The following is a 144,179-nucleotide window of genomic DNA, read 5'->3' as shown; positions in this document are numbered from 1 at the left end:
AGATATCAAGAGTACGAATCCATAGGTGGAGGATGTCAAAGAACAGGTTTCGCTCTATGAAAGTCTAAAGCACGTATTAGAATCTTGAAAGAAGAAGATTCATTATCTTACCTGGAAATGCCGTCAAGCTCCGTGAAAAAAAAAAAACAAAAGAGAAAAAAAAAATAATAATCAGTACCAGAGGGACTTTAGTAACCTAGATCGATTCTCAATCTGAACATCGGAAGGCCTCCTTTGGCCGAATAAATCTCAAAATCAGAACCCAATGTCAAAAGAATACCCGTTTGCAAACCCTTCGAGCCTAAATCAAATTTTCTTGAAAACCCATCAAACTCGGGGCATTCGCCCCGAACTACGCGAGACCTGATCCCTATACTGGGGTACGTAGGCAACTCGGTTGAACCGAGTTCGGTCGATTCAAAAAAAAAAGAAAAGAAAAGAAATTCAATCCTTTCAGAAAAAAAAAGAGGGACAAGTTCCAAAAGAAGAGAAGTTAATTGTTCCAGAAAGAAAAGAAAAAAGGAAAAAAATCAATTAACCTTCAAACAATTGATCTTCAAACTAGGGGCATTCGCCTTGACCTACACACGACCTGATTCCTACCTTGGGATATGTAGGCAACCTGTTCACAGGTTCGGTCGAAATCTTTGTTGAACCTTAAGCCATTCTTTGAAAAGCCCTATCCTACCTGTAAAGTCCTTCCGGTGTTCAGAACTAATGAGCTAGGTCCCGAAACACAAAAAGTAAAAAAAAATGAAAAAAAAAAGAACGGAGTTTGAAGATCTGCTAGACTGAAAACCTGAAAGGGCTGTCTAGGCAAAATTTAAGATCATTCCCCTGCTAAGTTGAAAACCCGAAAGGGCGGCTTAGGCAAAAGCTAAGGGGATAGCCTACTGGATCGAAAACCTAGAAAGGTGGTTCAGGCAAAAGTTAAGGCTAGCACGGTCCGCCAAGTCAAAAACCCTGAAGAGGTGACTTGGTCATGGTAAGAGAATCAGTATAAGAAGGCTACAGCCGGTATCATGACTGAAGATCAACTGAAGTTCAAGCAAATTCAAGTGATATCCTCAAAACTGGGGGCATTGAAGCTAAGCAATCTTAGGAGTCGTAATTAAATTCTTGAGGCATTACTGTTTCAAGGAAGAAGTCTAATGTTTACGATTTCAAAAAAAAAAAAAAAAAAAAAAAAGAAAAAAAAGAAGCATTCCTCGAAAGGATAGACTTACCAAATAAAACGTTAACTAAGTCAGAAGCATTACTATGTCTGTCAGTGTCGTTAGTCAATCTTTGTCATTCTAAGTTCACTCCTTCAGAGCTGCTCAATCCTTTGAGTAGTGCCTTTCATCTAAGTTTTCTCTTTAGAAAGAGTCAATCGTAGTTCCTATGTCCAAATGATGTAACTGTCTTGGTGAAGGAGGCCCGACCTAGGCAGCTCCCTGCAATTATACCTGAAAGGGTTCGAGAATCTAGTCAAACAGCTACATTTCAAAGAAGATCAACTCAGAAGAGTTCAGAAGTAGAAACATCAGAAAGCCCAGCTTCCGTAAAAAGATCATACCCCAGGAAGGCACCTTAAGCTTGGAAGAGCCCCAAATGCAATGGTGGTTGAGCCAATTTCTCAGAAAGATGAACCATTAAAATTCGGAATCTCCTTCCAGTTAGTTAAATACTATCCTGGTCAAGAAATGTTTATCTAAACACCTGTCAAGAGACAAATCCCACTTTTCCATGATTATATCCAGGAGAGCCATTGTTCTAAATTACTAATCTCAAATGTCTTGTTCAAGGTTTCAGTTATCAAAATCCCCAGAAGACAAGACCAACAGTCTCATTGAGAAAAATCTTGTTGAAGTTTCATAAAAGTGTTCCTAATCCATTCTTGTTACTAATGGTTCTTCGTTCATAAGGTTGGTCGTCTCATCATTCATCAAAGTCTTGGTTTCCAATATCTTTACTGGGCACGATCTGTAATTGAGTTCAAAAAAAAAATCCAAAATTCATCAAATCCAATTCTACGTCAAATTCAAATTCATGAAAACCTCTAAATTCTTTGAGCCCGTTTGTGAACGGTGCCTCTTTTCTCGAGGCCATTTGTGAATGGTCTCGTCTTCTCCTTGAGCCCGTTTGCGGACGGTACCTCATTTCCCAAAAATAAAAAATTCATCAAATCCAATCCCCGATTCAAACAAATCCAATCTTACGTCAAATTCAAGTTCATGAAAAATCTCATGTCCTCTTTGAGCCCTTTTGTGAAAGGTGCCTCATTTCTCGAGTCCATTTGTGAATGGTCTCGTCTTCTCCTTGAACCCGTTTGTGAACAGGTTTCTCATTCTCTGAGTCCATTTGTTAATGGTCTCATGTCCTCTTTGAGCCCGTTTGTGAACGGTGCCTCTTTTTCTCGAGGCCATTTGTGAATGGTCTCATCTTCTCCTTGAGCCTGTTTGCGGACGGTACCTCATTTTCCAAAAATAAAAAAAAAATTTCAAATCCAAATCCTTAATTCAAAAAAAATCCAATCCTACGTCAAATTCAAGTTCATAAAAAATCTCTAAATTCTTCGAGCCGTTTGTGAACGGGGCCTCATTTCTCGATTCCATTTGTGAATGGTCTCGTCTTCTCCTTGAACCCGTTTGTGAACGGTGTCTCATTTTTTTGAGTCCATTTGTGAATGGTCTCGTCTTCTCCTTGAACCCGTTCGTGAACGGTGCCTCATTTTTTTGAGTCCATTTGTGAATGGTCTCGTCTTCTCCTTGAGCCCGTTTGTGAACAGTGCCTCATTTTTTTGAGTCCATTTGTGAATGGTCTCGTCTTCTCCTTGAACCCGTTTGTGAACGGTGCCTCATTTTTTTGAGTCCATTTGTGAATGGTCTCGTCTTCTCCTTGAACCCGTTCGTGAACGGTGCCTCATTTTCTGAGTCCATTTGTGAATGGTCTCGTGTCCTCTTTGAGCCTGTTTGTGAACGGTGCCTTATTTCTCGAGTCCATTTGTGAATGGTCTTGTCTTCTCCTTGAGCCCGTTTGTGAACGGTGCCTCATTTCTCGAGTCCATTTGTGAATGGTCTCGTCTTCTCCTTGAGCCCGTTTGTGAATGCTGCCTCATTTCTCGAGTCCATTTGTGAATGGTCTTGTCTTATCCTTGAGCCCGTTTGTGAATGGTGCCTCTTTTCTCAAATCCATTTGTGAATGGTATCGTCCTCCTTGAGCCCGTTTGTGAACGGTGCCTCATTTCTCGAGTCCATTTGTGAATGGTCTTGTCTTCTCCTTGAGCCCGTTTGTGAACGGTGCCTCTTTTCTCGAGTCCATTTGTGAATGGTCTTGTCTTCTCCTTGAGCCCGTTTGTGAACGGTGCCTCTTTTCTCGAGTCCATTTGTGAATGGTTTTCTATCCTCCTTGAGGCCGTTTGTGAACGGTGCCTCATTGTCCAAGTCCATTTGGGAATGCTTCTTATCCTCGTTGAACCCGCTTGTGAGCGGCGTCTCATCTCCTTCTAAAAACTGTTTGAGAACGATCTTTGTCCTTTCCTTTCAGAATCCATTCGAAAATGATATCCCATTTCTCTCGTTGCCAGCGGCACCGCAGCGGGTTTGTTTTATTGCATTCCAATTCTAGGATTTCATCTAAGGTCTTGCATTATATTAGGTTGCATTGTGGTCCTTTGTCGATTAAAGCTACGCAAAATGGTTCTGTCATTATGACTTTGGTATTCGATGACTACGTCGTCTCTACCAAAGAGGGGCATCTGTAGACACCCACATTTTGCTTTACTTTAACCAACAATAACCTAATATATTGATCCGTAGAATTTCATTGGTAAGGTATGCATCCTCAAATTTTTTGAAAAAAACAAAATGATAAAGAGATGTACCTGGTGAGATGATTAGATCCGAAAAATTGAAAAATACCCTGATTGGTGAATTTAGTGTGTTAAATCCATGTGAGAACCCCCTCTATCATTGCTTTATATGTTTTAGGTCATTAATATCTTGATCTGACTTTACGGATCATCAATCGGGACAAAATAAGCTAGGGTCACTTCATAGCCCGGACCCTGATTCCATTCCGAGACCCGATTTCCGTAAATCGTTAGATCAATGGCAGATCTTGACCTGGGTCTAACCATCCAAAACCACCTAACCTCTCCTCTCATCCTAACCATCCAAACCTCACCTAACCTCACCTAACCTCTCCTCTCATCCTAACCATCCAAATCTCACCTAACCTCACCTAACCTCACCTAACCTTACCTAACCTCACCTAACCTCACCTAACCTCCTATCCCATTCTCCTATAAATACCCTCTCATCCCACCATCCAAGAGGAAGAAGAAAAAGAACCCCTCTCTTAGAAAATTCATCCCTCTCCCTCATCTCTTCAAGGATTCGGCCATCCTTGCCGGATCGGGTGATTTTATACGGTGGGTGATATATATCAAAAGCGGTCATTATCAAGCAAGGAATCATCTTCAAGGAATTAACATCAAAGAAAAATCAAACACAAAGTGGATTTTCAAAGAGGTAGGCATTTATTTCAATTCTATGTAGGGTCTGTTTTCATGCATATCTTTTACTTTAAAAGAAAAATCATGTTAGGAAGCATCTAGGATCAATCTTTAATCATATTCTTCTTGATGGTAGACTTTGAAGTTATACATGTTTCCCTCTTCTCTTAACCCATCTTATCTTCATTTTTGTTTTTCCCTAATGGTTCACACCCTGGTTCCCCCTGGTTAGCCTCTGGTTAGACCCTGGTTGCACCCAGGTTCGTTGCTGGTTGACCCAGGTTCGATGCTGGTTGCACCCTGGTTCCCTGCTGGTTCGCACCCTGTTTCCCTGCTGGTTCGCACTCTGGTTCCCTACTAATTCGCACCCTGGTTCGCACCCTGGCCAGCCCCTGGTTGTACTCTGGTTCGCACCCTGGTTCACACCCTGGTTCCCCCTGGTCGTACTCTGGTTCGCACCCTGGTTCACACCCTGGTTAGCCTCTGGTTAGACCCTGGTTGCACCCAGGTTCGCTGCTGGTTGCACCCAGGTTCGATGCTGGTTGCACCCTGGTTCCCTTGCTGGTTCGCACCCTGGTTCCCTGCTGGTTCGCACCCTGGTGCACCCTGGTCTGCACCCTGGTTTGTACCCTGCTTCCTCCTGGTTAGACCATGGCTAGTCTCGGGTTTGCTCCTAACTTAGACCCAACTCACTAAACCCCATACCCATAAGCCTTAAACCCTATAACCATAGCCACACATCAACCCAAGCCATACCTTTGTCCACTCACTGAGGCACACCATTTATCCATAAATCTGGTTACATTAAATCTAACCCAGCCAGGCCACCTGCAGCTTAAGTCAAATCGCCCCAATACAATCCAACCAAGTGGGATCCCAACCCAGCTCAACTGAGTCAACTCTAGCCAACCTCCCTAGTCGAGTTGACCCAACTCTCTAGTCGAGTATGATCAACCTCTTTAACCGATTGGACTCTCCCCTTAGTTGACTCAATCCAATTCCTTAATCAACCCATCCCAATGCAACCGAGTCGCATTCGACCAAGTGGCGGCCTTCCATGTCACAACCGAGTCATTCCCCTATTTTACTAATGCCCGTTTACACCTAATAGAACTTCCTCCCTTTTGCCTAACCAAGTCATATCCCAACACAATCTGAGTCGCATGTCTGAATCCATTTGGCCGAACCTCATAAGCCCGCCCATTTTGAATTCCCAAAATTCAAACCCTTGATGATTCCTATATGCTCAATTCTTTGATGCAAATTCCCAATTCCAAAATCCCATTGCTAAATCAATGTTTCTGAATCTCAAGTCCAATGCTCAAATACAAACCCGATTCCTGATCCAAATACCAATTCTGTTTTCCAAAATCCAAGTAACCACACCAGCGGAACTACGTGTGGCTTGATCCCCATCGCGGGGTACGTAGGCAATTTGGCACTCCCAAGTTCAGTCGCACCTTTCTCTATCTTTCTCATTCCCTCACACTATTTCATCATCTCTTCCATCCCTTTTTTCACTAACCTCGAGAATTTAAATCGATTTGTCTTGTGTCTTTCGGAACCGTTGGATCACGGTTTCCGTCGTAAGGACTCTTAGAGCCCAATTTAGGAACACCGGTGTCGTGTCGTGTCCTAAGTTTTAGGGAGTCTTAGGTTTTAGGGAGTCCTAGAGTTAGGAGTCCAGCCTCATCACGGACGTTTGCTATGTATAGCAACCGTGCCATAGGTCTAGTTACACTAGTCACCCAATCTTTCCCTAGGACAAGCCTAGTAAACTAGGATGTAGGCAAACCTGCATTAGTCTAAGGGACCATTTGCATTTAGATGAGAATCATATAGCATCTTAGATAAAATCCTAAGATAATAAAATCCTCAACTTGAATTAAATAACTTCTCCTAAAATTGTTGAAACAGTCAATCCCGTCTAGGTCGGTGTCCTAGTTGAGTTAGGCATAAGTAGCTTAGCTTAGGTGCACCGAACTACGTCGACTCTGATCCCAGTAAGGCTTGGGTACGTAGGCAGCTTGGATGTCTGATGGCATACCACCCGCGAGTCGGCACCACAACAAATTGTGGTGTTTTATATATTAATTTTCTTGTAAATGCTTAATTAAATCACTTAGGATTTTCCATGAAATTAGAATTCTAGGAGAACTGTCACTTAGATTGAATCCAGACAAATTAAGGAATTAAGACACACATTTAGGATCCACAATGAAATTAGATCATAGGATGCATGTCACTTAGTTCGCACATTAACATAGAGTTGAATGAGCCATTTAAAATAAATGTAAAAGAGTTAGCTTTTGGAATCGAAGACCGATTATCGGGCAGGAATGGTGCATGTGGCGGATAACTCCTCATACCTTCCATTCTCGTAACCAGGTAGCGAGTCTAGATTTCTAGTTAATTACGGGTCCTAGATCCCACATCTAGGTGGCGACTCTGTCAGTCTCTTTCGTGTGGAATTCGGATTGCCTTAGTGATCCCAAGTTCACAGGAAAGATTAATTCAAATCAACATTAAAATGCACACGCCAATCGCGTGGATACGAGAGACCAAGAGAGAAGGCGCGGCGGCTCTCGCCCCACCCCTCTCGCGGGATCAGGGTACCACAGTCACCTGTAGGATGACGTAGATGCGCGCTGATGGTTTCTCCCAGAAATGCCGAATTATTCTGATTTTAACGATTTTCCAACTTTAATTGATCATATCTCATTCGTTTCACCTCCAATTTACACGACGCAAGATCCATTGGACTCCTTGTGACAGGAGGAATCCATCGGACCAAATCCGGCCGCCAGATACTCCCCGGATGACGATTGGATTCAAAAAATCTATTCTAGGTCAAGGAGTCATAAATCCAAATTTCAATGGCCAAAATGGAAAAATCTTGGGATCGATGGGGATCCAAGAACAAGATGATCCCCAAGGAATCCAAGATCAAGCACGGAGATCATCCCTCGCCCAAACAGAAGTCCAAGACGACACCAATCCAAACGATAGAACATAAATCTTATGGTTTTCCAAGATTAAAACTATTTGGGACATAGATATTACCTCAGAACATGGTTTTTCGGTAACCAAGATGGCTTCTTTGCTTTCGCTCATGCGAAAACATTCTTCTAGGGCTGCAGCATGATTAGGATAGGTTAAACACTAAAAAATCACCCAGTATTTATAGGTAAATAGATGGAAGCCCTAATCCAGGTTTTGTAAAATGACGAAAACACCCTGCTTATGTAACGAAGGGGACCAACTTGCTTAGGGTACTTTTGGTTGTTTCACACGTTCATAGCATTCCCATCCACTTCAATGTGCTGTCCACTCTTCCAAAACAATCCTCTTCATTTGTAATTCCTTGGGCCTTGTATGTGAATACACCTTGAGCGTAATCTTTTGTTTGTTATATGTAAGAGCATGTTATAGCACTAGAAATACAAGCAATTGTTTCTATTCTACAAGACATTATTTCTGTTCTAGCAAGTTATATCTGTATCAAGTCATTACAGTGGGTAGGATTTCTATCTTCATTGAGTGGTTAGTATCCAAGGATCATTACAACGCCACTTTACTCTTTCCAAAATACCACTTGGTGGCTCTCGGAGTAAGGCAAATTTCCAACATATAGGAATACTCATTTAGGAAATTTCTACAAAACATTTCTATAAGAGAAAACGTTTTCTACCCACTATATTTTAAGCTAGTGTGTAGATAACTTATCTACACATATGTGTAGGAACCGTTTTCTCTATATATATATATATGAGAAAACGGTTCCTACACATGTGTAGATAAGTTATCTACACACTAGCTTAAAATACAGTGGGGGCCACATTATTTGGGTGATCCATTCATTTTTAAGGCCCTCACATAGATAGGGTGTCCATAAAAAATCAGATCCATAGGATCATCCTAACCATTCGAACTGTGGAGGCAAAAAATGGACTAATTTGTGAAGGTTTAAAGACATCCATTTTACCTCCACAAATCGTAGGGTTGGGATGATCCTATGGATCTGATTTTTTGTAGACACCCTATCTATGTGAGGGCCTTTAAAATGGATGGCTTGGATCACCCAAACAATGTGGGCCCCCACTGTATTTTAAGCTAGTGTGTAGAGAACTCTCTACACATATGTGTAGGAACCGTTTTCTCATATATATATATATATAAGTGGTACTAAACAAATTTTTAGAGAGGATTGAATTGGGCCGTTGATTTCAAATGTGATTAAATCTCATAACCTTGGGATGTCCGCCCACTAATAGAATATTCAGCTAAATTCCTTCGCCCAATTGATGATCTGGTATATCCGTTCATTGACCTGAGGGGTTGGAGTGGACCATCCCACCGTTGATCAGCTAAAATGCATTAGCCCAAATTTTCATATAGACGTTTGCAAGTGGGTGTCATTCTATATTTAATCTATACTTTAATATTATAAAGTCCTAGTTAGTTGCTGTGGGGCTGGGTGTTACATCGTTCTCTTTAGAAAATCAGCCATGCAACATTATTATTTATGCTTAGGATTAAGATCCCTAATCCAACTCCTATGACTTTAGCCTGAAATACAGGTTTATACAAAGCAAAATTACAAATAGGGGCAATTTCACCTCCACTTAAGGCTTGAAGAATTGAAAAATTGCTCCATAGGATTGATGGGGTTATTTTCATACGTTTTTCACATCCTAACTATCGTTTTCCATCCAATGCAACACGGTAAGGGAAGAGAGCAGACAGGCAACCTAAAATAGAAAAGTGAACCGAACACGAAACTATTGATATAAAAAGTAGAGGAAAGATGAGGAATTTTTAAGTTAGCCACTCTTGTTTATCTTGCTAAGCCAAGGAATGGCTCTCATTCTAGTAGCTATTCTCCTCTTAATCGTCTTCTTCTTCTATTCTCTCATTCACAAAAACAAAGAGAAATCAAAATCCCGTTTGCCTTCTCCAACCAAGCTTCCTATAATAGGGAACCTCCACCAGATAACTATGCCACGCCACCGCTCGTTACGAGCCCTCTCGCTGAGACATGGCCCCCTCATGCTTGTACACTTGGGTCCCCACCCAACTATCGTGGCATCCTCGGCCGATGTGGCAAAGGAGATCATGAAAACACATGATCTCGCCTTCTCGAGTAGGGCATCGTCTATCATGGCCAAGAGACTTATGTACGATGGTAAGGACATGGCTTTTGCAACATACGGCGAGTATTGGAGGCAAGCCAAAAAGATCTGTGTTCTTCACCTTTTGAGCACTCAGAGGGTGGAGTTCTTTCGGTTTGTGAGGGAAGAGGAAGTGACCCATATGATAGAGAAGATAAGAACTTCTTCGGGTGCGGTAAATTTGAGCGAGATACTGTTGAGTCTCACCAGTAATATAGTTTCTAGGGCTGCTTTTGGGGACAAGTTCTCAAGAGGCGAGGGGGTTACTCATGGATTTCGCAAACTTCTGGGGGAGTTTATGGAACTTCTGGGGACATTTCATGTGGGAGATTATTTCCCATCTCTTTCATGGATTCATGTTTTAAATGGGTTGGATGCGAGAATAAGGAAGAACTTTGAAGAGTTCGATGGATTTTTGGAGGAGGTAATTGAGGAACATGTTAAAACAGGTGGCATTGGTGAGGGTGAAGTAGACTTTGTGGATGTATTGCTTGGAATTCAGAAGGATGATGCCTTGGGCTTTTCCCTCACCAAAGATCACATCAAAGCACTTGTTCAAGTACCTACCTCCTCCTCTCTCTCTCTCTCTCTCACCCTCTCTCTCTCTCTCTCTCTAACTCGCTTTACAAGAATCACATGGTTTACTTCACAAAACCGACCTCATAAAGAAGTCATTTTCTATGTCTCTTTGCGGACAACGATTAGGGCATGGAGTCAATTTTGGATGACGTTACAAGGAAATTTCTGGGTCCCACAGGAAAATGTCGATGAAATCTAGACCGTTAATCCTGATGACCATAACGAGAACCACTTGGTTGCTAGTAGTTACCTCATAGGGTAGAAGTGACTTAAGTAGTCAACAGGGATGAGACAAGTCAAGTAGTCTCCTCGTAGCTACCTCATTGAGTAGTGGAAAGCAAGGTTTTAAATATCAGTTTCGGGGGTAATTTCGGACCCCACCGAAACCGAAATTCCTTCGGTGGTAATGGGTGACAAAATTTGGAATTTTTGGTCCGAAATTTTGGTAATTTCGGTTGAAATTTGTTAAAGGCTTAAAAAAATATTATTTTCCTGCAATTTTGGCGAAATTAACAAAATTCCAGAAATTTCGGTCGAAATTTCGACCGAAATAAGTTACATTTCGGAAATTTCGGATTTCGCCCATTTTGATTTCGGCCTTGGGCGAAATTCGAAATTTCAGATTTCGACCGAAATTTAAGACCTTGGTGGAAAGTAGTGTCTGGTAATACAGAGTCTCATTGCCAAAAGTAGGGAGCAAAGGTGGTGTCATTATCTACATACATACATACATATATATATATATATATATATATATAGAGACACATTGATGCCAAACCCGTGGCGTTGAACAAGTCTTTTTTTTTTTTTCTATTTTCGTTATTTTATTTGTACTATTTTTTAGGGCATCAAATCTTGTTCTTTTGGCATGATTTTGGTATTTTTAGAAAGGTTTTTCGATTACCTATCTAAAGATGCCAAGATTTTGCGATTTGGACTTAATTTAGCTAAGTTATATGTAGTTTTAGGATATGGTTAGTGTCTAGTGTAAAATTTTCTAGTAATTTCACTAAACTTGGATAAATTACAAAGAGAATCAATGGTGCTTATATAGAGCACTTACATGATGAACATATAAAGAAGAATATAGTAAACATGGAAAGAGATTAAGTGAGAAGGGAAAGAGATAATTTAAATCTAATCTAGTTACCTAATAAGCTTACCTACCTCAATTTACCACCAAATCAAATCAAATCTTAAATCCTAATTTATTAAGCTTGCTCCATCCAATCAACTTTCCTAATCTTCCACCAAGATGATCCAATGATGGGATCTTCATACTTTAACATGCCCCCTCAAACGTATGTGGATTGAAAAATCAACATACGTTTGATTACAATGAAATTCCCCAATAAGAAAATAAAATTTTCTCCCCATATGAAAATAGAATCTTTTGATTGAAGCGCACTGCTGAAGTTTGATGATGAATATGTCCTGATGTTGTTGCCAAATGTATATTGCCGAAAAAGACGCCGATTGTTGATTTGCAGTGAAGAGATGAATGAGAACATATCATTGCCTCAATGGGCTAGACAAGACTCAAGCCTCGATGGGCGAGTAGGAATGAGTCATTATGGACCAAAGCCGGAATGTTCAAGAAATTGGTCACTATGGACCAAAGCCGGAATGGGCAAGAAATGGGTCACTATGGACCAATGCCATAATGGGCAAGTCATTAGGCCGATTTAGAATATCGAACCTTCTGGAAATAGGTCACATTGGACCAAAGCCTCGAAGAGCAAAAAGGATGCCTCGATGGGCGAGAATGAGCCTCAATGGGCTAGACACATGGGTTGGCAAGTTCCGATCCTCACGGAATTTGAAAACAACTCTCTCAAGCATGCACTTCAAAACAAATGAAGCACCTCAATTGAAAAGAGAGAATATTCCGGGCACGCACCTCAAATGAAGTACCTCAACCGAAATATATATAAAAAAAGAAGAAAAGAAAGTGAAGAAGAGAAAAAGAATTGGTGAGAAGCGGCAATTAGATGGTTTAGAACAATAACGGCAATTACATGAGAAAGGCGCAATAATGGGCCAACTATAAAATTTTAGATGGGGATTGGAGATATGAAATATGGAATGGAGGGGCTGCCTTTATCAAAGCTAGTGCAAAAGTTTTGCTAATGAGGAAAGTCTAAAAATTAGAAGGAAATGTTGCTGCCATTATCAATTTTGAGGTGAGGGCACCGTGGTTCACTGAAAATAAAGCGGGAAAAAAAGGAACGTCAGAAGGACATGGACGAACTCATTCTCTACCCTTGTGATCTTGTAATGGCACTTCTGCAAACACACTGAAACAACACAATGGTGCCGTTGGATGGTTAGGACAAATAAAACTAAGAGAAAAATAAAAAGGACAGTAAGACAAAGTTGGGAAAGATGGTGGCCGGGCGGACGGCTAGATCGGCCGTCCGCCGGAAAGCAAAGATTGTAGGGTTGTCGTCAAGGCCGCACTCGGGTAGGATCGACCCGCTCTGATACCATGTAAAATTTTCTAGTAATTTCACTAAACTTGGATAAATTACAAAGAGAATCAATGGTGCTTATATAGAGCACTTACATGATGAACATATAAAGAAGAATATAGTAAACATGGAAAGAGATTAAGTGAGAAGGGAAAGAGATAATTTAAATCTAATCTAGTTACCTAATAAGCTTACCTACTTCAATTTACCACCAAATCAAATGAAATCTTAAATCCTAATTTATTAAGCTTGCTCCATCCAATCAACTTTCCTAATATTCCACCAAGATGATCCAACGATGGGATCTTCATACTTTAACATCTATTACGTGATTACTATTTTAGGAGTATCTTAGTCATATTTCTTGCTTTTATTTTTGTTGCGTTGCTTTATATAGAATATAGAGAATAATTGTTACGCAAGTCTTTAGGGTTGCTATTCTTAGGTTCTGGCTCTTTATATATTGTAATGGGATGAGGAAAGAAAAAAAAAGATTGAATAAAGTTTATTTTTGGGACATCACTTGTGAAAAGAGCATTGGCTCTTTCACGTGGGTAAAGGAGCTTTGCTCCTTTCACGTATTATATTGGAGTTTTTCTCTAAACCGTGGCATAGGTTTTCAAACCCCCACGAGATTATTTTAGTTGCTGCTTGTGTTGATCTTTAGCTTGGTATTGCTGCTCCACGCTCCCTGTATCACATACAGTGATAGAAGAGAAATAGGGAAAGAGAGAAAAATATAAATCCCACAACTCTACTAGAAAAAACCTACATTGTTGGTCATTTTTTTTTTTTTGAAAGATGACAATTTTATTGATACTATGAAAGTTACATTGGGGACCAGAGGTCCCAACTTGCAATACATAAAATCAATTAAGAATGGCCAGGAGCATACTCCTAGACCAGCTAAAACCAAGGAGAAAATCTACTAATTCATCCGCTACAGTGAGGACCACCCATCCATGCGCTACCATCCTGCCGAGTAACTAGTTTACTTTCCTACTATCTAGAATCACTGCCTAGAGAGTCTTTGTTGGGCGTTTTTGCTAGTACTTTAGTGTCATATGCCATTTGGGCAAACAATGAAGAAACGAGGAGGAGACCAACAAATTAGTCTCTTAGTCGTTTGAGAGTCTGGATGCAACAAAAAACTAAATTTTGACGAGTGGCACCCCCAAAAACCGTCAAAACACTTAGGGGCCGTTTGGATAAGCAGATTTTAGAATCAAGGTTTTTAGTTTGAAAACAGTGTAAAGGATGGTTCATGATCATGCTGCTGCATGCTGTCCTGGCAGTGTTTCTTGGATTTTAAGTAAGAAAAACAAGTTTTAAAAACCTCTCCCCCATCATGGGATTTCTAAAACCTGGTTTTCTTACTTAAAATCCAAGAAACACTGCCATGATGGCATACAGCAGCTTGATCATGAACCCTCTTTTGCACTGTTTTCTAACTAAAAATCTAGATTCTAAAACCCACAAATCCAAACAGCCCCTTAACAAACCAGAGATTTTGTGCAACTAAAAGGACCCTTTACCAAGCAAAGCCACCCTTCTATTGCAGTGTCTTAGGATATCCAATATAGATTTTGTGTCAGTTTGATATAGTTTAACTGATCCTAACTATGCATATGATTTGCAAACTGACTGTTCAAAATGGATATGGCCAATGCTCCACACTACATGGGAAAAAGGCGGCTGATCAAATGGCTAGGGTCATCTCATAGTAGAGATCTTTGGTTTATCAATGGTAGGACCATTAAATGAATGCCCTACAACACTCCTTTAAAATACCCAGAGTCGATCATCAACTCACCTAAGTCAACTCGGGTTTTGCTTCACCCTACGATTTCAATCAAAAATTTCTCAACCAAATAACCCCACTGGCCGAGTTAATTAATAATTGAGCACATCACCTTTGATTTACTTGAGTCGATTCAATTTTATCTCGACCTATTTCTTGTTGAGTAGTATTTGTTATTAAACAGTGCTCTATATCTCTGACAGATGACTTACTATTACTTGATAGAGTTTAATTTCATAAGACGACTTATGCATAATGTATTTTGATATTTTACCTTAACAGGACATGTTTGCTGCTGGAACTGATACAACATATGCAGCCTTAGAATGGGCAATGGCAGAACTCATCAGGCATCCAAAAGTTATGAAGAAAGCACAGCAAGAGATACGAAGGATCATCGGGGAAAAATCAAAAATTACAGAGGATGATACTGATGAAATGAACTACTTAAAATCAGTGAACAAGGAGGCTCTAAGGTTGCATCCTCCAGTTCCGCTACTAGTTCCGCGAGAATCGATTGAGGTTGTCAAAATTCAAGGCTATGATGTTCCTGCAAAAACACGGGCTATAATTAATGCTTGGGCAATCGGAAGGGACCCGACCTCATGGGAAGAACCAGAGAAATTCAGACCAGAGCGGTTCATGAATAGTTGTAATCCAATAGATTTCAAAGGACAAGATTTTCAGTTGATTCCATTCGGAGCGGGACGGCGAGGGTGTCCCGGAATTCAGTTTACAATCCCCACCATCCAACTTGCACTTGCTAATCTCCTGTATCACTTCGATTGGGAATTGCAAAAAGACGCAAGTGGGGGAGATTTGGACATGGCTGAAGCTTATGGGAATACAGTCCACAAGAAGTACCCTCTTGTCCTTATTGCCAAGCCCCACTTCTGTTAGAAATATTCTGTAAAGTAGTTCCTTTATTACAAGCTTTGGCATATGAAATAGGTACGTGTATGTTAATTATATAATTCAGCTCTTTTAGTGAAAGCTTTAAAGAAAGAAGTATTATTATAATTTGTAAGAGTTTGCGTGTCGTTTACCCTTTTAGTTTTAATCTCATCCCATTCTCTGCATATAGTATGGTACTAGCACTATTGTAGTGGGTGGTACCCTACGAATATATATACGATCTTTAGGTTAGTATTTCTTTTAGTTTTACACTCATTGCCCTTAAAATCTAAATGTTGGAATAAAACCATCTAGGTTGGAGGGAGAAGATGAGTTTCAAGAGAAGAATATTGTTCTCTTGATGTCAAACACACAAAGATACAACCCCAAGTTATACTACAGCCTTCAAATTTCACTAAAATGGCTTGTACTTGAAGAAGTTAAATGACCCAAAATATAGCATATATTCCAAATCCGAGATTAACAAGATTAAATTAATTTTAGCTTCCCTAAGTACCACTAACACACTAACATAGGAAAAGTATATGTCTTACATAATTCCAAAATAAAGAAACTATGTCCCTAGGCCATTAACTCCCACAAAGGAGATTTCCAACGTGGTCAAGTCAAGTCAAAATTGCAACTTACAAAACAGTAGAGTTCCAAAAACATAGAAAATCCAAAAGCAAAGTGAATAGGTGGTCAAGTGGTCAAGCCTAGAATTCCAATATCCCCCCTTAAGCTAGACCACGCCGAGTTTTGTCTTCATCTTGATGAATGTATCGGTCTTCAAAGCCTTTCTAAAAGTATCTGCAACTTGATCTTGAGTCGTACAAAAACGAACATTGACTACATCATCATTTACCAAGTCTCGAATGAAATGATACTTGATCCTTGTGTGCTTGCTTTTTTCTTGAAAAACTGGATTCTTTGTAAGTGAAATCACCGAACTATTATCACAAAATAAACTTGTACCACGTTCTTGCGGATGTTTGAGTTCTTCTAACACCCATCCTAGCCAAAGAACTTGACAACTCGCCGAAGATAATGAGATGTACACTGCTTTCGCTGTAGAAAGAGTAACAACCGATTGCTTCTTTGACACCCATGAAATTGCACCCGAACCAATGTTAAAAACATAGCCGGAAGTACTCTTGCTATCTGTGGGACCCGATCCCGCGAGAGGGGGCGCGACCCGCCTCCCTCTCTTGGTCTCTCGTACCCACGCAAATGGCGTGTGCTTTTTATTATTGATTTAATTCATCTTTTTCGTGAACTTGAGATCACTAAAGCAATCCGAATTTCACGCAAAAGAGAATGACCAGAGTCGCCACCTAGGTAAGGGACCTAGGACCTATAAGTGACACTGCAATGATATGTGGTCCAGAAGTCTAGATTCGTTACCTGATTACGAGAATGGAAGTTATGGGGAATTACCACAACATGCACCATTCTTGCCCGGTAATCCGGTGTTATTTTTCAAAAGTTAACTCTCTTGAATTCGTTTAAATGGCTCATTTAAACTCTTTTGATGTGTGAACTATGTGACATGCATCCTAAAATCTAATTTCAATGTAATTCCTAAATGTGTATCTTGATTTTCTTGATTTGTTGAGATTCAATCTATGTGAAAGTTCTCATAAAATTCTAATTTGCGGAAAAATCCTAAGTGATTTAATCAATTTGATTTAGGATTTTAAATGAGAGAAAAAATAAAAAACTACCCTAAAAACCCACTGATTGTGTGTGGGGCCAACTCGTGCGAGGAATGTCATCCAAACATCCAAGCTGCCTACGTACCCAAGCCTCATTGGGACCAGAGTCGACGTAGTTCGGTGACCTATACTAAGCTACATGCCTAAGACATATAGGACACTGATCTAGACTGAATTGACTGTTTCAACAGTTTAAGCGAGATTATTTAGTTCATGTTAGATTTTATTATCCTAGGATTTCATCTAAGATGTTATATGGTCCTATCTAAGTGCAAAACGTTTCCTAAACTAATGCAGGTGAACCTACATCCAAGGTTAACTAGTCTTGTCCTATAGGGAGATGGGTTAACTAGTGTAACTAGATCTATGGCATGGTTGCTATCCATAGCAAACGATCGTGATGAGGTTGGACTCCTAACTCTAGGACACCCTAAAACCTAGAACACAATGTGACGTAAGTGTTCCTAATCAGCTCTACGTACCCAAGCCTCATTGGGACCAGAGTCGACGTAGTTCGGTGACCTATACTAAGCTACATGCCTAAGACATATAGGACACTGGTCTAGACTGAATTGACTGTTTCAACAGTTTAAGAGAGATTATTTAGTTCATGTTGGATAGATTTTATTATCCTAGGATTTCATCTAAGATGCTATATGGTCCTATCTAAGTGCAAAACGTTTCCTAAACTAATGCAGGTGAACCTACATCCAAGGTTAACTAGTCTTGTCCTATAGGGAGATGGGTTAACTAGTGTAACTAGATCTATGGCATGGTTGCTATCCATAGCAAACGATCGTGATGAGGTTGGACTCCTAACTCTAGGACACCCTAAAACCTAGAACACAATGTGACGTAAGTGTTCCTAATCAGCTCTAAGGGTTCCTACGAGGTGATACTGTTATCCAACAGTTCCAAAACATGGGTTTGATTAACCCAGATTGTGAAATTAATGATTTTCAGTTCTTTAAATGTTTCTAACTCCTAAAATCTAAAGAATACTGTGGACCCCGATCCGAGGATGAGTGCTAAGGATACGAGATCCCCTACAATCCTCAAAGATCTCCACATGTGAAGGAGAGCTCTACCAAGGAACTCTCGAAACGATGCCACTCTCATAGCATAGCACGAGTGGCGATATAAAACAAATGAGATACCTCTTGATCCGGAGCAAGGGCTTGAAACCAAGACGTACCTAAAATAACTCAGAACCGCCATCCATAGATATGCCATGGAACAAAAAATAAATGCTCTGTTTGCAACGGATAACCAGAGATACAAAGGTCCGTGCCTGATTACGAATGGAGAAGGTCCGAAGAGCACCCCCAATTCGTCTGAGTGCAAGCACTTGGTCCCTTATGCCATTTATTTATTAACTTTGAAGAGTTTTGGGTGAAAATCATGTAAAATGGGAATGAAATATCTCCGAGAAAACGTCTATCTAATCATGCATGACTTGAGGATGAAATAATAGCACACACAAAATAAATGAAAGAAGTGTCACCTAAGCATTGCTAGGTTATGAGTGACATGCCTAATGGGTGTCTAAGTTCTGGTGGACAGACACATGGATGCTACAGCTAAAGGTATAAGGTATGCACAGAAAAGTAAAAAAACACAACAAAACACACAACACGACTCAATACCACACACGACACATCCTAAACTCTAAACGATTTCGCCCGATTCTTTGGATGGTCTGGTATTCATCCAAAGCTGCCTACGTATCCCCGCCTCCACGAGAATAAAATCAACGTAGTTCTTCGCGCCTATTCTAAACTATGATGCCTAAGACATCTAGACCTCTATCCTAGATTCGACCTAAAAGACCGGGCTACTTATTAATACTTTTTGTGTGATTATTTAAATTCCAGTGGATTGTGGATTTTAGGACACCCTATATGCCCTAACTAAATGCAGGTTAGCCTCAAGCTAATGCAGATGGTTCCTACAACCTATGTGTAACTAGGTTGTGTGTCATAAGAAATAATGGGATCACTAACGCATCCTAGACCTAGTCATCACTCGGCGAAGTGAATCGCCAACTGACCAGACAGAGGCGTAACAAACTCCTAACTCTAACACAAACACAAACCGAAGACACAAAAATCAAACAACATATCAAGGATCTTTTTGAAAACAAGGTTTTAAAGTTGTTTGAATGATTTTTGGACGATTTCCAAAGTCTATTTACAAAGTTTGGCTAGATTTGGGATAATGATCCCAAGCTGCACTACGTACCTCGTGAAAGAGGATCAAGGCAATGTAGTTCAGAAACAAACTCTCCTAACTACTCCTAAAAATATTTAAAGCATTTCAAATGATTTAAGGCTTTTGATGTTTTTAAACGTTTTTTATGTTTTAAATTTTTTTTTAATGTTTTTGGATTTTAAAATTCTTCAATGCTTTTGGACCTTTAAATGTTTTCACTCCTAAAAGGAACACACAAGCATAACCACAAACTAGGGCAAAGCCCTAAATCTAAAGGGAAACCCCGAACAAGCAACTAGTGTCTCAAAGAGACGATCCATAACAAGTAAACTAGCGTCCCAAGAATAGTGAGAAATGATCTAAGGTCCCAAGCTAGCAAGGCTCTAATAACAAAGAAGAAAATAACAACTCTAAAGGACTAACTTCTAAGCCAAAGGACAAACCAGTCTATGAAATAGACTCCTAAATAATCAACACTAAAAAAGGATGCAAGGAAGTCAAAGCACATCTAACACTCTATGAGGGGAGGTAAATCAGACTAGGCATGTCTCCTATATACAAAGGTGGGCTCCAAGTATCCCTATCGTCGCCCTTGCAATGAATAACTAGGGGCGAGGCAACTAACAGATCAAGTTGGTCTCCAACTAGTAGGGGGTACAAGTTGAGGCACAACTTAGAGAGAGTAACTAAAAGGGAGTTCTATAAATGAGGCAAGGCATACCTCCTATGAGTAAACTCTCTATCAAACTAGAACAGACTCCCTAAGGGGGAGGCTCTAAACAACAAGGCATGTCTCCGAAGGAGAACCGCCTAATGAGACAAAGTGTGTCTCCTAAAATGGAGGGCTCTGGATGACTCTACGATGGTAGGAAAGACTCCTATAACTCTATAAAATAGGACAAACTCCTAAACCCCATAAAGGACCCTAAAGGGGAAGAAATCCCTTAACCTGCGAAAACTCTAAGGCAGAAAGAGAAGGGGTTGGCTCAAGAAACATTCCATCATCGCCTTGACTTGACGGAAAACTCCCGAAAATCAATGAGGAGATCAAACTCTAATTTTAATCCCAAACTCTAATGAAGGTTGCAAAACGAGGAGAAGCCTTAGAAGTGGGAAATAGAACTTGAGCATAGTTCTAAAACTCGAAGAGGAGAGAAGGGGAAGAGAGAAAGGGGTGAGTGGTTAAGGACATAAACCTAAACCCAAACCTATTATAATTAAATGCTCACGTTAAAAACCATGAAATCAGAGCAACAACATTGTAAGGAACTAAGTCATAACTCCCTGCTAATGAAAACCATAGTAGAAATGAGTCCAAGAACACCAACCCCAATCGCTAGGACTCACAGACATATATATACATTGGAAACCAAAAATAAAATGATCTCTTTTTCTCTATGCATATATTGAAAGATAGGAGGAATTCAAATGAGTTCGGGGCAAGGACTTGGACACTATTCTAAACAAACTCCTCAAACCTAACTTCGACTCTACAGATCATATGAAAGAAATGAGATCCAAGGAGCAAAATTATCTCTACATATGGGATAGGCGTGACATTATGTAACTATTAAACTTGGTGGTTCAAACATAACAACTACAACTGATGGCGACACTAAAACCCTTTAGTAGGAGCTTTACCCAATCTGTTTTGCTATCATTATACTGAACATTGACTGTAAAAATGAATATTAGTATATGGAATGGCCTTTTGAGTGTGAATTACAAAGAAAAATATGAGGATAATGCCATTATCAAAGCAAAGTAGTGTAGTTATCACAATGCAAGATGGGCTGTAAATATGAGAAATCGAAATCCAAAGACATGATCCACATCCAGTTCATAGTGTAAAAATGGGCCGCGGATATGATATATTCAAATCAAACGATTTGATTCGGATTCACATCAGAGTGCAAAATGGGCTGCAAAAGAAATCAAGATCAAAGATCTGATCCAGATCCAAATCACAAAGCCAAATGGGCTGGAAATATGAGAAATCAAGATCAAGAGATCTGATCTAGATCCAAATCACCATGCCAATGGGCTACGGATGTGAGGGGTCTAAATCAAGATCCTCTCGGCATCCGAACGGGCCCTAATGGTGAACTAAATATCTTTTCAAACATGATCTGCAGAGAGGGTGATAAGATTACCTGTTGAAATGGTGACGATCAGATACAAGAATCAGATTTATGCGACGATGACGCTCTTTCCTTCTTCATGACCTCCGATCTTGGTGGTTGATGGCCGGAGCTCCGGCGAGCTAGCTGGAGAAGACGACCCCCAAACCTCCATCTCTCTCTGCAACTTCGAATAAAGATAATAAAAAAATCAAATGGATTTGGGGTAGGTCTTGGAGGTAGGAGAGGTTGAAGGGTTTGAAGATGGAGAAGGGTATGAGGGTTTTGATGGAATTTTGGGAAATGAAGGTGGAGATGGTGGTTTTTTAAAATGGCAGAAATGGGATGGAGCCTTGGTGATCGGAATCTGGTAGGGTAGGTGGTAGTTGGGAGCAATGGAGGTTGGTTTTGGTAGTGCTGAGGGGAGAGATGAGAGGTGATGGTGGAATCTGGTGGTTTTGGTGGAGGTGGTGAAAATGGTGTATGGAGGTGATGGAGAGTGTAGATGATCGAAAATGGGTTGTTGGTGGAGATGGATTGGCAGAGAGGTGGCTTATGATGGCCGGATTTTGAGCGAGATTCGCAGGATTCAATGGTGGTGGTGGTCGGAGAAGAGGGGATAGGGGTAGAAGAAGATGAAGATGGGGTCGGTGGTGGTGATTGGATGGGTGGAGGACCAGATTTAATGGGGGTTATAGCTTTCAGGTTTAATGGAGGAGGGTTGATGGGGATTCTAGGTTAGAAAATGATGGAAATGGAATGGGTTTAGTGGAGGATTTAATAGGGAAATGGGAATGGGGTGGTAGCAGAGGTCGGGAATGGAGGTCTCCTGTTGGGATTCCGGCAAACCCACAGGAGAAGATGGTGGAGGTGAATGACCGGCGGCAGTGGGAGCTCGTCTATCTTTCTCAGCTCTCTCCTTTTCTATAAAAAAAATCAAGACCCTTCCCCAACCCTAATTCGATAGGTTATATAAGGGTAAATGATATATTTGACCCCCCTTTCTTTCCCCTGGACAGCCACCTCTAGTGTGTGAGACTACCATTTTGCATTGTAGAGGGATGGCTCAGGTAATAGCAAAGGGGAAATTTTTATGAAAAATATCTCCTTAGGGATTCAATCTCAATCCTCCAAATCTTCTTTATATTCAATGGCTGAGATCGAAACCCAAAAAGCCTCTAAGAAGCTTCCAAGGAAGCTTCCTAAGATGCCTTTCCAACTAATCCTTACCTTAAGCTCTCATTAACCTAAAATTTGGCCTAATTGTGACTTGGAAAGGAAGAAAATGATCTTCCCTATTTACTAAACTGCCCTGCTCCCGGATAATGCACTCCCTAATTATGCTACACATTAGTCTGCACACCCATATATCTTCTTGGACAGCCTACCGCAGTAAATTTGAATTGGCCTTCCAGATCCCAGCACACCCCCTGCCTAGCTAAATTGCCACCCTTATTCCTACACTACATTACATTACAAACCTCATTCGTTCACTAGGCGAACCTCGACAGATTCAGGTAAAATTTTATGGGGACCTAGATAAGACCCTAACCTACTCTAGGAACAAATTGGGGACGCTAAAATACTAGTTTGATAGGGTTTCTATCCTAACGACGTTATTAGGGTTCGGTCAAAATGGGGTGTCTACAGATGCCCCTCTTTGGCAGGGCGTGTGTAACGAGCGAATGCCAAAGCTGAACAGACAACACATTTTGGCTGACCCGAAAGCAAAATAATTTTTTGGGTTTTGGGTTCTAAAATGGTATTCACAACACTACGAGACTCAAAGACTGCAAGCAAAAGGGAGATAACCTCTCATTGACCCTTAACTCGGCAATCATGACATCTCAATGAGATAGCCTCTCTCTAATACTCACGAGTCAACTATCTAAACCAATACACAAGGACTCTATTAAAGCAAGCAAACACAAAACACAAACGTACTCATTTATCTTTAAAACAAAGTTTTATGAAAACAAACACAATGAAATCACTCAAAGAACCTCAAATCAAATACTCAAAGAGTCTGCAAGAGTCTCAAACGCGCAAAGGAACTGCAACACTCAAAGAGTCTCAACTACCCGAAGAGTCTGTAACACTCAAAGGGTCTCAACTAAACGAAGGAACCATACTACTAAAAGAGTCTCAACTACCCAAAGAGTCTGCAACACTCAAAGGATCTCAACTACTCAATGAGTCTCAAGCATATAAAGAAACTATAACACTCAAAGAGTCTCAACCACCCGAAGAGTCTGTAACACTCAAAGGGTCTCAACTACTGAAAGAGTCTCAACCACCCGAAGAGTCTGTAACACTCAAAGGGTCTTAACCACCCAAAGAGTCTCAAATCAACAAAGTAACTGCTAAATTGTCCCATATGAACCCAGATTTATATGCCCGTGATGTAACACGGTTCCATACAAATCTAGAGTTGTATGCCTGTCATGCAACACGGATCCATACAAACCTACTCGCAGATATGCCTGACTCCTAACTTGTTAGGTAGGGATACATTGCGGATACTCAAAGAGTCTGTAACACTCAAAGAGTCTCAAACCAAACACTCAAAGAGTCTATAACACTCAATGAGTCTCCACCACTCCATGAGTCTGCAACACTCAAAGAGTCTCTAGCACTTCTACAATACTCAAAAAGTCTATAACACTCAATGAGTCCACCACCATTTCCTGAATCTGCAACACTCAAGGAGTCACTTTTTTTTTTTAGAAATTGAAGCTTTACCAAAGCAACACTAACCAAATAGTCAAAGAGTAAGAATCAAACAAGTACGCTAATCAATCAAAGAGCTCTTTTTTTCAGAGGGCAGAATAAAGGGCTAGGCCATGAATCTTGGAATCTAGCAACTTCTTCCTCTAATAAAAACAACTCAAAATGATTGACTCATATCAATTTCACCGATGGAAGAATCATTTCTCAAAGAGAATAATGAGAATGCATGATCATTACCAAAGATCAGACTCAAGTAATTTTAACAGAATTTTTCGGGTTGTAATCCTTTTTAAAAAGATGTAAAATACTCAATGGAATTTTGAAGATGGCAGAAATGAGTTTTAGACTCCGCTGGGGATAAGATTTTTAAAAATTTTACTTGAAAAGAAACCAACTCGACGGGGGAGCTTGAACTAAAAGAGTGTTTTCAAACTTCTCTAGTCTCTATTTAAGGAGAATATCCATCTCAAATATCATTGTGTATTTGACATCTTTTATGACGCAAGTCATAAAAGATGCCCCTAGTATGATTACTTCCATAACAAAATTCATTGGAGAACAACACAAGAAAAACAAGCCAAAGGCTTTCATTAATGCGCACTTGGGGTTACAAAGTTTTCTGCTGAACATTTGGGCTTATAAAGCTTTTCAAAAGTACAAGAACATGGTTCTGCTCAGAATCATGCTTCATCACTGCCATCTGTTAATGCTGGAATTGGGCTAAAAGCCTATCAACCTCTGAACTCTGCACTGCTTTGCATTTGTTCATAGGAGCCACAAATTCTCTACTTCTCTGAGTTTTTTGTTCACTTGTCACCCCGGGGAGGAATATTAACTAGACAAGACTTTGAAAACTAACCTTAACTCAACAAAGGAAAGACTTTGACAAACCACGAATGAGATAATGACGAACACATGACTCGAATACTAAGAGAGACTAAAATCTGCTTCTTAGTCTGATAAGTGTCTTAAAATGGTAAAAGTCAACCACTCATAGAGTCTTTTGAATACCGTGTTTAAAGGCATTTCATTCCTATTTTCAGAATTTTAGTCATGGTTATTATCCCTTTAGATTACTCGGTTTCAACCTCCCTAACTCAAAGAGTACCAAAGAAGTCTTGATGGCGCTTACTCAGACTTTGAGAAGGTGCCAAAGGAAACGGAAAGTTTACCTGGCTTTTTAAAGCTCTGTCCTCTCTACATGAAGTCATTGCCATGACCAAATCGCCTTTTCAGGTTTTTGATTCGGCGGACCATATGCCTTATATTTTGCCTGGACTGCCTGCCCTTGCAGATTTTCTATCCAGCAGGCTCAGCACCCTGATTTTTGCCTAAACCGCCCTTTTGGGTTTTCAGCTTAGCGGGTGAATGACCCTAACTTTTGCCTAGACCGCCCTTGCAGGTTTTTTGTCTAGCGGGTCTAAGACTCCATCATTCTTTCTTTCTTTCTTTCTATTTTTGTACAAACCTGGGCCTAAACACATCAGAAGGACTTTCAGGTAGGCTTAGGTTCAAACATGTTAAACTTTGGTGGGTTTGCATGTATTTGGACCGAATCTGGACCCTCCAGACTGCCTACGTATCCCTGAAGAAATGGGAATCAGATCTGCGTAGTTCGCCCATTTGGGTTTCAATGATTTTTTTTTATTTTTTTTGAAAGGTAGTGAACAGTTGCGAAAGATGGCAATAGGTTGTAAAAGATGACGACCGAACCTGAAGTGATCAGGTTGCTTACGTACCCTTAAAAAGGGATCAGGTCATAACTTAGTTCAAAATAAAAAATAAAAAATAAAAAACTAAAAGGCCCCTAGTTTGTAATCAAAGAAAACAAGATTTTTTTTTAGGCCCAAAGGGTTGGCAAATGGTTCAAAACATTTAGGTTGTTGGCTTGAAGTCTCAAATCATCCAAGGATGGCCTCTGGTGTACTTAAGCATAATATTTCTTTAACTGATCCAGGTTTGTAGGTTCATTTAATTTTTTTCCATTTTTATTGAGGAGTCTTACGGCTTTTCCAGGCAGGACTTCATCAACAATATAAGGACCAGATCAGTTTGGCCTGAACTTTCTTCTCGGGTCAAATACCGGTGCCCTGTAGGACTTCAATACAAGATCTCCAGGCTTCAAATCACGGACACGAACTTTCTTGTTGAAAGATCTCTCGATCTGTCTCTGTTATCCATGGATATGATACAAGGCTCTCAGCCTTTTCTCATCTATCATCTGCAGTTCCTCATGTCTGGCCTTCGCCTGTTCTGGCTCTGGCAAGTTAGCCTCCATCATCACCCTCAAAAACGGGATTCTCAATTCAACTGGTAACACAACTTCCATTCCGTACACCGAAGAATACAGAGTCACACCCGTTGAAGGCCTGATCGATGTCCTATAAGCCCATAAGGCATAAGAAAGTTTGTTCAACCAGTCCTTATATGTCTCAGTCATCTTATTGATAATGATTTTACTATTCTTATTCGCAGCCTCTACAACCCTGTTTGTTTGAGGTCTGTAAGGAGATGACTTATGATGCTTGATTTTAAATTCTTCACACAGGTGTAACACCTCTTTCTTGAAATGTGATCCATTATCTGAAATCAACTCGTGAGTTACTCCATATCTGAAAATTATATTGGTACGGATGAACTTCGCAATTGTGTTTGAAGTGATGGAAGCATAAGATGCAGCCTCTATCCACTTCGTGAAATAATCAATAGCAACCAGAATGTACTCATGCCCGCTCGAGGACTTTGGGTAAATCTTCCCAATTATGTATATTCCCCATACTAAAAACGGCCACGACGAAGTCAAGGAATGCAATTCTGAAGGAGGAACTTGAATAAGATTAGCATAAACTTGGCATTTGTGGCACTTCTTCACAAAAGCAAAGCAATCGGCTTTTGAAATCCAAGGAATGACTTGGTTTGGCAACCTAGAGGGGGGGTGAATAGGATGTTTATAAAACTTTTATCTTTTAAAAAACTTTTACTAATTTCACCCAAGACTTATCCCTATTAAGTTTGAAATATTTGAACTTTAAACAATATTACAAATTAATATTAGTTCAAGGTGATTTATTGCCTAGTTAGCAAAGTACAAATATTCAATCAAAACCAAAATGCTAACTACTCACTCAATTCCAAATATGTAAAAATGCAAGCACAAATAAATAAGAGAGTGAGAGGGAGAGAGAGATAGAGAAATACCAACACAAGTGACACAAAGATTTATAGTGGTTCGGCAAACGGCCTACTCCACTCTACTCAAGGTCGTACTTGAGAATTTCCACTATTGAGACCTCCACGACGCCCGGCTCCAAGGCTTTACACTCCAAGGGAATTAAATGAGGATGCCCTTCCACCTTTACAATGACTCTCCTTCTCCGCCGAGTTCTAAGCGCTTCACCCAAGGGAATTAAAAACAACGGATGCCCTTGCCACCGATCAAATAAAGAAGAAGATAAAAGCTTTGCCTCTATGTAGGCTACAATGCAAGTTGAAGCTCCAAGGATGCTCTCAAGAATAAACAAGTTTAAGCCTAAACCAATCTCAAATGATTTTCTCAAATCAAGGCACAAGAGGTTGGTGAGAGAAATTACCCAAAAATGGTTGCAAATGAGTTTCTAGGGTTTGTTAAGGTTGGAACATGTTAATCATGTCTTTTGAACCCATACAATGGGTATATATAAGTTCCCAACACAATATTACCGTTTTTGGGGCAAAACAGCAATTTTCAAGTAAAACAATCAACTAGTCGTTGGTCCTCCAACGGCTATAATTTTTTGAGTTCGTAGTGTTCTTGGAGTTCCGAGAACATTTCTCAGAGTTCCGAGACATATTTTCGAAGTTCCGAGAAAACGGCCAGAAAGTACAATTTCATTCCCTGGACCATTTCTCGGAGTTCCGAGAAGCCTATGAACAGCAAGATATTCCTGTTTTTAGAGCTGTTTTCTTTTAGGCTTTCGGACCTCAATTTTATCATATTAAATGGAATGTGATGAGGTTTCCACAATGATGGAACACCACATGGTCATTCACTAATCCAATTAGGCTCTAAGGGTGTGTTGTAGTCTCTTTGGAAAAACATGATTTTTCACTAGTTTTAGGGGTTTAAAACAATGTGCCTTGACAAGAGAAAATAAAAGAGAGATAGGAATACATTTTACCCTTTCTATCACACTCTTGCACTCTTCTCTTGAGCTGGGATCTTCTATGGTTGAGCTTCCATGCTTGACATCTTCAAGTTGTGGTACACGCTCCTTGGTCCTTTGCATTAGGTTCTTGATCCTCCAGCTTTGGCCTTCATGAACTTCTCTGTATGTTCAATGCTTGATATGGATGATGTTGAGCTTCTGCTTGGTGGATCCTCCAAGGTGTGATTTGTCCAAGAATGCTCTAGCTCCTTTGTCCATTGGTTGGTTCATCTTCAAGCATAGGCCAACAAGGTGTGTGCTAGTATGATTTGACTTGTGTAGGACCTGTCTAAAGCACAACACTCAAGGCAAATAATTAGTCTATAAATGACTAATCAATTTGCGTTTGTTAATCATCAAAACAAGGTGATTGAGTGAACCCATGGGGAACCCTTGGGCTAACAATCTCCCCCTTTTGATAATGACAAACCAAATTGATTAGATAGGTGGGAGGAACCTCTTATGAGGATTAGATAGACAATTTAATCATTACTACTCCCCCTCAACATATGCATGAGTTATATTTAACAAGTTATAATACAAGAATGCATATGATAATGGATCTAATCAGTTATACAAATTCTCCCCCTTTTGGCATTAGCAAAAAGGAAGGATTAAGCATTTAAGCACAATTACATAAAGCATCAAAGATATTCAATGAAAATATGATGCTCCCCCTAACTTCTTATCATGAGTTACCAATTAAAATCAAAGTATAATCCAAAGTATATATGGCATGATAAGAGACAATCAACATAGGAAATGAATAATCACAAAACAAATCAAGCCTATGTTAGCAAAACAAAGAGAAATTTTAATTTTAGCACAAATTTTGAGGGTGTATCTTAGTATATATATATATATCCAATATAAATCTACCCTATGACCCGTAATATAATAATAGATTAGCAAGTTAAAGCTTATATTTTACTTATAATGAAAGAAAACAAGCAAGTTTAAAGTTTAGCACGATAAGCCTCCTTTTGTTTTTGAAATTCCTATTAGAATCTTATCATGAGGTGATGTGGACTTATAGACTCATCATGATAAGCAAGAATATATATTTTCAAGTTAAAAATATTTTCTTAAATTGTCATGCATATAAATAGACATTTGATCCTAATATGGTTAACTATTAGGATATATGGCATGAAGGCTAGCTCTATCATGGACATAAGGATAGCCAAGTAGAAATACACATGATAAGCACTCAAACTCATAGAAACTAAGATTAGCAATTTTAGTTTACTCCTATGAATGTATATCTAGAAGGATATGCAATTTTTAGCACTATTAGTTGGGATATATTTGAATGGACAATGTGAGCATCTCACAATAATCCATGTGACCATAAAAATAGCAAAGATTAGCTCTCCTCCTTAGTATTTGTCATTGGCCTTAGACAAACTTAAGATTGAAGGCATGACATGACATAATAGGCCAAAGATATGACAATGGAATACTTGGCCACCAAAACTTATTCTTGGAATAGATAATATCATATTAGATCATCCAAGATAAGTCAAAAAGCCTAGAAGAATATGTCACTAAGACCTAGGCTATGGGCTTCTTGTCTTAAACTCTAAAACACGTAAAAGCACAAGACAAGCCCGAACAACTCATGTGGAGCAATCATGCTCCAAATGAGTGTACTTATCATATGAGAGGTGATAACCACACTAGAAATCATATGATAAGTAACTAAGGACAAATTTACTTTTAAGCTCCCCCTTTGAAAATGAATCATGGAATGCATGAATCCAAAGGGATGTCCTTGCATAGACCCCAAAGGTTTTTGGATATATTTTCCAAAATATACCAAGTTAAACTCAACCCTTGGGCTACAATGACACTTACTCTCCAAGTGTTGGTTTATCATGATAAAATGATAGCCATAGTCTAGCTCATCATGATAAACAAGCATAGCACAAAAGATTTTCAATCTTTGGCTCATACTCCCCTTAAATGTGATATAATATTTTTCAAATTCAAGCTTTACTTCCCTAAGTATGTAACATACATAACTAGCTAGGAAGATCACATATAAATCTATACCTATTCATGTTTGAGATGTTGGCACAAGGCCAATTTGTTAGATATTTTAATTAATGTGAATGTAACATCTCCTTCTTAGAATCTAAGAAGGCTAAGGGCACCAATTGAGTGACTTTTAAGATTAAGGTTTAACATCTCATACGTGTAGATATAATCAAACAAGGGGTGATAACTATAGAATATGTATATACCAATTTGAGTTCAATTCTATAGGACTAAGACATAGTGAGAATGGTCAATAAAATACCATGTCTTAGAGAGACATCCATGATTCTTGAAGGTGAGAGTATACCTTATGAGAAGATATGATCATCAAGGTTTCCATGGATAATCTACCAAGTTTGGACACAAAGGACATGACACATAATGTGCATGGTCCAAACATTACATCTACATCCACAACCATATGTAAAATGACAAGGCATTAGGCACAAAGTGCATAAGCCCATTGAAAACCAAAAATGTGTGGGAGGCACATGTTCCCATCACAATCAGCATAGCCTCACCCAGTTTCTTCAAGATGATGCAGACGTCTTCGCATGGGCTCCCGTTGACATGCCCGGCATAGACCCGGAGGTCAGCACGCACAAACTTGGTGTTGATCCGACCTGCAGGCCGGTGAAACAGAAAAGAAGACATTTTGCCTTCGAAATGCGGCAGGCGATAGAGGAAGAAGTGGAGAAGCTCTTGAGAGCTGACTTTATTCGGGAAATCCAATACCCGGACTGGCTGGTGAACGTGGTCTTGGTAAAGAAATCCAATGGGAAGTGGAGGACCTGCGTTGATTTCACCGACTTGAACAAAGCTTGTCCCAAGGATAGCTACCCGCTCCCAAAAATCGACCAGCTGATAGATGCTACCGCAGGTCACGAACTGCTAAGCTTTATGGACGCCTTCTTCGAATACAATCAAATCAGAATGTATGAATCGGATATACCAAAGACCTCCTTCATAACAAATCAGGGAACATACTGTTACCGCGTCATGCCCTTCGGCTTAAAGAATGCCGAGGCCACCTATCAAAGGCTCGTCAATAAGCTTTTCCAAAAACAGATCGTCCGTAACATGGAAGTTTATGTGGACGATATGCTGGTCAAAAGCCGAAGTGCGCAAGATCATGTCTCCGACCTGAGAGAAACATTCCAAGTCCTAAGAGAGCATAACATGAAGCTCAACCCCAGCAAGTGCACTTTCTGCGTCAGCTCAAGAAAGTTCTTGTGGTTTATGGTAAGCCAAAGAGGGATAGAGGCCAATCCAGAGAAGATCAAGGCCGTGTTGGAGCTCACTCCACCGAAAACCATCAAAGAAGTACAACGGCTAACTGGGATGGTGGCCGCGCTGGGGCGCTTCATCTCAAAGTCCGTAGAAAGATGCTTGTCTTTCTTCAACGCCGTCAAAGGAATCAAGACAGCACCCTGGACAGAGGAGTGCTAAGCCGCATTCGAGGAGTTGAAGCAGTACTTGTCCTCCCCACCGCTGTTGACAAAGCCAGAGCCGGGGGAGGAGCTGCTCCTGTACCTGTCCGCAAGCCCCATGGCATTGGCAGCCGTGCTAGTTCGAGAAGAGCACAACCAACAGAAACTGATCTACTATGTCAGCAAGGTCCTGTACGATGCTGAGACCGGGTACCAGCGGGTTGAGAAACTAGCGTACGCCCTGATCATGACGGCCAGAAAACTAAGGCCATACTTTCAAGCCCACACAATAAAGATCCTGACCGATCAGCCGCTCAGGCAAGTTCTCCACAGACCGGACACCTCGGGGTGTCTTGTGAAATGGGCCGTGGGGCTGAGCGAATTTGATATCCAGTACCTACCTAGGCCAATTATAAAAGCTCAAGTGCTGGCAGACTTCGTGGCTGAATGCACCATCCCCCAGCAGAGCACCGAATCCGAGACTGTCCAAACCCCGGTTGTGGAGAAGGTAACTGGGAAACGAACAGAAGCCGAGACTGAACCAGTAAGCACATAAATCATCCCCGTACCGACAGAACAGGATCCATCGGTCATCGAGCCACTCTGGGAAGTGTACGTGGACGGATCTTCGAACAAGGGTGGCTGTGGAGCCGGTTTAATTCTTACCGGGCCTGACAACTTCGCTCTGGATTACGCCCTAAGGTTCGGATTCCGTGCGTCCAACAATGAGGCAGAATATGAGGCCCTCCTTGCCGGAATGAACCTAGCAGTCCAGACCAGCGCTCAAAGACTGAAGGCATACTGCGACTCCCAGCTGGTTGCGAACCAGATCCAAGGAGTCTATGAAGCCCGCGACGAGCGCATGATTAAATATCTCTCCAAGGTCCACCAGTTGGCTAGTAAGTTCAAAGACTTCGAGTTCGTCAGGATTCCTAGAACGGAAATTGCAAAGGCGGACGTGCTATCTAAGCTGGCAGCGTTCGGTTACACCACTCTAGGAAGTATATGTATGGAGTTTCTGCAGAAATCTAGTATCGAGAATGAGGCCGTCGAGGTAATGCAGGTCGAATGCAAGCCTTGCTGGATGGACGAAATCATCGAGTACCTACGTAGCGGGAAGCTTCCCGAAGCGAAGAAGGAAGCCCGCAAAGTAGTACAGAGAGTAGCCCGATTTTCCCTCGATGGTGAAAGCCTGTATAAAAGGTCGTACATCCTCTCATACCTAAAGTGCCTCCGGCCAGGCAACGCCGCATACGCCTTACAAGAGACGCACGAAGCGATTTGTGGGGAACACCTGGGGGGCAAGGCCCTGGTAATCAAAGTGCTGCCGAGAGGCTTGTACTGGCCAACCTTAAGGCAAGATGCTCTGGACCTGGTCAAGAAGTGCGAGAGATGCCAGAAGTTCTCTCCCACCATCCACTAACCAGCTGTATCCATGGCCCCGATCATCAGCCCACTCCCTTTCGCAGTATGGGGGATGGACATCCTGGGCCCCTTTCCACCAGCCTCCGGAAGACGCGAGTTCGTCGTGGTGGCCATTGACTATTTTACCAAGTGGGTGGAGGCTGAACCTCTAGCCCAGATCACAGAGCAAAACGTACAAACCTTCTTCTGGAAGTCAGTCGTTTGCAGATTCGGGATCCCCTGCGTCTTGATAACGGACAACGGCAGACAGTTCAACTGCCGAAACTTTCAAAAATTCTGCTCTTACTTGAAGATCGAACAGAGATTTACTTCAGTAGCACACCCTCAGACGAATGGACAGACAGAAGTAACGAAAAGAATTCTGCTTCAGGTGATCAAAAAGAGGCTGGACGAAAAGGCTGGCCGATGGGCAGATGAACTTTATCATGTCCTATGGGCATATCGTACCACCCCACGCACATCAACGGGGGAATCACCATGTAACTTGTCCTTTAGGACGGAGGCCGTAATACCCGTCGATGTGGGCGCTCCGTCTCCTAGAGTCACCAACTTCAACGAACAACTCAACAGAGATGGGCTCCGCGCAAATCTCAACTTACTGGAAGAAGCCAGGGAAGAGTCCCGAATCAGGGTCGCCGCCTACAAACAGAAAGTGTCCAACTATCATGATTTGAAGATACACCCCAGAGAATTCCGAGCAGGGGATCTAGTCCTAAGGAAAGCTACTATCTCTCAACCGAAGAAGGTCGGAAAACTCTCCCCGACCTGGGAGGGGCCGTACCGAGTAAGAGAGGTGATTCGCCCGGGAAGTTATAAACTGGAGACGCTTGGGGATCACCTGCTACCCCACGCCTGGAATTCAAAGAACCTCCCAAAATACTATCAATAGACGGCCACTTGGCCTAAAAACGAATGCCGTTGTAAGCGCTCGAATATGAATGATAAAGAGGATACTGTTTCTTTGTAAATCTCCGAGCAAATCTACATGGAAACCCAGTTCACTAAAACTTGGGTACTCGCTGCTTGGTTAGTCCCAGTCCGCCTCCACGAAGACCGGGAGCGCACTCCTGGTCAGGAACAGGCCCGGGCAGAAAAACCAAACCATCTTGGAAACTCAGTTCACTAAAACTTGGGTACTCGCTGCTTGGTTCGTCCCAGCCCGCCTCCACGAAGACCGGGAGCGCACTCCTGGTCAGGAACGGGCCTGGACAGAAAAACCAAACCATCTTGGAAACCCAGTTCACTAAAACTTGGGTACTCGCTGCTTGGTTCGTCCCAGCCCGCCTCCACGAAGACCGGGAGCGCACTCCTAGTCAGGAACGGGCCCGGACAGAAAAACCAAACCATCCTGGAAACCCAGTTCACTAAAACTTGGGTACTCGCTGCTTGGTTCGTCCCAGTCCTCCTCCACGAAGACCGGGAGCGCACTCCTGGTCAGGAACGGGCCCGGACAGAAAAACCAAACCATCTTGGAAACCCAGTTCACTAAAACTTGGGTACTCGCTGCTTGGTTCGTCCCAGTACGCCTCCACGAAGACCGGGAGCGCACTCCTGGTCAGGAACGAGCCCGGACAGAAAAACCAAACCATCTTGGAAACTCAGTTCACTAAAACTTGGGTACTCGCTACTTGGTTCGTCCCAGTCCGCCTCCACGAAGACCGGGAGCACACTCCTGGTCAGGAACGGCCCCGGACAGAAAAACCAAACCATCTTGGAAACTCAGTTCACTAAAACTTGGGTACTCGCTGTTTGGTTTGTCCCAGTCCGCCTCCACGAAGACCGGGAGCGCACTCCTGGTCAGGAACGGGCCCGGACAGAAAAATCAAACCATCTTGGAAACCCGGTTCAGTAAACCTTGGATACTCGCTGCTTGGTTCGCCTCTACAAAGACTCGGGTCAATTGGAGCTTAAATGTCTGCCCAGAGTATTTTTGGCCCACAATATTAGAATCAAGCAGTATCAGCCAGAGGCAGACAAAAGTGAACAGCAAAATGTAATTTCTATTCATGATAAAGTAGGGCCTCGAAGGGCCATTACAAAAAATAGGACCTCCAAGGGCCATTACAAAAAGTGAAACCTCCAAGGGCCATTACAAAAAAAAAGGAAAAAGAGGAGCTCAGGACACCCCGTGACTGCCACCCCGTGATGGATGTGCCACAGGGACCTCTACGACAGCTGCATCGCCCTGCTCGTCGTCGCCAGCCAGCAGCGGGTCAGGGAGGACAAGGCCCGTCAAGACCACAGCCGGGTTGGATTCCTTGACCTGCTCAAGACAATCAAAGAATCCCAGCTTGTAGGATTCACTGGACAAACTAATAAGTTCGTCTTCTTTCTTCCGCACGGCCTCCTCGACAGCCGCTGTCTGTCTCTCCCGGGCCCTTTCCCTCTGTGCATTAAGGGCTTCGGCGGCCTTCTTCTTCTGGGCGGCCATATCATCTTTGAGAAGCTGTACCTCCGCGTCCCTCTCCCCAATGGATCTTTGGAGCTCGGCTGCCTCCTGCATCAATTGGCCGCTCTCCTCCTCGGACTTAGTAATCACCTCAGAAAACTTCCGGCTCTTCTCCCGAAAGTCATTGTAATACAGTCCGATCTGCAGGCAAGCCAACGTTAAAAAAAAAAAACATATGTAGTAATAATACAGGCCATCTTACCTGATAGAGTGAAGAGAAGATGGCCTCGTCGGCCGTAGCTGGAGGCTCGTTTAGAACCTGCAGCCTGTCTCTGTTCAGGAGACCCTTGGTGACGATCTCCACAGCTACCCAACTCTCACCCAGGCCGGTGTCGCTCTTCTGAACGGCCCAGTTGGGCCGAAAGACATTATCCCCAGACTTCGCCGGGGGGGGGGGGGGCTCCGGTGGATGCTCCCCCCGACTTAGAAGACCCCGCTCCTTGGCCGTAAGCGCCGACCAGCTTCACTGAAGGCTTGCCCTTTGGGGCAGCGTGTCCTGGGTCGGGGCAGGACTCGAGATTTCTGCGACTTTCCTTTTCTGGCCCCGCTGGGCCCTTCCAAAGGCTCCTTGCCTCACCTTCTCCAGCTTGGACTGTGTCTGCATCTCTGAAAGTCAACAGGGACGAACAAAACCGGTCAGGAGCAAAAAGGAGAAAAAAGAGTTTAAAAGCAAGACTAGCCACATACGTGCCGGAATCGCAGTACTAATGCCAAGCTCGACCAGAACCTCTTCCCCAGAGAATTCTGCACAATGAATGAGGCCCTCCCGGCACAGCTCCTCACTGACTAAGGTGAACATTCTCATATCCTCGCCCTCAAGGAACGGCTTGCGGCTCAACGTAAGTGTGTCTGGGGTGTCCCATTTTAGAGGAACTGGCCAGGGCTCGGTGGACTCCCTGTCCTCGACATAGAAGAACATGTTCTTCCATAGATGTATGGAGGACGGAATACCAGTGATCATTTTCACCTCAGGGCGCTGGCTAATGTAAATCCAACCCCCGTCCTTGTGCCTCTTTAGGTGTGCACACATGCGGAACAAAAGCACAGACAAACATTTTTGAAGACGGCCATGGACAAGGTATATAAACCCGATCAGCGTCCTCCATGAGTTCGGCGCGACCTGAGCCGGAGCCAGCCCGTAATACTGAAGGATCGCGATGATGAATGGGTGCAGAGGGAACCTGAGCCCGGCTCTCAACGATTCGTCATATATACAGACGTCGGAGCTGACGTTGCAAGCCCTATCTCCCTCTATCGCGGCCCTCAAACCAAACCTTTGGGGAATACAGTACCTATCCCTAATGTCCCCCCAGCCTGGACTCATCAAGGATATTCTCCTCGTAAAGAGCCTGAATGTTGTATTGGGGATTGGTGTCCATCCGGGCCCTAGCTACGACCTCAACGGCCCGGCCCGGGAGGAATGTTGTGGACGCCTCGGCGACGTCACTACCAACGCTCGCATCTGCTCGGAAGTAACTATCCGTCGGGGGCGGAGTATTATTGAAATCCAAAATCACCTCGCCCCCACTATCTATGACCTCTATGTTAACTTCAGGACTCGCCATATAGGCGTTGGGAATTCCGGTCAGAATAGTTCGAGTCCTCTCCGACGAGCTAGATGTTGAACTACTAGAGGACCCGGACTCCCCTGAATCAGACCTAGAACTAGACTCAGAACTTGACGCAATACTGGACATAAAGAACGCTAAAAGAAATCAAATAGCTACACTAAAAGAAGGATTACCGGCCTGAAGACCACAACCCGGGGCTATGAGAACCGAACAGGCGGAGCAAGAAAGAAAAAGAAAAAGGAAGAGAAAGCGAGAGTAAAAGTGAAATGTGAAAAGTGAAAACCCCCTTTTATAGGCCTTGTCTTAAGGCGGTTCGTATTTATGGAAGGCACGCGCTTCGAGGGCCCTTGTATGGGCCACTTGTTTCTCATTAATGGAGGGCTCACGTGCCGAGGCGGAAAATGCGAGTACAGTACACTCGAAAAACGGCCAGGTTATTAAAACTGCTTGAGCACGGGATAACTTTGGAGTAGTTGTGTCCGGTCCAAACCGTACATAAAACTCTGCTCGGTCCAAGCCGGACAGAATATGGCGCATTCGCTGAACGACAAAAATCTGCTCGGCCCAAGCCGGACAGACGGCTCAGCCGAACAGATGTTTTCCGGACAGATTTCCTAAGCCAGACAGACGGCTTAGCCGGACAGACTTTTTGAACAGGTTTCCCAGGTCGGACAGACGGCTTAACCGGACAGATTTCTCAGGCCGGACAGACGGCTTAGCCGGACAAAATTTCCGGACAGATTTCTTAGGCCGGACAGACGTTTCCGGACAGATTTCCTAAGCCGGACAGACTTTCCGGACAGGTTTCCCAGGCCGGACAGACAGCTTAGCCGGACAAAATTTCCGGACATATTTCTTTGGCCGGACAGACGGCTTAGCCGGACAGATGCTTCCGGACAGATTTCCTAAGCCCGACAGACTTCCGGACAGACGGCTTAACCGGACAGATTTTCCGGACAGATTTCCCAGGCCGTACAGACGTCTTAGCCGGACAGATTTTCCGGACAGGTTTCCCAGGCCGGACAGACTTTCCATCAAGCCATCTCGGACACCGGCTCATTCTACCATTTAAGAATACAACTCCTCACACTTCCCCAAATCACTACAATGACTTGGAGAACTGGGGGCAACTGATGGGGTACAAAAAAATGGCAACTAATGAGCTGTCGACACGTGGCCTTAGGAGGGCCCACCACAAGCCCAACTGCTGCGCAGGGGTAATCTGGTAATTTCCTAAATAGTGGGTGGACCTAAACCCACAGAGGGCCCGACACCTGTCCTGGGGTAGGTAATCCAACCACCCCAGGTCCCCTTCTATAAAAGGCCTCTCAAGGCTCAGATCGAGGGGTAATAACTTTTGAACTACCACTCTTAAAAAAACTAGCTCTGCACTCTTGCTCGTGCTGACTTGAGTGTCGAAGGGCATATCCGGAGTAACGACTCCGGGTTGGTCTTCTGACCTCATGTGCTCTTGTGCAGGACTCAGCTCCTTCACTGTGGTTCCTCGGGTCCTCTAGCTCAGCTCTTACGTCACTGCCGTATCTGTTACCGATTTTAGGCCTAACAGTTACCTTTAGGTTGGCCATCTGTCAAATCTAGGTCATTGTTTTTTAATAATCTCTCTTTCTCTCATCAGATAAATCGAAGCACATGTGAAGAAAATTGATACGACAAACCTTATCTAGGCCCATATTAAAATAAACTTGTCCATTCAAAGCAGAAAAGACATGCCCCACGCGCAAACATTATTCATGGAGAACGAAAAAAAGCCACGTGTTTAGTTACTAATTTTTCTCGTAATAAAAATGGAGGCAGAGCTTAAACATTTGGGTCCAATTCGTCTTGGATTTTGAGAATTGATTTTTGAGTCCAAGGCTTATTATTGACTAAAAATCAGTACTTAAACTCGAAAGCCAACAAGGCCATTTAATAGCTATATAGATATATAATATCAGGAAACGGTTTTTGAGGTATCGCGCAGCCTGAGTAGCCCCTCTATAGGCACCCTGTCCCATGTTGGTTGACTCATCCAACCTGTTCATTCTATAGGACCTAACATAGGTAGGGTGTCCCTAAGAAATCATCTCCATAGGATCATGGTATCTGTTGATTTGTGGAGTTTTAGAATGAACAGCTAGAAAGTGGGTTTCTATAAATCAAGTGGTTAGGATGATTGTATGGAGATGGTTTGTTAGGAACACCCTATCTATGTGAGGTGCTATGGAATGAATGGGTTGGACGAGTAAAACAACATGGAGATTGTGTGCCAAGGAGAAGATGCAGGTTCGAATCCAGGTAGAGCTTTTTCTTTCTTGATTTTTAGCCCCTTCTCACCACTTCGAGTCACTAGTTTCCTATTATGTTTAGCCACTTCACCCGCCCTCAGCCCTCTCTCACCAGACACTAATCTACGATGGAAAAATTCATTGTAGCCAAACGTGCCATTAAAGTAGCCTTTCTTTCATAGTTTTTACTTTTTAGGGGTCAACAGATCCACTTATCCATCGGACCGTCTGGGTCCATTGACACCCCTAATTGTTCTTAGGGATTTCTCATGCTCCGTTCACTCCCACCGTCCCACCTCTCAAGTCTCTCACGGTCAGCCCATCTTTCACAACCGGCCCCACTAATATTCCATAAAATACATTTCTTTTTCACAATTGCCAAACATGCCGCCTCCATTTTTACTGGCATTCTAAAGATTCAAACTCCCGAATAACCATCAAATATTCATTTTTATTAGCATTCTAGGAAATATGTTGCCAAACTTTATGTGCCAAGACAAGGACGGATGATCTGGTGAACATAAATCTAACCCATTTCTGTTTGAGCCCACCTTAATCTGATGATCCTAGGTTCTTAATCCGTCAAACTTCATATCAGGTTCCGCAAAGAAAAATCAAAACCGTTGATTTTTGTAAGTCTTAATCTTACGGATGAGATGTCCTCTTAGCATTGAATCAGGACTTTGGGGGCTGCCTCGTGATGATCTACAAAATCAACATTACAAATATATGTCCCCGCTTGGAATCCAGATGTTGATCGTAAGGATTCATCAACCCTACCTAGTCAGCCTATGGTTGAAATATCCTCACCTGTTCTACATACTAAAAAATGGCTAAATACCCTCAAGCAATCATGTAAAAACAAGATCTGCAGAAGATGATATTGATTTAGGATAGTCTGATATTAAGACCTCTTATTAATGAATGCAAATATGAGATAGCCAATGCCAAAAGTACCCATCCAACCCAATCCACTCATTGTACAAGAAATTATAGAAAATAACTGGATAATTTTCCAAACAGGCTCATGTTTTACAATAGAAGAGTTTAGGGCAAGATACTGTAATGTCAACTATAGAGAATTGTGCTTTAAATATCAGAATTTATGCTCCATTAGGAGCCCAATCAACCCTAGAAGCAAGTAGATTAGCGGACACTCAGCGTTAAAAGACAGCCCATAGGCTATCAACTCAAGCCAAAGGCTAGGAATCCCACGAGCATTGTTGCATCAGTACGGGTACAAGTGTCAGAATTCAACATCAATATCGAGTGTCAGATTCGGCAAACCTCAAAAAGAAAGACTCCTGTAGGATAAATCGCACCCCTTTTAATGTGAATTAACGTCAAAAAGCATTAAAGCCTGCCACAATTCACGTTAAAAGTGGTGCGAATTATCCTACAGGGGGTGTGAATTTATCATTGCCCTAATTTTTTACATAATAATAAGGTTATAACAAGTAATATATTGAAACCTTAAATAGGTTAAAAAATATAATGTGCTATTTCTATATAGAAGTTTACCGTTAAGATGGATAAAACTAAAAACATGTGGCAATTGTAAAGTTGTGGTAGTATTCAGAAAAAACAGATAATAAGAATTAGAAAGTGTCAGAAAAAACAGATAACAAGAATTAGAAAGTATCGTAACGAATCCGACACAGATACTTCGGCGATTCAAAAGAATACGTGTAACATGGCCCACAGGCCTTAATAGCTATTGATGTAAAAAGAAGTGTACAGAAAAGCTTTCCAAAATAAGCAAAATGGAGGCCATTCAAAGACCAACATTACCGGAGAAATGTAGTTTTGGTAAGTGTAAAGCAATTCTATACACTTGGGTAGTGTCCCAATTCAGAGATTTCCCGGTCTGTTCTACTTAACAGCAACAGGAGATAGTTTGAAATTGGGAAGGTAGATACCTGTATTAGACAATGAAAAACAGATTCACGATCCCATGATCATCTTCCTTGCTCTTCAGCTTTGTATACAGAGCAGATCACTTCAATCAAGCATTCACCCTCACAGCTCATTCTGAGCTCTTAGTAAGGCAATAGTTGGCCCCAATGCACTGCCTCTCAAACCCTGGTAAGACCATCCAGTCTTCGCCGAACTCCCTTTTGTGGCCAAACCATCCTCCTGCAATAGCTGTGACTTTCTTTCGCTCAAAACCCGGCTGATTTCTTCCCAGCCTGTCCCGCTTCCTCCATTTTCTACAACGATAGTAAAAGGGATGTTAATATTCATGTCACATGGAGCCTCTATCTTGATCTGACATATAAAACATAGTAACATTCTAATCTTTCAAGTCAAACATAACAATTATGTAAGCTTTTACATTATAAATACCTGTGATTGGTGGAGGTGTGTTTTTGGCATTATGGTCAGACCCCATACTCAATACAGCTTCTTGAATGCCTAGAGGAGCTTCATCACTAATACCAGTAGTAATCCTAACTGGATCTGATTTGTCACCACTGAAGATGCGAACATCAACAAGCGATGCAAAATCAATCTGAAAAACAACTGTGTTAATGTTTGACGAAACTTAAGATTATGAAACTCAACCTAATACACACCAAAGGCTTAAAAAGCGTACATTATAAAGAATAGATCAACTGCTCAAGTACCTCTAAATAACCATCTTCATTATAAACTGAGAACTCCTCATCTCTTTTCTGAACAGAAATAATTGGGTACTCTGGTACAGGTACAAGAATTATCTTTTTGGATACAGAATCATATGATGATACTTTCCCAACCTGAAGAGGAAAAAATGCTAAATGGATAATTTTCAAAAAAAAATAAAAAATGCTAAATGGCATGATGCTATATGTGCATCAATCATTCACGTTACAATAATCTTATATATATAGGCAAAACCATACCCGAAATGAAGAAAGCTCAGGGCACCACGACGAAGACAACTCAACCAAACGATATGCAACAACATCACCTTCCTGCAATATAACACATATTTGGATAGCTTCATCATTCAAAAAAAAAAAATGGGAAGGATTGAAAATAAATTGTGGATTGACATGCAACACAATGAGGCTTTATTTTCAGTAGAATTTGGACCCATAATTCAAATCTACAAAACCAGTCTTCCAGAATTATATTTTAACAATGTAGATATGATGACTTCACTACTAACTCAAATGGTAAAAAGATATTGTATGGTCTAGCAAATGAAGGCATGGTTTTAAATTGCTACGAAATGACCGAAATGTTTCCATTTTTATCCCCACCGAAACAAAATCTACATGATTTCGTTTTTTGTAATTATTTCCCCAAAATTCCAAAATATATATCGAAATTCCCAAAATTCGATCGAGATTCCCGAAATCAGACCAAAAATTTCAAAATTCGACCAAAATTTAACCGAAATGAACGGAACAACAAAAATGGAAAGATGTTATTATTCGAATTTCATTTCATTTCCTTAATGTAGAATTTCGGAAAGAGTTGGAGGTGGCTGAAACGCGCTTCAGCTTAAGAAACTCTCTCTCTCTCTCTCTCTCTCTCTCTCTCTCTCTCTCTATATATATATATATATATATATATATATATATATATATATATATATATATGAAAATCTTCGTCTCTTTCACTTCACGAAGAGAGGGAAACCACTCCTCTGTCCGCTCAAACGAACTTTGATGCCCATCATCAATGATATTTGATAGGCAACATCATTGAACTAAAGTACCCACATCTTATGCATCGGATATCATATCAGCATGGGACCAATAATACACCAATAATACCTCGTAACTCTATGTGGTACTGACATAGAGTTGGGGTCCTTAGAGGAGAGACTGGTCATTGTACTTTCTTATACTTCATTATATTGTACTTCTTTATTGACTTTACTATTTCAAACATGTGCGACAACGCATGTCAATGTGAATAAGCCATTATGGATGGCTTTCTTGCTTATGTGATGGTTTCATATTATGTATTTGTGCTTTTTTCAATAGTAGTATGTATTTGTGCTTATTCTAGCATTTTCCAAAATTTCATCTTAAAATTTCATCATTTGCACATTTTTTTAAAGATTAAAAATTTGATCATTGGCATATGTTTCCATACATTTCTGTGATTTTACAAGATTTCCACCAAAACCAAAATGTTTCCATTTCCGTGCCGCCCGAAACCGAAATGTTTCCATTTCCGTGCCGACCGAAACCGAAATTTAAAACCTTGAACGAAGGTCGACTAGGCTCAAACAAAAAATGACCCCCAAGTACCTTCCATACGTCTACCATCAGCCATGGTTTTAACATCGGCTGAAATATACATGAAATGGGCGGCATATTTTCGTCTCCTTGTTACTCAAATGAAATCCTTCAGTCCACATGTATAGATTTCAGTAATGTTACGGTCAACATGACCGAACGCTACGAACGGTTCAAATTACAAAACTTCAGCCGACATATCGAAATTGGTCAAAGTGCATAGAGAAGCTTGCGTTTTCACATTTTTGCTTGGTAAGTGCTTATTTTAATGTAAATTTTCCAATTTCTTCAATTATGGTGCAAATTCATTAAATACTTGTTCGTATGATGCATTTAGACATGGATTAGTGCGTGATAGACATATGGTTAAAAATTAGGAAAAGAAATATATTTTCAAACATAAAAGTAATTATATATGTACCTTAGCTTCTAATTATATTATATATGAGTTCTTGCTCAATCTATCGATTGATTTGGTCAAGTTTTTTATTTTAAAATTACTTATTTTATTTAATTTTGATAGAAACTTAAAAAAATATGGAAAATCATATTTGTGAGAAAAAAATAGCTTCAATTTTTTTATGTGGGTTATTCCTGGTTAGTCTTGGTCGATTTATAGATTTTTTTTATAGGTACGCTGGGGTTAGGCGGATCCCTACTAGTTCATTAATAAAATAAGAACAAACAATCGAGTACAAGTGGCCTCTCGGCTGACCTTGAAAAACCAAAATTCAGGAGGGGAGGAGGGATGATGGGCAGAGAATATCATCTCCTTTACAGGGCGTAATTGATTAAGGAATGATAATCGGCCTTTGTAATAGTATTCTCTTCTCTCCTCGTCTGTGAGCGAAGACTCCTTATAATCCACGCTCCAATGGCAGTCATTTGGGAGATGTTGAGGTTCATTTGGGGCTTGCGCAGCTGCAGTGTAATTTACTTGATTTTATTGAAGGCGGGTAAGCAATGGGGGAATGTAATCTTCCTCTACCTCTTCCTCTTCAGCCTCACAGTAGTTGCTGTCTGAATTATCATTTTCCGTGTAATTGGGAATTTTATATGCATTTGTGGCGATTCCTTGCCTCTCTCTATTTCTTTTGTTTTCATCTTAGTGTCTCTTACATCTTGTTCCATGTTCTTATCTTTGAGGGCTGCAAAACTATTACCCGTCTTGATGATTGGCGAGCTGTTTCTCTTTCCCTCCTTGGGGCTGCCTTTTGTTTCCTTTGGTGATTTCTTATAGTGTTTAGCTTCCTCAATATTGATTTCATTTTGAATTATCAGCCACCATTCTTGTTTCACAGGTTTAACTAACCCTTCACCATTTTTGTAGCATCCCTCTTCTGTGTGACTGAAATCTTTGCAGCTGCTGCATGATTCTGAGCCTTTGTGTAATGTCTCTGGTTGGAGTTGGATGGTGTTTGGGAATGTTTTTCCTTTTGTTTTGATGTCGACACAGACCCTGGCATAGCTCATCAATCTAGTTGACTCTTCTCGATGATGCTTGTGAGCTTACTGAGGTTTCTGTGTGTGTGTGTGTCTTGGGCGGGGGGGGGGGGGGCAAAATTTAAGGTGCAGGTCTGGGAAATGGATCCATATTGGAATGTCATCTTGTTTTAGGATCTCCAATGAAGTGTCTCGCATTCATTTCTGCAATATCAGTGCTCTTCCTTCATAGTTGTGGGCCTGTGGCATGTTATCTCCAATACATTCTTGCAATCGTCTCGGTTTGTAAATTTGAATAAGAAGAAATCGTTTCTAAGACAGACAGTTGGAACTCTCCTTTTAATATCCATTTTCAGGTGAAGCAGTCTCCGAGGGCTACGAAATGTGATATCCTTCCAAAGAGATAGCCAATTAAATTAATTGCAAATTTGTCCTCGGCTTCCTGGAATTCATCTTCTGTGATTGTTACCTAGAGTTTTCTTCTTCCTCGGATGTTGGAACAATATGCTCAAGCTTGGTGGTGGGTGCCTGGCCTATGCTTTCGTGAACAATGAGCTCGGTTGTGATGTTTGGGTTCCAAGTTTTGAAAATAGCAAGCTCCAGGCATTTGGCTTTTCATTCTTTACAAACTAAGAACATCCATCTTTGCCGTGCTGAAAGATTGGATACATGTGGCTATAGATATTTTTAGTTTAGAATGGACCTTACTGTTCTAAACATGCACGACAATGCATATCATTAGGTATTTGATCTTATTAAACCATTATAGATGGTCATCTTACCTATATGATGGTTTCTAAGTAAAATAGCAAGCTCCAGGCATTTGGGTTTTCATTCTTTAGAAACTGAGAACATCCATCTTTGCCGTGCTGAAAGATTGGGTACACGTGGCTGTAGGATATTTTTAGTTTAGAATGGACCTTACTGTTCTAAGCATGCACGACAATGCATATCATTAGGTATTTGATCTTGTTAAACCATTATAGATGGTTATCTTACCTATTTGATGGTTTCTAAGTGTGTACTTGTACTTTTTCTAGCAGTTCGGAAGTTTCATCTTAAAATTGCATCATTTGCATGCATTTTCAAAAACTTTTTATTTAAAAAGATGAAAATTTTATTATTAAAAGAGAAGAGGGCCTGCGTCCGAGGTGGTCGGAACTACAAGAAAGAATAAAAAAACAAAATACAACATACAACATAAACAAGGACAATCAAGGAGGTAAAGAGTCAAAAATCTCTAATGTCGGCCTATCAACACCAGCCCAGGTGAGATATGTGACCAGAACTGACATGAATTTTCATAATTTTTCATGATTATATTAGATATGCAACAAAAATTGTGACAAAAAATGACATGTTTCTATTTCTTTAGTGGCGACACGCATACCGAAATCAACATTTAAAACCTTCCTTCAGCAGCAGATAGAGGTAACAAACCTTAGGCAAGCAAGATAAGGGCATGAGCTTCTCAAAGTCTACTCGATCATGTTCCATCTCTACGTCGTGATTACAATAATAATTGAGACCCCAATCATCATTCGTTCCATCCAAAACTTTACCTTTACCCCCGTCTTGGCCCTTCTTGGGGGCGGTTCCACTACCCTAGAGAAAATACACACACAAGAAACAGCTTTAGATAGTTTGATACAAATTGCTAATATTTTTAGAAAATAGAAAAGGTCATTACTAAAGTGGTAACCCTTTATCCTATAAAACGTGGCACAACTAAGATGACTGGATACACTTATAAATAAAATTATAGATATGGATGTCAAGTACAAAATTGGCATTTCTTAGAAGGATAAAGAATATATAGATCCATGTGGTAGAAAGAATATCCAATACAAATATGATATCATATACATATACTAGAATTCCTAAAAAAGCCCCAAATAATATAACAAATAAAGGCTGGCCTAAACAAAGCGAAAATGTTTACTCCCAAAAGTTCATCATGGTCTTCTTACCAACACTAACATGATATGGTAACAAACCTTAGGCCCATGTACCAATATTCTTTGATCAACTTTGACTCCAGTTGTAGCTAGGAAACCAATCAATGACAAGATGCAGAAATGTGCCACTCCATTGAAAAACTACTCAAAGGTATGATTTAGCATAAAAATAACTGAGACTAATGACTGGAAAATGGAAAAGGTCATTATCCTAAACACTTTACCCTATGGAAGGTAGTATAACTAAGATGTTTGGATAAAATGTTCTATCCTATAGAAGGTAGGTATAATTATGATGTTTGGATGCCTGTACGGGATATAAGCATAGACATGGATCTCTAAGATATTAAGTTGTAACTTCGCAGAAGCATACATAATGTAGATACACCCATGGGGAAGAAAGAAAAAGAAATGTATATATTGAAATTCCTTCCAATTCGTAAATGAAATGGCAAATAAAGGACAACCAAGCATAATGGAGATGTAGACTCCCAAGCATTTATAAAGCATTTCTAAGTTCTAACCATCAGCAGCAAATAGCTGTAAAATACATACCTCATGCAAGCAAGATGAGGATGAAACATTCTCAAATTCAACCGTACCAGTTACCAACTCCTCTTCTTCGACCCTGAATTTTTCATTCCAGTTGTCATTAGGATAATCACCATTCCTTCTAAATACTGATATTTTTTCTTTACCCCACTTTTGACCCTTCTTCTTACTGGTAGTGCCACTCCATTGAAGAGTCTCCTGGAACACAACTCAAAAACGTGATTTCTAGAAAAAATATAATAAAAAAAATCAAGACTGATTGTGAATATGTAGCAGATTAGCATAGGCCATTATTGAACTACTAACGCCTTATCTGGACACATGTCAATACAAGCACGGATATCATGTCAGATGTGTTGGCATTCTCAGAAGCCTAATGTAGAAATGAATAATACTACAAACATAAAACGCCGATACTTAGAAATACAATATACTACACAGATACCAAATTTCTTAAAAAAAACCTTTTTTAAAACAAAGAAGAAAAAACATAACATATAACATAAACGATAATAAGTATATTAATAAAGAAGAACAAAACCAAAATGAAATATTAAAATATAGAAGCTTTTCAAACATTTAGCATCAATAATTTATGTGTGCCCAAATGTTCCCTACTCGAGAAGCTTATCGCGAAGTTATGTAGTAGAGGAGCAGGACATCTTGGCCATGACAAGATGTTAATGCTTGTCAAACAAAAATACTATCGGCCTAGTGTGCAGAGAAATTTTTAAAAGTGTGCATCATTATCACATTTGTCAAGTTGCTAAAGGTCATTGCCAAAGACAATGATCCATCCACTTCATTAACAAATCAAAAGGCTCCATGGGAAGATCTAAGTTTATATTTTGTGTTAGGTTGAAAGAACATATTCTACAATCAAGAAAGAACCAAGTGTTTTGACTTTGCATGTCTATTTCTCAAGTAAGCTTCATCTTGTGCTCAAGAAAACCAAATTAGATCATCGAGTTTATGGAAACGAATGAGAATCAAACTTCAATTCTTGCGTGCACCATCCCCAAACCAATGCCCAAACCAGGATAGTTAATAGTAATTCACTAATTCTTGTAGTTGGTTGCATAGCATTGTGGGATATCCCAACTAAATGGGCTTGAGCTCTCTCAAGCCAAATTGCCTACAACATTTCGATGAAAAATCAAACAATGAGCAAGTCAGCATTTGATATTCTGCACAAGGTACAATCCAAAGCAAGCTTTCCATTTCCAATCCTAGGTTGAACATATCCAAGTTCTAACTCAAGTATAAGGAAGAACAGGCAAGCAATTTGAAGTATTGTGAACCATCCAATGTACAAAGAAGAGTGTAAGTATTCAATGCTAGAGATCAAGTCATGCTAGATATTAAAAAAAGAAAGGTTTGCATTGAGGATGTATGAAACTATCAAGAAACGAAAGATTGGACCGTGTTGGGTTTTTCAAAAAGTTCAATGAAAATACAAATCAAATGGAAACTACATAAAGGACTTGGTATATCTTTAACATTCAAAGTGAGTTGATTTGTTCAAGGTATCAAGATAAAATTTTCAAGCCAATAGCCAATGGGATAGTCAATTTTAATTCCAATATAGTTGCAGAACAGTTGGAGGTGAAATGACAAGGATGAGAGGTAATGGCAAGGCAAGGTGTCTACAAAATTGAGCTAATTGTGGGAGATTCACTGTCGTTGTAATGTGAAGCTCTTTCGTAGGCATGAAAGTCTGTCATGAGCGAATACAACTCGTCCTCTGTTTCAATCTTTGTATGGCTCTCTAAACCAGTGGAATAAACTTGTGCTATTGCTCAAATTAAAAAAAGATATCCCTGAAAGACTCAAGAATGATACCTCATCACTACGAAGAATTTGAGGGCAGAAACTCAAGGCTAAGTTTTGTTAAACCCGAGAAAATAATGTGATTCCTATCTCAAAATAGGAACCTACTTACGATGTCATTGTGACATCAGCAAAGAATCTACTGGTCGTTTTTGTATTTAAATGTTTATGTTAATTTTCACCTAACTTTTAGAACATTGTTTTATGGGTACATAAAGGGCCATAAGGTTTCAAAATTGTATGGTAAAAATTTAGCCAAAGATCTCTACATTTGATTTTGGGTTGAAAAAAATGTCTATTGGTATGTTTTGGTATCTTAACGATGGTCATTAGAGTTTGTGTAACATAGAAAGTTTAACGCAGGTTGTAGTATCCTAGAGTTGGAAGAAAATCTGTTTTTGTGTTTTTAAGATAGTGCTAATAATGGGGCATCTTAAAACAGAATTCTAGATTTGTTGGAGAAGATCTAAAGGTTGAAATGATCATAAACCATAGGCAGTAGAAGACTTACGTTTGAGAGGTTGTGGGTGAATACTGTCATTGAACATTTCACTCTGTTTTATTTAAGGCAAGAAGTGGAAAGCCTATCCTTGCGGTAAAGATAACAGTACATAACACACCATACAAATCATAAGGCATGAAAGTCGGTTGTTACCAGGTATTCCAGTCAGAACAGAATATTTTCTCTGTTTTGGCCAGAACACCATGTTGAAGATGGAACTCAAAGGGGAAAATCTGGATTTTCCATTACAGTAAAAAGTGAATCGGAACCCAACTGTTTTCACCTGAAATTTTAGATGCCTAAACAAACTTAAGGGCATTTTATCATCTACAATCAAATGGGGAATTGAAAAGAATTGAAACCCTATTTTCTAGGCAAAAATTGGGTTTCCTTGTATGTGCAAAATTGAAAACCATGTTTGAAGAAACCCCTCCTCACTGATTTCTATCGATGCTTTCTTCTAAAATTAATATTTTGGGCTAGAGGCGAACCATTTCTCCGCTATCCAACCAGCGCTTTGTGAAAAGTTCATCATCTTGACTTCTTATTAATTTTGGGCTAGAGGCGAACCATATCTCCGCTATCCAACCAGCAATTTGTGCAAAGTTCATCATCTTGACTTCTTTCCCATATATTTCCTTTTTATATCGATTTGTCCAAGGAAGTGCTAGAATGTGTTATGGACCTTCCGGTAGGGAAAATAACTAGCCCCCTATTTTTTTTTGAAATGATAAGTCAAATGTATTAGAAATAACGGGAAGACTGAGAAAGTCTCCCGAAGATTACAGACGAAGAAAGAAAAAACAGTACAAAGACCTCAAGGAGGCAAAAAATCAAAAAACTCCAACTCCATTCTTTCAACCCCAGATCTAGCCAAAGAATCCGCCTCGCTATTAGCAGATCTATGGACATGGTTGAACACAATGGACGGGCCCTCCACAAGATCAAGTATTTCGTCAAAAAAGTTCCAAAATCTCCACGGAGGTACCACAGTCCCACGAAGCCATCTCACCATATTCAAAGAGTCCCCCACCACAATAGTGATATCAAGAAGCTCCCTCGCAATCCGTTTAATACCATGGTGAACCGCCCTGACTTCCGCCTCATTTGAGTCACATACCCCCAACAGCCCTGAATAAGTCCAAATGGTGGCTCCTCGAGAGTCGCGATAAAGACCACCAATGCCACCCGGTCTAGGATTGCCCAAACTCGAGCCATCAAAATTGAGTTTCATCCAACCAACAAGTCAAGCTTCCCACTTCTTAACCACCTGAGGACGATTTTCTCCGCTAACGCACACCTCCCTCCAACCCTCCCACAAGTCAAAAGCAGAAAGGTAGCAAACATTTCACCCAAAAAATGGTTAGTGCAATGATATTTATGTATAACCGATAAGGCGATTTAGTAGACCCCTCAAAAATCCTTGCATTACGCTCCTTCCATAAGACCCACCATGTAGCAAGAAGACAAACTTTCCACGGCATCTTTCCCTTCTTTTTCGATGGCACCATCTCCCAACACAAAACGACATCCGGAATAGAGTAAGGGAACACCCAACAAATACCAAATCTCCCTAAAATATGCCCGCACACTTCTCTAGCAACCTTACAATGGATAAAAAGATGGCTAGCCGATTCTCCATCTTCCATACATAGGGAGCAATGATCAACCAAGAACATACCCCTTTTCTGAAGAAAATTAATAGTTTGGATCCTGTCCCTACACGCCGCCCAACCAAAGAGACACACTCTTGGAGGGCAATGAAATCTCCACACCGTTTCATAGGTAGAAGAACCATCACAAGGAACAAGATGCGAATAAAAAGATTTAACGGAGAAGAATCTAGATTGGATCCCAAATCCAAACTCTTTTGTCCGACCCAGACAACTTGATATAACATGATTCGAGTAACTCAATGAACTGAGATAGAACATCCAATTCTCTATCAAAGAAAATTGAGCCAGATGTTTGGTAGCCCCTTACGAAGTAAACATAATTCTTAGAGAAATAATAGAAGGAAATGGTGAGAAAAGGGAAGGAAACTTTCTAGGAGATTGTTTAGTGATCTGTGGCGAACAGTATCAACCCAGTCACTTGGAACTGTATGTGATCCATGTTGGGCCTACATCTCGATCTTTTTGGCCTTCTTTTGTTCTAGTTTCTCTGTATTTGAGCCAGATGTTTGGTCTCATTGTTAGCTTTTTTTTTTTGCCGGATGTTTGGTCTTCTTGTTTGCTTTTTTACATCATGATTTGTCCCCTTCTTTCTCAATTAAATTTTCATCCATTTTTAAAAAATAATAAAAATGCAGGGGGGCGGGGAAGATTTGGATGTTAATGTACTCCTGAACAAGTCTTAGATTGTATCCAAGAAGAATAAGTGTTTCGGCTAGCAAGAAGAAAGTAGATGTGGCTATTCGGACGTGGTGTTTCATGCTTACAATCCAATCAGTGCAGCCCGACCAATATAAAATAGCTAGAGCATAATAATTTCATCACATCTGACCATGATCGAATCCTTTACAAGGAGTTAAGTACAAACGCATGAGAAAAAATATTACAAATGAAATCAATGTTTACTTAAGTTCTAAGTTCGAATACATTTTGAATGAGTCAATTGTTCTAAACATCTTTAAAATACCTGATTCAAGAATGCATACGCTGAAAATTTGCACATTAATATCCCATAAAAAGTCTAATATGCTAATTTTCAAAAAAAAAGGGGTCCGATATGCTACTGAAAATATCATAAAGGTATAAGCCAGCTAAGGAGATACAAAGGCATATGCATTCACAAATTATTCCATTAACAGAGTCACTCAGAGAAACACACTGTGCAACCACATATATCATATAGTGAAAAGAAATGGCATGCAAAAGTATAGCAGTAATGGAATGCTATAGCTTAGGTTATAAATAAAACATGGAAACATACCACCTTATCTTGTAATTGCCAATTACTCTGTCCTGCACCCACCAAAATTTAAAAAAAAAAAAAAAATTCACAGTCTGAAGAATTAAACAGCTTATAGAACAACATTGCGAAATTCTGAAATTGGCTTAACTGTTGAGACCAGTCTTGAATATATTTATTGCTTTTCCCAAACATATAACTTTTCAGGAATAACATTAATAAGATGAATACCGACACATGGAATTCAAAGCAATCAGTAAATAACATCAAGCCATTTAATGATTCATAGTATATAGCATGACAAGTGTAGTTGAGGCAATGATTTTAAATTTCCACCGAAACCGACATGAAACGACCGCGATATGTTTCCGTTTCCATCCCCACCGAAACCGAAACCAAAACGACCAAAATGCATAAACCAAAATCGTAAGTGTAATAGTGGTATACTATATTAGTATGTATTACGAAATTACAATTATATCAATTTCATGCAAAATATAGGAGAAAAGTGTTTCTAGTCTGCCGACTAGAGATCATTCTCTAGTTCGGCGACCAAAAACACTTGGGTCCCACATTTTTCGTGGTGATCTAAACCATTCATTTGATAGGCCCCACAATAGATAGGGTGTCCACAAAAAATCAGCTTCATAGGATCATCTTAACCCTTCCATTTGTGGAGCTAAAAAATGGACAGATTTGTGCCGATTTATAGCTGTCAATTTTAAGCTCCACAAATCACAGGGTTGGGATGATCCTATGGAGCTGATTTTTTGTGGACACCCTCTCTATGTCAGGCCCCATCAAATGAATGCTTTGCATCACCCAAATAAGGTGGGACCCATATTTTTTGGTCGCCGGACTAGAGAATGATCTCTAGTCGGCAGACTAGAAACACTTTTCTCAAAATATAGTGCATGTATTATGTATAAATGTTTATATGAATTACATGTGCAATTTGGTATGTACTAAATTAACAGACATGCACGACAGTCCATTTTCCAACTCAATATTTTCCAGAAGCTTTCCAAGATTTCAAAATCAAACTAGTTCTGGTTGGAAATCATTTTTCTTGCTACTCAGCTAGACTGATCATTTCAAGAATATTTAATTTCAATAATTGGCCAAGTATTTCCTAATTTTGTTACATAATACAATATTAGATTGAGCCATTCAAAAAAAATGACTCTAATAGAATGAAAGTATAGACGAATATCTTTACTTCACTTACTGTATTAGCTTATTACCTTTCATGTTAAGCATTTTCAAGTTATTCGTGTCTAAATAATTTTGGAAAATTGAGAACAGCAGTTTGACACATTGCTTTCTTTCTTCAATATATTATTCATGCCAGATTCTTTACATACTAGAAGGAAAAAACAAATGCACTAGCCTATAAATAAAATCCGGAATACCAAAAACATTTGTACCAAGGTTTTAAAATTCGGTTTCGGTTTTGGTCGGCACAGAAACATAAACATTTCGGTTTCTTTTGGAAATTTCAGTGAAAATCTTGTAAAATCAGGGAAACGTATGGTACCATGCATATGATGAAAGTTTAAAATGAAACTTCGGGAAATGCTAGAAGAAGCACAAATACATACTTAGAAACCATCATATAAGCAAGAAAGTCATCCATAATGGCCTTATCACATCGAACACCTAGAAACATGTGTTGTCGCACATGTCTCGAACAGTAAAGTCAATAAAGAAGTACAAGGTAATGAAGTATAAGTTATCTCTCAAAAAATGTAATGATGTATAAGAAAGTACAATGATCAGTCATCCCTCCAAGGACCCCAACTCTATGTCAATACCACATAGAATTACGAAGTGGTATTGGTCCCATGCTGATCTAACATCTCATGCATAAGATACAGCTACTTTGTTGTGTAGTCCAATAATGTTGCCTACCAAATATCATTTCTCTACATTACTAAAATGAAATGAAATGCAAAGTAAAATGGCTTACCAAAAAAAAAAAAACAATTCTACTTGGTTTATGCATTTCGGTCAAATTTTCAAAATAATTAAGTGGAATAAATCTGTTGAGATTTCATTTCAGTGGGGATGAAAACAGAAGCATTTTGGTCATTTCGTGTCTGTTTCAGTAGAAATTTAAAACCATGATTTGTACAACATATAGATACTAATATATTAACTAATAAATATAAATGTTTTAGGTGTCGTTTGTTTTGCAAATGTACTAAAGTCCATAACAAATATTTTAATACCAAAGAGCCTCCTCACAGAGCCCGACTATACTGGGGTAGTCCCCTGCATGATATAGGAAGATAGACACAAGGATATATTATATATAAGCTAATTTTCTTCTCTCTTATGATTGTTGAACATTCGCCAAGGCAAATAGACTAAAACCAAAAAGTATATATCCTTGACATTTAAAAAGGGATTTAATAAAATTACCAGACAGCTCAACAGCATCAACATAACAAATACATAAAAGAGATGACAATGCTAGAGAGAACTCACCTAAATTTCCAACATAAGGAACATGTTGATATATAAATGGAGAAGTGTCAAGAACAGAATTTCTTAAATATTCAAGGGAATCATTCACCCATTAATGAATTACATTTGGTATGAAAATCCTTTTATTCGAGACCAGTTTCTGTCAAATTTTGAAAATGATCCTGGGAAAACAAATTACGTTGCATTATATGTGGTGCTGAGACAAATTTATTTACCTTATTTCACATGCATTATTACCACATGTGCTTATTAATAGTCCCCAAATCAACCAAGTGATCAACATGCTTTGGCAATTGGCACCACAAATTCCCATGTAAAAAAGAATGCTCAAGGATTGCATGCAAAACGATGTAACCAAAAATGATATCAAATCATAAGTAATGAGATATTATATAAATAATGTAAGTAGTTCGGACCATCATCAATAGGTTCAAAGCGAATATGTCCAGGCCTAACTTCTATGGGAACAATTTCATCCTCCATATCAGTCTTTTGATCTGGTTGTTGATGTTCTGGAGATTTTGGATGCACATCCTTCTCTACCTCATGGTTCTGAATTAGCTGCAAAAATAACATGATTATTAACAAAGAATTGGTAATCATAAAAAAATCAAGACTTCAACATAAGTTTATGAGTAAGAAAAAAAAGAGATATTATATGGCCGCCAGCCCGTGCCTGCACGTGCAGCCCAAAAATACAATGGGAACCATATTGTTTGGGTGATCCAAACTGTTCATTTGTTGGGCCCTGACGTAGATAGGGTGTGCCCCAAAAATCTTGTCCATAAAATGATTCTAACCCTCTGATCTGTGGAGATTTCTATACTGTGCCGTCAATTTTAAACATCAACATATCGGAGGGCTAGGATCATCCTATGGACAAGATTTTCCGGGAACACCATATCGACATCAGGGCACAACAAATGAACGGTTTGGATCAGCCAAACAATGTGGGGCCCACTGGGTTGAACAACGGCATGACTCTTTATCAAAGCTAAAATACCTCTTTCTTCTGAGAGTTAGCTAATTCCCGCAGCCATTGCCTTTTGGCCTTTTTACGACGAGCACTTCTGCTAGGAAACTGACAAAGAGATCAGATATGCATGAGATTCATCTTTAACGGGAAGAACAAGTAGTGGACTAGAAGCTTATACATATGGAACATATAAATCAAAATTTCCATAGACACTCTAACACCCACACCCACCCCACGCCCCGGTGCGAACGCCAACCGCTCTCAAATCAACACGGTGAATGAAAAAGTGTTACAATAGCTTTGTGAAGATGTCTCCCCTCTAAAGGTTTTAGAACAGTGGGGAAATGACATAATGCCTTTTGATATCATGATTGCTCAAACACAACATCTAAAGATAGGCATGGGAAATGAAAAATGAATCTTCAAGCTCAAGACAATAAAGAAGATCACTAGAAGAACAATTCAAGGATCTAGATTCTGCTTTGTATTTGATTTTTCTTTTATGTCTTGATTCTGGCACTTCCGAGGGAAGAACCAGGAACACACCGTCCAAGTTCAATTACATCAAATAAGTTATCAGCTCAAAAATAAACCAGCCTAATAAATTACTCCACCATCAGACAAATGAGCTCACTAGAAGTACCATTCATGGCTCTAGATTCTTCTTTGTATTTGACTTTTCCATTGTGTGTTGTTTCTCGCACTTCCATGAGATGAGAGAAGAACCAAGAACACGCCATCCAACTAAAAATACATCAAAATAAGTTATGAGCTAAAAAATAGTGCTCGTATAATAAATTGCTTCCCCACCGGAATTTCCACGTATCAAATGATACAATAAATAGGAGGAAGATGGAAGCGTCGAGGATCAAATAGAAACAGCTTACCGTGTGAACCGATGTAATGCCCGATCCCACTTAATTAAACTCTGGCCGTAGGTCTCCTGATCATTGGATTAGATCGCAACGATCTCCTAAATCAGAGATCAACGGTCTAGATCATTGATCCGGTATCCGTAGGACCCTTGGATCGATCGGATGACCCAAATGTGCGGCCGATCTCCTCGAATTTGTGATAGGATTTCTTCGATCCCCTTGATTGGCGGCCACGTGAGTTTGATCTAAAATCAGATCATTTCGGACCGTATGATCAATCATCGGATCCCTCGGACCGTCGATCAAGGTCGAGTAGATGACATATCACGTCACTCGAGTATTGATCTCCCTTGATCTTCAAGAGATCAAGAGACTGGGAAAATCGATGGCTCATACTGTATTTTCGTCATTTTATTTATAGCTTGATTTTGGGACATCAAACCTTGCCCGTTCGACTTGATTTTAGTCCCGTTAGATAGGTATTTTGAATATCTACCGAACAGGCCCAAGACCATGCGATTTGGACGTGATTTGGCAAAGTTATGGGCCTTTTCTGTAAAGGTTGGGCCTTATGACGGGATTTGCCCTATTAGGCTAAGTCAATGTAAGTCTTTTATTTATTTTTTAAATTCTTGTGGACCTACTTACTTGTTCTAAAAGTTTAACTTGTTTAAACCTGAAGAGATAGATATACATGGAAAAGAATATTAAAAATAAAGAAAGGACAAAAGATTTTCCATAAAAGTAGAGTTATATTCGAAAACAAGTAAGGAAAAGAGGAAAGAGTCCAAAATTTAAAGGACAATACTTTTCCAAAAAGGAAAAGTCGTCGTGCCCATCTTCCTTTCATTCATGCGCACACCCAAACCGAGAGAGAGAGAGAGAGAGAGAGAGAGAGAGAGAGAGAGAGGAGAAAAAGGGGAAAAGAGAAGAAAAAGTAGGAGAGGAGAATTGTTGAACTTCCAAAACCGTAGGTTCGCACAAGCATATATCAATTTTTTGATCTTGTGTTGTTTTCTTTTCAAAGAAACCCTAGCTCTAAAATCATTTAATTAGGGTTAGATATTTTTAGAAGGAAATAAAATCTGTATGATTCATACGAAGACTGAATTTCGTATAATCTTTTCAATTCGAATCAAGTGTTAGGTATAATACATAAATCATGTATGATCAGTTTCTTTCGAATCGGATCTTACGAATGATAAATCAGTAATTATGATTGTTTTGCCTTTAAACAGTTCATGCATATGAACTATATAGTATAGAAAATTATTTTTCTTCAAAATCAATTTATACGTATGATCTATATAGTATAGAAAATTATGTTTCTTCAAAAATCAGTCCACATGTATGATCTAAGTAATGTATCTGATGTAAATAGTTAGGTTCTTTCAAGATCAGTTCACATATATGATGTTTAAAAAGTAAATAATTGTTTTTCTTTTGAAATCAGTCCGTACCCATAATGTTTATGATACAGAGAATAATTGTCTCCCGAAAACAGTTCAGACTCATAGAGTGATAAATAGATTAGTAATTCTTTTGAAAAATCAGCACCTATGTACGCTATTATAATGTATTTAATGATGTTTTCTCTTTAAAATCAGATCATACGAGTTGTGCTTCAGGCTTCTATGGTTCTTTTCCTTTCGAAGAAAACCCTATGTGTATGTATAAGTCACTAATAATGGTTTCTTTGTAAATAAGCACCTACATGCAGAAAAATTATATATATTAGGGCTGTCCCTTTACAAAAACAGCCCATAAACTCGATCTATAAGTTATATACATAGTCTTCTTACACCGCAGTCCATGTGCAAGGGGTACTAAATGAACATATAATAGTTTCATAGAAAAGCAGCCCCTTAACTTATATTTGAAGAGAGTACAGTTGGTTTCTTTACATATTATTACGTATGTATGTTTTTGGGGTGATATGTGGGTAATAATGATACGTGTACTTAGCAGTTTTTAATGACCAGTTTTTAATGACTTTGAGTTCCAAGCAGTGTTTGCGTGTGTGATATATATTAAGGGATCCTCGAATGAGATCTTAAGTGAAACCTAATAGGCAGCCTCAAAAGGAATGAGACTCGAAATAAATAACACATCACCTAACTTAGGATAAGTGCTAATTTATAGGAATCTTAAAATGATTTCATGTGTGTGGTATCGTTACAGGTTGATTCCCTTGCATTCTCACTTAGAGAGGTTTCAGCTTCCCCACAATCGAAATTTCTAAGGCAAGTGATAGCCAGACTCGGACAACAATGTTTACAATAACGGATTTGATATTGCGATATGATTTCATTATGATGATATTTTAATTTGCTCTTACTTCTTGTTGCCAGATATAACTTCTTGTAGAATTGTTAAATACATCGAATTGTCATCTTTCTATTAAATAACTATGGAATTATATGTGGAAAGTGGATGGCTATAATTTTTTTTGATGGGTACAATTATTCCTCTCATGGCAAAGAGAGAAGAGGTGCGTATGTTTTTTTTTTTTTTTTTTGAAAAATGAGAATTTCATTAATGATTAAAATAGGGACAAGATGTCACCTCTTGGCAAAGAGACAAGAGGTGCGCATGTTTCTAAATAAATAAAATGTGCATGGCACATAGGAACTGGGATAAGGGAGGCAGTGGGGCCAACCTGGGACAAGATGTCCAAAGCCAAGCTCGAGAAGAAAGTGCGACATTAGGTTGGAGATGCATCTAATGGGGACCACCCTTGACGCGAATCGGCTATTAGTGTGTTCCGTAGTCTAAATCTAAAGCATATCTGCCTGTCGACGGGTGGTAGGGTTAGTTATGCGGTCAAGGTTGCCGACCGATATATATTTTAAAAAAGAAAGAAATGAAAGTGATAAAGAGATGGTGGAAAATACCGCATCAACTTGGGAGGTAGGTGTCTGATGAGACTCAAGTCCCACACAAATCACGTGGATGTTGCATATTCTTTTAAATTGTTCATGCTTATTATTGCTCTTATTTTCTCCATTAATATTGTCTCGAAAATGGTTAGTTCATAATGATAAATGCATACGGAAATTTTATTACAAACCTCAGTTCTATTATTGACCCCTATTATCTTACTTTGGGCCGCTATAGGATCTTGCCCAAACCTTGTTTACTCTACAGGTTTTGTAGGTGAAGATGATGGAGCCTTCGCTAATGGGGAGGCATAGGATATGGGGAGAGCACGTTTGGATTAGAGGTGGAAATAACGAACTTTGTCATATCCTTATGACGTAGTTAATTATATTATTTCAAGAACTTTAGTCATGGAACTTTAGTATCATGGAATTAATATGGTAGTTTTAATTTGGAATAGGATATAGTTGATTCTAGTTATGGAATAATATTAATGGATGTTAGTAGTTATTAATTTCTCTCAGTATATTTTAAAAAAATCTTGTGAATTTTAATACTTCTTTTGCTCGTAGCAATCCGGCGGATTAGGGTTGTTACAACCGATGTGCAACTTTGGATTTAGTCATCATTATACAAGCCACCTATCTAGTCGACAATAAGTAATATCATCTCGAACTAGCAAACCCATGAAGAAAATATTTGACATTCAACTCTAGTGGTGTTTTTACCAAGGAAGCAGGATTCTTCCCTGGGAGTGGGGAACCTCGATTCCCAGGTTTTCGAATCTAAAACGGGAACCTTCTCAAGTCCCCAAAAACAGGGAATCCCGGTTCGGATTCGCTGGAAACCCGATTCCCACTTTTGGGAATCGCGGTTTATGATTCCTCGGAAATCTAATTCCTACTTTTGGGAACCGCGGTTTAATGTTATGTGAAACACGATTTCCCGGCGATTCCTCTGAGATTCCTGGCGGCGCCCAACTTCCCTGCGATTCCTTAACAATTCCCCGGTGACTCTCGGGTGACTCTCTGGCAACTTCACGATTCCCGTTTCCTACCATCCCAGGAGCTTTCGATTCTCGTCTCGATTCCCGCTTTCGATTCCCGATTTGGCAACATTGGTTTTAACAACCTTAGTATCATAAAGATCACCCTGTGATACTAGGTCCATAGTACTACAACTCACCCAAATCTTTCATCTTGAATTGCTTATGAAATTCCAGTTTTACAAATTTGATTGCACTCTCATCATGCACGATAATAACAATGTCATATAATAGACAAATTGACAGACGATAACATTATCAGTATACTAAAGAACCAAAAAATGATCGCAATAACTATGAGAAAAGCATACACCTAGCACCGCAAGTTTGAAACCTCCAACCAACCACAAGGCGGTAGTTTAAGACCATGTAGGGCTTTCATGTAGTGGCATACAACACTGGAGTCGTGCAAATAATTAGGAAGTCCCAAGATAAAATAAGTTTAAAAAAAAATTAAAAAAAAGTCCTACAAATTTCCATGTAGAAACAATTTCTTCACAAAGCAGGCAAAGCAATTAAAGTCCGAATAGTCGACATCTCCGAGATCAAGCGAATGTTTCATCTTAATCTATCCAGGATTCATACTTATATCCATAACTTTAAATTTTCACTGAAAATGACATGGAACGACTGAAATGCTTTCGTTTCCATTTGGACCGAAACACATACCGAAACTGAAACGAATGGAAAAACTAAAATTGTAAGTGTATTCATGCCACCAGTATGAGTTGCATAATTATATTTATATGAATCGCATGTGAAATGTGGTGTATGTATTGTGTACAAATATTTATATGAATTACATGTGAAATGCGGTATGGGAGGGTTTTTGCTTGTGTGATGGTTTTTTCAGTGTACATTTATGCTTATTCTAACACGTCCTGATTTTGTTTTAATGGTAATTCTAATACATCCTAATGTTTCATCTTAAATGTCAATCATTTACATATGTTTCAATACGGTTCCGTGACTTTATAGACTATAACTCAACTCAACTCAACTAAGCCTTTGTCCCAAACTAGTTGCGGTCGACTAATGAATCCTTAAGAAAATTTTCATGAAGAAGGTGAAATAGTCTACCCAGCTCAAATTGACTATGTCTAATCCTGACACTAGTTGGGTTCATCTACATGGATCATTTTCTTCCATTCTCTCCTATCCAAGGTCATGTTCTCTGTTATGTTCCTAACCATCAAGCCTTCCCTCACTGTTTCTACCCAAGTAGTTTTCGGTCTTCTCTTCTTCTTTTTACTGCATAAACTTGGCACAAGTCACTTCTTCTCACTAGAGCATCCAAAGGCCAACGTTGGATATGCCCAAACCATCTTAAGCAGTGCTCTCTCATCTTCTCCTCAATTAGTGCCACCCCCACCTTTTTACTGATGTCTTCATTTTTATTTCTATCAAACCTTGTGTGGATGCACATCCATCTAAGCATTCGCATTGTACACTCATCTTATGCACATGCTGCTTGTTGGTGGTCCAACATTCTGGGACGTACAGCATGGCTGGCCTCACAGCTGTCTTATAAAACTTTCCCTTCAACTTGGTAGGTATTTTACGGTTGTATAGAACTCCTGAAGCATGATTCCACCTTAACCAACCTGCTTTTATTTTGTGGTAAACATCCTCTTCAATCTTTCCTTATGTAAAATTGAACCAACATAAGATATCAGATGGGGACATCAACAATGGGCGTGGATTCAAGGTTTAGAATCGCAGACGTGGACGAGACTGATGGTGGAGACTCTAGAATGGGCCACAGACATGGGTATCGTTTTGTTATTATTTATTTTTGTCATTTTATTTGTAGCCTACTTTTTAAGCATCAAATCTCATCCGTTTGGCGTGTTTTGGTATTATTAGAAAGGTTTTTCAATTATCTATCTAATGAGCACAAGATCACATGATTTGGATGTGATTTGAGCTAAGTTACGAGTGTTTATAGGAAGTGGTATAGGTCTATTACGGGATTACTATTTTAGGTAAGTTTTAACTTTATGTAGTTTACTTTGGATTAGATGAATGATTGAGGTTCGTCGCTTAGGTTTCAAGTTATCTTCTAGGGTTTTTCTCTTCTTAAAAACACATCTTACGAAAACAATGAAAGAGACTTTTTGAATATTGAATAGAATTGATGTTTTGCTTAAAGCCAGAAATTTGGGCTTTTTTCTTCTCTCTTCTTCTTGTGGTTTGGAACCATCTTCTCTCATCTCCTTCCATCGATTCTCTTCTATTTCTTCAATCAAATCAGCACAAACAAAGTTAGTAAATAAGATTTTGTATTTCCTTTGTTCTTGAACCCTAAAACTAGAAAAACCCAAAATCCATAGATCTCCCTTGTTCTCCAAGATCTTGTTTTAAGATTTTGAGGGATTCGTTTAGTGACCTAAAACTCACAAGAATCTCAACTTTCAAACCTTTTTGAACCCTATTGCAAGTTCTTACCTTTTTCAAGCTCGGAAACCCTTTTTTAAAGATCCATAGCCTAAACCTACCATCAAATCAGAACCTAAACCTTAGAATTACCTTTCTTTTACCTACCTAAACCCTTAACCTAAGATCTGAACAGCAGTTTCCTTCAATTTCCAGATTTGCAGAAATTACTAAAATACCCAAATGGCCTAAATCTGGACTGTTTTGACCCAATTCCTGCTGGTGGATATTTTTTTTGTTTTCTTCATTGATTATTATTATTTTCCCATGCTTTTGTTACATCTAGTTAATAGGTCTTACATTATTTTTTAGTTCTTTTAATTGGTTGCATGTGTAGGCCTAGTTTTAGACAAATCCTTCTATTATCAATTCATCTTATGAATCTTTATCGCTTTGATTGATTTGTATAAGATTTAGTTGATGTCCAATTATGATATTTACAATTATTTATGCTATTTAGGCCTCATTATTGATGTTGTCCATAGATAATTAGGTGTTAATGCAGCCCTATGTTAGTTGTTAAGTGTTCTTTTAGTTTTCCGCGTAAGCCCTAAACTGTCCTAAAGTACTAATCCCATTTCCTGTGTAGGATTTTGCCTAAATTAGGTATTGTCCTACAACAACTTGGTTTCAGAGCACAGAGTTATTTTTTTAAAGGAAACATTTTAGGATGTTAAGAGTCAAAAAGAAGAAAAAAGAGTCCAAATTTGTGTTTAGTTTCCCTTTCCATGCCCACAATGAATGGTAGGGATTACCACACAATGACATCCGGTAATCAGATGTCGATTGAGGAGTTGGCCCAACTTGTTAGAGACAGCTGCGAAGAGAAACGGCTAGGTAAAATGGACCATGAAGGTCGCGGACAGATATTACAAGCCAATAGCAGTCAAATCCAAGCAACTTTATCCTGAAAAAACAATTGTCCAGAATAATCAGCCTAGGCAAGGGAATCAAGGATTCCAGAATCCATCACCGAATCCTAAAATTGCATTAAATCAAAATCGCGGTGGCCAGGATCGGAATAGTATAGGGGACAACTTCGAGAATGACCGGCAATTTGGTCATTATAAGATTGGGAACTAGAATGCTCGAGGTGGCCGAGGAAGATGCCGAGGGAGTCATCAGGGATACAGAGCTTCCTATCACCAACATCATGGGACGATTATGATGATGATCAAGGGTATGACCCTAAGATCGATGGACCCGATTATGTTGGAGACATTAGCAAGAAAGTTAAAATTGATGTTCCAGACTTTGATGGAAAATACAACCCTCAAGTATTTTCTGATTGGCTAGTGGCCATGGAACAATATTTTGATTGGTATAACATGTCCCAATCCCGAAGAGTTAGGTTTGCTAAACTAAAGTTGACAGGTCTAGCCCAAACCTATTGGATTGATTTTGAACATCAACTTACTGGGATAGGTGAGGAAAGCATCCGAACAGGGGATGAGATGAAAGCCAAGCTCAAAGAAAAGTATTTGCCAATCACCTATAAACAGCAATTGATAAGCCATATGCATAGGCTTAAACAAAACAACTTATCTAAATCCGTAGCGGAGTCCGAGAAGAACCTGAGCAAACTCTCTCCAGATTCGTGGATGGACTTAACCCAGAAATCAGGAGGGAAATGAGCGCGCATCTTTTGGGTGATGTTGATCAAGCTTTTCAAACAGCTTGAGAAATTGAGAAGAACTAAAAGATGTTCTTCCCCAAGAAGTTTAGCAACCAAGATGGGGAGGCTTCTTACAAGAAACCTCAACAATCAAATCCCAATTATCCTAAGTCCAACAACAACTACCAACCGCCAAAGGACTTTAAGGGTAAAGGAGTTTTGAGAGAAGGTCCTAAGAAAGGGCAGTGCTTTAAATGTAAGGGTTAAGGATATTATGCACATGATTGTCCGAACATTGTTGCAATTGTAGAGCCCCGACAAGATGGAGAGGACTATGATGATCAAGCCAATGAGGCCAGGAATGATGAGGAAAATTATGTGGCCGATAGCTATATTAGTGACGAAAAAGAATTAGAAGTAGAAGAAAATTCGAACAAGGATGGTTTCATGAGATGTATGATCACACAACCAAAGGCGGACGAGGACTGGAGAATAAGCAGCATCTTTTACACTTTCACTAAACACCAAGGCAAGAACGGTAGATATATCATTGATAGTGGAAGTTGTATGAATGTAGTTTCTCCCGGTGCAATTAGCCGAATGGGACTTAAACCCGAGCCACACCCAAATCCAAACAAGGCTACTAGGGTTGATCAGTCAACTATTCTGGTTGCCCAGAGATGTCGTGTGCCTCTTTAATTCTTATCATGCACCGACACAATCTGGTGTGATGTAGTTGAGCACAAAGGCGAGAAACTTACTTTGCAGCGATGCCCACTGCAACCATTCAAAGTGGCTGAAAAGAAGGACGTTGCTTCCACTAGCAAGTCCAAGAAACCCTTAGGTATTCTTAATCAAAAGGTTTTTTAGAGGGAGTGTAAAGAGTCTGAAAAGATTTACGCTCTAGCAACAAAAGATGATTATGTCCTCCAGAATGAGGCCGTCATTGAAATTCCAGGTGAAACCGTTAGTGAAAGAATATGAGGAATTATTTCCTGAGGAACTACCAGATGAACTACCTCTTATACGAGACATTCAGCATGCCATTGATCTAATTCTTGGATCCTCTTTGTCGAACTTGCCCCACTATCGCATGAACCTCAAAGAACATGCTGAGAAAAAGACGCAAGTAGACGGACCGTTCAGCAAAGACTTGACTCGAGAAAGCCTGAGTCCATGTGCGGTACCCGCATTGCTTACGCCAAAGAAGGATGAAAGTTGGCGCATGTGCGTCGATAGTCGAGCCATAAGCAAGATCACTGTCAAGTATCGATTTCCAATTCCCAGGCTTGATGATATGCTTGACATGGTGGCTGGCTCTGCGATCTTTTCAAAGATAGATCTAAAAAGCGGGTATCACCAAATTAGAGTTTGAGTTGGTGATGAGTGGAAGACCGCCTTTAAGGCAAAGGATGGTTTATATGAATGGTTAGTTATGCCTTTTTGCTTAACAAATGCACCAAGCACATTCATGAGAGTAATGACACAAGTGCTTGACCATTCATTGGCAAGTTTTTGATTGTTTACTTTGATGATATCTTAATTTATAGTAAAACTAAAATGCCCACTTGTCACATCTTCAACAAGTATTTGAGACACTCAAGAGAGAGAAATTATATGCAAACCTGAAGAAATGCACATTCTTCTGCACTCAAGTTATATTTCTTGGGTTTGTTGTCTTAGTTGAGGTTGTGGAAGTTGATCCTGAGAAGGTTAGAGCAATTGTTGAGTGGCCAGAACCCACAAATATTCATGAGGTTCGAAGCTTCCATGGATTGCCAACATTCTATCGGAGCCTCATTAAAGGGATCAATTCCATTATGGCACCCGTGACGGATTACATAAAAAAGGGGAATTCAAGTGGACCAAGAGTGGCACGAAAGCATTTCAAGAAGTTACGAAGCTCATGACTGAGGCCCCAGTATTGCGTCTACCTGACTTTTCTAAGGTATTTGAGGTTGCATGTGATGCATCTGGTGTTGGAATTAGGCGTGTTCTAAGTCAAGAGGGACACCCAGTTACCAATTTCAGTGAAAAACTTAATGAGGCCAAGCAAAAGTATACCACTTACGAGAAAGAATTTTATGCAGTAGTCCCGGCTTTGCGCCATTGGAGACACTATCTGCTACCACAAGAGTTTGTGTTATACTCCAACCATCAAGCACTCAAATATCTTAACTCGCAGAAGAAATTGAAACCAATACATGCTAGATGGGTAGAGTATCAGCAAGAGTACACTTTTGTCCTCAAACATCGTCCATGTGTTGAGAATACAGTTGTAGATGCCCTCAGTCGTATCACACTTCTCATGACTTCTAAGGCCTTCCAGAAAATCAATGACCCATATGAATTTTAAACGTGGAGTCATGTTACGAACTAATTGAATTCCATGAGTGCAGAGGTCATTAGGTTTGACAAGATAAAAGATGAATATGTCAAATGCCAAGACTTTGGAGTTGTGTATGCTAGCTTGAACGATGGACATTCTGATTTACGTTCTGATTATTTAATGCAGGATGGTTATTTGTTCAAGGGAACTAACTTGTGTTTGCCTCATACCTCCTTACGAGATTTTAGGATATGGGAATTAAATACTGGAGGAACTGCAGGACACTTTGGTCGAGATAAGACCATATCATTGGTTGAAGATAGGTTCTATTGGCCTGGATTAAAGAGAGATGTTACTAGGATTGTTAACCATTGTCGAACTTGTTAGACAGCCAAGATGCATAAACAGATTACAGGATTTCATACTCCATTGCCAATACCATATGCTCTGTGGGAGGATGTGAATATGGATTTTGTTTTAGGTCTTCTGAGAACCCAAAGAGGACATGATTCTATATTTGTAGTGTTAGATAGGTTCTCGAAGATGGCTCATTTTATCCCGTGTTCTAAAACATCTGATTCTTCTGCTATTGCTCGGATATTTTTTTCTGAGGTTGTGAAACACCATGGTCTCCCAAAAACAATTGTGTCTGTCGTGATGTTAAGTTCACCATTCATTTCTGAAGATCTTTGTGGAACATGATGTGAACCAAGTTAAAATTCTCTACTACATATCGCCAAACAGATGGTCAAACAGAGGTCATTAATGAGTTTAGGAAACCTCTTTAGGTGTCTTACTGGTGATCATATTTCTAGTTGGGATAGAGAACGTCCCCAAGTTGAGTTTTGTACAATAGTTCTGTGAACCGTAGCACAGGTCTTTCCCCTTTTCAGATTATCACAAGTTGTACTCCTAAGAAGCCTGTCGATCTTATTCCTAATGTAGCTAATATCAGTTCTAGAGTTTATGAGTCTACCGAGTCCTTTGCGCAGCATATTCGAGACTTATATGCAGAAATAAGAAGAAAGATAATAATTATTAATGAATCTTACAAATCCTATTCAAATGTACATCGAAGGCTACAAGAATTCAAAGGTGATATGGTAATGGTAAGAATTAGGCCTGAGCGCTATGGTAAATGTGTAGTTAGCAAACTACATGCTCGTGGCGCACGACCTTTTAAAATAATTAAAAAGATTAGTGCTAATGCCTATATTTTAGGTTTACCACCTGACATGGGAATTAGTAATACTTTCAATGTTGAAGACCTTTCACCATATCATGAACCCTTTTCTGCATTTGATAACCCCAAATATGCCAAATCTCCACCCATCACAGTACTAGCTTCTTCTACCCCACCATTACCCAAATTTGAGAAAAGTAGTAGAAGACATCTTGGATGAGAAGATTGTCTCCAATCACACTTGAGGATTAGAAAGTTCTTAGTCAGATGGCGAGGACGACCAGATAGCGATGATTATTGAATTACAGTTGACGAGCTTCAAGAGCTTGATTTAGATTTGTTACAACAGTACGAGCAGTTTGATTCACCAGAGGTGAATTTTTCCAAGCCGGGGAGAAATGATGAGGACATCAACAATGGGCATGGATACAAGGTTTACAACTGCAGACGTGGACGAGACTGATGGTGGAGACTCTAGCACGGGCCACAGACATGGGTGTCTTTTTTTAATTATTTATTATCTATTTTCGTCATTTTATTTGTAGCCTACTTTTTAAGCATCAAATTCATCCGTTTGGCGTGTTTTTGGTATTATTAGAAAAGTTTTTCAATTACCTATCTAATGAGCACAAGATCACATGATTTGGATGTGATTTGAGCAAGTTACGAGTGTTTTTAGGAAATGGTATAAGTCTATTACGAGATTACTATTTTAGGTAAGTTTTAACTTTATTTAGTTTACTTTGGATTAGATGAATGGTTGAGATTAGTTGCTTAGGTTTTAAATTATCTTCTAGGATTCCTTTTCTTATAAATACATCTTATGAAAGCAATGTAAGGGACTTCTTGAATATTAAATAGAATTGGCGTTTTGCTCAAAGACAGAAATTGGGGCGTTCTTTTTCTCTTCTTCTTGTGGTTTGGAATCATCTTCTGTTATCTCCTCTCCTCTATTCTCTTGTACTTCTTCAATCAAATCAGCACAAACAAGGTTACTAAATCAGATTTTCTTTTTCTTTGTTCTCGAACCCTAAAACTGGAAAAACCCAAAATCCATAGATCTCTCTTGTTCTTCAAGATCTTATTTTGAGATTTTGAGGGATTGTTTTAGTGATTAAACCTCACCTAAAACTCAAAAGAATCCCAACTTTCAAACTTTTTTGAACCCTATTTCAAGTTCTTACCCTTTTCAAGCCCGGAAACTCTTTTTAAAGATCCATAGCCTAAACCTACCATCAGATCAGAACCTAAACCATAGAATTACCTTTCTTTTACCTACCTAAACCCTAACCTAAGATCTGGACAGCAGTTTCCTTCCATTTCCAGATTTGCAGAAATTACCAAAATACCCATACGGCCTAAATCTGGACTGTTTTGACCAAATTCCTACTACTGAACATTTTTTTTGTTTTCTTCATTGATTATTATTAATTTCTCATGCTTTTGTTACATCTAATTGATAGGTCTTACATAATCTTTTAGTTCTTTTAATTGCTTGCAAGCGTAGGCCTAGTTTTGGACTAATCCTTCTATTATCAATTCATTTTACGAATCTTTATCGCTTTGATTGATTTGTATAAGGTTTAGTTCATGCCCAATTATGATCTTTACAATTATTTATGCTATTTAGGCCTCATTATTACTTTTGTCTATAGATTAATTAGGCGTTAATTCAGCCCTAAGTTAGTTGTTAAGTGTTCTTTTAGTTTTACGCGTAAGCCCTAAACTGTCATAAAGTCTTAATCCCATTAGGAGTGTGGGATTTTCCCTAAATTAGGTATTGTCCTGCATCAATATCCATCTTAGGTACCTCCTGTCCAGTCATATTTACTACATCCTCATCCCGCCTCCTTATATTACTAAAGTTGCACTCCATATACCTTGTCTTAGTCCTACTTAGTTTAAAAACTTTGCATTCCAAAGTAGTTATCCATAACTCTAACTTAGCATTAACTCCTGCATTGGTTTCGTCAATTAATACTATGTCATCTGCAAATAACATACACCATGGCACCTCATCCTGGATACCGTCCGTAAGTTCATCCATAACTAACGTAAAAAGATAAGGGCTTAGGGCTGATTCTTGGTGCAGTCCTATTGTAATTGAAAACCCACTAGACGTGCCATCCGTAGTTCTGACACTAGTTACTGCTCTATCGTACATATCCTTAGTCACATCAATGTTTTAGTGGGCACCTTTTTCATTTCAAGGACCCACCACATTACACTCCATGGAAACCTATCATACGCTTTCAACAAATTAATGAAAACCATACGAAGGTCCTTTTTATTTTCACTAAATCTCTCCAGTAACCGCATAATCAAGAAGATAGCTTCCATAGTCGATCGTCGAGGCATGAAGCCAAACTAATTCTCCGACACCTTAGTCTCTTTTCTTGGTCTATGCTCAATTACCCTCTCCCAAAGCTTCATGGTGTGACTCATTAGCTTAATTCCCCAGTAATTGGTGCAACTTTGAATATCTCATTTATTCTTATAAGTAGGTACTAATGTACACTTCCTCCACTCATCAGGCATCTTCTTACTCTTCGAAATATTGTTAAATAATCAAGTTAACCAAAGGAAACCTACATCACCCAAGCATCTCCAAGTCTCAATAGCAATACCGTCAGGCCCCATAGCCATACCTAATTTCATATTTTCATAGCAACTCTTACCTCTGATATTCGGATTCTACGAACAAAGGTTTGTATCATCAAAAGCATTATCAAGTTCTCCTAAATTCACTACGGGTTCTCCATTAAACAACTTATCGAACTAACTTCTCCACCTCTCTTTAACCTCATTTTCTTTAACTAACAATGTTTGATTCTCGTCTATGATGCATTTTATATGATTCAAGTCCCCACTCTTCATTTCTCTCATCTTAGCAAGCTTGTAAAAATATTTTTCACCCTCTTTCGTCCCTAACCTGTAGTACAAATCCTCATAGGCCTTGCCTCTAGCTTCCCTTACTGCCTTCTTTGCTTCTTTGTTAGCTAATTATACTTCTCAATGTTCTACTCATTTCTACACTTTTGCAAACTTTTATAACACTCCCTTTTAAACCTAATCGCCTTTTGAACCTCCACATTCCACCACCATGTATCTTTAGACGACAGTCCACTTCCTCTAGATTCTTCAAGTACCTCTCTAGCCACTTTCCTGATTTAAGTCGACATCTCATTCCACATAATATTAGTGTAATGCCCGACCCCATTAAGGGTGGACATTGCCTATTTTTTATAATTAATTTATACAGTAGATCACCCGATCAACGCTCTTGATCGAAAAGATCTTAGTGTTCTGTAATCATCTATACAAATTTATGATTTAGAGCCTTTCGGACCGTTGGATCAACCACCGAATTCTTCCAATCGTCGATCTAGCTCAAGTGGATAACTAATCATACCACTTGAGCATCTAAATCCTTTGATCCGTAAGGGAACAAGAAAATTGGGGAAATCGATGGCTCATGTTATATTTTCATCATTTTTCTTTTAGCTCACTTTTGGGGCATTAAATCTTGTCCGTTCGACTTGATTTTGGTTCCGTTCGATGGGTATTTCGATTATCTATCCAAAGGACCAAAGATTTCGCGATTTGGACATGATTTGACAAAGTTATGGGCCATTTACTATTAAGGTATGGCCTTATGATGTAATTTGTCTTCTTAGGCAAGCTTTAAGGTTATTTTATGGGTTAGGGCTCTTGTTTAATCTTTGTAAAACTTTAATTGACATGTAATTTTCCTCATAATTAAAATTCTACGGAAAACAGCGAAGTTTGTGGAAAATCTGTAATCAGATTTCTGCCAAGGAAGGATCCACATTTTTCTTTCTCATGGGAAAACGTTCGCACACTTCTATATGGAGTGTGGGCCCACCCTCATCAATATAGATATACATATAGATATATATCGTTGCCTTGTATTTAATAAAAAATGTGCCTTGAAACTTACCAAATATATCTAAATATTTAAAGAAACAATCAAAACCATGTAAAAGTAAAAAGAAAGAGAGATAAATTAGGGGGAGGATATGCGATCTCCAATATTGGGGAGATCTTGCGCACAACTCAAAAATTGAGTTGTGCGCACCTCTTTTTGTGGAAATTGGGAAAGGTTTGGAAATATTATTGGCGCACCTCTTTTTGGTGGGGCCACTTAGTTTGTTTGAAATTTAAATCCCTATTTAATAGCAAACTTGCTTTATGGAAAGGATCAAGAAGTTCTAAGATTTTGGCAACTTACCATATCCTTTTGTGACTCACTTTAATTAACAAATAGAAAGCAAGCAAAAATAAAAGAAAAAGTTGTGCCTACATTCTCTCTCTGAGTTCACGTTTTTTTTTTTTTGGCTTCAAAGTCCAGCTTGAGAATCACGAAAAGAAAGGAATTTGCAGGAATACGTTTTGTAATAAGATTCGAATTTGCAGGAATACGTTTTGTAATAAAATTGAAAGCAAGCAAAGCCCATTTTCCTTGAGCTAAAACCTTCTATCAAAAGCTAAACCTATTTGAACTTGATTTTTACATTCTATCAAGAGGAACTCTATAGGCTTTACATTTTATCTTCCTTGGAGTGATTGTGAGCTATCAAAGTTGTAATCCGCCTATCTAAGAGGCAAGAGAGTTTATCTTTTAATTCTTCATTTGCATTTGAGGGTCTCCGATTCGGCCCGCTAAGAAAGGTGAATCATTGTAAGAGGGAGTGTGCCCTTACAAGGCTTCGGGCAGAAAGGGTATGATCCCTTTGAAGGAGGAGTTGGTGTATGGCTTGGAGATTCGCCCATTGAAGAATATCATATTTTAGGGGAGATCCCAAGGAGGTAAACTTGGAAGAGTGGAGTAGGTCTTGTGATAGACCGAACCACTATAAACCTTGTGCCTTGTGGATTGATTCTTCTCCTCCTTCTCATTTGCACATTGGTGATTGGTAAACTCTACCCTTTCTTGTATTTATGTTTTATTAAAACAAGGGTTAGGGCAAATAGGCTTAAAGTAATATCTAAACCCTAAATTTCATTATCTTGAATATTTGAACAAGGGTTAGATTAATAAGTGCTTAATTAGTAAATAAATTTTAATAATCCATTTAATTAAGCCAAAAAATTTTAATTGACCAATTCACCCCCCTTTTTGGGTTGTCACACCCGTATTTCAAAATATCATCACCCTTTTTTCATTTAGTTCAATTCAATTCAATGCAAGTGTATCAGACAATTGGTATTTGGAATAAGAATGATTTTCCTTTAGTACTTTAATCAGGCTATTGTTTTAAAAAAAATTATGTGATTTTTGGCTTTTCTTGTTCTTTTGCTTGTAGCGACCTTGGTGATAGGTTCGGGTCGTTACAAGTTGTCAAGTGCTTAGACTGATTTTGATGGGTAATTCGAAATCCTAGTCTAGCACAATGTCCTTGGGAAGAATGTCCTCGTCCAGGTAATTAAGTGCATAATTATCTTAGAAGAGAGGAAAGTTTAAGAAGAGCTATATCAGACTACACTACAGATTACAACTCGTGTTCCTTAAAAAATCAGCACTTCTACTAATTCTAGACGAAGTAATTGGGGCGCAAAGAGAGAGAGAGAGAGAGAGAGATGCCAAGGAAATATGGCATCAGGAAAAAAGGCAAACTGAGATTCAGTCATTGCGGTCTCTGATGACCAAGGACTTAAATTTCGGTTTTGATTTCGGCCAAAATCCCAATATTTCAGGGAAAAAGAAATGAAATTTCATTACTGTGCTGAAATTTCTACCGAAAAAAAAAGTAAATTGCTAAAAAAAATAACATTTTCCTGAAATTTCGGTTGAATACTGAAATTCTCAAAATTTCGGTTCCATGTGATTTCGGTTTCGGTCCCAACCGAAATCCAAAATTTCAGTGTTTCGGTCGAAACTTAAAACCATGCTGATGACACAAAATAGAGACCTGTCAGGATAACCTCATCTGAAGCCCAAGTATATGTCAGCTAGTGCCTCAATATTTGTCGCTGAAGAGGACTCATCTACTTGGTGGGATTGCATTTCACGAATCATGATCTCCATTATTCAGGTAGTATGACCTAAACCCCTAAGAATAAACTTGACATTTAAGTCAAAAGGGTTGCATTATTTGAGCACTAGATACACAAAGTTTGACATTTTTCTTTATTTAACAGATAAGAATTTTATTACCAAAAGAAAATTCAAGACACAAGTAAAATAACTAAGGGCAACAAATCCAGCTCTAAAGTACAAAAGAGCACAACACAACGCCAAACCAAGGCGCAAAATTAAAACAGACAATAACCCCACAGGTTTGCTACAAAGTTCATCAAAGTCTGCAAATCAGCTAACCTATTTTCATCCTGAGACATACCGGAAAGGAAACAGACCAGAAAATCTATTGGCAAAGCTTGCAATTTTCTGAAAAAAAGTAAAGAATCTCCAAAAGGGGCTAGCGTCGCTAAAATTGCAATGCAGTAACAAATGTTGAAAGCTACTTTTACATGTAGTTTTAGAGAAATTTGATAACTCTCAAGCAGCCCCTAGAATAAATTTACTCTAGCCACAATTCACAGAAAGTAACATCCATCTTCCAAGTAGCAAGGGGTCGAAGATAAGAAGTGTTAACTGACCAACTTCTCCAAAAGCTTAAGCTGTTGGAGAAAGGCGTTATTTATCTTTTATACTTTAACACTCCCCCGCACGTGTGGCCCACTTGGCAAACACGTGGCACATGTGGTCCCACTTTGGGCCGACCATTGCATGTGGATTTTTGCTATCGGGAGGTTTGAACTCGAGACGTTTGGCTCTGATACCATGTTAACTTACCAACTTCTCCAAAAGCTTAAGCTGTTGGAGAAAGGCGTTATTTATCTTTTATACTTTAACAAGAAGTTTAAAATAAAACCAACATGTTGAGATCAATAGCGAACCTTTCTTGTACCATCAAGTATATGAGACGTGTCTGCATTCTTTTGGCTGCTTTCCTGAAGTTGATCAAACCTGCAAAAAGGAAAAGCATGTTAATACCGCTTGCCTGATAGAAAGATATGCAATGAAAAAACACCAAATTAACCACTCGCGAATAATATTAAGACATTAAAAGCATGGAATCTAAATCCCAACAGTAGAATCTAACTATTTGTAAATATTGGAGTTACAAACACATATGGTCAATGAAAATGCATAAAACACGGGGCCAGTGATGTCATACAAGAACAAAAGGCAACACATTTGATTTATTAGGGGAAAGATTTGAAAAAAGCTAGAGGATTGAAAGAAATGCTCCACAATTTGACGCTACAACTGAAGCAAGAATGCATAATTAATGACCTGGACGTTACAAAGGTACTAAAGTAGAAAAAGATTGAAAAAACATAAGAGAATTTAGGTCATCCAATGGAGAGATGTGTACATAGATGTTATTGATAAACAAGCTAAAATCACCTAACCGATAGACCAAGGGCCAAAGACATGCCAAGACATGTGTTAGATGAATATGGATGTTTCTGTAACTTTCTTATTGGGGCATGAGTTAGAGAGCTTTAACGACTCTCTTCTCTCGTGGATTCCAAGGTTTCTATTCACGGCTTCTTCTTCTCCATTCTCCAGTCTCCATATGGTTGTCTGACATAGTATTAGAGCCATGGTAGATTAACACATCTTTTTTTTCCTCTTTTCTATTTTTCCTTTTCTTTCCTAACCCTAATCAGCCCTAACCCAACCTAACCTTAATTTAATCTATCCTAACCTAACCCTAACCTAACTCCTGGTTGCCTTAGCACCCCGCCCCCCTTCTATGTCTTTCTGTAACCCCCACCCCCTTCTGTGATGTCGTAAATCCCCCAACTCTCTCCCTTTGCCGTAAAACCCACCCCACCTCTCTTTTTTATGTCGGAAAACCCCCAACCCCCAACTCATCCCTTCTCTTACCCTTCTGAGTCGTGCTCGTTTCTTTTCTCCACCCATGACCCTTCTGAGTCGTGTTCGTTTCTTTTCTCCACCCACGATCTCCACCCACGACCCTTCTGAGTCGTGTTCGTTTCTTTTCTCCACCCACTACCCTTGTGAGTCGTGTTCGTTTCTTTTCTCCACACATGATCTCCACCCACGACCATTCTCAGTTGTGTTCGTTTCTTTTCTCCACCCATGACCATTCTGAGTTGTGTTCGTTTCTTTTCTCCACCCACGACCCTCTAAATCGTGTTTGTTTCTTTTCTCCACCCAAGATCTCCACCCACGACCCTTCTGAGTCGTATTCATTTCTTTTCTCTACCCACGACCCTTTTATGACTGCAGTGTAGAAGGCTAGTTGTTTCTTGCTTGTTTCTAGATAGTTTGGGGGTTCCGTCGTATTCGTGGTGATATTAATGGTTGTTTGTTGGTGGTGATAATTGGTATATTGTGATTGATGATCGATGCTCTTCGTGTGCCCCCGTTGTTTTGATGATATTGCTGGTTTCTGTGAATGGTGTGTGGGATTGATTGTTCTTTCGGATTGATTTGTCGCAGTTATGATTGATGGTTGATGGTGGTATTGGTGGTTTGATGGTTAGTAGTATTGTTGGTGGATTGATGGTTGGCGGCTTCGTGATTGTGGTTGGTTCTTGGTGGATTGTGTTTGTCGTTCTTTTTTTTTACGCTCTGTGGTGGTAGTCTCTTTATGTTGGTGCCTGTAGTTTGTTGGGATTGTGATTTGGATATATTTGTGGTGGCCTGTTAGTTGGGGGTTGGTGACTTGGTTGACCTTGATTTCATTTTTCCTTTTGTTATTCGCTGTTTATCCCATTCAGTAATTGTTTATGGAACCCCCTGAGACATCCTTGCCGTCAATGACTTCCTTGAAAACTAATGGGGTTTCTTCTTCTTCGACACCTAGCTATTCTCATGCAGAGGCCCCTTTACAGATGACCTCGATTAGACTGGATGAGAAGAATTATCCTCCTTGGAGGAGCACCATACGTACTTACCTACTTAGTCGTGATAAAGTACAATTTCTAGAGAGTGCTCATCTGGCTGCCAAGGATCCCACCTTTGAGAGATGGGAACAGGAGGATGATGTGGTTAGATCCTTTCTCTGGAGTTGTATGGATTCTCAGGTTGTAGCAAATATGATGTTTCTTGACTCACCCAGGGAAGTATGGGAGTATGCTGCAACCATATATTCTGGTGCTAATAATGTCACCCGATTGTGTGACGTGTTCTCTGATTGGTTAGGATTTCAACGTGGTGACCTATCTCTTTCTAAGCATTTTAGTTCGTGTCAAGCTCTTTGCAAGCAGTTGGATGTGCTTATGCCATTCACTGTCGATCCAGTTGTTCTTAAGCGCGCCAGGAGGAATGACGCGCCGTTCGATATCTGGATTCTTTAGGGTCCGATTTCTTGTAGTTCCGACAGCAAATTTTTGGTTATGGTAGCTTACCATCACTTCAAGAGACTTTTTCTCAGGTTCAGCGTATGAGGGCTCCTCTGACCAGAAATACTACTCTTGATAGCTATGCCCTTGTTACCTCTTATGGTACTGATCATGGCTGTGATGGTCGTGTTAGTTAGGGTCGTGGCCGTAGTCATGATGTCCCTGGACGTGGACGTGGCAGTGGTTGGGACTCTTGGAATGGTCGTGGTCGTGGGTCTCACTTTTGTACCCACTGTCGGTTGGAGGAACACGGCATTGATTACCATTATGACTTGCACCCAGAGCTTTGCCCTTCGAGACATACTGCTTTGGTTGCAACATCTGATGACTCTGGTTTGTTCTTGCTACTCCTGCCCTGATCAGATGGTAGTCAACCTTGCTGAATATGAGGACCTTGTGCGCCTATGTGATAGAGGCAAGCAACATACTGCCACCTTTGCCCAGCCAGGTAGCTCATCTTGTTTCCTTTCTCGTCCATCCTCTGAATCCTGGCTTATTGATTCAGGGGCGTCGCATCATATGACTGGTAATCTTCAACTTCTTACCTCTTTCCAGTCAGCACCTTCTACTGCGTCTCGTACTGTTACATTAGTAGATGGGACCACATCACCAGTCTCTGGGGTCGGTGTGGTGCCTCTCTCTAGTGGTTTTTCATTATCCTCTGTCCTATGTGCCATCCTTTCCAGTTAACCTATTATCTGTGCGTCACTTAACACAGTTTTTTATGTGCTCTGTTTCATTCTTTCCTTCTTATTGCACTTTTTAGGATCTGAAGACTGGGACGAGGATTGGCTTGGGCCGTGAGATAGGAGGCTTATATTACCTAGACTCCATACCTACTGGCGCTGCACTTCGCACTTCTATCGACGCTTATCAGTGGCATTGTCGTCTGGGTTGTCCTCCTGTAGACAAATTACGGAAATCTCCTTTTATTACTAAGTCTATTGAGTCGTTTTCATATGAGTCTTGTTCATTCTGATGTATGGGGACCTGCACGAACTACTTCTTTATATGGTTATCGGTATTTTGTTATATTTGTTAATGATTTTTCTCGTACAACATGGTTGTTTCTTCTCAAAGAACGTTCTGATGTGTTTAATGCTTTCCGTAGTTTTATTTTGAAATTGAAAATCAATTTAAATGTTCTATCTCTTATTTACGCACTGATAATGCTAAGGAATACTTTTCTCGTAGTAGTAGTTTCGCACAGTTCCTTGACTCTCGTGGTATTATTCATCAGTCCTCTTGTACCTATACTTCGCAGCAAAATGGGGTTCCCGAGCGTAAAACCAGGTACCTTTTAGATACGACTCGTACACTCATGGTTCAAATGCGAGTAGCGAAGGTCTATTGGGGTGATGCCGTATTCATGGCATGTTTTCTAGGGAATCGCCTGCCATCTTCTGTACTTTCTAGTCAGACCCCCTTCTCTATCCTATATCCTCTAGGTAATCCTTTCCCTTTACTACCTCGTGTGTTTGGCTGTACTTGCTTTATTCACAAGTTAGCTCCGGGATTGGATAAGTTGGACCCACGTTCTGAGAAACGTATCTTTTTGGGTTACTCCCGAACTCATAAAAGATACAAATGCTATAGTCCTCGCCTGCGCAAAACGTTTATTTCGGCAGATGTTTCATTCATTGAGTATACTCCTGATTCTTAGGTTACCGCAGCTGAGCCGCCGAGTTTACTTTACCCTCTGCCCAAACCTGATGTTATTACCCCTACTCCCGATTCCTCTTCCACCAAATCTATGATGGATTCTTCCTCAGCAGAACCTGTGATAGATGCTCCAGCAGTTCCTGCTTTGCCGGTGACGAAAGTGTACAGCCGTGATCCTAGGCAAGTATTTTAGCCTCCATCTCCTCCACAAGCCAACTCTCCTATGTCTGATGATCAAGGTTCAGGTAAATCCTATTATTATCTCTGACTCTCCGGTTGCAAGTGTTTCTTATGATCATCTTTCACCCAAATTTCGATCTTTTATTTCCAGTGTTTCTTCCTTTTCTATTCCAAAATCAGTTACAGAGGCATTGGCTCATCCTGGTTAGAAGGCTGCTATGGATGCTAAGATGGATGCCCTACACTCAAATAGCACATGGCATCTTGTTCCCTTACCTTCTAGTGCGCAAGCCGTTGGCTGTCATTGGGTATTTGCTATTAAATATCAGCCTAATGGGACCATTGAGCGTCTCAAAGCGAGGCTCATTCTAAAGGTTACACTCAGACATTTGGTGTTGATTATTAGGAGACCTTCTCTCCGGTTGCGAAAATACCCTCCGTACGAGTGTTGATTTCTATTGCAGTTAGTCGTGGTTGGTCACTCTATCAGTTGGATGTGAAAAATGCCTTCCTACATGGCGACCTTACTGAGGAAGTGTATATGGAGCAACCTCCTGGGTATGTTGCTCAAAGGGAGATGGGTTCATCAGTGTGTCGCCTTAGGAAAGCTATATATGGGTTGAAGCAATCTCCGAGGGCATGGTTTGGTCGTTTTAGTGTTGCAGTTATGCATTTTGGCATGAAACAGTGCTCGGTTGATCATTCGGTGTTTAACCATCACTCCAGTACCGGATATGTTTTCTTGATTGTTTATGTCGATGACATCGTCATTACTGGAAATGATTAAGACGGGATACATAGATTGAAGATCTTCCTTCAGGAAGAATTTACGACAAAGGAGTTGGGTCTTCTCAAATATTTTCTTGGAATTGAAGTTGCTGACTCTAAACATGGTCTTTCTGTATCACAAAGGAAGTACACTTCAGATATTCTAAAGGAGACAGGCTCCATGGGAATAAAACCAACATCTATTCCTATGGACCCAAATGTAAGACTCCTTCCTGAACAATGAGAGTTATTTGAGGATCCAGGCCGATACAGGAGATTAGTGGGAAAATTGATTTATTTGACTGTTACCCGACCTGATATTTCATATGTTGTAGGAGTGGTCAGCCGGTTTATGAGTTCTCCTTACACATCTCACTGGACTGCAGTACTTCAGATTATTCGATACTTGAAAGGCACGCCAGGAAAAGGATTATGCTTTAAGAAAAATAGACATAAGATAGTAGAAGGATTCACAGATGCTGATTGGGCTGGTTCTCCAGCAGACAGGAGATCTACAACTGGTTATTGTACTTTTGTTGGTGGTAATATGGTGTCCAGGAAAAGTAAAAAGCAAGATATTCTCTCCAAATCTACTACAGAAGCCGACTACAGAACTATGTCATATACAACGGGAGTGTTAATTTGGCTACGTTCCTTCTTGTCAGAAATTGACTTTCCTCCTTCAGGACCATCACGGTTGTATTGTCATAACAGGTCAGCTATTTATATTGCCAAGAATCCTGTTTTTCATGAGTGAACTAAACATATTGACGTGGATTGTCACTTCATTCGCCAACGGATTCAAAGAGGGGAAATTTGCACCATGTTCACTAGGTCTGCCGATCAACTTGCAGATGTGTTCACCAAAGCTTTGGGACCTGCAAAATTGAAAGATGCATGTAACAAGCTAGGAATGTATGATATATACATTCCAGCTTGAGGGGGAGTGTTAGATGAATAGGGGTATTTCTGTAACTTTCTTATTATAAGGTATACATATAATTGGGGAGTGAGTTAGAGAGCTTTAACGACACTCTTCTCTCGTGGATTCCAAGTTCTCTATTCACGGCTTCTTCTTCTTCATTCTCCAGTCTCCATATGGTTGTCTAAAAACATGATATTAGCAAAAGAGACAAAAAGAATGCCCTGTTCATGGGATGATAAATCTACTGCCTTCTTCATGGATTGTGCTGTCTTGCTGCCATGTTTCTGTTGTTCTATTGGCTATGATTAGTGGTTGCTGCCCGATTCATGAAATATCTGAGTGACTTGCTACCTTGATTGAGTAGATCCTTGCTGACCTGTTTGTTTGCCGAGGATTTATAGGTTGGTTTAGATCGGTTGCTGCCTCATTTGTAATCTACTTGATTGCCGTCCTATATGGTTCTTGCAAACAGATCATTATGACAGACTGTTATTAGTCTGCACAATGAGTCATGGTATATCTATCTTCCACATACATCTTATTATTGAAATATAAATTTTATCAAAAGAAAAGGTAAGTTCTATGTCAAAAGTCTTTGTAGGCTCAAACTGTCAAGGACGTCAACTTCCAAAATGGTCTCAAAGAAATCTTCATGCGCTAGGAGATTTAAAAGAAGTTAAAAAGACCCATCCAGTTTAAGAAAACTAATGTCTTTAAAAATTGATAACTTAATTTAAGGTTAGAAGACCTTAAAAAGATGAGTCTTTAAATAGTTTACCATAAAGAGTTCTAACAAAAGTTAACAAACTGTATAAACTTAGTTTGCTAGGTTCGACAACTTCAGGATTTGTTCACGAATAGAAGCAACCACGCAAAATGGAGAAAAATGAGAGATTCAAGTTACACAACTTGTCTCTTGTCTCTCACATAATATGTGAGGGGTCTACAATTACAGAAGTATGATTGTTACATTGTATGATAATGGGTATAATAGAATCCCCAATGACATTATATACAATTACACCTTATTTGAATGGGCCTTGACAGTTTGTGCACACATTTTCTGTTGTACACAAGTATAACAAAAACAACATTCCCAAGAAGAAACAATAGGGGTTGCAGGGAGTCGTAATATCTGCAATCTTTCCATCCACAAAATGTAGTCACAAAATGTAGTGTTAAAGGCATAACGTATGCAATGTTTCAAATACTACATACAATGATATGAAATTGTCAGCATAGCCAACATCAAAGATATCCACTTTCACAAACAAAAAACCAGAAATACGCTTAGCGTGAAAAATCTTAGAAATCAGTTATAAAAAAAACCAGAAATATGCTTATCGTGAAAAATCTTAGAAATCAGTTATATTCGAATATATCCATAGATTAAGATATTAAAACAGTCCTCCACCAAAACAAACCAAATTACTTTAATCCACAATGCCATGCCATCTTTTAGAAGGCCGCTGGACCTACTCTGTTTCATTGGGAGAGCAATCAATAACTTCCATGGGCTTATGATTGTCTTGTGGGCCAATCATTACTTCTGACCTGTCATTTACATTACGTGAACTGTCTTTCACCTTGAGATTTTTCCTGGAATGGTTTCCCTTGTCATGAATGCTCCCATTTTGCTTTGTTCTGGCATCCTTTTCGGCCCCTTCACTAGAAACATTCAGATATTTTTCAGGGCTACTGGGTCTGGTTTTCCTCTTCCTGTGTTACAAATTAAGAAAAAGTGATTTCTACTTCCAGAATAAATTTATATGCAAGAAGCATGAATGGTTTCGAGAATTCTGTTAAAAATTATGGGATCAAACATTTATAGCAGTTTCACACAAGTATGGAAAGGAGCATACTAGAAAGAAAATGTGGCATTTATTTTCCAATAGAAAACAAAGTAAAGAGTGGACGAAATTGGTATGAACCTATTAAATCCAAAGTCAGGACCTTAGTTGTATTCCAGCACTGGTTCATTGTGGTATCTTGTACTGACAATCATGCTGTATAAGGAAGTTTCATGATAAGAGTTCAAGTTGGTGGCTGTTGGACAAAGTTAACAACACCTCGATTAAATTTTATCACAATCTGGAACGGAAAATAAAAACTCGAGAACAAACAACGGCTTAGGAGATTAGCACTAGAAAGAAAATCAACCAAGCTCGTTGGTTTTTCAAAGAGCCAAGGACAACTTAAAAAAGAATAGGTGACTAGTTAAGGCTTCACTAATTCTTTCTGTACTGATCTGTTCATAAAACAGAGATGGGGACTGAGATTTATTTAAGACGACAGAGACTTTTGCGAGAGAGAGAAGACGAAGGGCCTACTTGGTTGGCAGCTATGGCCTTTCCACACAGAAAAGAACTTCCTCATAAAGCATTCTCTTTTCCGTTACTACCCTAGAAAAATGTTTTAACTGTTTGGTTCAGCAAACATAAAAAGAACTTTTTCCTAGAAAATTATTTTTCTTATTTAAATGCTTGTTACCTGGAAAAGAACATGCTCCAAATACCATTTTCATGCAAGTTATCTACTTGAATCGACCAAAGGTATAATACTTGCTAGAGAAATGAACAATTATACAAACAGTCTAATAGATCTTCACAAAAATGTTGGAGAGAGATAAACTACATTAGATTTGACCATAACATGACCAAAGTAGGGTAACCATAAACACAGTACATCAACTTCTTATATATATATGGGCATGCCGATACCAGTAGCCTAGATGTGTATGTGTGTATAGCGTGTATATGACATAACTTTGGGTCTTTTTTCCTTTTCTCCCTTTTTTGTCTTTTCATTGCTTTCAACTATACAGCGTGTACATGAGGTAACTTTGGGTCCGATCTACATTTTATGCCATTTTTTGTGGATAATTAATATGCTACTTGCTACTATTTTTAGACCTGTTTTCACATGGTTTCCGCTGTTAGTGCATGAGCTATACACTACACCTTGGTGAGGTGATCAGCACTGACCATATTAACAGCCATGATGAGACCATACACAATACCTAGCGCCACAACCAGAGAGTTCCTATTCGCAACTGATAGTGGGTGAAGGCAGTTTATCATCCCTTGATGTGGTTTTCTCTAGAGTTCAGCCTAGACTTCGGGTTGATGTTCCTGATGACTTTGCTGGTGAGCGGTCTGCTCTAGCCGTTCAATTCGGTTATTGTAGTGGTACACGTGGTGGTCGTGGCTATGGTAGAGGATTTGGTCGTGATTCAGGGGAAGGTCATGGTGCTAGTGGCCATGGATCCTACTATTGTACACACTGCGGTCTGGAGGGCCATATTGTCGATTTCTATTATGACGTGCATCCAGAGTTATGGCCCCAACAAGTGGCACATCACATTTCTGGATCACCCAAAGCGAGTTCGACTATTGTCTCCTCCATACAGGATTCTTCTGATACACTTGTTATTTCCCGCACTAAGTACAAGTCTCTACTGTGCCAAGAGGAAAAAAGGGAAAACAAGCCACTGCCACGCTCACGACGGAAGGTAGCAACCCATATTGCACTCTCAGACATTCCATTTCATGGCTCATTGACTCTGGAGCCTCACATTATATGACTGGTAACAGTAGCCTTCTTAGCCCTTTTAAGACTACTTCTACCTCTACATCGTCACTTTGGCCAATGGGGCCGTGCGCCTATTTCTGGGATAGGGGACACATCCCTCAGTTCACATTTATCTATCTCACATGTTTTATGTGTACCCAGTTTTCCCTGTAACATACTTTCTGTTAGCCAACTTACCCGTCACCTTAACTATTCTGTGACCTTTTTTTCCCTCTTATTGTTCTTTTCAGGATCTTGCGACTGGGAGGAGGATTGGTTGGGGCTATGAGGTGGATGGACTCTACTACTTTGACGGGGAAACTCCGCCCACTGAATTGCGTACTTCGGTAGATTCATTCATGTGGCACTGCAGTCTTGGTCACCTTTCAGCGGATCGTCTGCAGTATTCTTCAGTTGTGTCTAGTCCCATTAGTCTTGTTCATTGTAAGTCTTGTCCATATGGAAAACACCATCGTGTTTCCTTTAAGTCGCATTCTCTTAATCCTGTTTCGAATCCATTTGAGTTGGTGCATTCTGATATTTGGGGTCAATGTAGAACTCCTTCTATATTCCGGTACCGATATTTCATTGTATTTATGGACGATTATTCAAGAATGTTGTGGTTATATGTAATAAAAGATCGTTCAGAAGTATTTTCTATGTTTCGTTCATTTTATGCTAAGATTACTAACCATTACTCTTGTTCTCTTAAATGCTTGCGTGCTGACAATGCACGTGAATACTTCTCCGTTTCTAATGGGTTTCAGGAGTTTCTGTTGCAGAGAGGAAACTTAGGTATCATGTAGACATGGCTAGGACTCTTCTTTTTCATATGCATGTCCCAAAGTCATATTGGGCCGACGCCGTTCTCACATCCTGTTTTTTAGCAAATCGTCTTCCATCATCCGTTCTCCAAAACAGGTCACCATTTTCGATTTTACATCCCTCTGGGAATCCATTTCCCTTACTTCCAAGAGTGTTTGGTTGGACATGCTTTGTTCACGTTCTTACTCCTGCATTAGATAAATTGGATCCTCGTTACGGCTGTTCATTCGGTTAAAACCGAACCGAATTAGCTAAAAGTAACAGAACCGAAATATTTCGGTTAGTGAAAAAAGATAACCGAAACCGAACCGAATTATATTCTAAACAAACTTGAACCGAAACCAAAAAAAAATTCGGTTCTTCGGTTAGTTCGGTTATAACCGAATTATATGATTAAGCAATTAATTAATCAAAAAATGCACAAATGTGAAGAGAAACAAAGAGACATTAATCACCTAATATGAAGCAAAGAAAAAGAGGAAGATAGAACTATAGAAGTGATACATTCCATGTGTTTGCCTGATCCCTTCTCCTTCTCCTTTCCCTTCTCCTTCGGATCCAAGCAGTAATAGCGGCTTCTTCTTCTCCAAGCCGTATTAGGTTTTGATGGAGCCATGGAGGATGAATGTGGGATTCGATGGTGGCCTTTGGGGTTTTTGGTGACTGTAATGGAGGAGTGACGAAGTGGGTTTCTGAAATTATTGCCCTAAAATTGATGAGAAATGAAAGCTTGGATGCAATTTTGGTGAAATTTCACCCAAATAACTTTGTTAAAACTTTGTAATGAAAGAGCGTAATCTGTAATGGAGGTACAAGTAACATGGGAGAATGTGAAAACCAGCCCACGCTTTTGAATGGAGGAGTGTAATCTGTCTTAACTTTGTTGGAGAATGTGAAAACCAGCCCACGGTTTTGAATAAACCATCCCATGGTTTTGAAGAAATGATGTTACTGCTGAACATACAAAAGCAGACAAAAGGCAAAAGCATTCTTAAATCTTAATTTGGGAAAATGCATGGCAAATTTCTGCCCATCCAGTAGCTCTTGGGCTCTCCAAGGCATTAATTAGTGCACCTGAGTAGAGCACCATCGATGTGACGTTTGTCCTATCTGCCCTTTTCCGTTGCATAAAGTAGTGAGAATGGTTCTGATGGCACATTTTATTGCTTTTAGGCAAGCATGGAAATAATAAGAAAATATAAATTAGTGAGAATGGTTCTGGTGGCACATCTCTATTATATAACCGAGTAATCCGGTTAGTTCGATTAAACCGAATTACTTTCGGAACTAACTGCTACCGAAATCGAAAACCGAATTCCAATTTTTTTCACCACTGAAACCGAACCGAACAGACCAAAAAAATTCAGTTCGGTTCGGATCGGTTATTCAGTTATATCCGAATAATGCACACCCCTAATCCTCGTGCCATCAAATGTCTCTTTTTGGGCTACTCACGGACTCAAAAGGGCTATAGATGTTATCAACCTCAACTTCGTCGTATTTACGTGTCTGCTGATGTTAGTTTCTTTGAGGATACCCCTTATTTTACTGAGTCTGTTTCCATACCAGTATCTGACTCTCAGGTTCCGTTGCCATTGCCAGTTCCAGTTCCAGCTTCATCACCTGTAGAACAACCCAAGCCTTTGAAGGTTTACTCTCATCGCCGTCAGCAGCTCTTACTGCCTTCATGTCAAGCCAACACCTCATGCCCACCAGCTCCCTCACAGCTCGTAGGACTGTCGACTGCCCACTGCTCTAGAGGTACCTGTTTCTCATGCTGAGGCTCCTATTTCATCTCGTACACGTTATCGTTCCACATACCATCCCATTTCTAATGTGGTTTCTTATGCTCGCATGTCACCCTCTTATAGTTCCTTTTTATCGTTTGTGTCCTCTTTTTCTATTCCTTATTCTGTTGCAGAGGCTTTGGCTCATCCAAGTTGGCGAGCTGCCATGGATGCAGAGATGGGTATTATGAAGTCAAATCGTACGTGGCAATTAGTTCCCCTTCCTCCAGGGACACAATTAGTCGGCTATAAGTGGGTGTTCATAGTTAAATATCACCAGATAGAACAGTAGAAAGACATAAGGCTCGATTGGTTGCAAAGGGGTACACTCAGACTTATGGCATTGATTACACGAAAACATTTTCTCCCGTGGCTAAAATTTCTTCAATACGAGTTTTGATATCCCTTGCAGTCGACATGTTATGGCCTCTCTATCAGCTAGATGTCAAGAATGCCTTCTTGCATGGTGATCTACAGGAAGAGGTATACATGGAGCAACCTCTTGTGTATGTTGCTCAGGGGGAGATAAAGCCTGTAGTCTGTAAGTCACATAAGGCAATATATGGTCTTAAGAAGTCTCCTCGTGCCTGGTTTGGAAGATTCAGTGAGGCAGTGATACGATTTGGAATGAAACAGTGTGTTGTAGATCATTCAGTGTTCAGTTGTCAGAGTAAAGATGGTAGGATCTTCCTGATTGTTTATGTAGATCATATCATCATTACAGGGAGTGACAGTGCAGGTATACAGAGTTTGAAGGATTTTCTTTAGAAAGAATTCTATACCAAAGATCATGGACGTTTGAGATACTTTCTCTAAGGATAAAGGTAGCATATTCACGTAGGGGGCTATCTTTATCACAAAGAAACTACGCACCGGATATATTGGAGGAGACTGGTATTATGGGAACAAAGCCAATTGAGACTCCTATGGACCCAAATACCAAGCTTTCCCTTGATCATGAGTTACTAGAGGATCCAGGCATATACAGACGCTTAGTTGGAAAGTTGATCTACCTCACTGTCACACGTCCAGATATTTCTCATGAAGTCAGTGTGGTTAGTCAGTATATAAGTTCACCACGGACATCTCACTGGTCAGCAGTCATCCAGATAGTGAAATACCTGAAGAAAGCCCCTGGTAAAGGACTCCTCTTCAGAAAACACAGTCACACGAGAATCGAGGGATATTCAGATGACCACTGGGCAGGGTCTCATGCAGATATGAGGTCTACAAATGGCTATTGTACTTTTGTTGGAGGCAACTTGGTGTCGTGGAAGCGAAAGAAACAAGAGGTTGTATCGAGGTCAAGTGCAGAGGCAGAGAATAGAGTCATGGCCTATACAAGCGAGTTGATCTGGTTGAGGTCATTTATGTCAGAGATTGGAATACCCTATTCGTCACCTGTTTCACTCCATTGTGACAATACATCTCTCTTAAGGAGGGGTATTTATGTCTTTCCAGGTACCCACACATATATACATACATATATATAGATATACATTATTTTCGTGCGTGAGAACTCACGCAGACTTTCTCCATCTATTCTCTTCTCTTCTCCATCTCTCTCTCTCTCTCTCTCTCTCTCTCTCTCTCCAATGTAGAAATGAATAGTTTTGTCTCCCTTATCCTCTCCCACTTTTCCCTTCCTAAATGGATAACTACTTTTTACTTTCTAGATTATAAATGGAAAGACTACTCTTTATATTTTAGATGAGGCAGTCTATCTTGGGGCCCACACACCACAGCCATATCTCTAAAATAAATTATGTATTTCATGTAAAAGCTAATTTACTATCTGATTTATGTATAAACTTAAATAAAACGTGAATCTTCCTTTTTAAAAACAACCCACATGGTTTGTTTTCCTTTTTCTTTACTTTCATATTATTTTCTTGATTTTATACATCATTGAAGGCTTTATTACTTGTGTGTGTGTGTGTATATATATATATATATTAATGGAGTACAAAATTTATAATAGTGTATTTGATTGTTTTGTTTTCATAATAAAGTACTATATTTATAATAGGGTATTTGATTGTTTTGTTTTCTAAAATTTTAAACTTTATTAACTAAATGGGGTCATGGTTGAACCGGATTGAACAATGGTTGAACAGGTTTGGACTGAGCCGACATCCTCACTGGTTCGATCACCAATCCAGTTTTTTAAACATTGGTAGCTAGCCTAATGATGAAGCTGGGTGTATGTGATGTCTAATATGTCCAACAAACCACGTACACATCATGATACGGGTGCTTATTATAAAAACCCCATATCAAATTTTTTTTGAAAAATTACGATTTTCATTGATATTAGAAAAGCAATGGGGACCAGGAGTCCCGTCCTGCAATACATCAATAAAACTGGATCAGGCATACCCGGAATAGGGGAAGAGAAGAATCTAACAAAACAAATTCAACTATAATTACATTTTCCTTTCTTCCTTTACTATACTATTAGCAGACGTTACTTTGGGCCCCTTGGATTGGCCCGGGCATACCCGGGACCAATTGAAAAGTACCCAAATTGAGATGCAAAAGAACACAACCTTTCCTTTCCTCTATTCTATAGTATCTTCTTTTTACGTCTTCTCATATCATTCTTTCAAGTCTTTCATCTCTACCTTTTGAGATGTGCATGATTCTGGGTCCTCTAGACCAGTACCTCTTGAAATTACAGGTAACTGAAAATCTTGGGAAGTACCCAGGCTTCAAGCTTCTAAACTTTACAAATTGAACTCTAAAACTCCAAGACTGATATAAACCTCAAATAATATAGCAAAACTAGAGAATCCAGACAAAGGGAACCTAAGCGAAAGAACAAATCTCTCAACAAGCTATGGGTACTAAAGATCGAAAGCTTCTGGATGACGACACTGGATGATGACAAACAAATCACAAAGCTATTAAACAGGAGGTATCTGGAATTATTATGGAAAGCTTCATTACCTCCATCAGGTGCTAAACTAAGGAAGAAAACAGTGTCCATCTTCTAAACTAGTTTCCTAAAACACCTTATCCAATCTTCTTTTCAGATTATTTTTCTCTTAACTTCTTCTCTTACCTTCATTGCAAGAAACATGTCTTTGATTGCCCCCAAATTTTCATCATATTGAATCCCAAATGCATCCCCCATCGATAGCTAATCTTTGAATTCTTCCGAGAACAATCCCTGACTCCTTGAATCGTCAGAGCTATCATCAACTTGTTTTGCCTTTCCTTTAGTATCTCCAGTAGACCTCTTGGGCCCCAGTATTCAACTCATCAAACTGTCCTGAACCAACCGAGGTAATAGATATCTCAAGATTCAGGTTGGTTCGATCACTCTCTAGGTCTTTGATAAGAGACTTTCTTTCCTCCTCCCAAAGGCGCCGATGGGTGCGTCTTTCCTTTTTTAGGACTTTATTGAACATGGGAAGGTCAAGGAGAGATAGGTGCAATTCCTTATGACTTGTCGAATCAGAGGTATTATCGAGAGTAGAGATGCTGGTAGAGGCTTTCTTTAGTTGGGCCCAACGCTTTTTGAACGGGCTAAGAGAAGTCTCACAAGGGGTAGACGACTCCTTTCTAGCAAGCTTTTCATTGAAGCGAAGGTCTTTCAGGAGCCCGATATCTACAACTTCATATACAGAGTCTGGGGCGGTCGGAGAATTTCCACCCTGGGCCGATCCCTTTCCTGACATAGCTGGCAAACTCGAGGTGTCGAACTTTTGAAGGAGCTTTTGAGTATCAGCAACCAGTCTCCTCCTATGATCCTCTTTCCTAGAGATACCTTTAAGTTTTCTTCTAAACACTGAGAGACCACCTCGAGTGGTTAGTACCTGTATTTCTGGGTTAATACTTCTACAGGGTACAATGCCTTTTCCTGTACGTGAGCACTTTTCCTTTATTTTTATTATTTTCACTATTAAATCTAGTTTTTATCTTTAGCCGTTCAGATAGGTATAGACCTGACTCTCATGAGAACAAGTAGCACAGTAAAGTAGATTGACACTTCATTAGGAAAAATGTAGGCTTGGGCGAATTGCTCTCTTCGTGTATCTAGCAGACTTGTTCACCATGGCTATGACACGCATAGACACTAGCTCTTTTGACTTGCAAACTGACACTGATAAACCTGCTACACTAGTTTGAGGGTATTTAGAAGAAAGTATGGTATTTACTGCTGTGTTAAATTTTTTTGTCTATTTCTCTTTTCTCCCTTTTGGGCATTTTGATAGTTGTGTATAGGCACAAGGGTGCTCTACAATGCTTGTTTAACTTTATTTAATAGATTGTGTAGCCATAATTTGGGCTCATCATGCATAACTGAAATATTGTGGATATTGTGTTTCCCTCAAGTTCTCTGTCTTCCAAAGAAACAAAGAAAGGCACTCTTTTACAGACAAGGCAAAGCACATAAAAGCTTTCTATTTCTGTTCCAGATCCCAATATTCTTAAAAGTTTCATTTTTAGCAATCAGATTTCAAGCTTAAAAAAAATTGTCCAAGTGAAATCAAGAATTGAATGTAAAGAACAAGTGCAAAACATGTTTATATCACTAGATAATATTCAGGAACACGGTCAATAACAGATTATGGTAGTGGTCAAAGAAAGAAAAGATCAGTATGAAATGTTCATATACAGGGTTTCAAATAGAAGGGCCAAGGCAAATTATCCTCCTACCCACAATCCATCAACAAAATATGCTAACGGAAAAGACTCATATAAGGCTAGTGCTAAACTCTTAGTAAACCTTCAAAGATCAATTACCTAAAGATAAACATGCCTAGAAATAAAAGAAATCTCACAAGGAATGAGGAATAGTACTTTGAGCCTGTAAGCTGTTGTGAATGTTTCCGTTTCTTCTTAGAGGTCACCTTTGGACTTGATGTATATTCCAATTGCAATACATCTTCAACAGGCTCTTCAAATGCACTCTGGTAGGGTCCAATATCGTTTTCAAACGCCTTGATTGCTATAAGCTTCACTCCATTTACTACAGCCCGCTTCTCGACAATCTCAGAATCATCAATATGTTTTGCCTCATCACTGACCCCAATAACCTCCGTCAACGTACTGTGCTTCTTTCTTACCCTGATATATAGAAGTTTCATGTTACTCTCCATGCAAAAATAAATATCAAGAAATGAATATCAAATAAGAAATAGTGAATGTGGAACCACAACTCATGAACATATTTAGGTAAAAGAGTAATAAAGTTTAGGGAAAAATGCATTTACACCCCCTTTAGTTTCCGACAGATTCAAGTCTAACCCTGACTTTCAAAACGTGACAAGTACACCCCCTGAAGTTGCATTGGGTTTTTTTAACGGACGGAGAAGAGGAAATGAGTATAATGCCCTCGTCCTTCCCCAACTAAAAATTAGGGTTTTCACACTTGAAAAATGAAAATTAGGGTTTGATTCAAACCCTCGTTTATTTATCAACACAAACCCTCGATTTAGAGGTTTTATTTGTCTTCATTCACATCACTATCAGGCTTTGGCTGAAATTTAGGGTTTTTTTTGTCTTTATTTCCGTTATTTTCTTGAAATATGGGGTTTGATATAGCCATGGAGTGGGGTTTTGTTGTCTGTGGTGGGGATGTCTTAAAGAAGAGGATATCTCTCTCTCTCTCTCTCTCTCTCTCTCTCTCTCTCTCTCTCTCTCTATATATATATATATATATATATATATATATATATATATATATATAATGTTTTTTCTTTTGTGTTTCAGAAATGGGTCGAGGGTGGAAGAAAGGGACGGGAAAAAAGGGTTTCAGAAATGTGCGAGGATGGAAGACGATGGCCGGATATGGCGACGATGGCGGTGGCCGGAGATGGCGGCACGGCGGCGGCGGCGGCGATGGCAAACCCTAATCCCTCTGTAAATGGCTTGATACCAGTGATGAGGGTATTTATGTCCTTAAAATTTTAACCCAAGTTAGTTTAGATCTTTCTATCATGTTAAACTGACAGACAGTTGACGAAGGGGGTCTAACTTATGCAAATCGAAACCTCAGGGGGTGTACTTGTGACGTTTTGAAAGTCTTGGTTAGAGTTGAATGTGTCAGAAACTAGAGGGGGTGTAAATGTAATTTTTCCTAAATTTTATTGTCATCTATGTCACACAATTTTTCCTAAGAGATAAGTAGTTCCAAGATAGTAGACTCTTTGCCTTTAGGGTAGAGCTAAGATATAGAAGCCTATTAAACTTAACTACCTTATGCAAGCAAAGTTCATGAACGACTGCATTAATTCACCAAACAAAGTTAAGGAAGAGAGGGACAAACAAGATGCAAAACTAGGCCCCAGGAGACTACGATGTCATGCTAACACCAATAACATGCCATATGGGGCTGTCATGTAGGTCGTACTATGGTTTATGACAGTTCTAATGATTTCTATTCAATTTTGGGGTAAAGTTGAGGTAGCTTTACTGGGCCCAATGAAAGGGACTGTTAATAATGATTTTGAGGAAGAACTTTGAATCTTTCCAATTTGAAATGCTTCTAAGATTTAAAAAGCTTCTAAGAATAGAAATAGGTACCTTTGAGTTTTATTTGCTATGGGTTGAGGTTAGAAATGCTTAGAAAGTTCATTTCAAGAGATTTTAATAGTTTCAAAAGTATTCAACCTGAGAAAGGCAGAGAGTTATGTTAATTGAACAGCAACATGTACTACACTTTCAATTTTTCTCATCGGATTGCTTTAGGATAAAATCAGACTGTATTTAGGTTGATCTAACTACCAAAATTGATGATAAATCAATGATATTTTACTAGGAATTTCCAGTCTATAGAGCATATATATATATATATATATATATATATATATATGAGGAAAAGGATTGTACACTCGAGCGTACCAAGCTTATGGTACGCTTGAGTGCCCAATCACATGTGGGCCCACTTTGTTAGGATGATCCAAAGCATTCATTTGAAAGGCCCTTACATAGATGGGGTGTGTACCAAAAATCAGCTCCATAGGATCATCCTAACCCATCCATTTGTGGAGGTAAACAATGGACAGACACTGTGTGTCCACAAATCTGCCCATTTTTGCCCTCCACTTTTGGAGGGATTAGGATGATTCAATGGAGCTGATTTTTGGTACACACCCTATCTATGATAGGGCCTTGCAAATGAATGCTTTGGATCACCACAAAAAATGTGGGGCCCATGTGATTGGGCACTCGAGCATACCATAAGCTTGGTACGCTCGAGCGTACAATCCTTTTCGTCATATTATATATATATATATATATATATATATATATATATAAAGAGAGAGAGAAGAGTAGGTACTCCCTGGAGTAGATACCTTATCTACTCCCTAGCTTAAAATAACAGTTGGGGCCACATTGTTTGGGTGATCCAAAGCATTCATTTGATGGCCCCCCACATAGATAGGGTGTGCTAAAAAAATCAGCTCGATAGGATCATCCTAACCCTATGACTTGTGGAGGCAAAAATGGACGTGCATAAACTGTTAGAGTTGGTGCCCTAAAACCCAGTATATTTCGCATGTTAATCAACAAAAGTTTCTTTTCATGACAATTTATGGGTACTAAAAGTTAAATATGTGTGACATGCTACTTGTTATTGACACGTATTTGTCCTTAGGTAGCAAAGTAGAAAACCCATGCTCATGGATTCATAGAACCTACGGAGCAAGGAGACATGGGATTCCGGTTCTTTGCAGACCTTAATAGTTCCTAGTTGGGGTTGAGGTTGGACACCTCCTCCTGTATACAACTAGCATTTATCTTGCCAACATGCACGAGATGCAGAGTGACTTATCTCAATCACTCGGGTAGTGGACCCTATGCAAGATAGAATGGGTACGATAATGAGATTGCCTACTGATATGTGTGGGGCCCATCGCATGTATGGTTTGCATCACCCAGACAATGTGGGCCCACTCTATTTCTGGTCGATGGGCTAGATAATTTATCTAGTCCGACGGAACAGAAACACTTTTCTTATATATATATATATATATATATATATATATATATATATATATGGGATTTGCTAGCGTCCATCGCAGAAGGCATTTCGCAGATGGCCTGTTGCATCTAACAGCAGCCCCAGAGGCTCACTTTTCTGCAGATTGTCTTCATTCACGAGGTGGCTACTGTCAGATGCAACAGACCATCCGCAAAATGCCTTCTGCGATGGACGCTAGCAAATCCCATATATATATATATATATAAGAAAAGTGTTTCTGTTCCGTCGGACTAGATAAATTATCTAGCCCATCGACCAGAAATAGAGTGGGCCCACATTGTCTGGGTGATGCAAACCATACATGTGATGGAGGTTTAAACCCCCATTTTAACCTCCACAAATCGAAGGGTCAGGATGATCCTATGGTGATGATTTTTTGAGCACACTTTATCTATATCAGGGACCATCAAATGAATGGTTTGGATCACCCAAATAATGTGAGCCCACCCTATTTCTAGTCGACAGACCAGATAACTTATCTGGTCTGACAAACAAGAAAATGTGAGCCATATAAATATATATATATATATATATATATATATATATAAGGTAAATGGTATCTGAGCTAGACACTCTAAATAGGGTGGGTGCCTATGTTGTTTGGGTTATGTCAGATATTCATTCTATAGGACTTAACATAGATAGGGTGTTCCTAAGAAATGATCTCCATAAGATCATGCTAACCGTTGATTTGTGGAGGTTTAAAATGAACGTCTAGAAAATGGGTCGTTTTGTGCCTCTACAGATCGAATGGTTAGGATGATTGTATGGAGATGGTTTCTTAGGAACACCCTATCTATGTCAGGTTCTATGGAATGAATGGGTTGGATGAGTCAAACAACATGGGAGATGAAGTATTTATAGTTGCTAGCTCAGAATAAGCTATCTGAGCTTGAGCTCGGATACCGCGCCCCCATATATATATATATATATATATAGAGAGAGAGAGAGAGAGAGGAGGGAGAGAGAGAGAGAGAGAGAGAGAGGGAGAGAGAGAGAGAGAGGAAAGGGTTCCTGCAAACATGTGCAGGTAAGCTTACCTGCACACGTTTGCAAAAACAGGGTGGGGACCCACATTTTTTGGGGTCCAAAGCATTTATTTGGAAGACCCTTAGCATTAACTCCAAAACATTAACTCCTACTTAGCATTAACTTAGCATAGTCGATCTAACTTAGCATTAACTCCTACTTTTGTTTCGCCAATTAATACTATGTCATCAGCAAATAACATACACCAAGGCACCTCATCTTGCATACCCTCCGTAAGTTCATCCATAACTAGTGTTAAAAGATAAGGGCTTAGAGCTGATCCTTGGTACAGTTCTATTGTAATTGGAAACTCACTAGACGTGCCATCCGTAGTTCTGACACTAGTTACTGCTCTATCGTACATATCCTTAATCACATCAACATATTTAGTAGGCACATTTTTCTTTCAAGGACCCACCACATAATAGTCCTGGGAACCCTATCATACGTTTTCTCCAAAACAATGAGAACCATGAAGGTCCTTTTTATTTTCTCTAAATCTCTCCATTAACCGCCTAATCAAAAAGATAGCTTCCATAATCGATCGTCCGAGCATGAAGCCAAACTGATTCTCTGACACGTTAGTCTCTGTTCTTAATCTATGCTCAATTACCCTCTCCCAAAGCTTCATGGTGTGGCTAATTAGATTAATTCCCCAGTAATTGGTGCAACTCTGAATATCCCCTTTATTCTTATAAACAGGTACTAATGTACTCTTCCTCCACTCATCAGGCATCTTCTTAGTCTTCAAAATATGGTTAAAAAATCTAGTTAACCAAACCAAACTCACATCAACCAAGAAGGAATCTCTCTACAATCTCTAATTCAAATCTCAAGAACTAAACACAAATGAGAGGAATCTCTACAATCTCTAATTCAAATCTAAAGAAATCACAAATGAGAGGGAAGAGGCTTGATATAGGCAGCTCCCTAATACAACATATAATGTCTAAAATACCCCTAATGAACATATAATGCCCAAACTATCTCTACTAGTGTAAAAATGACAAGAAAGTACATGAAGCTACCACTACTAAGCTAAGAAAATGAAAAACCTAGACTAATGAGCTGTAAGGGCTGATGTAGAGAATGACAAAGGGGATGCTCCTGCACAAGTTTTAGGAAAGGTGGTGATACTACCTTTGGGCAAAAAGGAAAAGTGTTCCGGTGGGTCACGATAAGGATGTGATTCCCACTTCTTAAGTGGTAAGTTAACTTGCTCAAAAAGTTTCCCAATATAAAAGGCCAAGGTAAAGGTATAATACCCCCACCCCTAATTTTTCCCTTGGGCACCCTCCCCCCCCCATATTGCTTTTCTTTTAGGCAATGTTCGCTTGCCTTCCCGCGCTATCCCGAGAAAGGAAAATCCCTTTTTTTTCCAAGAATTGCATTTTCACGTGTTTTGTTGGATTCACGAGAAAGAGTATTTAGAATACGTGGAAAACGAAAAAATGACGTGGAAAATGCCATTTTCTCGCCATACGGGATTCATTTTCCGCCCAAAACGGTGGGATTTTCATTCCTTTTCCCACGGGAAAGTAAAATTTAACGGGGTCTCTTTTTTTTCTCCACTCCCACGCTAGCAGCGAAAGAGAGAACGACGAACCTCTACACAGTCGTCTTCTCCGGCTCATCTCCGGCTCCTCTGCGGTCGGTACGTCCCTCTCTCTCTCTCCTTCCCTGCTACTGATTTTCTAAGGTCTTTTGTTTTTGTTTTGAAGGCATCTTTTCCGACTCCTCTCCGGCTCTCTCTCCGGCAAGGTAACCCCACTCCCTCTTCTCTCTCTCTCTCCCTCCCTTTTCTGATATTTTTTCAGGGTTCGGTTTTTTGGGTTTTTCACGCATTGTTCAGATCTGGGTCTGAATTGCTGAACTGAACAATGTGTATGGGTTGGGGATGGTTGATGAGGCCATCATAACGACTGCTGAGGTCCATAGCCTTGCTGAACTGAAAGCCGTTGTGATGGGCATGCCTGGTTTCGCCACGATGGAGCTGATTAGGGCCTACACCTACCAGCACAAAAGTCACAAGGATGATGAGGTCTTCCTTTCCCTTTCAGAGGATGAGCGTATGCATATCATGAGAAATATTATGGCGCGTTTGGCGTAGATTGGTAAGGGTTGGGGTCCTGTTTGGGAATCATACGATCATAGGATATGGCTTTGATACTTTCTCCATCTATATTTTAGAGGACTTGTTATGTTGATGTTGTTCATTTTGTTTGACTTGTTGGCTTTATTGTGATGTTTACGTTGTTGGAATTGTTTGTCCAACGTTTTTGGTGGTTGGGCACTTATCATATGTAGTTGGATGCTTATCCTATGTTATCGGACTTGTTTGTCCTAGATGGGCGCTTATCCTAGTTGTATTTTGTTGAACTTGTTTGGTGGGCGCTTATCCTATTATCTACTTGCTTGTTGGACTTGTTGGGGTGATATATTTTGTTGGACTTGTCACTTTATTATCTACTTGTTAATTGTTACTTTTTAATACTGTATTTTTTATATTCTTGAAGTATTAGAGCAATATGTGGACTCTAGACATGGACAGGACTTTGCTAGCTGCCATGACGATTCAAATAACATAAGGAAATAGAAGGATGAATGGATTCAGTGTCATGGCATTTAACAATGCTCATAATATGCACCTAAACATATCCCAAATCAAAAAGAGGTTGAGAACATTCAAAGAAAACTACAAACAAGTAAAGGCATTGTTGGAACACGGTGGGTTTGATTGGGATTCAACGAGTAAGATGGTTTTCATATGCAATGAACTGGGCACATCACATATTACGGTACGTATGTCCGTGTAGTATGTTTATGTTTTGTTTCTTATAAAATTACAATTCCTACATCTCTTATGCTATGTTTTCCATGCAGTCTCACCCTGAAAATTTAAGTGTGTTAACACAACGACATGACTTGTTTGACGAATCCATTGTAGTCTTTGGGGACGATTATGCAACTGGGCAGTGGGCCCGTTCAGTAGGATCGCGCTACTAGGCAGTGGCATCTGTAGTCCAGTACTGTTTCTGTTTATTTAGAATTTATGGATCCAATGTTGCTTTCCGTACTATTATGGCTCTTATTCTGTTTATGGCTCTTAGCCATGTAAACTTAAAGCCCCATACTCTGTTTATGTAGACTTTATGGATTCAGTAGTGTTGGTTATTTGGTTATTTGGTTATTTTTATTTGCATTTCTGTAGGTTAATGGCAAAAAACAATTTCTTTGTGGTTTTTAAGGGAAGGCAGGTTGGCGTATATGACAGCTGGCAATACTGTCATGTTCAAATTAACGGGCTTAGTGGAGCGTGCTTCCGTTCGTATGGGAGTACGGAAGAGGCAGAAGTTGAACTTACTACGTTCTTGGAGAGCATTAGTGGGCCCAACAAAGATAGGAAAGAAAAGACCAACATTACTGGGGATTCCCAAGCCTCAACAAGTTCTTCTGTGACGAGTTCCTCTTCCACTTAGGTTTTATTGTGGTGTTTGTTACTATGCTTTCCATTTTGCTGTAACTATGCCAGATTATGAAATATGGTTCAATGTGACTTTTCTGTTTAGTTTTCCCAATACAGTTTAATTGGCAAGTGAATAGGCGCAGGAAACCTTTTCTCTGGATTTCTCAGGTTTTCCTGCGCAACTGAACAGCCTCAGGATTCCTTTTCCTGCACAGTTTCTTTTCCTTTCCTTTCCTTTCTGCCACGTCAGATTCCTTTCCTTTCCTTTCCTTTCCCAAGAAAACAAGTGAACGGACCCTTAAAGTAATTCTAATACCCCCTTTTCTCCTTTAGGCCACCCTATTGCTTTTTCTAAAAGTAATTCTAATACCCCCTTCCTCCTTTAGGCACCCCCCTCGTGCTTTTCTTTTTCGTGTTTCACTGTGAGTGGGACTGAGAAGAAAAAAAACATTTGTTTGACTCTTCCATCTTTCTCTCTCTACAGTCACTCTCTATACTTTGTCTCTCTTTCCCCATTCTGTCTAGTCTTTCTCTTTCCCATCTCTTGGCTTCTCTCATTTATCTATCTCTCTTTCTCTCTTTTACTCTTACTCTCTCTTTCTCTTCCCTCCATCTAATTTTTCTCTCTCTTCACCCGAGCCATTTGTGGTCAGAATTTGGCCTCGTCATGTCGTCAACACGAGTGTTGTTTGGAACGACGTGACAAGTATACCCAGTACATTCTCCACCGCCCACAGCGAGTACAGCTACTACTTCGTGCAACCTTCATCATCCGTCGGTTTTGGTCTGACTGCTTATCCAAGCCATCCAGGAGTCCAATTTGAGATCCGCAAAAGGTGTTGTGTTCTTTTTTATATCACGGACAGATCTGACGGCTAATTTCTACAGATTCCATCTCGGGCCATGAACATTGATTCGCCCTGGGTTCCATATTTCTATGGTTCCGATGTCCACTATTCCTGTGGAGATTACGATGATGTGTGTCTACAATGGATCAAGGCTCCTGATGAATACCAATAGTTCTATGGTTATGATCATCAAATGACAAATGACCATTTGTCAAGTCAAGGATACAGTATGCAAAGATGCCAAGCTGAAATGAAGACACTTCTTGCGAGAGCACAGTGACTTAGGCATTCCTTGTTTTAGTCGATGGAAAGATTTCGGAGATAAGTACGCGAAGGTTTATGCTCGAAAGGTGAGGCAAATACAAGTCCAACCCCGAGGAGACTGGGAATAACGCATTCAAACTACTTTGGATCACCACTCACACATGATAGCTGATATGAAAGAAACCTTGAATCGCATTAACAAGCTTGGGCTTAAGGTTCCCAAGGAGGCCACAACTATCAGGAATTCAAGCTTAGCTTACGCATCGCCTTCTTCCTCTGTTGATGAGGCTGCATCTCTAGAACGGGAGGAAGATGCCACGACCGATATTACTGACTCCCAGGGCATGCCAGACAATGATGATGCTAGTGGTTTGCCAGAGGTCATTGTCTTAGAGCCAGACACGGGTAGTTTCAGTGGTTCATCAAATGATATTGTTGATGAGACCGACGTCAATGAGCATGATGATTTCGACATTTCCTCAGGGCCGACTGTCGAGCATCTAGAGAGCGAGTTTCATACTTTCACAGTCAAGGCAGGTATTGTGGCAGAGCCACTTTCACAGTCAAGGCAGGTATTGTGGCAGAGCCACACAAGGTTGGCCCATCAATAGAGTTGACAGAGCACAGTCGTTAGTCTCAGAGGTGAGTGACCTGACCGATGAGCCACTACTAGAGATAGATGATCGAGAGCACATTGTGGATGATTGCCATATCTTTGAGCCGATTAAACAGATTGGAGGACTTTGTGCCGACACAGAGGAGATATTTGATGATACTATTCATGTGGATATGTTACTGCCTATGGATGTTACACCCAGCACGAGCGGGATCACTGGTATGTTTCAGAAGATGATTGGACTGATCGGGATTACTATTTCTCCATTCCGCCACACTTGTCGGGATGGATTGCTTATGACGATATCCATTGTGTGGATGGATGACATCAGTGGCCCTCTACTTCTACTACTGGAGTGGGTCATTTACACATTTGATCCAGGCATACTATAACTCGAGGCGAGTTCTTTTCAATAATGGGAGAATGATGCAGATTGTAGGCCCCATAAGCGGCATATGTGCCCATTAGAACTTCTTAGGAATTTATTTTCTTGCTATTTAGTTTTAGGATTATTATTTCCTTGGTATTTAGTTTTTGAGGGATTTTATTTTCCACATTATTTTATTTCCAGGTTATTTTAATTGCATATATAAGGCCGTCACGTATTAGAGATTGGAGACTTTTGATGAATTAATGAATTGAGAACAAAGATTTCTCCCTTATCTCTCTCTTCTTCTTCCCTTTCTCTTCTTTTTCTTCTTCCCTCATTTTTTTCCTCCTCTTATTCTTCTCTTTCTCCTTCTCTTCCTCTTCTTCTCTCTCTCTTTTCCCTTCTCTCCTATTTCCTCCCCTGGACCACATCAGAGAGTTTTGATCGGTGTAATTCTACCACCAAAACGCAACACGCCTTTTTTCAAGGGGAGATTTTTCTTTCCACTCTCTCGATAAGGTCTCAAAGTTTATTTGAAAGTCAACCAAAATGGGGAAAGGCATAGATAAGAGTTTGAAATGTGTCCCTTATAAGTTATAACAGCCCAAAGTCCTAGCACGAGCTTCCACCTCCGAATCCCCCGGCCCATGGATTTAGAAATGTTGACCCTTTGGCTGAAAATCGCTTTACAGCATTTAATCCTGCCTTCAAGTTCTAAATCTTGCTAAGATCTGGGGTAATGAAGAGTAGAATATCATCTGGATATTGAAGATGAGATATTTCTACTGCTAGACAACCAAACAAAAAGCCTTCAATTAGACCTCTCGCTATTAGATGTGAGATAAGGGAAAGAAAGTTGAGTTCCTCCTCTAGGCAATTCTTCACCTTTCGTAACATTGATGTTCACTCTTCCATAAATAGACAAGGGATTAGTCAACCCTGTGAGAAGCTCTCAAGTCATCAGCACAAACACAAGCGAGCTTTGGCAGTGAAGGTAACGAACATTCATGAGACATCCTCATGCACCAAAGTTGTTTCCAATAACAGATGGCTTCAATTCATGGCAAATGAGATGGGTGCATTATACAAACACACTGGGAAATCGTATTAGGCCAACAAGTAAAAATCTAGTTGGATGTAAGTGAATTTAGACATTGAAATAAAAATATGATGGTACAATAGATATAGGGAGATTATAAATTTGTACCCCCTGGAGGATAATTCGCACCCTTCTTTACCCTGAATTGACGTCAAAAAGCATAAAAAAAGAAGGGTATGTGGCGGACTTTAACGCTGTTTGACGTCATTTGAAGTTAAAGGGGTGCGAATTATCCTACAGGGGGTGCAAATTTATCATCACCCTAGATATAACGCCCGACTTGCTGAAAAGATATAAACAACATGGTCTTGACTATGATAACGTGTTTACTCCTATAGTCAAGAGTATCACAGTTCAACCGATCATAGCCTTAACTAACACTTTTGGATGGTCATTATCACAATTAGACGTTAAGAGTACATTTTTACAATGGTGTATGAGAAATTGAAAGAAGTACCTATGGAAAAACCTAAGGGTCATAAAACAAGTAGAGGAAATTATGTATGCAGATAAAATAAGACTATAATAGCCCCAAACAAGCGCCAAGTTATCAAAAGAAATCAATATAAATGGACTACGCCAGATAAGTTCTTATTCATTAGAAACACCTTGTCAAGTGGCACTCAAAGTGTATTTTGATTATATTATTGTTACTGGGCATGATGTTGTAGAAATAAAAAGGTAATGCAAATTGGACAGAACACCAATGATACTAAAAGGTTTGTGAGAGGTTTCTACATAGTAGGAAATGGATGCCTAGGTTCTTGGAGCAGCAAGCATTAAAGGAACGTGGTGAGGTCCAATGCAAAAGCTTAGCACAAGGATATGGCATTCATCACTAGTAAGCATACATGAGATACTTATAACAAGGGCTTCACATCACTTCAGAATCTCATACTCTTTTGTGTAATGACCAAAGTGCCACAAAATTCCGAAGAACCAAGTGTTTCAATCCATCAGAAAGCATATTGTGATTGATTTTCACTTCATTCATGAAAAGGTATAAAATGGAGACGTGATACCAACAAACATCCCTAAGACAGATCAAGTAGAAGATGTATTCACCGAAGGGTTGATTGCAAAAAAATCATTTACATTTGGTAGACATGCTGAAGATGTTATGAAGAAATATCAGCTTGGCAGGAAGTGCTACAGATATCGTTATTTGTCATTCATTATATACGGAAAACATATGGGATCACCCCCAAAATGTGGGCCCCCTATGGTTTGTGAGCTCTGCTCAGATAAGCTTATCTGAGCAGCTGCTCACACACACAAACGTGATGTATCATGTGCATTTCACTAGTAGTGAATAGAAGGCTCTCACACGAATTCGTTGGTCTCTCTTTTATTCCTTCTCTTAAAGTCATAAGTAACAACAGAATTTCACTATAAGATAGTGTTAGAAGGAATAAGGGTATTCTTGTCAATACTGAATGTAATAAGGGTATACTTGTCAATGTATCCCCATTAAGTGAATATATACTATCGTATGGGTGAGAGAGAACGAATTTTGTTCTCTCTCTCTCTCTCTCTCTCTCTCTCTCTCTCTCTCTCTCTCTCTCTCTACACCATGTTAATCAACATGGTATCAGAGCATCCGGGTTGAAGATCTACAAGGTTCTTCTTCACTCCTCTTCCCTCTTTTTCCTTTTTTTAAACCCTAATTTTTTTAAAAAAATCAGTTTTTGGGTTTTTTGATTAAACCCTAAAACTAATCCCTTTTCCCTCCCCATCATCAACCTCAACCCTAACCCTTTAAAACCGCCCCACCCAAAGTCCCCTTCTTTCTCCTTTTTTTCTTTCCTTTTTAACATTCTTCCATTAGGTTTTCATCTCTAACCCTAACCATCAACCCTAACCCTTGTGCATACCCATCAGTTTCTCCTACTCTTCTTCCTCTTTCAGTTTTATACCCCTAATTCCGCAATAACTTTCATTCATGTAAACCAGTGATACCTAAATTTTTTTTTTGATGATCTAAATTTTTCATCTATTTGTTTGTTCCGTAGTTAGTTCCGGGACATTGGTTACTAGTTTATTCTTGCTTTGTCAATGGTTGGGTGGTGTTCTTTTTTACATTGTTTCTTGTCCCGGCACTGAATATTGATGTTGTCGTGCGAGTATGTTGGTGGAGTTGTTGATGGACGGGTTGGTATATGGATTCTAACTCCATGGATGAGTGTTGATGTTGTTGTTGATGTGATTGATTTTGTCGTCAGTCATGCTGTTGTGGGCTGTTGTTAATGATCTTGCTAGTCGAGTTTGTTGTATCTTTTGACTTTGCTTGTGATGGTGGTCGGTAGCGTTGCTGGTTGTTGTGATTGCAGTGCTGTACTATTCATCTTGGACACATTTTCTTTTAGTGGTTTTAATGGTGTTTGATTGAATTTATTATGGAATCTGTGGAGGACAATTCTCGGCAACCAACCGTGACTAAAAGTAATGAGGTCCGCTTTGGGTCATACACGGGCCAATCTAGTTATTTACATGTGGAGCCTCCACTCCAGATGATGTCCATCAAGCTTGATGGGACGAACTATCCGCCGTGGAAGATGGCAGTCTATACTTATTTACTTGGGCGCCGGAAAATTAGTTTTCTAGAGAACAATCCTCCAGCTACCACTGATTCAACATATCCTCAGTGGCGTGAAGACGATGCTGTGATTCGTTCCTTTCTTTAGAGTTGTATGGAGTCCTCTATTGCTACTTCACCAATGTATCTTCAGTCTTCTAAAGAAATATGGGAGCAGGCAGCTGTGATGTACTCTGGGACAGATAATTTGACACGTATCTGTGATAGATTTACAGATTGGTTTAACCTTCAGCGAGACGACAAGCCTGTGGGAGCCCATTATAGTGATTATCTTGCGCTATGTCAGGAGCTTGATATATTACAGTCCTTCATTGTTGATCCTGACGTCCTAAAAAACGACAGGAGGAGTTACGAGTTGTTCATTTTCTGGATTCATTAGGGCCTAACTATTTACAGCTTCTACAACAGATTGTTAGTTCTAGCTCCTCTAGTTCGTTTCCCACACTTGCCGATGTATTCTCTCGGGTTCAACGTATGAGAGTTATTCAGCATAGTGATCCTATGCCAGATGGTTCTGCTCATGTGACATATGCTGGGTCCGATCGTGGTCGGGGTGGTGGTCGTTTTGGACGTGGTTGTTGTCGGTTTGGCCGTGGTCGTGAGTCAGGGGGAGGTCGCGATGGTGGGGGCCGTGGCCAACCTGCGAGTGCTTCTGCTGCTGCATCAGACGGTCTTCCCACATCTGTCACCCCATCTATGACTCCCGACACCATGGTCATCACGCATACAAAATATGATGAGCTTGTGCATCTAAGAGATAAAGGGAAGCAGCCAGTTGCCACGTTTGCACACAAAGGTAGCCCCTCATGTTTTCTCTCAGATACATCTTCTGGATCATGGCTCATTGATTCAGGAGCATCCCACCATATGACTGGTAATCCTACCATTCTTTCTTCCTTCTAGTCAGTTTCCTCTACATGCCCTCGTACTATCACTTTAGCTGATGGAACTAACTCCCCTGTGTCTAGAATGGGGGTAGTTTGTACCTCAGCAGGGTTTGAGTTGTCATCTGTTCTTTATGTACCATCATTTCCTGTTAATTTGTTGTCAGTTAGCCAACTCACAAAATCTCTAAATTGTTCTATTTCCTTTTTTTCTTCCTATTGTGTTTTTCAGGACGTGAAGACTGGGATGAGGATTGGCTTGGGCCGTGAGATTGATGGCCTCTATTATCTTGATCACACAGGAGCTGGTGTTGCCCTTCGGAGTTCTGTGGACGTTTATCAGTGGCATTGTCGTTTGGGACATCCTCCTGCTGATACGCTTCGGAAAACTTCTTTTATTTAAGAGTCTGTTGAGTCATTTCATTGCGAGTCCTGTGAGTTGGGAAAACACCATCGTGTGTCCTTCCCTTCTCGAGTTAGTAGTCGTGTTTCTCGTCCTTTTGAGTTGATACATTCAGATGTTTGGGGTCCATCTAGAACTACTTCAATAAATGGGTTTAAATATTTTATAATATTTGTTGATGATTATTCTAGTGCCACTTGGTTGTTTCAATTTAAGGATCGCTCTCAAGTTTTTAATGTATTTCGCAGTTTCTATTTTGAAATAGTAAATCAATTTAAATGTTCCATTCAGTCTTTACGTACTGATAATCCTAAGTATTTTTCTGTCGAAAATGGATTCACTGATTTTCTTACATCTCGTGGTATTATACATCAGTCGTCAAGTGCGTACACATCGTAACAAAATGGTGTTGCTGAAAGGAAGATTCGCTATCTTTTAGATATGACGAGCACCATTATGTTCCAGATGAAAGTTCCGAAGATATACTACGGTGATGCAGTTCTTACAGCTTGCTACCTCAGGAACCGTCTTCCGTCTTCTATTTTATCGGGGAAAACTCCATTTTCTATCTTGTACCCTTTAGGAGATCCGTTTCCCTTAGTACCTCGAGTCTTTGGCTGTACAAGTTTTGTTCAGAATTTGTCTCCTGGCCTTGACAAATTGGAGCCTCGAGCAGAAAAATGTATTTTTCTGGGTTACTCCCGTACCCAGAAAGGTTATAAATGTTATAGTCCTCGTCTTAAGAGGATATTTGTCTCTGCAGATGTGACTTTCTTTGAAGATCAGCCGTATTCGGCTAAATCGTCTTCCCCTTTATCCGTGGATTTACCTATACGCCAGTTCCTTTAATTATGGGTCTTCCTCCTCGCTCTCCACATCTGTTACCTACTATTTCTGATTCTGCACCTGGCCCTGTAGAAGAAAATACTGCACCTGAAGTTCAAACTTATACTCGGGAACCTCGAAAGGTAGTTCTTCCTACAACAGAGGCGACATCTTCGACCACAACAAAATATGAGGCGTCATCTCCGGCCACTGATCCACCTCCTCAGTTGGATTGTCCTTCTCCTTCTTTAGGTAATAACTCTCCTTTCTTTGATTCACCCATTGCTGCACGCACTAGGTCTCGTACTGTTGCACATCCCATTTCAAATTTTGTTTCCTACAAGAATCTTTCACCATCATTTCGTTCCTTTGTTTCTGCCATGTCTTCGATTACTTTGCCGAAGTCAGTTTCAGATGCACTGAATCATCCTGGGTGGCGAGCTGCTATGGATGCAGAGATGATGCGCTACATTCCAATAAAACGTTCTTCTTCCTTCTGGAGCCCGACATGTTGGGTGTTGTTGGGTATTTGCAATTAAGTATCATCCAGATGGGTCTGTAGAACGCCTCAAAGTTCGCCTTGTTGCTAAAGGGTATACTCAGACGTTTGGTATTGACTATCAGGAGACATTTTCCCCTGTTGCTAAAATTCCTTCAGTACGGATTCTCATTTCTCTTGTTGTTAATCGTGGTTGGCCTCTATATCAGTTGGATGTAAAAAACGCCTTCCTTCACGGCGATCTTTCTGAGGAAGTTTATATGGAGCAACCTCCTGGGTATGTTGCTCAGGGGGAGATGTGCTCTTCAGTGTGCCGGCTTCAGAAGGCAATTTATGGTCTGAAGCAATCACCGAGAGCGTGGTTTGGGAGGTTTAGTACTGCTGTTTTGCAGTTTGGATTGAAGTAGTGCGTCGTTGATCATTCTGTGTTTAGTCATAGATCAGAAGCTGGATATATCCTTCTGATTGTATATGTTGATCACATTGTGATTACAGGGGATGATAGATCTGGTATACAGAAGTTGAAATCATTTCTTCAGAGGGAATTCTCTACAAAAGATTTGGGCCAGCTCAGATACTTCCTGGGTATTGAGGTAGCACGCTCACGTCATGGTCTTTCTTTGTCTCAAAGGAAGTATGTGTTGGACATTCTAGAAGAGACTGGATCAATGGGGGCGAGACCTGCAATTACCCCTATGGATCCAAGTATTAAACTTCTTCCTAACCAGGATGAGCTACTGACTGATCCAGGTAGATATCGAAGACTGGTTGGCAAGTTAATCTATCTGACTGTCACTCGTTCGGAAATATCATTTGCAGTGGGTATGGTCAGTCGCTTCATGAGTTCTCCTCGTACCTCCCACTGGGCGGCGGTCATTCAGATAATCAAATACTTGAAAGAAACTCCAGGCAAAGGCTTGTGCTTTAGAAGACATGGGCATGAAAAGGTGGAAGGATTCAGTGATACAGACTGGGCAGGATCTCCTGCGGACAGAAGATCAACCATTGGATACTGCACATTTGTAGGAGGTAATTTGGTGTCCTGGAGAAGTAAAAAGCAAGATGTTGTTTCAAAGTCAAATGCAGAAGCTGAGTATAGGGCTATGTCTTATACAAGTGGAGAGCTGATCTGGCTTCGCTCCTTATCAGAGATTGGATTCTCTTCGACGTCTCCAGCACGATTGTAATGTGATAATAAGGCAGCCATTCATATTGCAACACATATTGAGGTAGACTGTCACTTCATTCATCGGATTCAGAGTGGTGAAATCAGTACGGTGTTCACTCGATCTACAGAACAACTTGCAGACATGTTCACAAAACCATTAGGTATGCAAAATTGAAGGATTCTTGTAACAAGCTTGGAATGTACGATATATACATTCCAGCTTGAGGGGGAGTGTTAGAAGGAATAAGGGTATTCTTGTCAATACTGAATGCAATAAGGATATACTTGTCAATGTATCCCCATTAAGTGAATATATACTATCGTATGGGTGAGAGAGAACGAATTTTGTTCTCTCTCTCTCTCGTTAACTCTCTCTCCCACTCTATCTCTCTCTCTCTCTCTCTCTCTCTCTCTCTCTCTCTCTCTCTCTCTCTCTCTAACTACACCATGTTAATCAACTGATAGAAACTAGTAAAGCACTTAAGGTTTCACTAAGGGGCCGTTTGGATACGCGGATTTTAGAATATTAGATTTCCTCAAAATCCTAGATGGGAGAGAAGAGAATAAGGAGATCAATCCTTGAATGGTAAGTAAAAGGCAATGTTACAAATTTACAATACCAATCCCAAGATTCAAAAGCACAAATAAATGAAAATATATCTACACATACAAACAGCAATAAAGATATTGCACTGAACAAGAATGTCGTACGAGAATCCAATGGATGGGGAATTGACCTGATAGTATCCTTATCCTTAAAGATAGAAGTTGACTCGAATGGTGGTAAAACAAAGCCCTCCATCTGCAAGAGAAAGTTGTTTGATTAGAAGTAAATAAATATTTCACATATTTTAAGTGGAAAGTAACTTGATCAGCTCTTAAACCGAGAGAGAGAGCATACGCAAGACAAGAAACACAAAGCTAGATGTATCCTATTTATAATATTGAAAAGAATTGATTCACAGTTTAAATTAAAACATTATTGACTAACTAATTGGATAATCAAAGACAGGAGGTTAGAGAAAAAGGGAAAGATGAAAACAATAGAAACTCACTCCTTGGTTTTGCGCGCATGAGAGAAAATTCCGTGAAGAAAGAAACCCTAGAAAATGTCTCACGACAGAAATCTTCCTTCTACCTCCTCTCCTACCCTCGAATACAATCTCGAGGCAGATGATTTCTGTGGTTTGTTCATTTTATCACAAAATTAGCAAATTAATAGCTAGCTCGCTCGCAAAAACGAATTCAGATTACAATGGCGGTGGCTAGCGGAGCTAATCTTGTTCCTTTAGGTCGCAGTGGTGGCTTGGCTGGTAGATTCTTAAGCGAGACTCTTGAATCTGGTAGCGAATCGCGGGGTGTTTCAGGTGTAGCGTCTGGTGCTAATTTGGTCCTGATAGGTATTAAATACGGCGTGGCCATAGGATCTCGCCACGTGTGACCCACGTATCGCCAGTATACGAACCATGATCGCCCGATATCGCAAGGAGTGTTAAACACGGCATAACCGTGAGATTTCACCACGTGTCGCCCTCTTATCATTAAAAAATCAGTCATGATTACCCATCACCACGATTATGGAGAAAATTACACGCCAAATTAACAGGCCATTAGCGAGCCATGCATGCCACTTATCTCCGGCACACAGGACGCGGCCCAATCTAAGAAGAGAATGCCTTTCCTCCAAAATGATTAAAGAAGTCCACGTGGCACACCATGCAGGGGATCGCATGCAAATAAAAGGGATAAATACAAAACAAAGCCTCATGAATAGGCAGGAGATCCGGCCAAGGAAAAGGAAAGACACCATTCAAGGCCATAAAGATTTGCCATTAAGAGGGGGCTCTAATCGCTCATTAAGGCCATCTCCCCAAAGAAGAGGGAGGAAAAAGGTGTTGGACGCTACTGGACGCCCGCTTCCCCCTCCTCTCGGGCCTTACCCTCAACTCCATCTGTTATAGTATAAAAGATAAATAATGCCTTTCTCCAAAAGCTTTAAGCTTTTGGAGAAGTTGGTAAGTTAACATGGTATCAGAGCCAAAGGTCTCGAGTTCAAACCTCCCAGATAGCAAAAATCCACATGTGATGGTCGGCCCAAAGTGCGACCACATGTGCCACGTGTTTGCCGAGTGGGCCACACGTGCGAGGGAGTGTTAAAGTATAAAAGATAAATAACGCCTTTCTCCAACAGCTTAAGCTATTGGAGAAGTTGGTTAGTTAACATCATCCAACCCTAGAAAAAAACCAAGCCCATGCTTCTGATTCTAGTAACCTAACCATCATCTTCACTACTTCTTGCTGTCCATTCCTACGATTGAGCTAGAATCTGACTTGGGTGTCAAAGTGGTCGTCCGGGACCTACCCCGAACCCCTGACCCCTTTGTTTTGTGATTGCAGACATTGGACAGAGGATCTCTACCCACCGTACGATCGCCTACCCAGATTCTGGCACCATCAGGTCCCGCTGGGCGGTTCTAATGGAGCATACAGTGGTGGTTGTGATCTTCCTGGTGGTAATTCCAGTGGAGAGGATACTACTCAAGGGAATCGTTGGCTTACCATTAAGAGCAACAAGGCGTCCAGAGTCGATCGTGTCTCTCAGAAGCGTAGAAGGGGTTCCTATGGGGATTAGAGGTGCCGCCGGTGCGGTTTCAAAAACTTTCAGAAACGAGTGGCGTGTTGGAGTTGTGGTAAGATCTGGTCGAACCTGGACTTCAACTTCCCTTCTCAGCCCAGATGGAACCAAAAGACTTCAAACAATTCGATTTTAAATCCTTCTAAGTCGAAAGATGGTGTGGTTTATCCTCTAACTTTGGAAGGAGCTGCCTTTAATTTAGAGTTGGTGCCCCTCAAATCCATTAGCAATGCTGACTTGGGCATTTGGGGAAGCATTAAGGCAGGATGGTCGGGAGACCTGTGGGCTTTAGAGAGATGGCTCTATCGAAAAAGTGTTTTTTGCAAAGTGGTGGTCTTCAAAATTTCTAAGTTGGAGGTTCTAATCATTCCTCCTACGGGTATTAATAGAATTCATCTTATTGCATCTTGGAAATCAGCCATTAATTCTCCTTTTACTGAGCTTCTTTTGTGGGATTCTAAATTTCCTGCGGGGAGTTTTCAGTGGTGGAGCGTAGCGGGAGTGCCCCCTGAGGCATGGTGTGAGGACAATTTTAGACGGATTTGGGAGAAGATTGGAAAAGTGGTGGAGCTCGACTCTTCTTGTCAAGCTGGCTAAGGGTATTCTCGTGCCAGCGTTCTGATTTCTGCAGTGGGTGAAGTTGGAAATGAATTATCTTTTCAAGTTTCATTGGATAGTGCAATTAGATGGGTTATTGTGAAAATGGATGAGGAAAGGTCTAATCTGTGCTTTGTGAGTGGATCTTCTAATTCTGGGAGGGAGGAGGACTTAGGAAGCGAGTTCTCGTCTGAAGATCTCGCTCCAAGAGATTTGGACTTGACTCTAGATTTGATTTCGGAGGGTGTGGTGGAGGAAGACGAGCTTCTTGGTTCAGTTATGGGAGAGACGGTGGAGGCAGCTCACAATAGCAGCTTCTGTTATCCTACGCTGCATGTGGCGCAGGATAGAGTTCCTCCATAAGGCGGTATTTTCGAAATTCAAAATGATGTTTCTCTAGTGATTTACAGGTGGCGAAGTTTGTGTGGTGTGAAGGCTCCCCTGGCCAGAGGCTACAGATTGGAGAGCTATTCTTCTAGGTTTTTTCTGTCTGGAGATGCTTCCCGGTTAGTCTTTGGCTCAGAGGAGGAATTGGATGATCCATAAGAGAAGGATTTGGGAGTTGAAAAAAAGTGTGTTTCAAGGGAAGGAGTTGTGATGATCGACCCGTGTGGCCGTGGAAGTCTGCAAATTAATCAGAGGTATCTTCGCATTTCTTATCAATCCAATTCGTGTGGGATTTCGTTAGGTGTATGCGACTCTTTCTGGTTGAATTTAGTTGATGGGGGGCCTAAATTGGATTGCTCTTTTGCCAACCTCGTGAAGATTTTCCTAGGGAATTTGAGTTCACTAAGGATCCTGATTAGTTGTTTCTCGAGGTTGCGTCGTATAAAGGTCGATTCAAGTGTTGCGGAGAAGGGTGCGGAAGCCTTCCGTCCCCGGAAGAGATTCAATCGTAGTTACTTCAAAAAGCAAAAATCTATTCTGAAGATTGAACCCCATGCTCCTGTTGCTTCTCTTTGTGAAGAAGCTTTTATATCTTTTGCTTCAATTGCTGATTTGCAGAATCCTTTTTCTGAAGCATCAGTTTTTTCTGTTGGAAGTGGTCATTGGGAGGGTTCTCAGCAGAGTGCCATTGATTTCTTTGCGAATCACACTTTGGGAGTTAGTAAGAAATTGGGACTGGTGTATGTAGGGCAAGAGAATAAATACTTATCTAATATTAAACTTGCTGGGATGAGGGACTCGGAGGGTCAGGGGCATTTGAAGAAAGGGTCAGAGGAGTCTTCAAAAAAGAAAGCTAGGGAGTTGCAGAGGCTGAAGTCGGAAATTAATTATGATGGTGGAGTGCATGTTTTTGGCCCCTCATCGGAGCAAAGTGGGAGGCAACCTAATGATAGAAAGTGGAGGACTACTGCAAATGTTGTTTAATAATGAAGATAATTTCTTGGAATGTCAAATGTGTGAGACACCAGAATAAAAGAATTCAAGTTAAGGATTTTGTGAAGAATTTAAAGCCTGACCTTATTTGCCTTCAAAAAACGAAGATGGAATCCATAAATAGAAATGATATCAGAAGTTTGGGGGTCCAAGCGGATTGGGATTTTTTGTTTGTTGGTTCAGTGGGTGCCTCAGGAGGCATTTTAGTAGCTTGGAATGGGAATATTTGGAGTAAGCAGGATGAATGGAGGGGTAGATTTTCTCTTTCTGTGGCTCTAAGTAAGGTGGAAGACAATTCAATGTGGCTTTTTCTGGCATTTCCGGTTCTTAGAGCGGAGAAGGGGTTCTTCTGGGAGGAGCTGGGTAAGGTTAGGGCCTCTTGTTCTTTACCTTGGTGTATCGGGAGAGACCACAATGAAGTTAAGGAAGTCGGAGAGAGATTGGGATGTTAGAGACCAAGTCTTTATATGAGGGCTTTTGCTGATTTCATAGCTAAATTTGAATTAGTTGATCTCCCCTTATCTGGTGGCTTCTTTACTTGGTCTAGAGATCAAAGTTGAAGCCGGCTTGATCGATTTCTTATTTGCTCAGGTTGGCTGGATTTGGTTTCTGAAGTGTCTCAGAAAGTCCTAGCGCATTCGGTATCAGATCATTGCCCTCTTCTTCTTGATCCGAGGTTAGAGTCATGGGGTCCACCTCCTTTCAGATTTGAAATTGCCTGGCCTAACTATCCAAGTATGAAGGATAGGTTAGGAAATTGGTGGGTTTCTCGTCAAGCGGTGGGTCCATCTGATGTGGTGATTGGTCTCAAATTAAGGTTCATTAAGAAAAGATTGAAAGAATGGGTTACGATCCAGAAGTTGCAGTCTTTTGGGAGGAAGCTTTGGTTGGAAAATCGGCTTTTGGAGTTGGTTGCATTGGAGGAGTGTGGTTTGGGATCCGAGGAGGATTGGGAGGAACTCGGAAAAGTTAAACAAGAACATAAAGGTTTGCTTCTTCATGAAGAGATTACATGGCGCCAAAAATCTAGAGTGAAATGGTTGGAGGAAGGAGACAAAAACACCGCATATTTCTATGCGATGGCTAGCGATCATAGGAGGAGGAACAGAATTGAATCTCTTAATGTGAATGGCCTTGTGGTGTCTAGCAAGGAAGAAATATCTCTTGCCACAGTCGACTTTTATTCATCTTTATACTCATCAGAAGGTTTTTCCCGTCCTATTGCGGAAGATGTGGATTTTAATAGCTTGAGTTTGGAGGAAAACTCTAAGTTGGAAAGACAGTTTGAGGAGGAAATTGAGAAAGGATTATTTTCTTTAGCAAAAGATAAGGCTCCTGGGCGAGATGGGTTTTGTTTAGCCTTCTTTCAAGCTTGCTGGTCTTTTGTAAAAGATGATATTTTAAGATTCTTTATGCTCCATTTGGATGCCAGAATTTTTTTTGTTCTTGGGACTTTTGTGGAATTTCCGCAGGAAACCCACGTTTGGTTGCTAGTTATATAGTGGGCAAAAAAGAATCCCACAAACCAAAGTAACCCCGCACGAAACCCAAAGCTGGAAAAAAAAATCCCAGGAACCAAAATAATCCCACACGAAATTCGAGGAACCAAAATAACCAAAAGAAGAACATTTTTATTCCCAACAGTTCAAGCGATTTTTTTTTTCCCACCATAGTCCTGTCAACCAAACATGAGATTTTTATTTTACTGGGATACTTCCAGGGAGTTTTTTTTCCCACCAATCCCCCAGGAAGTTTTTTGTTCCACAAAAGTCCCAAGAACCAAAATAATTCTGGCATCCAAACGGAGCAGTATCATGATGGTATGTCTCTTGATTGGGGCACTGGGGCTACCTTCATAACTTTAATTCCGAAGGTAAAGGGAGCTTCAAGGGTGTCTAATTTCTGACCAAATAGTCTAGTGGGGTGCTTATATAAAGTGTTAGCAAAAGTGTTGGCGGAGCAGCTCAAAGTGGTTCTTCCCTCAATAATTTCTGATAGCCAAAGTGCCTTCATCAGCAAGAGACAAATTTTGGATTGGTCTCTTATTGCGAACAAAGTTATTGATTCCTAATTGAAAAATGGTGATGGGAGTGTGTCATGCAAACTTGATATGGAAAAAGCCTATGACAGAGTGGATTGGGATTGTCTGGACTACTGGACTACTTGCTTGGCAGGATGGGTCTTGGTAACCGATGAGAGGGTGGATTAGGAAATGCATTTCTTCAGCTTGGTTTTCCATTCTTATTAATGGATCTCCAAAAGGTTTTCTTAAGTCTTCGAGGGTTTTAAGACAAGGGGAGATCCTCTTTCTCCTTTCCTGTTTGTTATTATTGCAGAGACCCTTAGCAGGTTGATGCATAAAGGATGTAATAGGGGGTTGTTTGAAGGTTTCATCATTGGGAGAGAGAGAGTGGAAGTATCGCTTCTTCAATTTGCAGATGACACTCTTCTCTTTTGTTCTCCTGATATTGATAAGATTTTGAATCTAAAGGCAACTCTTAGATGCTATGAGATGATCACGAGTCAACATTCCAATTTTCAGAAATCAAGAATGTATGCATTAAATTTGTCCTTCTTTGAAGCTAATGGCTTTGCAAGAATTCTGGGACGCAAATTGGAATCCTTGCCGCATTCTTATTTAGGACTTCCATTGGGGGTGGGAAGACCGCGTAAATCTTTTTGGGTCCCTATAGTTGAAAGAATAGAGAGAAGATTGGAAACTTGGAAAACGAACCTTGTCTCTAAAGGGGGGATACTTTCTATCCTTGTTTCATTGCCTTGTTAGTGTGGTCTTGAGAATTGAACAGATTCAGCGTAGGTTCCTTTGGGGAGGTTCAGATAATAAGAATGGTATTTCTTTGGTGAAGTGGGAAAAGGTTTGTATTCCGATAAAGAAATGAGGCTTGGGTATTAGAAGAGTTAAGGAGTTTAACCGTGCTATTCTGGGTTGTTAGAAGTGTTTTGTGTGTTTGTGTAAGCCGAAGGGCATTGTGGTAATTGTACCTTCCTTTAATATATAAATACAATAGTGAGGGGGGAGAATACCCCAACTCACTCTTTCTTTCTTTATCACCTCTCAACATGGCATCAGAGCCCTAGGGCATGGATGCCTAGGGACCACCCTTGATTTCTCCTCTTCTTCTTCTTCTCTTGTCAAAGAAAACCCCAAAACCTCCAATCTTGTTTGCTCTTTTTTTTTCTTTTTTTTTTCTCTCCTCTCTTTTTCTTCTTCTTCTTCTTCTTCTTCTTCTCCTCCTCCTCCTCCTCACCTCCCCCCACTCCCGCCCCTCCCTCTCCCCTTTCTCAACTCTGGCCCCTCCCTTTCCCTTACCCACCTCCCTCGCCCCTCTCCTGCTCATCTCCCGCCCCTCCGTCACCTTCCCCAACCCCTCACCTCTTCTTCTCTTGTCAAAGAAAACCCCAAAACCTCCAATCTGGTTTGCTGTTTTTTTTTCTTTTTTTTTTCTCTCTCATTTTTTTTTCTTCTTCTTCTCCTCCTCCTCACCTCCCCCCACTCCCGCCCCTCCCTTTCCCCTTTCTCAACTCCCGCCCCTTCCTTTCCCGTACGCACCCCCCCCTCCTGCTCATCTCCTGCCCCTCCCTCACCTTCCCCAACCCCCGCCCCCCTCCCGCCACTCTCCTCCCCTTTCCCCACTCCCGCCCCCCTCCTCTCTGCAACTCCTGCCCCTCCCCTCACTCCCCGCCTCTTCCACAACCCCCGCCCCTCCCACCTGCAACTCCCGCCCCCCGGTAGCCCTCTTCCTTCACCCCCCCCCCCCCCCTCTTTCTCATGCCTCCAACCCTCCTTCCCACGACTCTCCTTCGCTCTCCTTGTATTTTCTTCACTTTGGCTTGCTTGCTCCTTTGTTTATCCTCTCCTCTATCTCTTTCTCTTTAAATCTTTTGTTTTTCTTCCTTCTCCTTCACTTTTCTCCACAAACCCTTTCCTTCTTCTTTTTCTTCTTCATTCCCATGGCCTAAATTCCTTGTGGTATCGTATTTCTTACTCTCCGCGGCTCTGACATTTATTCTGAGCACCTCTCCCACTATGTTTCTGTGTGATACTCGATCTTTCTCTCCTATGTCTATCTATCAAGGCCGCGGTCTCTACGCCTATATCACCGTGTAATCTATCTCATTCTCCTTTTACTTGACGCCTTGGCCGTGTTTCTCTTTCGAGCCCCTCTTTCATGGAGCCTCCTGCGAGTACGGATCTTCCTCCCAGCTCCTCTCCTACTGTTAGTACCTCCCCTAGTCCCTCGGCGCCTTCTTCTAGCTACACCCCTCCCTCTTATTCTCCATCATTAGAACAGTCTCTGCCTCCGATGACCTCTGAGAATTAAATGGCTCTAATTACCTCAGTTGGCGCACCTCTGTTAAGACCTTCCTTCTGGCCAAGGGTCGGATGTCCCTTATTGAGCACGACCCTCCTCTCTCTTCAGATCCGACTTATGAGAGTTGGCGCCAGGATGATGCTCTGGTCCGCTCCCTCCTCTGACAGAGTATGGTACCTTATATTTCACGGCCACTGATGAGCTTGCCCTCGGACAAGGCCATCTGGGATCATACCGCTCTCATTTACTCTGGGATGGATAACCTCACCCGGATCTTTTCCACTTATTCTGAGTGGATTCGTCTTGAGCGTGGGGACAACTCTCTCCACCCACTACAACCGCTTTACTTCCCTCTGTCAGCAGTTGGATGCTTTCATGCCTCTCACCTCGGATATTACGGTCCTTAAGCATCAGCGAGACCAGCTCAGGGCTATTCACTATCTTCACTCCTTGGGGCCCGACTTCTCGCCATTTCGCCAGCAATTACCTGGCTCCGGCTCTCTTCCGTCTCTTGCTGAGATCTATTCACGGGCCCAGCAGTGTGCCCCAGGTGGTTCTTCTACTACCCTTCCTTCAGAGAGCTCTCCCCTAGCTGCCTATGACAGCAGTTCCAGCTCTGGACGTGGTGGTGGCCAGGTTGGCCGTGGCGGTTGTGGTAGCGGCGGTCGTGATTTTGTTCATGGTTGAGGTTCTGGTGGACGGGGTCGCTCTTACTGCACTCATTGTCGTAGGGAGGACCATCATGTTGACATCTACTACACCCTTTATCCCGAGCTTCGCCCTCCCCCAGTAGACCCATCTGACCACTGCTGATTCTGTTGATGCGTATGCTTCTCCCTCCATTCTTGGCAGTGTCCCAGCACCCGCACAGCCTAAGACTATGACCATATCCATGACAGACTAGAAGGAGCTCCAGTGCCTTCGCCTTAGCAGCCGTCCACCCACTGCTGGTTATGCACACTCAGGTAGCTCACCCACTACTCTTCTTTCTAGGTCGAGTCCCTAGATTATTGATTATGGGGCCTCCAATCACCTCACTGGTAATTCATCCTCTCTCTCTCTTCTTTTCGTTCTTTTCCCACTCTTTCTCAATCTGTTACTCTTGCTGATGGGACTAAGGCTCCCATTTCTGGTATTGGGTCTCTTACCCCCCACAAGGGCTTTACATTATCCTCTGTTCTCTACGTTCCAAAGTCCCCCTTTAACCTATTGTCTGTTATTCAGATTACTAAAGGTCTTAATTGCTTTTTCTCATTTTTCCCTTCTTACTGTCTGTTTCAGGATCTCTCGACTGGGAGGACAATTGGCTCGGGATGTGAGGTGGATGGACTCTATCGTCTTCAGTGTACGCACCAGCCTACCATTTTGCACAGTTCGGTGGACGCCTATCAGTGGCATTGCCGCCTTGGTCATCCTTCTCTACAGCGACTCCAGCAGACCTCGGTTATATCTTCCCCGCTTCAGCCCTTTCAGTGCGAGTCATGTGAACTCGGGAAACATCATCATGTGGCGTTTCCACCTAGGGTTGTTAGTCGTACTTCTAATCTTTTTGAGTTAGCCCATTATGATGTATGGGGTCCCTCGATGACCACCTCTCTTGCTGGTTATAGATACTTTGTTATTTTTGTGGATGATTATTCCAGGATGACATGGTTGTATGTGTTAAAAGATAGATCTGAAGTGTTTTCTGCCTTTCGCACATTTTATGCTGAGATTGTTACTCAATATTCTTGTCCTCTTAAATGTTTACGCACAGATAATGCTCGGGAATACCTCTCACATACCTTTCAAGATTTCTTTGCCTCTCATGGCATTATCCACCAGACCTCGTGCACTTACACCACCCAGCAAAACAATGTAGCTAAAAGGAAGTTACGCTACCTGCTTGATATGGGTCGCACCATGCTCTTTCAGATGCATGTCCCCAAATTATATTGGAGTGACGCCATCCTTACGGCTTCCTTTTTAGAAAACCGGCTTCCCTCTTCTGTTTTGGCGGGTTATTCCCTTTTCTCTATTCACCACCCTCATAGCGACCCCTTTCCTCTTACCCCACGAGTCTTTGGTTGTGTCTCCTTTGTTCACAACCTTACCCCGGGTTTGGATAAGTTAGACCTCCGGGCTGAACGTTGTTGCTTTCTGGGCTACTCTCGTACCCAAAGAGGCTACAAGTGTTACAGCCCGCACAATCGTCGCCTCTTTATCTCTGCTAATGTTACCTTTTTTTAGTTTATCCCTTTCTTCTCTTTTACTCCTGTACCCGGTCCTCCTTCCTCACCTTTATGCCTCCCTCTTCCTTTCCCGGGTCTTCCTGACCCGGTCTCTAATCCCCCTCCTTAGATGCTTCTGTTTCCTCTCCTGTCTCGTCCTCTCCTCCTCCTATTTCGGAGGTTCCTCCTCTGCCGGCTACAACGAAAGTTTATCTGCGACGTCAGCGAGCAGAGCCTCCTCCTCCCGCGGCGACGTCCCTTCAGCCGGAGATGCCGACCTCTACCTCTCAGGTACCTTCTTCTTCTCCTTCTGATTTAGCAGTTGATGCTCTTGTTGCTTCACGCACTCATTCACGTACTACTGCTCATCCCATTTCTTCTTATGTTTCTTATGATCATCTTACTCCTTCATTTCGTACTTTTGTCTCCTCGTTGTCTTTGTTTCCTTGCCTAAGTCTGTGCAGGAAGCCCTTGCTCACCCGGGGTGGCGTGCTGCTATGGAATGCAAGATGGCTGCTCTTCAAGCGAACCACACTTGGGACATTGTCTCTCCTCCTCCTGGTGCTCACCCTGTTGGCTGTCGATGGGTTTATGCCATCAAGTATTTTCCAGATGGGACTGTTGACCGTCTTAAGGCGCGCTTAGTTGCGAAAGGGTACACACAGACATATGGGATTGACTACCACGAGACATTCTCTCATGTTGGCAAGATTCCCTCAGTGCGTGTTTTATTACTCTTGCTGTCAACCATGGCTGGCCCTTGTACCAGCTTGATGTCAAGAATGCCTTCCTCCATGGAGATTTAGCTGAGGAAGTGTACATGGAGCAACATCCAGGTTATGTTGCTCAGGGAGAGTCCTCCGTATGCAGATTGCCCAAATCATTATACGGCCTCAAACAGTCCCCTCAAGCATGGTTTGGGCGATTCAGTGAGGCTCTAATGAGGTATGGCATGAGACAGTGTGCAGTTGACCATTCAGTCTTCAGTCATAAGACAGGTGCAGGGAGTGGTCTTCTGATAGTGTATGTGGATGACATCATTATCACAACGAGTGACACCGTTGGTATACAGCACTTGAAGACCTTTCTTCAGAAAGAGTTCTCCACAAAAGATTTGGGCCGCCTAAGATATTTTCCTAGGATTGAGGTAGCCTACTCTGGTACTAGCCTCTCCCTCTCACAGAGGAAATATGTATTGGATCTTCTAGCCTACTCTGGTACTAGCCTCTCCCTCTCACAGAGGAAATATGTATCGGATCTTCTAGATGAGACAGGAACGTTGATTATGAAAACCGCCACTATCCCTGTGGACCCCAATCCTAATCTCCACCCAGACGAAGGTGACTTGTTGCATGACCCTAGTCGGTACAGAAGACTTGTAGGGAAGTTCATATACCTCACAGTGACCAGGCATGATATTTCTTATGCTGTGGGAGTCGTTAGCCAGTTCATGAGTGCTCCCTGTACATCCCATTTGGCCGCTATTTGAAAGGCGCCACAGGGAGAGGGCTGCTTTTCAAGCGCCATGGCCACCTGAGGGTGGAAGGATACAGTGATGTTGACTGGGCTGCCTCCAGCCGATCGACGTTCCACCACTGGTTACTGTACCTTTGTGGGAGGTAACTTGGCTTCCTGGCGGAGCAAGAAACAGAATGTTGTCGCCAAGTCTAGTGCTGAGGCCAAGTATCGAGCCATGTCCCATACTGGTAGTGAGCTTATCTGGCTATGATCTCTTCTGACTGAGATTGGTTTTCCCTCATCATCCCCTGGTCACTTATATTGTATAACAAAGCCGCTATTCACATTGCTACCAATCTTGTCTTCCATGAGCGTACTAAGCACATAGAAGTGGCTTGTCACTTCATACACCACCGGATCCAGCAGAGGGAGATATGCACCACTTTCACTCGATCCATTGACCAACTTGTCGATGTCCTCACCAAACCCCTAAGCAAAGCCCAGATGAGTGATATTTGTTCCAAGCTTGGAATGCTCAATATTTATATTCCAGCTTGAGGGGGAGTGTTAGAAGTGTTTAGTGTGTTTGTGTAAGCCTAAGGGCATAGTGGTAATTGTACCTTCCTTTAATATAAATACAATAGTGAGCGGGAGAATACCCCAACTCACTCTTTCTTTCTTTCTCACCTCTCAACATAGGTATGTGGCTTTGGCGTTTTGGGGTGGAGCAATCTTCTTTGTGGGTGAAAGTGATAGGGAGTAAGTATGGTTTCTTGGATGGAAAATGGGTGTCATATGATAAATTCAATAAGAAAGGATTAACAATTTGGCGTGCCATTTAAGGCTGAATCGTGTTTTCGGTGAAGGCATTCGGTTTAAAGTCTACTCAGGGGACCGCATTAGATTTTGGGTGGATGCCTGGTGTTCGGTTGAGCCTCTGGGTGAGCTTTTCCCCACCCTGTTCAGGGTGGCGTCGAATAAAAATGCTCTTGTGAGTGAATGTTTTGACCGGGTTAATCATAAGGTGATTTGGAGGCCTTGTTTTAGGAGGAATTTCTTCGATAGAGAATTGGATTCGATCTCTCAATTAGAATCATAGTTGCCGGAAACTTCTTGGGCGGGTGGGAAACCCGTTTCCCCTAAAACGCGTTTCTCATGGGTGGGAAACTCGATTCCCCTAAAACGTGGGAAACGCGTTTCGGAAAAGTTTCCAAAATATGATAACAATTTGGAGAAATGTTTCTGAAATGCAAAGGAACATATGAGAAACTTATGTAAATCATGTGTGAAACGCACAATAAACGTATGCAACACTTGTAGAAAACGCATGTGAAACGTGTAGGAAACATATGTGGAACTTACGAAAACCATTTTGGAATAAACACATCAAAAATTGTGGAATAGATATTAAAAAAGAAAACAGTAGCATATATTGTACGAAAAATTCAAATAGAAATTTGCAATTAACAAAATTTAAATCTACAAAACCACATATTTCGTGTTCTCATTGTGTTTCATGTGTGTTCTTTCTATCATTTCTGAAACTCTTCGTAACCATAGTTTACCAAGGTGGGAAACGAATTCGGGAAACGAAACGTGAAACGGAAATGTGAAACTCTTCTAATGTGTTTCCTAAGACGTTTCTCCTATGATCTTCTATTGTTTTCTCGTTTCTCGTTTCCCCTAATATTTTTTTCAAGCGTTTCACATTTTCGTTTCATGTTTCGTTTCTCGAATTCGTTTCCCACCCTGGTAAACTATGGTTAGAATTGTTAGAAGGTTGCTATATCAAAAGATGTGGGGTTGACACGTTTCGTTTCCCGAATTCGTTTCCCACCCTGGTAAACTATGGTTAGAATTGTTAGAAGATTGCTGTATCAAAAGATGTGGGGTTGATAGAAGAATATGGATTTGGAACCCTTCCGGGTTTTTTTTGGTAAAATCTTTCTATTTTCACTTGGTGCCTTCTAGTGGTGATTCCCTTTCAGCCAAGGTTTGGAAGTATCACTGTCCTCCTTCAGTTAGTTTTTTTAGTTGGGCAGTGTGTTGTGGTCGAATTCAAACTATTGAGTTCCTTAGAAAAAGGGGCATGTGGCTAGTGGATCATTGTCCCCTTTGCTTGGAGGATGGGGAGTCTATTGACCACCTTTTTATTCATTGGAGGGTAGTGAGAGAGATTTGGGGGCTTTTATTGTCAAGGTTTGGTTTGTTGGGTGTTTCCTAGATCGATTCTTGGGTTAATGAAGAGTTGGGAGTTTATTCCTTGGAAAAAGAAAGGGAAGGTACTATGGAAGATGTGTCTTCTGGCATTGTCGTGGGTTACTTGGAAAGAAAGTAACTCTAGTATCTTTGAGGGAGTGGCTAGATCTTCTTATTGGCTCTATTTGAAAATTATAGCATTAGCTATATCGTGGGCGAAAAGCCTGCCGTTGTTTAGATTTGTTTCGGCTTTTGACCTTTGGGAGGGGTGGTGCATAGCTTGTTTTGAAGTCGAAAGAAGATCTCAGATTATTCAAAAATGGGAAGCCCCTCCTGCAAATTTTATCAAAGTCAATTTTGATGGATCTAGTTTGGGAAATTCGGGTCCGGCAGGTGTTGGAGGTCTATGCAGAGACTCTTAAGGCTCGACTTTGTGGGCCTTTTCAGGTCCTATTGGCATAAGTGATTCGACTGAAGCAGAGTTCAAAACGGCATATCAAGGAATCAAGCACTTGGATATCGCTCTGTATGATAAGGTGACTTGGGAAGGTGATTCTTCAAATGTTATTAGGTGGCTTTCGAGGTCGGTGGCTCCCCCTTGGAGGTTTCTTAGCTACTTTGAGGAGATCTCAGATTTGATTTCAGGGTCTTCTATTGTCTTTAGGCATGTTAGGAGATCACCTAATGATGAGGCTGATTCTGTCACTAGATCAGGGGTGTTCATATTGGAATTGGAGTGGTTTGACTTCCTCCCTCGGCGAGCCGAGTGTATTTCTTCTTTATCTATTGCAATCCTTGAGGACCATCTCAGTTCTCTTTTATCAATATATCATATTACCATTTCAAAAAAAAAAAGTAATTGGATAATCACTACTTCATCAAAGCACATGAAAGTGAGCAAACATGTACCTTAGCAACATAGTGGTGCAATTTCAAGTAAAGAAGGATCACAAATAACCAAGATAGTCGTGAGAACTTCATTAATAATATAAAAGAAAGAGAAAGGGGGAGAGGAGAGGAGAAATCATATATACATGAAAAGAATGCGATTTTCATTTACTTACTAGTTACTAACAAGCATTACAATGTCTCCTATATGAGGAGCACCAATCCAAAATACTAAACTTCACTCAATAAGGGTTAAAATAATATTTCTAACACCTCCCTCGTAAGTTGATGGGTTCCTCTGAACATGACCAACTTTCTTGAGTCAAATGCATGTGATGATCCATAGTAAGAACCTTTGTCAAAATGCAAACAATCTAATCTTGACTCAATACGAAAGATCACACCATTCTCCACTCTTCCCTAAACAAAGTGATAGCTAATCTCTGTATCCCTTGGCTATGGCATGGAACAAGGGTTTTTATGATAACTTGATTGCACTATGATTATCACAACGAAGAGAATGAAAATCAAATACTATGAGAAGCTCTTGTAAGCATTCTTTTAAATTTCCACTGATACCGACACGAAACGACCAAAATGTTTTTCTTTCCATCCCCACCTAATGGAATCTCAAGGAAATCGTTTCACGTCATTTACTTCCGTCGAAATTTAAACCGAAATTCCATAGAAATGGTCTAAACGACAAAAAATGGAATAATGTTCTAATATACAGTGTATAAAGCTGTTTTTCTCAAAAAAAAAATGGCATGCCCTAATCTCTTGCAAATAGGAAACCCCTGCAAATCAAAGAAACACATTTTTTTTTTCTTTTCCATAAATTTTTTTTAGAAAGCCCTTTTTTGAAAATGTTAAAATGTTTGGATTTTTCTGAAAAACCCTGTTTTGGACAATACCGTAAAAAGTCTTAAAACATGTTTTTTTTATTGTTTTTTTTTAAGGTCGTATTTTTCATTTTAGAACTTTTCCAATTTTTTGTAAGTCCATGTTTTTCAACCTTTAATTTATTGCATTTATAGATAAATTGCCATTAGGATGTAAATGGGGCAAATAGTGGTGCCAAAATCAATTGCAATGGTAGAAAAACATTTGAGATTTTTATCTTTGTAAACATACTTTGTTGGCCCATCCTAGTTGAATCGAAGGTGGGCCAGCTTTTCATTTCAATGTGAAGAGTCACGGGAATTTCAAATTTCAAAACTGAGTACCATACAAATGATGAGTCTCTGACTAAGCACAGAAATGGGAAATGTTTTTTTTTTGGTAAGTCATATTACTTTACATTACACATTTCATTAATGTAGAGAATGATATTCGGTATGCAGCATCATTGGACTACACAACAAATTAACCGTATCTTATGCATGGGATGTCAAAGCGGCATGGGACCAATACCACCTCGTAACTCTATGTGGTATTGACATAGAGTTGGGGTTGGGGCCCTTGGAGGGATGACTGGTCATTGTACTTTCTTATATGCTAAGCCCTACAAAACATTGAATGATCTAAAGAACCTCTAATGTATCACATATCCCTTTGGACGGCTGCAAGTGCTCCTCCCTCGGGTCCGGTAGAAACTAGAGAACCTGTTTTTTTCGATAGGTAGGATGACCTTAACCCACAACATCAACAGTGTCAAACTTCGGCCATTCCGACTAAGATATTGGTTCAATCCTAACTAGAAAACCTGATTTACACAAGTAACATCAAGTCATGAAGATAAGATATTGCAACTTGCAAGGCTCTCACCATGCAACGATAGGTTAGAGGATCTCTCACTTTTTCTCCATTTCCAAGTGTCTTCTTACAATAAACAATTCGATTGAAGACGGGTTTACAATTCATCATATGAAACCTGCAGAAATAATTACCGTACTTCTTTTGTGCCAATATCATGCCTTCCTAGGTTCTTTGAGCCTCAACTCTAAGGAAATGGTGTAACTTCCCTAGGTCTTTCATGTCAAAATTCCCCTTTAGGCCATATTTCAACCTCTAAATTTCAAGATTATTACTTCCAATTATTATAATATCATCCCCATAAATCAAAATCAGAACTGTACTTAGAGAATGAGAGGAGACTACAGGTGCGCGGTTGATGGAGGTAGATCATTGGAAGATTGGCAATGCTTGCATTGTCACTACAATAATTTTGGATAGAGGAAAAGTTGCAGAAGATGCCCGCCAACTAGAACGAATCTGTCTCCCTCTCCATACCCCCGGAGAGGGGGGAGGCAGCCCGCTTGGGGGGAGATCATATGGGAATCCCGAGTTTGTCTCAGACATCAAACAAAACTAGTTCTGCTCTTCCTGTCAATACCTTAATCTCAGGTGGCAGACGAATTGTCGCTGGTGTCATCAGGCCAGATCCTCCCTACAGTGGGTTCCTCGTTCTAGTCCCTCTATGGAGGCTTCCAATTGTGGTGTGAATGACCCTTGACCCGATTCGGGTAAAATATCCAGTCACAACAATTTAGGGTTTCCATCTTTATCTATCTCGGGCAAGGAAGTGGAGAAGCGTATGGGCTCACTAAAAAGCTTGCTTGTTAGGGAAAAAGAAGAACCCTAATGAATCCTTGCAGGAGCTCTGGAATTGGGCTCAAGAGTCCTGGGATATCCCATCTTTACATTGCCCCTCTTCTTTGGCGTCAAATGATGTTCTTTTCATGTTTGAGTCCAAATCTCAAGCTTTACAGATTTTTGCTAAGGGATCTGAGGCCCTGGACAATCATTTGCTCTCCCTCTCACCATGGAAAAAGGAATTCATTCAGGGAGAGGAGGTGTTTTTGGTTCATTTCTTCGGCATCAAGCTGCACGCATGGGTTGTTTCAACGGTGGAGGCGCTGGGGGTCTCTTTGGTAAGGTTGTAGAAATCAAAATGGAAGGTAACCATCAGAATTGCATGAGTTTTGTTTCGGCCAAAATCATAGCTCCCCGTTGGCATTTCTTTCACTCCTTTGTTAAGCTCAAAGTCTCTGATCAGATCTACACCGTTGAACCCTTTAGGGAATTCAAATTTCAAATCTTCAGGCCAGCGCTCCCGAGAAAGGCCTTTTCGTTCGCCTCGAAAATCCGATGGTTTGTCCTGTGTTATGTAAGCCTAGCACTATCCCTAGGCAGAAAGTAGACTGCTTGGACTCGATTACCAAGTCAGCTAGTCAACGCTCAAAAGTCAGGAAAATGTTTGGCTATAGAGCCTCTGCTAGTGTTTATGATGGTCCAAAGTCGGCAGCCAAGTGGCCTCATTCTCATCACAGTAAAGTGATGAAAATTCTGGAGAACGCCTTGGCCTCGAATCCAAGATCAAAGAAGAATAGATTACTCAAGATCCTCAAATCCTTCTACAAAATGGGAAGGATTGATTAATTTCATATTCCCGAATCGGACCTATTCCCTGGAGCAGGATAGGGGTTTTGGGCCGATGGATATATTTCTTCTTTTCTTTTCTGGTTAGAGGCGGGGAGGGCAAAGAAACGTCATATCTCCTCTCGATGTATCTGCCTTAAAATTCCACCTTGGGAAGATGCGCAGGTTCTCCTGGATGGGACGGCTTGCTTAAAAATAACAATTAGCAGTATCTGCCAAAGTTATTTGGGACTTTTGGGTTAAGGATAGGTCCTCATGGTGAGGACATAATTTATGCTACATTTTTTGTAAGGTTTTACGGGCTTCATTTATTTCCAGGAAAGTAAAGATGGACGATAAAGACCATTTGCATCAGGAATCATCTTCTTGTCCAGGGGGCCGAAAGTCATGGAAATCATGGTGCTGAAATCAATTCTTCACAAGATAAGAATAATGGCTTATGATGAAGAGTTAGCCTTCACCAACGCCTTTCATGATATCTCTGGAGATTCGCCAGATGTTAGGAGGCGGCGGAGTAGATTATGGGAAGTCTCGAGGGAGGTGGCCATCTCTTTACCTGGAGGGAGAAATTGAGACTCGATTTTCCCCTAGCTTCTTAGAAAGCACCCCGGAAGCAGTTGACATGGGTTTGCCGCTTCCCTTCTCCAAAGCTTCTTGGATGAACTCCGGAAATGTTCTTATTAAATGGTCCTGGTGGGTGTGGATGAATTCATGTTTTTTGGGGAATGTTTATGGAGGAAGACGATGGATAAAAAAGAGACAAGATTGCAAGACGGGGTTTCTTTGGTACAGCTGGGGCAAACCCCTTTTTGTGAGGATTGAAGCCGTGTATCTTCTTTTTCACCTTCTTGGCCCAGGGTATGCCCTGGCCTGTTCTTTGATGCTATGTATTGCTTGGGGGACCCTTGGTCCCCATTGTAATCTTTATAGTATCAATAAAAATATGTCGCCTTTCAAAAAAAAATCAGAACCGTACTTGAATGTCTATGTCCGATGAAGAGATTTTTTCCTTCCATGTGAGGAAAGGAGCACTCAATCCCACATAGGATATCCAAGATCTTCCTATAGTAGTGTCAGAATCTCCAGGCCATCTAATAGTGTTCAGGAAGTCGCCTTCAATCCAAATCTTCGAAGCTCCAGTCCTAGGAAGCAGCGTGGCATCATTCCAAAGAGCTTGAACTTATGCTTCTATCGCATCACTGTCATTGCAAGGACATGCAAAGGACAAAAAAATTATCATCAACGTCATAGAACCCCCCAGCCCCAGTGCCACCACGCAAAAATAGAAAGGAGCCCAAATCATGGCCTTACCAATATAGTATTAATCCCACATATGACCTTACTACTACTAGCAGAAATACAGTTATGGATATCAATAACACAAAACCATTTTGACTTTCGCATTTAGAAACGTTAACTATGATCCAATTAATTATATTACAAATCGAGTTAGATTTATTATCGAATATGTGACCATTTCTATCCTTCCGAATAATCCACAGAGCTAATGGGAAAAGGTTCCCCCATGTGCACTCAAATCTCGAACGGGAAAAGGTTCCCCCCCATAAGCGCTCAAGTCTTGTAGTAGCCATAGGTTGTATACCCTCTTCCACAGCATTGATGAAAAGTTCATTGTCAATTATGCTTATTTTATACCCTCTCCCCTTGAGAGCAAGATTGTGTATAAAACTAGGCTCTTACTGCTTGTTTTAAACCATAAATTTTCTTTTGAGCTTCCATATAAAGTTGTCTCCAATTGCAACCTCATTACCTCAAAAGCCCCTTGGTTGTTTCACATAAGCCTCCTCCTTTAAGCACCCATGCAGAAAGGCATTTTTAACGTCCGTTTGGTGAATTCTCATCATAATTAAATACATGATTGATTGTACCCCCAAACAACTAATATTGCCTTGTAAGTGTTTATAGTCAATTGGAAGCATTATCAGAAGAAGAAACCATTCGAATTGAGACATTAACATAACACATGATCATTTGTCTGGGCTAGACGATGATGGCTGCAGAACACGAGGGTGAGAAAATTGAGACCAAGGATTTAAACTTTGGTTTCGGTTCGGACATAGCCGAAATACTGAAATTTCGGCCGAAATTCGTTAAAAAAAAACAAATTTCATTAATGTACAGAAATTTCAGCTGAGATTTTTGGGGAAAAACTTAAAAATCAAATAAATTTCCTAAATTCCGGACGGAATTGTGACTCTGGCCGAAATTTCGGATTTTGGTGATTTCGATTTCGGTCCCAACCAAAATTTCGGTATTTCAGCCAAAATTTAAAACCATGGTTGAGACAGAGAAAACTTCGTCGTCAAAACTAGGATGTCAAGGTTTTAAATCAAAGAATGCAAACAGTTGTTACTTGGAAGAGCTATTACATGAAGAAACAATAAGGATAGAGACCATAACTGAAGTAAAAAGCAATCATTTGTGTGCTCTAGGATCATTTGTATGGTCTAGATGATGATGCCTGTGGACAATAAGGGTGACGATGTTGAGGCAGACAAACTTTTGACATCGAAAACTGAATGTGAAGGTCGTGAATCAAAGAATGCAGTCAGAAGGTAAATATTGACTTGATGAATGCCTTTGGCAAGGTGTTTTTGTGTTCACAAATCCTTCACAAGAATAGAAGGCATAAATATACAGAAGTGTGAGCAATATACAAAGATAAATCTTTTCTATGGCAGTTCATTAGGCATTGTCCCTTCTTACATTCAGTTGGATTCTGGTGTCATATTTCCACAGGTCATGGGAGGAGATTAGGTGTAGCTAGGTTGGTGTAGAGGTACCCTGTCCTTGATGGTGCCCACCTCCTCCTAGTAGGTTGAAGTAGAACTATGACGGCTCGAGTATCAACAACCCTGAATGCTGCTAAAGAGGTGCTATGGCCTTTTGGTCTTTTAACGTAGCATGAGATCCGCATTAAGGAAGCTAATCACATTCCTAGCAGCCATCTCAACAATCAAACCATCTAACACCCTAATGTTCAATGATTTAACATTTTAACCTTAATTACATAAAGTTAATAGTTTTAGATAATATCCCCTTCCTTTCAAACCCATACACTCCTCTATAATTCAATGACAAGAACAAACGAAGATGTGGGATCTTGGAAGGTTTCAAAGTGGGCCCAAATGATTTGGAGGTGTTGCATCTCCAATTCGCAAACGATAACCTCATATTCTCCGTGGCTGAGGAAGAGAAAGTGCTCAAGCATAAAGCAGTTCTCAGGTGTTATGAGGTTGTGACTGGCCAACGGTCAAACTTTAGGAAGTCTAAACTTCTTGGGATCAATTTCCCTGAAGAGGGTTGCAACATACTGGCTCGGCTCCTCAGTTGGGTCGTGGATAGGTTTCCCTCTAAATACCTTGGTTTGCCTTTGGGAGAGGGGAGACCCCAGAAGAATGTTTGGACCCGATTACTGAAAGAGTGGAAAGAAGGGTGGCAACATGGAAGAGGAATCTAGTGTTGCTGGGAGGAAGGATTAACCTGATAAAGACGGTTCTAGCAAATATTCCTATGTACTTTATGTCGCTATTCAGATGCCTCTATCAGTGTGGTTATAGAATTGAGCAAATCCGGTGAAACTTTTCTTTTTTTGTGGGGGTGGGGAGGGTCGAGGAAAACAACAGGTTCCATCTTGTAAGCTGGGGGAATGCCAGTAAACCAGTCAAAGCTAGCGGTATAGGATGCAGGCGCCTAAGGGAGGTAAATAAGGCTCTTCTTGGGAAGTGGTTGTGGAGGTGCGGCAAATATAAAGATCGGCTCTGGACTAAGGTAAATGATAGTAAGTATGGATCTACCCCGGGTAACTGGTATTCTGATGCCAGGTTCCGGATCAAAGGAATGACAGTTTGAGAAATATCCATAAACACAAGCATAGCTTCCAGAAGGGGATAAGGTTCAGAATTTAAAAGGCGATAGAATAAAGTTTTGGCATGATATAAGGTGTGGTGATGGGCCCGTGAGTCGTCATTTCACTGACATCATAGTGGTAGCTGTACATACAGAAACCTTTGCCAAAGATTGTTTCTAGTGTGAGGAAGGTCATCTATCCTGGACGATTCAATTCAGATGGAATTTCTTTAAGAGATAAATAGATAGGATAGCTTCTTTTTTGGTCCTGTTGAGCACCTGCTACACTAAGAAGGGGAAGGATGAGAGGGTTTGCATCTTGAACTCTTCAGGGATCTTCTCTGTCAACTCGTTCTATCAACACATCCATCTGTGCTCTATATCCTTGCTCTTAGATAGTGTATGGCAGTCCCCATCCCCTCCTAGAGTTTGTGCTTTTGTGTGGATGGCTTTCCTAGACAAGATCCTCCCTGTGGACCACCTGAGGAACCACCATATGTTGATTTAGACCATTGTTCTCTTTGCATTAAGGCGGGTGAGTCAGTCGATCACAATTTTATTCACTGCAAGTATGATAATCATCCAGGGATGTATCCTTAATCATCCAGGGATGTATCCTTAGGATGTTTGGGATTGTGGGGGTCTTCCCTTCTTCTATGGCAGATCTTTTAGATAGCTAGTCCTTGGCTCCATGGAAGAGAAAAGGGGGAATCCTATGGCAACTATCCATGTTAGCAACTATCTGGGTGATTTGGAAAGAAATAAAGGACAGTCTTTTGCAATTCTGTTAAAAGCCCCCACTTTAAGTTCATGAAGACCATATCGCTCTGCATTTTTAGGGCCAAGTCTCTCCCTTGTTTTAGGTTTATCTCTAGCTCTGATCTATGGCGCAAGTGCGGGGAGAGATTTGGACTAGTATGGAGGTTAGGGATACGCCTGATCCTGACATGTTCAAGTTAAATTTTGATGGTTCCAGTATGGGTAATTCAGGGCCGGCTGAAGTTGGAGATCATCTTAGGGAGAAGAGGGGAATCAATAAGTGGGTTTTCGCTAGTCGATAGGGAGAACTGATTTTAATGAAGTGGAGTTAAGGGCGATTCTCCAGGGTATTAGGCTAGCCGATGACATTATCATGTCAGCTCTGGTGGTGGAGGGGGACTCCCTCAATGTCATTAGATGGATGCTTGGAAGTCATCCCCATCCTTGGAAGTTTGATCATTTAGTGGATGAGATACGGAACCGTTTGGGGTCCTTTCTTGTTTCCTTCTGGTATGTCAGAAGGGGGCCAATAGCGAGGCGGATGGTCTTGCCCAAGCAGTGGTTGCTAGGCCTCACCTGGAGGTTTTTGACTTTCTTCCACCTTGACATTGAGTGGCTTTCCTTATTCGTGTTCTTTCTTTTCTTTTTTCTGATCATCGCGGTCGTGTCTGTATTTTTGTTTCTTTGTTAATAAAATCCCTTTACCATTTAAAAAATTGCCAAGAACAAACTAGCCAGTTAACTTTCCTAAATCCCTTCCATTCCTTGAAGTGCTAACTTCTAAATTCTTCAATATAAATATATAATTGTGTAGGATATAATCCGTTGGGCAAGACAAGTGAATAAAAACCCCTATGTTCAATGCCATTGTCTAGGATCCAATGAATTATAGCCTCAATCTCACAAAGGTTGGGCAATCTACTGTGGGCTAAAAAAACAAAGTGGGTGAACATGTAATACTTCATGAATAATGCATTCCATACTCCCTTGGCTCGAAAGAATCTAGATCATCACCCTCCCTACTAAGTCCTATAACACCTAGAGTGCATTCCCAACGCCTACTAGTTTTTTTTTTTTTTTTTTGAATGGTCCCAACGCCTATTAGTCGTTTGTGGCCCATTCCAAGTCTTCCCATGGTTATGCCTTTTGACAATCTAAAAGGTTGATTAAGACATTGAAGCCATACCATCTTCATTTGGAGGCTTGCAGGCAAGGTTTTAAATTTCTGTTTCAGTGCCTGTTTCAGCCACTAGCAGAACCGAGATATTTCAGTTTTGATGGACATTTTGGCCGAAATCATGTAAAAATATGATAATAATTTTGGTTTTTTTTTTAAATTTCCACCGAAATGTCTAAAATTTCGGTGGAAATTTTGGCAATTCCGATGGCAATTTTGGTGGAAATTTCGGCTATTTCGGTGGAAATTTCTTAAATTTTGGTGGAAATTTCTTAAATTTTGGTGGAAATCATAAAATTTCAGTCGACATTTTAAAATTTTCGGTTGAAATTTTTTAAAGAAGGGTAAGAACGAAATTTCGCCAAAATCTTGTAAAAATCCAATTTCAAGTAAATTTCGTTTCGGCCTCCTGTGTTTCAATGTTTGCTGTCTAAAGAATCAATGTTTGCTGTCCAATTTCAAGTAAATTTCGTTTTGTCTGCTTAACCATTTCTTATGGCTGAGTAGTTGAGTTTTCTCTAGAAGCAACAGAGGTACGTTTGCTACTTCCATCAAAATTTAGCTTCAGCGAACCTTAGGCAGGCTTATTCCACTCATATAACGGCCTAAGAGTGACAAAATAACTCCTAAAAACCCCCAATTTAATCTTTGATTGGAAGACTCACGGACACTTGTTCAAAGTGCTCGTGGTCCAAAGCTCTTTTTGGGTCTTTCAACTTTCAAATTAATTCTCCAAAGATCCAAAGCTCTTTTTGGGTCTTTCAACTTTCAAATTAATTCTCCGAAGGCTACCATTTTTTTTTCTTGAGATGAGGCATTCCTCCACAGAAAACAGACCCCTTCGTACCTAACCCAAAGGAACGGTAGCAAAGAAACGATCGTGATCTCCAAAGGCTATCATTGGCGTGCCCAAGAATATCCTTGAGTTTCTTTCTTTCTGAACCAATCAAATAACAGAAGGGGATAAAAACATCCAACTACAAAGGAAGATTCTGTAGCTAAACATGGGGTCCCTATATCTAAAACCCTCCTTATGTTTCAATTTTCTTTTCCTTGATCTATTTTGATTTTAGTTTTTTGAATCCCATCTTACATTTCTTCTCTTTAATAAAGTTTGTTACGGATGAAAGAAACAAGAAATAAATAAAAACAACAGTAGCGCAGCTGGTAGACCACCGGTTATCACGATTTTGGGCTATAGCCCATCCATGTCTACAAGATCAATGGCCCTATCCATGTGTGTACAATGGGAATGGCACGGAATGGAATTCCATGCGATGGGAGTTGTATTTAACTTCTAATTATTTGCCTTCGGCGTGTTATCTGAATGGATATAATTTCCATCTTAAACTGATCCAACACCACATTACACAATTCTAAAAGGCGGTCAAGCTCATAAGAATCGATGCTGAGCAGGTAAAAGAGCAACCAAAATAATCAAATACAACATTTTGAAAGCCAGAAAATTGGAATTACAATCAATAACCTTCAAATGCCCCCATAATTTTGAGTAGTAGTGTGTATCACAAATGCACAATCTTTTTTTGGTAGGTAAACACAAATGCACAATATGTTTGAAAAACAGCCCATTTAAGTATCAATTCCCATTTGTTCATTCTTTTAATCTTGAGGGGTTTAAGGAAGAGAGAAGAAGCTGAGTGAGAAACACTTACAGAGAGGAGGAGGCCATCGGGGCAAACATCTTGCAGGGAAAATTTGTGAATAAGATGAGAAACTAGGTCAGAAATGGTGTGGATTTCGGGTTTGAGGAGTAACCAACAGCGCTTCAAACCTTCTGATTTCTGTGATTCAGTGAGGAGATGGCGACCGTCAAACACCAAACGGATTCTCTCTGTCTCCATGTACGAATTGGAACTGGCGAGGGTTTGATTGCGGAGCCCAAACCTTCTTAAACCCTGGCTGCTAATGGAAAAATATAGGAAAACGCGATTCTTTTAGAATTTTGTGGAACACGCACCCAAAGACTGCCACGTCTTGTTTATTATTTTAAGGAAAAATTGCCAGTGGGTGACATCAAATGATCAAAATACGAAAATTGCCAACCTGTGGACACGCTTTTGAAAAATTGTTAAAGAGGGTTGATAACCCCTTTTCAGAGTTTGATAACCCCATTTAGAGGGTTAATAACCCCATTTTACCCCTCTCTAACAAATTTTCAAAAGTGTGCCCCCCGCGGCGGCAATTCTCGTATTTTGATGTCTTCCATTGGCAATTTTTCCTTATTTTAAAACGGGCAGATTTTTACAATCCATGGTAAAAGGCTAATAATGGGACTAGGATGGTCATACATAGAAATTATATGATGAAAGGCTGTATAGTCCATTAAACGGACGGTTTGGATCATCCTATGGAGTGTCCGTACAGTGCCTTTTAAAAGTAATGGACTATATGGCCTCTCATCATATAATTTCTCGGTCATCTTAGCCCTCCGATCTGTAAGGATCTGTTCATTTTGAAAACCTCTTTAGATTGGAGGGCTAGGATAATCATATTGTGGCCCGCCAAATGGACGGTTTGGATCATCCTATTGAGTGGACGTACAATACTTTTTGAAAATAGCGGAATACGAGGCGATTCATTGATTTATGGTATAATTTCTTGGTTATATATATATGGGGAAATGATGTAGTGCCCTTTCTTTAATCGGGAACACCCTCCTTTAGCCATGTACATGGTAAAACACGTTCACTTGGTGTAAGAGAGTAGTTAGACATGAGAAATTATATTGTGCCCGAACCTTAAGTCTAGTGTAGGAGGTGTTGGTGCCAAAATCTGCGTCGGTTGAATGCACTTTGGTAGTGCTCCAAACTATGCACGCCCTGTGCTCAAAGAACACGCGTTAGGGGTATCGGAGTTCGGACTCCCGGAATTCACTCCGACGCTCAAGTAAAAAATCAGCACAAGATCAGGATTTCCAACCAGAAAATGAACAGAATGACACTGCTTTGGGGTGTGAGAGCATACTTGGCTTTGAGCATGGGGTCTTATTTATAAAAGTAGGGTCCTGCGCAGTTTAGGATACTTGCTTATGCGGAAGTCTTTCCTTATTGGTTGACTTACCTATGACATTAGTTTGCATGTTTATCTTGATAACTACTTGAAGACACCCCATTTTGTCAAGACCGGAGCAAGGATAGGTTGTTGGGATGACGGAACCTATGATGAGTCATGAAGCTTCTCTAGTCTCTCTCTCGATATCTCTCTCAGTATTTTTCTTGGTTTTTTCAAGACACAAAGTTACCCAAACCACCCAAACAACCCAGACACCCAATAACAAAGATAATCTGCAACTAAGCTTGCATTCAAAACCATCCAAGTTCACCAAAATCTTCCAAAAGAGCCCTAAATTGGTCAAACAAAGGTCCCAATGATAAGGTCTGATAGCTTGCACCCGCTTTTTACAGCAAACACATCATCCTAATGATCCAGACACCCAAACTCAGCAAAAGCTCCACCTGAAGCCATTTCTGGGAACCGGAACCACCTTTCGGTCATCAAAACCACTTTTTGGGAATCAGAAACCACTTCGCTACCGGGAACAACCTTCCTAATGCCAAAGATCACTTCTCAAGCAACCCACAAACTAGAACCAAAAATTGGAAACCCGGGTACCAACTTCTAGCAACCCGAAACCCATTTCCATGACTCAAAAATCACTTTTGGTCACCGAAAATCACTTTTGGTCACCAAAAATCACTTTTTGGGAACTGGAAACCACCCTCGGTTACCAAGAAACACAACATCATGCATGATGTCAAGCCATTCAAAAGTCTATAAAAGGAGGCTCACCTGTCCCTCATTTCTCATCCCTTCACTCCTCCATTTGCTTTTGCTTTTGCTTTGATTTTCACACCCCCTTTTCGGTTGTGACACCCCTTTAGCATTAGTACCCCCGCTTTTCTTAGTACACTCCTTTTAGTTTTAGCACCCCTCCCTCTTTGGTATTCACACCCTCTTTCCCTTTTTGGTTTTTGAAAACCCTAGAGAGAGAAAGTTTGAGAAGCTTGGGGAGATTTCTAGAACCAGTTTCTATAGAAATTTCTTCTGCTGTATCACCTAGTATCGGAGTTCTACCGAATTTCTGAGGATTTAGAGCAGCACCAACCATAGATTAGGTACTTTTTACTGCTTTCTCTATTTCCATTACGTACTCGGTAGCGGGTAGCTACGGGGTTTGGAGATCCTTTAGGCCCCAAACCCTATAGCCTAAATCCCCACCTTTTCACGAGACAGAGTTCCATTCTCTCTCCTTATCCCAACACTCTTTCTCTGGCCCCATCATAGAGCGAAAGAGATTGAGAAGAGAGCTTTACGCTCCAAAGGTGTTGGAAAAATGGAGAGAACTGAACTATTTTCCTTTACTTTCTGTTATTTACATTCCACTCCATCGAGATCGAGGTGGTGGCTGTAAGATTTGGGGATCATGTAACCCCAGATCGTATAGCGAAACTCCTCTCTCTGGTACTTTACTTTCTATATTTTACTTTCTGTCATTTACATTTCGCTCCATCGAGATCGATGTGGCGGCTATAAGATTTGGGGATCATGTGACCCTAGTGAAGGAAGGTTATCCCCTTCCGACAAGATCGCTAGGTGCAGTGAAATAAAAATGCATATGACTTTAAATTTTTCTTTTTGATCTTGCAATTGCCCAAGATCCTAGAGTCTAGATTAGTTAATTATGTTAATCAAACATAAAAAAATATTTCTTTAAAGAAGAAATCAAGGAATCACGTTGCTTGATCTACTCCTCGAACGGTTACGATCGTTCTAAACACAGCGAACTCCGCAAGTTGAACCGATGGATTCTTTTTCTTTGCTCGGACTATTGTGGATGTGAATAACTATTCACATCTTTAAGACCTGATCTAATAAGTACCTTTGTTGTAGAGAATAGAGAAATTGATTGGAAGCCTTTCTCTTTGAAACTATTTCAATTGGAAGAGAGAGAGAGAGATGGAAAGCCATTTTTCCAAAGGGGGAAGCAAGGGAGAATGAATTTTGGAGTATTCCACACATTAAATTCCGTCTAGCTCTCTCTTCTTTATATAAATTCTTGTTTTTCTCTCCCAATTCCTATCCAATTGAGAAACCAACTTGAATTGAGACTCCCCAAGTGAATGGGACTCTCCCAAACCTTCAAGGCTGTCTGGGGACACTCAAGATACATGGGAGGACGTGTATGGATGCTTCTCTCCATCCCTTGTGGCCTTATCTCATAAGAGTTGGTGTTGAAAACAAATTGCTTGCTTTGTAGATCCTACAATTTAGCAATTCTTATCCAACAAGGAGTTTGATTGCAACTCAAAGTCCTTGAGCAATTGTGACTTTTTTTCCAGCTCTCCAACTAATTTAGGAGTGTTGTGGGCCCCACAAACCTTATCCAAATGTGTAGTCCCATCCCAATTCCCAATTCTGTTCCAATTCTACAACTTTTTCAAAACCGGTTTGAGAATAACTATCCTCATATGAATTAAACATTATTATGCATATTATTAATCAAATTAATAATACATAATAATGTATAATAATTAAATAATTAATTAACAAATTAATTAATTAATCAATAACTCACATCCAATGAGAGTTATTTCGGCTCCAATTTGTCTTCAAAATTTTTTCTTACTGTCTCTTGTTACTTATTTAACAAAGACATGTATATATACATATATCAACACATACACACACACACACACACACACACATATATATATATATATACTTAATTAATATCCACATTAATCTAATGGATCATATCCGTCCATGCAATTACATAAAATGCGGAACCCTGATCCGTTTAGATGTTACTGGGTCATTTGAGTTATGAGTGGGGTCATCGTAAGGATCTGCTCGGGCCATTCCCCCTGCCTTTCCCCATGTGGGGCATGGACCTGCTCGGGCCATTCCCAAAAGCCTCCGGGGGGCACACAATGTTGTACATCGCCATCAATTACTTCACCAAGTGGGTCGAAGTTAAAGCCGTGGCAAAGCCCAATTCAAAAGCAACGGAGAAGTTTTTCTATCATGACGTGGTCTGCCGCTTCGGCATTCCAAGGATACTTGTAACGGACAACGGACCCCAGTTCGCAAGTGCTGAATTCGACAGATTCTGCGATAGCCTAAGCATCGAACACCGTTTCGCCTCTGTAGCACACCCGCAGGCCAACGGGCAGGTGGAGGTAATTAACAGGATCTTGCTCCAGAGCCTCAAAAAGCGACTAGGAGAAGCTGGAAAGAACTGGGTGGAGGCACTCCCTAGCGTCCTCTGGGCCTACCGAACGACGCCACGGACCGCAACAGGGGAATCCCCTTTTAGTTTAATCTTCGAGGCCGAAGCAGTTATTCCGTTAGAAATCGGCCTCTCCAGCTTCCGCACGGAAAACTACGACGAACAAGGAAATTCCGAGCTCCTCCGGAACACTCTCGATCTCGTGCTTGAAAAAAGAGAGCAAGCCCTCCTCCGAACCGCTTCCTACCAGTAAAGGGTGGCACGATACTACAACGCCCGAGTAAAAAAGCACACAGTAAAGCACGGAGACCTGGTATTATGACGGGCGGAGGTATCCGACCCCCGCAACACAAGGAAACTCTCGCCAAAGTGGGAAGGACCCTATTGGGTCGTTCGAGCACTCCGCCCCGGCGCCTACCAGGTAGAGCGCCTCGACGGGACCCCAGTCCCTCGAAGTTGGAACATGGATAACCTCCGAGAATATTACCAGTAAAAATGTAGGGTAAGGTCCGTGTTTTTTCTTTTAAGATATGACGAGTGTTTTGTTTGTTCTCTTTTTGTCATTTCCAAAAACAAAGACATGTATTCCCCGTGGCAAATCAATGAAATAGCACTTCTATCTAAGCCATGTGTGTGTCTCTACTTTCAGGCCCATGATAAATAAAGGGCCGGAAAAAGACAGGGAGTGGGACAGAGGTAACATCTGGGCTGATCCCCCCGAACATAACCTAAAACACTCCCCATGAAGAAAAGACCTCTCCTTAAAGGGCAGGCGGGACCCATTAACCCCGAACTGATCACTCGAGGGGAAGATAGTCCTTCCACAAACAAGACGCCCCACGGGGTGCACTAGAAATATTTTCGCCGATCAAATTGAAATTCAATACCAAAAGGCTCGAGTAGCCTGGGGCACATTGTATATAAGAAAAAAAAAGAAGAAGAAAAGAAAGAGAGTTCGAGAAGTTATTACAAACCCAGCATGGAACCATAAAGAAAAGAAGGGGAAAAATAAAATCCAATGGGCATCCGGGCATCACTGAGCCCCCTCAGAGGTCTCAGTGACTACAGGAACTTCCGAGGCAACCACCTGATCCTCGACCGGCTCCGGTGTTTCCACTGGTACCGGTAAAAGATCCCCCGAAACGCCTTCATCGGCCTCGTGCACCAACTTCTCAAGAGGGAAGGAAGCATCGACCTCGCGAACACGCCGTCGGCATTCAACAAAAGCGTCTATCTCAATATCCACGCTGAACGTGGCCGCGGCCTTGAGAAACTCCTTGTAATCATGCCATTCCTCCCGCGCCTTCGCCAGCTCCTCAGCGTGCTTCCGTCGAGCCACCGCCAATCTTTCCTCCGCACGGCTTCTCCCATCCACTGTCTGCTGGAGGTCCACCCGAAGCTGAGAAACAGTATCAACAAGCGCCACCTTTTCCGCTTGGGCCTTCTCTAAGTCCTCGCTCAGCTTTCGGACTCGCTCCTCGAAAGCACCTATCTAAGACTCATCCTCGAGCAGATACTGCACCATCTTCCTGGCATAGCTTTGAGACTGCAAAAAGCAAACCATTAGGAAATTTCCACGTGCGGTCTCAAAGGCAACAAAAAGGGAAAAGCACAAGCAGGAAAACTGGCCACCCGGTACTTACGCAAGATGTCGACTGAAAATACCGAGCCCCCAGGGCCCTGCGGTCGAAGCCTTCTAACGCAGCCTCATCGCCAGGAAGGGCGGTTGTCACCCCTAGCTCCACCCCGACCCGGGGATTCGTAAAGACGCCATCCTCGACACCAATCTTCCAGTCAGGTTTAAACAGCTCTCCCCGCGTCTGAAAGCACTGCGAAGGAAGCTCCACCCGCTCCAAAAGCAGTTTGGTCATAATCGACCCCTCCAGCCGACTCGGCACGTCCTCTGTAAAGGTAGGTGGACGCGCCTCACGGCCAGCTTTCCCCTGTTTAGCGCCAGAAGGGGCGACCCTCTTGGCGAAAGGCTCCAGCTCCCGAGGAGGAGACCCGGCCATACCCTTTTCTCCGACCGATCGACCAGAGGTGCTAGATGGCGCGGATACGGGAAGCCTAGCTTGCGACCGGTCCAACCTGGCCGCGGCCATAAAACCGAAGGGAATCTTCTTACGGCTCGCCAAACCCTTCGTCGCTGCCGCAATCCCCTTTCCCCTGCCAGCATCACCGGAAGAAGACATACCTGCGGCCAAAAACAGAAGAACAACAACCACTCAGAGCAAAGAAAAACAACAACAAAAAAATACATGCTCAAGGCACATATGAACAAACCCAGGGAAAAAAGCTCACCGCGGTGACTGGCGGAACTCTCCCCCGTTTCCTCGCCCGTACAGCGGGCCCTCCTCTCCAAAGCTCCCAGCAAACCGAGCCTCTTCAGACCCCTCTCCCATCTAAACTCAGAAACATCAATAGCCTCCCCAGAAGCGAGCTTCCCCAAGTCAAACTTACTACAGTTGGACTCGTCAGGGAGAGACTTCCTTCGCCACTCAACAGAGCGCCTCCAAGAACGAGGGAAGCCCCAACCAGCGTCCGACGGAGGAATAATGAACACGTACTCTTCCTTCCACTTCTTAATGGAAGAAGGCAAGTTCGCCGCAATTTTCACCTGAGGACGCTGGGTCAAATACAACCAGCTATCCTCCCCCTTCACCAACGGGCTAAGGGCAACACATCCCCGGAGCAGAGGGAGGGTAGGCTGAATCTTATGAAGACCCGCCTTGGCCACAAAGGCCAAGAGAGTACGCCAACTATTAGGCAACAGTTGGGAGGGGGCCACCCGGTAAAACTCGAGGGCCTCTACTATAATACCCAAGAGCGGAAACCTAATCCCCGCTCGAAAAGCCTCCACATAGAAAGTTACCTCTTCCTCCGTGATACGCTCACACACCCCCTCCACAAAGGAAGGAACCCTTATCCCATACTCATCGGGAATATGAAACTCCCTCCTAATCTTCTCCGCCGCCCCCTCTTCCAAAGTACTCCTATAACACGCCACCCGACCAGGA

The 144,179-nt window shown here is 40.7% G+C and overlaps 3 protein-coding genes across 4 annotated transcripts; 2 read left to right on the top strand and 1 right to left on the bottom strand.

Moving 5' to 3' along the window:
* The first annotated feature begins 9,331 nt into the window (after nt 1-9,331).
* Nucleotides 9,332-15,550, top strand: LOC143891386 (cytochrome P450 71A1-like). The gene is made up of 2 exons (XM_077395960.1): nt 9,332-10,228; nt 14,803-15,550. Exons 1-2 carry the CDS (start codon nt 9,356-9,358, stop codon nt 15,418-15,420), a joined length of 1,491 nt encoding a protein of 496 aa, XP_077252075.1. The 5' UTR covers nt 9,332-9,355; the 3' UTR covers nt 15,421-15,550.
* Nucleotides 15,551-32,601: 17,051 nt separating this feature from the next.
* LOC143891116 (uncharacterized) lies at nt 32,602-34,158 on the top strand. The gene is made up of 2 exons (XM_077395758.1): nt 32,602-33,156; nt 33,562-34,158. The coding sequence occupies exons 1-2, from the start codon at nt 32,602-32,604 to the stop codon at nt 34,156-34,158; spliced, it is 1,152 nt and encodes a 383-aa protein (XP_077251873.1).
* Nucleotides 34,159-41,180: 7,022 nt separating this feature from the next.
* On the bottom strand, nt 41,181-136,875 carry LOC143889986 (sphere organelles protein-like protein). 2 transcript variants are annotated; one of them, XM_077394430.1, is made up of 14 exons: nt 136,586-136,873; nt 110,762-110,826; nt 92,771-93,037; nt 83,259-83,498; nt 75,761-75,830; nt 56,504-56,581; nt 55,917-56,061; nt 53,032-53,063; nt 47,769-47,963; nt 46,696-46,860; nt 42,460-42,531; nt 42,202-42,333; nt 41,921-42,086; nt 41,181-41,784 (listed from the first exon to the last, which is right to left on the bottom strand). In XM_077394430.1, exons 1-14 carry the CDS (start codon nt 136,772-136,774, stop codon nt 41,594-41,596), a joined length of 2,007 nt encoding a protein of 668 aa, XP_077250545.1. In that variant the 5' UTR covers nt 136,775-136,873; the 3' UTR covers nt 41,181-41,593. The 2 variants fall into 2 exon arrangements, with proteins under 2 accessions (XP_077250545.1, XP_077250546.1); XM_077394431.1 differs by lacking the exon at nt 92,771-93,037 and having other exon boundaries at nt 136,586-136,875.
* Nucleotides 136,876-144,179: the final 7,304 nt, after the last annotated feature.

Source organism: Tasmannia lanceolata, unplaced genomic scaffold (assembly GCF_043159265.1).
Source record: "Tasmannia lanceolata isolate RefF3 unplaced genomic scaffold, GAP_Taslan_0.1 ptg000013l, whole genome shotgun sequence".
NCBI lineage: Eukaryota > Viridiplantae > Streptophyta > Magnoliopsida > Canellales > Winteraceae > Tasmannia > Tasmannia lanceolata.
This window is presented reverse-complemented; position numbering and strand designations above follow the sequence as displayed.

Bases quoted from the DNA above. Each gene is read 5' to 3' on its own strand.
- LOC143891386 (XM_077395960.1), top strand. From the start codon at position 9,356: ATGGCTCTCATTCTAGTAGCTATTCTCCTCTTAATCGTCTTCTTCTTC. The intron at 10,229-14,802 runs GTACCTACCTCC...TTACCTTAACAG, and splicing joins ACATCAAAGCACTTGTTCAA to GACATGTTTGCTGCTGGAAC.
- LOC143891116 (XM_077395758.1), top strand. From the start codon at position 32,602: ATGAACCTAGCAGTCCAGACCAGCGCTCAAAGACTGAAGGCATACTGC. The intron at 33,157-33,561 runs GTAATCAAAGTG...TCTTACTTGAAG, and splicing joins ACCTGGGGGGCAAGGCCCTG to ATCGAACAGAGATTTACTTC.
- LOC143889986 (XM_077394430.1), bottom strand. From the start codon at position 136,774: ATGGAGACAGAGAGAATCCGTTTGGTGTTTGACGGTCGCCATCTCCTC. The intron at 83,499-92,770 runs GTACTATTCCTC...TTTGTAACACAG, and splicing joins CAACAGCTTACAGGCTCAAA to GAAGAGGAAAACCAGACCCA. The intron at 42,532-46,695 runs GTTTGTTACCTC...GTTATATTGCAG, and splicing joins CCTTATCTTGCTTGCCTAAG to GAAGGTGATGTTGTTGCATA.